Raw genomic sequence first — 144,179 nt, 5'->3', positions numbered from 1 at the left:
ACAGCACTAGCCCATGAACATTTTTAACTTAAATTAAGATCTTCCTATAATTGTAAATATACCTTTTGAGATATTTTCAGTCAAATCTGGACATCATTTTTCCACCAGTTTCCCTGATAGAGGCAAGTTTTGCTTTTTATCTCATCTGTTTTACATGGCTTGAACTAAAAATATGTACTGTCAAATGCTAGTTGAAAATTGAGATTCATTTTTTTAAAACTTCCCCTAAATGTATAGAATAAAATTCAACAGAAACAATATTTTGAAGTCAAATATGTTTTATCAAATTCTTTCTACTTAAATATGAGTCTTAAGCATAGCTCATATCTTTGCATTTATATAACTATGGAGATACCACTCAACCACCATTAATGAAGATGTTTTCTTTAAAATATTCATGGATTTACACTTGGTAAGATTATATGAGACAGTTCTTCAAATCTGCCAGTTTTTTTCCTAAGAGGGACACATTATTTCAAGATACCAAACAGATGCATTTTGCATTTGGTTTTGCTCTTAGGTTGTCTTCCTAAGCAGAAGCAACAGGTGAATTTCATTCTGCTTTAAGACTCATTAGTAAGAATCTATCCCACTTTAATGCTCTTTCTAAACCAGATTCTTGTTTTTTCTTTACAACTTTATGGCTTATAGAATTAGGAAATTGCAAATTTTCCTTAAAAGGTATATAAATGCTTGGATTATTTAATATTTATGAATACTTTCATCCCTGGTTAAAAGATATTTAATGTTTAAATATATTTAATTAATAAAATGAGTTACTTTTTCTTTAAAGATTTTATTTATTTATTTGAGAGGTAGAGTTATAGTGAGAGAGGGAGAGAGAGAGAGAGAAAGGTCTTCCTTCCATTGGTTCACTCCCCAAATGGCCGCAATGGCCGGAGCTGTGCCGATCCGAAGCCAAGAGCCAAGTGCTTCTTCCTGGTCTCTCACATGGGTGCAGGGGCCCAAGCACTTAGGCCATCTTCTACTTTTTGCCAGGCCACAGCAGAGAGCTGGATTGGAAGAGGAGCAGCTGGGACTAGAACCGGCAACCATGTGGGATGCCAGCGCCGCAGGCACCAGCCCCATGAGTTACTATTTAAAAAAAAAAAAAAAAAAAACTTTTGGGGAGCCGGCTCTGTGGCGCAACGGGTTAATGCCCCGGCATGAAGCGCTGACGTCCCATATGGGCCCTGGTTCGAGACCCAGCTACTCCACTTCTGATTCAGCTCTCTGCTGTGGCCTGGGAAAGCAATAGAAGATGGCCTAAGTCCTTGGGCCCCTGCACCCATGTAGGAGACCTGGAAGGAGCTCCTGGCTCCTGGCTTCAGATTGGCGCAGTTCCAGCCATTGCAGCCAATTGGGGAGTGAACCAGCAGATGGAGGACCTCTCTCTATGTAACTCTGACTTGCAAAAAACTGAATAAATCTTAAAAAAAAAAACTTTTGTTACATGGTCTTATTGCCAACAGAGCCACAGGGTGAATTGTGCATCCTCTGTGTCAATCTTAGACTAGCATTTTGCCCACAGCTCTTAGATTAAGGTATCCTGCCTGAATGTACTGATGGCAGAAGCAACATTCACCATTGGACTTCTTAACTGTTCATTTCACTTGTTTGATCACCAGAATTCTGATTGGTTTAGATCCATTATTTTCTATTTTATCAAAAATGGGCTCCTTTCTAGATAAAATCTTTGTGTTCCAATTTCAAGAATATGAATGTCTTACCAACTGGATTTGATTGGCAAATTAACTCAACATGTCTAATGCTCCACACCCAAATCCCTTCATAAGACACACACACACACACACACAGTGTTTTGCCTAGTAGATAAGGAACTGCTTGAAATGCCTGTGTCCCATATCATAGGTGCCTGGGTTCAAATCCCAGCTCTGCTTCTAATTCTAGCTTCCTGCTAGTTACCACCTGAACACAGCAGTTGATGACTCCAGTACTTCAGTCCATACCCCAGTGTGGGACATGTGGGATGAGTTCTGGGCTCCTGGCTTCAGTTTGACCCAGCCTGTCTGCTGAGGGCATTTGATGTATGAGCAAGCAGATAAAAAATATGAGATTCTCCCTGTCTCCATTCCAAACTCATTAAAATAAATGAATAAATATTAGATATACACAATGTACATGTATGTACACACACATATATGTAATATATCCATAAATGCTCAATATAAAACATAAATGTCTTTCATGATCTGTATGTATATGTATATGCATATATATATATATATATATATATCCTGTAATGAAGGAAGGGAAATGGTCAAAGCTTTGAAACAAGACAAGAGGAGACCATAGTCCAAACAATGTTTGAGAAAACTTTTATGATTGGAAGTGATTCCTGAGATTCTGTAAACTCTGTCACAAAAAGATATGGGGTGGGATGTGTTCCTGGGAAACACATTAGGTGCACAATTGGAACCACATTTTGACCAGTGAAGTTGTTACTCATTCCTTTTTCCCTTATATTAATCTGTGGGCAGCTACAGTGTCCAAATGTCTGAGTGTCAAATATGACTAAAATCATATAGTTCTGGGGCCAGCAGTGTGGCGTAGCAGGTAAAGCTGCTGCCTGCAACAGTGGCATCCCATATGGGTGCTGGTTTGTGTCCTGGCTGCCTCACTTTGGATCCAGCTCTCTGCTAATGGCCTGGGGAAAGCAACAGAAGATGGCCCCAGTGTTTTGGCCTCTGCACCTATGCTGGCTTCTGTCTTCAGCATGGCTAGGTGCTGCCTGTGTGGCCATCTGAAAGATGGAAGATTCTCTCTCTCTCTCTCTCTCTCTCTCTCTCTCTCCCCTCCCCTCCTCTGTCTCTGACTCTGTAACTCTGACTTTCAAAATAAATAAATATAAATCTGAAAAAAAAAGATGTGTCACTTTAGGTAATTTGTAATCTAAAATATCAATACATAAACCACATACCCCCCCCAAATAAGCTACCTGCACACATCACTTACACTATGCTAACTAATATCTGCAAATGGACAAATGGACACTCCCAAGTCAGGGCGATAATTCCCAAACCAGGATGAGTGGACAACCATAAAAGTACCATGGAAGGGAACCACCTATACCAACTAACTGAAGAACTGAAACCCAAGAAAACAAAATTTAAAAGTTAATGATTTCTTCAGAGTTCATATAATATGTAGAATGTCTCATTCATAAAATAAGTATAACCATGTATAAAGAAAACAACTAGACATATGTAACAATGTATTTTAAGAAAACAGAATAGGATATACATTATAAAATGAATAGTATAGTAATTTAAGTGTATGCTTGTGCTTGAAAACTTAGTAAAACAAGTCAGTTTCAATATATATAAAGTTTTTAATCAGTTTAATAACAGTTCTGTCTTATAGTAAAGTCAGACATCTGTATTAGCTATTTATTATTACATAAAAAATTGTCCCAAAACCTAGCAATGAAACCAACAAGTATTATCTCCTGGTTTGTGTGTGTCAGGTAATCTGGGCACAGTTTGAGTGCTTTGGCTTAGAGTATCTCACACGGCTGTAATCAAGATGTTATTTGGGTACAGCAGTCATGTCAAGGCCCCGCTGGGGGGAAATCCAACTCCACACTCAGTACATGGATGTTTGCAGGAGTCCTCTAGTCTTCTCTTGGTGTTGGCTAGAGACAGCAATTTCTTGCCACATGGACTTTGGCACAAAATGACAAAGTGAAGGAGGATGGTGGGGGAGGAGAAGAGGGAAAGGGGTTTTGGGAGAGGGAGGTAGATGGAGGAATCAATATAGAAGCCATAATCTTTTTTCTGATGTAATCTCAAAATAACATCTTACTGTGTTTACCAAAATCTCTTCCTTAAAAGTGAGTCAGTAGGCTGGCGCCATGGCTTAACAGGCTAATCCTCCGCCTTGCGGCGCCGGCACACCGGGTTCTAGTCCCGGTTGGGGCGCCGGATTCTATCCCGGTTGCCCCTCTTCCAGGCCAGCTCTCTGCTATGGCCCGGGGAAGGCAGTGGAGGATGGCCCAAGTCCTTGGGCCCTGCACCCCATGGGAGACCAGGAGAAGCACCTGGCTCCTGGCTTCGGATCAGCACGATGCGCCGGCCACAGCGGCCATTGGAGGGTGAACCAATGGCAAAGGAAGACCTTTCTCTCTGTCTCTCTCTCTCTCACTATCCACTCTGCCTGTCCAAAAAAAAAAAAAAAAAGTGAGTCAGTAAATTCAACCTATATTCAGAGTATAAAATCTGGCTTGAGGACCAGGAGGCAGGGATAGTCGGAAGCTGTGCCGAGATCCTGAAAAGTCTCCTCCTTATATATAATTAGCTCAAGGCTCAGTATTTTTCTCTAAAGCAAATTTAGAGGTATACAAGGCTTCTTGGAAATAGTTCTTTCTCACAGTTCATGGAGTATCCTCTTTTTCTGTCTGTAGACCAGAGGGGCAAGTCATCTGTTTGCCACACACTGAGTAAACATTGCTGGGACATCCAAAGGTAATTGCAGTAGACATTTTCCTTCAGAAAGGATGGGGAGAGGGTGGAAAGCTAAAAAAAAAAACTCACTGGTCCATAGAACCTTGGAATCCAGCTGGGCAAATCTTAGAACTTCTTGATTAGGTCTTAAGGGGCTTAGGAATGTTTTATGACTCTTCAGTAGTCTTGAAGTCATCTTTCCTTCCTTTTGAAAGATAACCTGTGTTTACAAGCTACTAGTAGGTTTGTATTAATATAAAAATAAAACTGGAAGAGGTATAGAGATAGATAGATAGATGAAAATCAAGCATTGTTCCTGGATTATAGAATATTTTTCAAGATTGTGTATGTCTGTGTTTTTTAAGTTCTCCAGTAAACATTTCCATCTTTGTAACACACTCACAAGAAAACCTTTTAAAGAATGAGAGAAAATTCTCTTAATTCAAATATCTAAAGGTGATGGAAGGAAATAGTTTATACTACTAGTTCACAAGAAAAAAAAAGTAAACCACACTCCAACTTACTAAATTTATAGTAAGAAATGTTACTGTTAGCATTATTTTCCTATATGAATAATTATGTGAATATTAAGTCGTAGTGACATGGTTGCTTGGTGAACATTGACTCAGACCAGAAAAAAGTAAATTATTGATGTCCTCATGCTATAACTTCGTGTTTCCACTATGGAATTGTGAATGATAGTTGAGTCAGCTTGCAAGCCACTGGAGGTGGGCTGATATTTTGAATCTACTTTTTTTCAGTGGAAAGAGGCCATTTCTCTTCTGTTACTCCAATTCTCCTCACTGGATACAACTTAGTATTTTAGATTTTAGTTATTAAAATATAATTGTCTTTGTGTCAAGTCTTCTAAATCATCTTTATCCTCATGGTTAAAAAAATCGAGGGTCACTTTTGCAAATGATAAATACGTTTATGTTGAATTACATTTGATTGTCAGTTCTGAGCTGCTTTATTGTTAAATCTGATTATGAACTAAAAATATCTTGATTGTACTTCCTAAATTACTTTTTTAATGGAGTATTCTTATAGAAGTTTTAGATTCACAGCAAAATTGAGCACAAGGTACATAAATTGCCTATATGTCCTATTCCCTCACTCGCACAGTCTCTCCCATTATTATCTGCCACCAATTAAGAACATTTATTGCATTTAGTGAACCTACATATATATATAGTAGTTTACCTTGTCATTCAGTCTTGGTGTGGTGCATTCTATGCGTGTGGACAAATGTATAATGAAATGCACTCAACATTACTGTGTCATACAGAGTCGTGTCGGTGCCCTAAATATTCTCTGTGCTCCACATTTTAAAAGATTTATTCACTTAGGAATTGGCAGAGTTTTCTTTGTTCATATACCTTTAGAATGCTACTTGCCGTATTTATTTGCACATTTCACTGCAAAAAGAAAAATTAAATAAAACGGGTAGTAGAGTATTGAAAATTTTAGTGTTACTTTAGACCAATGCTGTCCAATAGAATTTCTTTGATAGAGCAAATAGCTATAGTGTCCAAAACAATTGCCACTGTCCATTTGAAATGAGACGAGTGGGGCTGGCACTGTGGCGCAGTGGGCTAAGCCTCTGCATACCATGCTGGCATCCCATATGGGTACCAGTTTGGGTCCCGGCTGCTTTTTACTTCCAATCCCACTCTCTGCTGTGGCCTGGGAAAGCAGTGGAAGATAGCCTAAGTGCTTGGTCCCCTGCACCCATGTGGCAAACCAAGAGGAAGCTCCTGGCTCCCGGCTTCGGACTGGCTAACCTCTGGCCGTTGTGGCCATTTGAGGAGTGAACCATAGTGAAGTAGGCAGGCATACAGGCTAAAATTGATTAGGTTTGTGAGCTGGAAGACCACGCCTTCGCCATGCCCCTGTGTGACCTCACGCCATACCTGATACCTTCACCACGCCCCTGTGTGACCTCATCCCCCTACCTGGCCATACTTGGGTGTCCACCAGCTAATCAGGTTAACTAACCACTCCCTTTTGGAAGTGGGTTAAAAGCCTGGGACACAGTGTGTTCCCGGTCTTCTCTTGTTTCCTAGCCTCTTGCCAGGAGAAGGCTTGCTGTAGCCCTGTGCCTCCAGGGTGCATGGCCTTCGGGCCATCTGCCCTAGGCCTCCTGGCCTAGATGCTCCTCCACGTGGCTGGTTCCTGGTGCTCGGCATGAATCCAGATTTACCTCTCTCTCTCACTCTCCTATGCATCTTTTGCACTAAATAAAAGCTTAAAATGTACCATGCTGCCTTGTTTATGGATGCCGGTATTTAGAATTCTCTATTAGACAAGAACCCTCTTGGGCGTATTAATATTGGGGATTTATTAATAAGCGTATGGTGATATTGTATGGCACCCCAAATTCAGGTAGCATATGTGGCAACCCAGATGGCGCTTCTGGGGAACTTTAAGAGGCCACATTTTTGATATAAATTTTAGGGGGTCATCGCCCATATCATAGGATGGAAGACCCCTCTCTCTGCCTCTGCCTCTCTCTAACTCTACCTTTCAAATAAATAAATAAATCTCTTAAAAAATGAAATGTGACTAGTATGTCTGGCAAGTTTAATTTTTAATAGTATTTGATTTTGGCCGGCGCAGTGGCTTAACAGGCTAATCCTCCGCCTTGCGGTGCCGGCACACTAGGTTCTAGTCCTGGTCGGGGCGCCAGATTCTATCCCGGTTGCCCCTCTTCCAGGCCAGCTCTCTGCTATGGCCCGGGAAGGCAGTGGAGGATGGCCCAAGTGCTTGGGCCCTGCACCCGCATGGGAGACCAGGAGAAGCACCTGGCTCCTGGCTTCGGATCAGCGCGATGCGCCGGCCGCAGCGACCATTGGAGGGTGAACCAACGGCAAAAAGGAAGACCTTTCTGTCTCTCTCTCTCACTATCCACTCTGCCTGTCCAAAAAAAAAAAAAATAGTATTTGATTTTAACTAACTTAAATTTGAATAAGTACATGTAGCATATTGGAGAACTCAGAAGTCTGTTAAGATTGACAGAGGCGTAGGATTTGCTTAGTCAGACTTCAAGTACTGTCCAGAATTAGCTCATCCTAAAGCATACAGAGGCATTTAGTTACTGATTGAGGGCACAGGCTTTCTGCCCGGACTCCTGGGATCCTATGGGACGTATGTTTGCTTAATATAGGGCACATTGATCATTTACCTTTCTGTCTCTGGGTCCTCCTTTATATTATTGAGCTAAATAATATTGCCTACCTCTTAAAGTATTTGTGACAATTAAATGATTCAGTATATTCTATGAATATATTCAATATATTCAGTATATTAAATATTCAATATATTCTTACAGTGTTGTGTGATGCTATTAGCAATAACCATGTTTAAGCATCTAGGACTGAAAGTATTATAGAAAGGACATTATAGGATTAGAGTTTCTTTCACAGTAGCCATTAAATATTGTCATCCATCACAATGACTTTTTCCTCCAGAGATCTTTAAAACAGGCTATGTAATTTCTCTTCAGTATAACTGATGTTCAGGCTAATTTATAAAGAACTGAAATAAGTGACTACTGGTGTTCTGTTTTACCCTGGTTATGCAGTAGTATTTTCTCATGCTTAAAACTCACTTTCAAAGAGCCTGAGAGTTATAGGATATATTTTTTAAAATCATTCTATCTAAATTTGCCATTAGTGTTGGAAATCCATTTACATTGTATATGATGAATCATGGCATTATGTCATCCTATTTTTTTTACTATTATTTTCTCCTATTGAGGAAAAAGAATAAGATAATCATTGTCCATATGGTGATTAAATCTGTAAAATAATTCTTGAAACAATTATTTTAGTTGTAGTTGGAGGAATAACTGAAGCCCCTGAGTTAGTAGGTATGTAGTTATCATTCAAGGGTCTATTTCTCACATACACATTTGAATCTCAAAAAATCTGCTGAATTATCAAACAATATATTTATATTCATCATTTGATGAAGTAAAAAAGACATTTCACCTCCTCTACACTCCATTTTCTTATGTGAATTCCTCCAATAAAGTCATTTAAATTGCACAGTATACACTAATTTCAAATATACAGGCCGAAACATGTGCTTTATTTTTGAAAGGGCAATCTCTTGGACACTTAATGGATTTTGTTAAAGGAAAAAAAAAAAAGTTTAAGGGTAATGAAGTAAGTGTGGCTATGAAACTCCAACATAACATTTATTAATGCCATTCATCGGTACAGGGAGAACCACACACTTTATGAGTAATTTTTCTTTCAATAGAGCTGTGCTTCTCATAGGCATAGTCCTTAGATTAATGCGGGTCTGTCACCTGATGGTTACTGATCAGCATCAGAATGCAAACCAATGCTCAGCTTCTTACTCTTCTTTTCCCAAGCCCCTCATCTTAGTGTGGACTAGTAATAAACATTTTGTAGACCAGAACTTTGAGAAGCACTAAGCTGGAAGATTTCAGGTGAAAGTATCCTGCCCACTGCCCAGTGTCCATGTTAGGACAGAGATCTATCTTGACTCCTGTGCTTATGTGCAGTTTTCCCTGATGGAAGTCACTGACCATGTTTGTATCTTGATCTGCTCGTCTATATGAAGAGGATGCGATACTTGTTAATATCTGAGGTCCTTCCCAGAGTTGTAATTCAAATTCATGCAGTGATTGAGTTTAGGTATAACCCTAGTCATCAGTAGAGAGAAGACTAAGTAAATTGTGGCAATTAAATATATTATTGAAATTATAATGGTGAATACTGTTAAAGCTGAACTATTATAATGATAAGTGAAACTAACTCTGTGCCTATACTGTTTGCATGTATACCCTACTTATAGTCATGCAAAACTACCTATAAGTGTAAATTTTAAAACACAATTTTAAAAGCGTTGTGAAATTGAGAGACCTATACATTGATTTTGGTTTTTTCGCTGTTATCTAAACTTTGGTAACATGACTATATTGTTCACAACATAAATGAAGAAGAGTCACATAAATTACTGAATGCACTGATGATTTTGAATCTTTTTCTGTGTACTTTAGTGGATGGGACTATCTTGTTTTCACCATTTGGAATTTCCTATCAGTGAGTTCCTTGTTCTTACACCAGTAAAGACTCCTCGTTAGCAAATATTTGTAGACTTCTGGCCATTCTGGAGTCGAAGAATCCATTCATTGGACAGAACTTTCATCACTTTATATCACAGTAAAGGAAGGACACTCATTGTACCAAGACAGTCTCTCCCCCTGCACTTTGATTACACTACAGTCTTAGGAAAGTTAAGTCGTTTCTATCTACAGAAATAAGATTTCCTTCCGTTGGTTCAGCAGGCTCTCCCCGTTCTCTGTCATTCATCTCCCCTTCACAACTACTCTTTTTGAAAGAGTTGTTTTAAGTTAGCTGACTCTTTCCTGACCTCTCCATTGTGATTCACACCTGGACAGTCAGTCTACCATTCTGTGACTGTTAAAACGGCTCAGGCTGGCCTTTTGTTGTCATTGACACCCACAGAGTTAAATCCATTTAGCTTTCTTGATCTGTGTGTCTTATCACATCTATCAGATTTAGAACCCACTCTAAAATAAAACAGAAAACACATTTGTTAAGGTGGCTTCCAGAGCTCTAAGTGGGCTAGGAAGACCTGATTTCATAGCAGACTGTCCAAGAGCAGGATCTAACTAGAGGATCTGCAGAGAAAACACCACTGCTACTTCTGTTCATCAATATTGATAAAACTCCAACCTGGATGATAGAAGCTCTGCTATACCCCTCCTTGAGTAACCAAACTCTTCTGCCGCCCTGCCTGCTTGCCGATAGAGCACTTCTCCTCATGTGGTCATTTCCTCCCTCTACTAAATAAAGGGACTACTCATTCATCCAAATTCCAACAAGTTATTATTCACCACTGCATTCTGACAAACCAGTGTCACATGTCACATCTTAATGCTGTGTGTCAATACTGTCAACATTCCTGTTTCACGATAATGAGGTTTACAGGAATGCTTTTAATATTTGTGCATATTTTACATGTCTATGTGTGTATATCTTTAAAAATCAGCTCAATCTGGAGAGTTTTTAATATGACAGAATGAGCATTTTCTACCCAAGAATACCACTTTATAGTTTGTAGCATCCACAAATTCAAACATGTTTAGTTTGTCATTTCAGCTTTTCCTTGTCAAAATAAGACTCTTTGGGTTTAAATTTAATTTATGTTGTGGCAGTTCTTTCATTTTGAATTCAAGATATAAGCTATAGAGTGGCATTTACTGATTTTTTTCTCATTTGTTTCTCTTTCTCTCCTTCCCCATCAATATTGCCCAAAATTTAATGAATTCTTTCCGTCAAAGATTAGTAGTAATGACCTTATGTCCATAAAAACAGACCCACCACTCTGGCAGCCTTTCCTTCTGCAAGCTTGCCTGTAGGAAATGATCCATTAGTTAAATATTAAAAAAAAAAAAAGAAAATGTTTATCTCCAATAAAAGTCTGACTATGGCAGACTATTCTGTTTCAGCATTTTTCCCAAAAGAGAAAAATTTCTTAAAATCTTGAATGACAACTATAATGATTGTCTTTACTCTGTTTCCCGAGAACTAATAAAGAAAACTAAGGTTCTTATTTTCCTGGTGTATTATTTGTAAATGAGGCACAGTGCTTTATCATTGCTGGAATCCAGATAAAAATTTAATTAAAGATCTAGTCTCATCTTGGAGGAGATTGAGGCTGGGATTTGTGGCATTCAGAGAGGAGGTAAGAATTCCAGGAGATTAAGAATTCCAGAAATCTGCTTCATCTCCTATTGAGTTGTTCATGGGTACTAATTCATGACTGCATAAAGCAAAGCTCTACAAAGTCAAGCTAAAGAGAAAGGAAGAATAGTAAACTGAACATTTTTCGGCACTTATAGTAGGCTGGAAGCCACTCAAACTCCAACCAGCGAGAATGGACGCAGAGTCCACAGCAATCACTTCAGCATTCAGTGGGAACCTCAATGGGAGTGGGGCTGATCTGCCTCTGGAGTGATTACTATTCTAGAGTCATACTAGCAAAGTTTTAAAATGGGCTGCAAATGGATCATGCTGATCTGCAAATAGCATAATAGCCTGTCAAAATAAAATCTATCTCCTGTGGAAAAAAAGAAAAAAATCCTACAATGTAAAATCACCATGTTGAGTAGTCAATGAAAAACTGGTAGACATGCAAAGACACAGTAAAAATGATTCTTAACTAGAGAAATATTAGACAATAGAAATATTTTTTTAAAAAAACAAATTTGAAATGCAGACAGATCTCCCATCTGCTAGTTCACTATCCAAATGCCTACAGTGGCCAGGCTGGGCAAGACTAAAGTGAGAAACTAGAAACCCAGTCTTATTCTCCCACATTGGTGACAGGGACCAAACTACCTGAGCTATCAGCTTATGCCTCCAATTGTGTGCAATATTAGCTAGAAACTGGAATCAGGAGTACAGCTGAGACTCCACCCCAAGCGCTACAACGTGGATGCGGCCATCCCAAGCTGTATCTTTTTTTTTTTTTTTTTGACAGGCAGAGTGGACAGTGAGAGAGAGACAGAGAGAAAGGTCTTCCTTTTGCCGTTGGTTCACCCTCCAATGGCCACAGCGGTAGGCGCGCTGTGGCCGGCGCACCGCGCTGATCCGATGGCAGGAGCCAGGTGCTTCTCCTGGTCTCCCATGGGGTGCAGGACCCAAGGACTTGGGCCATCCTCCACTGCACTCCCTGGCCACAGCAGAGAGCTGGCCTGGAAGAGGGGCAACCGGGACAGGAGCGGTGCCCAGACCGGGACTAGAACCCGGTGTGCCGGCGCCGCAAGGCGGAGGATTAGCCTAGTGAGCCGCGATCGCGATGCCGGCTCCCAAGCTGTATCTTAACTGCTGCACCAAATGCCTGACCCTAGAGGGAGAATTTTAAAGATGATGAAACTAATAGAAAAGAATAACAATGTTCAGGAACTTTTTTAAAAAAATGAGAAGAGAAATGGAAGGTATCTTTAAAATTCAAGAAGTGGAACTTTAAAGATGAAAATATATGCCTGCAGTGAAATCAAATCACTGGATGGGAATAATAGAAAGTTAGATTCTGTCCCTTTCACCACCAACCCATGAACCCAATGACTTAACAATAAAATCTATGCAGCATTAAACACAAAGAGAAAAGAAGCAATAACTCCATTTATAAGGTAGGTACTGTCATGCTGAATGGAATGAAAGGCCTAGCTACAAATCATGTCTACAGAAAAACTCTCTTAAATATAAGGTAACTAGGTAGGAAAAGATTAAAAGGATATACAAAGATATACTATTAACTCCGTGATCCTAAGATATTTGGATGGGCATATGAATACCAGAGAATATAGCCAGAAAAAAAAAAAAAAAGAGAGAGAGACATTTCATTTAAAAGAGAAAACAAAGCACATACACAGGAAGAAGGTTTTACAATACTCAAAACAGAAACCAACAAAACTCATAGAAGAATTAGAAAATTGGCAATAATAATTGGAGATTTTAACATTCCTTTCTAAATAATTGGCAAAACAAGTAGATAAAGTCAGGAAGGGTTAGGAAAATTGAAAAATACTATCAATCAATCTAAACTAATTGAAAATTTCTAAATACATGTGAAATACTTATCAAGATAGTCAATTCTTATGAAATTAAAAAGCCAAATTTAAGTTAAATGTGTAAGCAGATACATTTTCAGTTCAAAATGGAATTAAATTAGAAATTTTAAAAGTGTATCTAAAATATAGATATTTAGCAATAGAATAATATTATTCTAAACTATGGGTGATTAAAAATGACGGGAAATTAGAAAATGTTTTAAATTTAATGAAAATGAAATCACTACATATTACGATTTTACTAATACATCTAAAACAGCGATTTGGTGAAGTTTTACACCATCCTAGGCTTACATTGATGAGAAAGAAAGATCTCAACTCAATTCCTTAAAATTCCAGAATAATAAGCTAAAATAAATAGGAAATTATAAATTCAAAATCAGCAGAAGAAAGGGAAAATGAGAGCAAAAAGCATGAAATGAAAAGCAGGCAACAGCATGGATGAAAACAAAAGCTGGGCCGGCGCCATGGCTCAATAGGCTAATCCTCCGCCTAGCGGTGCCGGCACACCGGGTTCTAGTCCTGGTCGGGGTGCCAGATTCAGTCCCGGTTCGGTTGCTCCTCTTCCAGGCCAGCTCTCTGCTGTGGCCAGGGAGTGCAGTGGAGGATGGCCCAAGTGCTTGGGCCCTGCACCCCATGGGAGACCAGGAGAAGCACCTGGCTCCTGCCTTCGGATCAGCGCAGTGCGCTGGCCGCAGCGCACCAGCCACAGCGGCCATTGGAGGGTGAAACAACGGCAAAAGGAAGACCTTTCTCTCTGTCTCTCTCTCTCTCACTGTCCACTCTGCCTGTCAAAAATAAAATAAAAAATTAAAAAAAATAAGACTATTAAAAAAAGAAAACAAAAGCTGGTTAATTGCAGTAACAATAAAATTGATCTTCTACTTAGTAGTTAATAAAATTAACTTCTACTGACAGAGCAATGAAAAAAAAAGGGGGCATCAGAAAAGATCTTACAGGTGTCAAAAGGATAGGAGAATTGCTATCAACAACCTTTTTTTTTTTTAAGATTTATTTATTTATTTGAAAGAGTTACACAGAGAGAGGAGAGACAGAGAGAAAGAGAGAAAGGTCTCCATCTGCTGGTTCACTCCCCAATTAGCTGCAATGGCTGGAACTGTGCCAATCTGAAGCCAGGAGCCAGGAGCTTCTTCCAGGTCTCCCATGCTGGTGAAGGAGCTCAATGACTTGAGCCATCTTCCACTGCTTTCCCAGGCCACGGCAGAGAGCTGGATCAGAAGTGAAGCAGCCGGGTCTCAAACCAGCGCCCATATCGGGTGCTAGCATTGCAGGCAGCAGCCTTACCCCGTATGCCGAAGTGCTGGCCTCATCAACAACCTTCTGTCAATGATGGACAGCTTACATAAAATGGACAAATTCCTTGAAAGACACAAAAACAAGAAATAAAATCTAAATGTGTCTAAGTTGTTGAATTTATTAAAACTTCATTCAAGATAAGGCCTAATAAATATAAATAAGGCTTGTTAATTTTCTCAGATATTTAAAGAATACATAATGCTTATCATCACAGAGTATTTGGAAAACAAAAGAAAGAGCCCTTCTCAACTAATTTATATAACTTCACACCCTTATGAACACTAAGCAAGAACACTATGTATCAATAGCCTTCCTATAAACTGATGCAAAAATTCTTTAAATATGTTAGCCATTTGAATCCAGCAACATATAAAAAGAATAATGCATAATGACAATGTAGGGTTTGTTCTAGGAATATGTTTTCAGATGGATGTTTGAAAGTCAGTTAATGAAATTTACCATAATAATAGAATATAAAAGAAAACTGTATTAACACATCAGTATATATAAAATAAAATGACAGAATTCACACCAATGTCTGTTATTAAAAACAAATTAACAAAGTAGTCATTGAACAGAATTCCCAGTCTGATAGAGAACTGCTGTGACAAATTAACAGCTGAAACCTCATGATGTTCAAACCTAAATGCTCCCCTTTGTGAGCAAGAACAAGCCAGGTATGTCCATTCTTACTGCTTTTCAACATTGTATTAAATGTTTAGTTAGTGAAATAAGACAAGAAAAAGAAATACAGATTGGAAAAGAAGAAGAAAAGATGTCTTCTTTTGTGAAAGGCAAAGATTTTGTGAAGTATCCTAAGGAATTTACAAAAACAAAGCAAAACACACATGCACACAAAAAAGCACTAGATGTGAATTTAGCAAATGAGGCTACAAAATTGGTATTCTGAAAGCTACTTATGTCTATATACTGGCACTGAGCAATTAAAAGTAGAAAGTCATTAATGCCATTTAAAATATTTTTTTAAGATCTGGATATATATATATATATATATATATATATATATATATATATATGACAGATTTTTTTAAAGTATGTAAGGCCTAAACCCTGATAAACTATGTAACATGAGACATTTAAGAGGATATAAAGATAGGGAGAGCCACTATGATCATACATCATTATAGTCAATATTATTAAGATGCTATACTTCCCCCACCTCAGTCAAAAGACCAAAAGACTTTGTAGAAATTGACAAAGTGATTCTAAAAATCTATAAAGAAATGCAAAGCATCTAGAATAGCCAAAACAATTTTGAAATACAAGTATAAATTTGAGAAGCTTACAGTAGCTGATTTTTGACTGCCTACATAGGTAATATAAGTCATTTTAACCTTATTTTTTATTTTTTTACTAGAAACTCCAGAAATGGTCCCAGATATTTGATTAGTTGATTTTTTTTTTCAGAAATGCACAGGGAAACCAATGGATACAGCATAGAATCATCAACAAATGTTGCTTAAGCAATTAGATGCTCATATTGAAAAAAATAAACATTGACTTTCATCCTATTCTGTGAATTAACTTAATAGATCATAGACCTAAATGCAAATTTTTTAATTATAAAACTTGTAACAAAAATAGCATAAAACTCACATGGCCTTGTGGAAAGCAGCCTTATTTTTTTAGAACAGGAATCATGAACCATTATAGAAAAATAGATAAATTTGACTTCACAATTAAATCCTTTGTTTTTGCTAGAAACTAATAGCAATGTGAAGTCACAAGTTATAGATTGAAAGGCAATTGCCTCATAAATATGTTTGCAAAAGTTCTTATTTCTAGAATATCGAAAAATATTCTTACAATGTAATAAGAAGACAACCCAAATTTAAGAAATGAACCAAGGATATGAATGGAGATTTCAGAAAACAAGATAGCAACAGCAAAAACACACAAAAGTATTTAACTGTTTTAGTTATTGGAGATATGTCAATGCATGAATTCTCCTTTAACTCCAGCATTTCCTCAGTGAAAAAATGTTATCTTCATTCTAAAGTCTGATTCCAAAGTCAGTGTCCTTACCCATTGTATCCTGTACTGTACTATAGTTAATAACTTTCTTCATGAAATAATTGTTATAAAGTTAAAATCACTCCAAATTACCAAAGAGAAAATTTGTATCTTGGGACATCATTAATAAATAATAAGGCAGATTTTTCTTGTGAATAACATTTCTCATTTTTCACCTTCTGTGTTACCAAATTATTTTATATAAATGGAAAAGTACAGTCAAAAATAATTCAAAATTATGAACACCAAGTACATTAGTTAATACCCTCATATGTCAATTAATGCTTATTCTAGATAATGGGAAATGTACAAGTTACCGGAGAACAGCCCACATTAAACTATTTTCTTCCCTCTTTCCCAGTGGTGCTTTGACCTTATTCTGATAGAAAAGCTCCCACTCACTCTCCCTATTACTCATTTGAGGAAGAATTTCACTTGGAAATTACCATTTGGTTTGTGTTGATAATGATAATTCTCTTCTATTCACCTTTTGCCCTAACTTTTCAGTTCTGAAATTTTAAACTTCAGGTGGTGTGATGGATGTACAGCTGCAGAAATCTTGAGACTTTACTTCTGAGGTACTTCAGCTCATATCCCACATTTTATAAAGTCAATATCCTACTGATCATTATCACATCTGGTCAAATTATTAATACTCCATCATAGCATCTAGTATCCAAAGCATGTTAAAGTTTCTCCAGTTTTCCCAGGTTTTATATACACTCACATTTTTTACAAAATCCAAACACATGCATCACATTTGACAAATATCTCTAATCCCTTTGTCTAAAACAATCCCTCTATACTTTTCCCCACAGCATTGATTTTTCAAGGAGTCTGGGAGCATTTCATAGCTTCCTATATTTGTGGTTGGTCTTATTGTTTATTCAGAGTCTCATTTAACTTGTTCCTCTGTCTCCCTTATTTCTGTAAACATTAAAATTAGGGCTAGAGACTTGATGATATTCCATTTAAACACTTCCGGGGAAGTACAGTAGTTCCCTGAGTACTTCTTGTTGCCCTTCATATTGTGTCAGTTACATGGCACCCACTAGTGATGTTTGTTAAACGTGTTCACAGTAACATCTCTCCACTTTGCAGGTAGATTTTCCCCTTTGCCATTAGTAAAGAATCCATGTCATGTAGGCCCTCTGTGGATTTGTTTTGTAATTTTTCGTGTTATCGTGTCAGGGTCCAATAGTAACCATTGAGCGAGTCACTGTACTGGGGAAATGGATTTTCCGTCATCCCTGCTGTGTTTGTTGGCTGGCAGCCTTTTCTAAAAGGAGCTCTACATCGCCTTTGCCTGCAGTACTACTATGGACATGAATTTTGGTTATGTTCATTGTGTTAAAAATATATGAATGCTTTATGTTTTAGACACTAAAATGACTCCAGCCTTGACCACTGGGGCCTCTTTAGATTGGCTCCTGTTTCTTTTCATGTGAGCTTGTTGTTGGTATTCAATCATTTTCCAGCTGTCTGGCACAAGAAGCCCTTGGCTCCCTTAAGGAGTTTACTGGAGTTTCCATTTATCCATGGAATTGTGGTTCCTTGGAATGGTATTTAGAACCCAAGATTTAAATACTGTGGATGTTCATTGTTAATGGGGTGACTTTGCTTCTGAGAATTATCAGAGGGAAGAGTAAGGAAATATAGTTTTAAATTATGTGAACAATTTCTTTTTGATTTTATTTATTTATTTATTTATTTATTTTAAAGGCAGAGAGAGCGAGATCTTCCAACTGCTGTTTCACGCCTCAAATCGCCACAATAGCCAGAACTGAGTCAAGCCAAAGGCAGGAATCCAAGAACTCCATCTAGGTCTCCTATGTGGAAGTCAGGGGCCCAAGTATTTTGCCCATTTTTCACTGCCTTCGCACGTTTGTTAGCAGGAAACAAAGTACCTGGGACTTGAATCAGCACTCAATATGGTTATCATAAATGTCAGCTTCAAGTGTGTTGCCACAATGTCAGTCTTATTTGAAAATTATTCTGTGGTGGTGTCACAATTTTTCTTAATTTTTGTTCTTCCATTATATATTGAAAATATTGGCTCTTAGTAATACCACATTTACTTATTTTTGACACATTTCTGTTATTATTTATGTTTAATGGTTTCATGACAATGTCAATATGACAGAAAAACAGAGAAATTTAAAATTTATTTGTATACTACTAAGGATGTGTAGTCAAGGTATGCTGTTTAAAAGTTACTTGACATATGTAGTGGTCATAGTATTAATTTAATATATATTCATTTGTTTATGGGTTGCATGTTAAGATTTTTAAAATTTCATTTCATGATTTAAACATGAAAAACATGGTTCAAGAGTGGGCCTTGGCCAGTGGTTAAGACATTGCTTGGGAAACCCACATCCCATATAGCAGTGCCTGGTTTGGAACCCCAGCTCAATTCCCATCTCCAGCTTTCTGTTAACACGTAGGTGATGTCTCGAGTGACTGGGGCTCTGCCACCCACATGGTGGATCTAGATTGAGTTCTTAGCTTCATGTTTCTGCCTGGTCCAGCCAAAACCATTGGACCAGTGAATGGAATTCTGTCTCTGTATCTTTCAAATAAATAAACAGTTTTTGAAAAATAAAACATGGGCCGGCGCCGTGGCTCAACAGGCTAATCCTCCGCCTAGCGGCGCCGGCACACCGGGTTCTAGTCCCGGTCGGGGCGCCGGATTCTGTCCCGGTTGCTCCTCTTCCAGGCCAGCTCTCTGCTATGGCCCGGGGAAGGCAGTGGAGGATGGCCCAAGTGCTTGGGCCCTGCACCCACATGGGAGACCAGGAGGAAGCACCTGGCTTCAGATCGGCACGGTGGGCTGGCCGCAGCGGCCACTGGAAGGTGAACCAATGGCAAAGGAAGACCTTTCTCTCTGTCTCTCTCTCTCACTGTCCACTCTGCCTGTCAAAAAAAAAAAAAAAAGAAAGAAAAAAAAGAAAAAGAAAAAGAAAACATGGTTCAAAAGTCAGTACTACATTCAAATTTACACTCTTGGAAATTCGCTTATAATTGTATCAGTCTCTTTACTCTGTCCCTTGCTATCCACTGTAAGTATCTGGTTTATCCTCTGTCATTATTTTGGTAAAAGTAAGCAAGTATGTGTACATATGTGTGTGTATACATGTGCACACACACAAAGACACATTCTATTTCCATTTCTTTTACACACACACACGAAGACATTGTCCTTTTGTCTCCTCATCTAACACATGCTGCGAATTACTCTATATCATTTCATAGAGATCTCCCTCTGTTTTCACAGGTGCACACTTTTCTGTTTTATAGATGATCAGTGCCCCCTAGGGAGTTGTCCTAGGCTCTCATCACCATTCAGACTCAAAAGACCATTAGTCTACTTCGAAGGATTAAGGACAGGAATTCCAAGGGCAGTGTCAGTTGTGCTCTCAACAGGAACCCAGGCAGCAATACAGTTCTAATGACAATACATGCTAATGACAGCCCCTAGTAAGTTCAGGAATGCTTTACCCTCAGAGAAACATCTCAGGTGCAAGAAGGTGAATTCCACAGCAGACAGGGTAGAGGGCAGGGAGGCACCCTGGATCCCACAAAAGCCAGTATCTTTTCCATATTTCCATTGGCACAATTGTCAGGATCCCATATGCTTTTACAAAAGTCACCATCCCCAGGGAAGGGACTGATAATTTATTTACTTTCTCCCCAAATGCTATTTAAAAGATACTGTCCTTTTTATCAGAGGCAGTATTGCTGGGGTGGCTTAGCATTCTCCATTTTTCAACTTAAGAGTGCAGTTAGCCTAAACTTAAATCCTCACGTAGAAGGGGAAAGGGTTTGATTAACACTTTACCCGACGAGTGTATCACAGTTTATTCAGTCAGCCTTCATAATCACGGACATTTTGGTTATTTCCCAGTCTTTTATTACTACAAATAATGTTACATAACCGTGTGCATGGGGCTGTTTCATGTTGATAGAGATGAATTTTCACAGTGGATTCCTGGAAGTGAGATTTGCTAGATCAAATGGTAAATGTGCTTCTTCCGGCAGGGGCTGCCAAATTCCCCTTCGTAAAGGTTGAGCTATTCCATCTTCCCTCCTGCAGTGTAGGGAGAGAGAGCTTTTCTGACAGGATGTGTTCCCAAGCTTTGATTCAGAAATATGATAATGGAAAATAATATCTCAGTGCTTTCTAATTTGTGTTTTTCATATAGTAGCCTGAATTTTGTTAGTTCAAATACAATTATATTTTTATTTTTAGTGAACAATCTGTATAACTCTTTTGTTCATTTTTATTAGGATTTGGCTTTTTATTCTTTTGTGAAGTACTTTTTCGTTATCTGGAAACTGTTAAAAATTACAGATATTTTCTGTTTGTCATTTTTCTGTTGATTGTGTTTAGTGATAGTTTTTTGTTTATTTTTGCCATAAAACGGCTTCTCTTTTTTCCCAGAATTTGAGCATGGGTTCCAAGACTTTACCTCCTCCCAGGTCAAAGGAATTCATTCATATTTTCTTACATGCTGTCTATTTTCAAGTTTTGAACTTGTGTGTAAATATTATATATCTTAATAGATAGTTTGAGGTTTTAACTCATTTTTTTCTCTTTTTAAAAGACTATTCATTTTTCCCATTACTCTCTAGAAGAATCTTATTCACTTTTATTCTACATTAAATTTCTGTTTTTTCTCTTTGTGTGTTGTTAATACTGAACTATGGTTACCTGTGATGGGAAGTAAGAATGGAATTTTTCATAATAACTCAAATTATTTTCCTTTTATTAGAAGTTATGCTTCTAACTTAACCTTACAAATAAATCTTAGAATGCAGCTCAGAATAAAATGTATGAATTCATATGTTGTTTCTCCATCACCATTTTATAAATTCACCCAGTTGAAATAATCAGCCCAATTTTCCTCTCCATTCTGATCAGCATCAGGGGAAGGCAGCTCATGGTTTCATGCTGAATTGCACTAACAGGGGGGCAGATGATGGTCCCTGCCTCGCCAAGCCTCTCTCTTCACAATGCACTCGCAAAGAAAGCCCACAAAATGAATTTGAGTTCCTTTCCCAACCTGAGGTTTCCATATGGAAGGAAAACAGTTAACCAACAAACCATCTATCTTTTATACTAACCATTTGAAAATCCTTGAAAAAATATTATGAACCCAAGTAATGATGAGAGTGAAGATTGCTGGCAACATCCAGTTTACTAAGGCTAAGAGAGTTTCTAATGAACTGTATCGTCTTTGTAACTTCTGTACACCTGGCAACTGTGAAAGCAGGCTTTTTCCTGCCAATTACAGAATTAAGGAAATAGTTTTTTCATTCTATTTCACAGTCATATCAATACGGTGACTGAAGTGTTCCAAGTATTACTAACACTCATTCTGCTCATTTTCTGACGAGAAAGCTGTTGAACATGAATGGTATTCTTAATACATATTTTATGTGACTAGTTAAAAATAAGGAAGCAGAGCCCAGCCACATGATGAGGGCGTATTATTAAGAGAATAAACTCATGTTGAAATGAGTTTGCCTGCTGTTAAAACTAAGAAACACTTACTTGGAATCAACAGAACACTGCCAACTTTATCTATGCTGTTTATTTGCAAATGGGCAGCCAGAAGTAAATTAAGTATCATTACAACAAGCCAGAGAAAATGCTACCAGCATTGGAAATGTGAGAAATTTTGTGTGTCTCACATGTAGGGGCATTTCTTTTGGGGGATAGTGTGGCTTATTTCTTCCTTAAGGATTTTTAAATGCTGAAAATATTCCTTGTTTAGATTCCTAGAGTGACATAGAATACTCATCTTGATAGTCCTAAAATACATCTGAATTCTGACATGTATCTTGGGGTTGATCTGAATTTCACTTCCCTTTTTTTGTCTGGATATCACACTTAGCAACATATAGTGTGGAACGTTGAACCCCCTCAGTCCTTTTTGTCATTAGGCAGTTAGTCCAGTACCCACTATTTTTCCTTCCAGAACATTCTCCTCTCTTTTCCACACTCCCATGCCCTGAGAGACTTATCTATAAGGACTACATCAATGGGTTTACCCAATTGTGAACATTGGCAACAAATGAAAGAGAATGTGTGGGGAACGGCTGGGTTGTAATTCTCCTGCACCTTATGTGGGCTGTCTGTGTCTCCTGACCTATCTGAGAGCTCAGCTTTGGTTAGAAAGCCTCTATATACATAGTGCTTGCATGTACTAGCTGCATTATCTCCTGCCAATGCATGGCTTGGAATGGTAGCATTACCTTTTACCCATACCTTTAGCTAGTACCTAAGCCTGGTATACTGCACCATCCTTTGGGGGGGGGGGGTGCCTCCCATTGGTCCATACCTGTTTTGAAACAAGCCCTTATTAAATACTCTATGTTTGTGCCATCACCATCTGTTATCTCCTGGGAACCCTGACTGCCAAACCCTCTGTGAAAATTTCAAGTATGCTCGAGCTGTCAAAGGCAGGCCTTGGGTACTCCAGCTGCATCTGCAAAAGTCACAGATGTCATTAAGACTGTCAAGTGGAGTAAGCCCATTTGGAGCAGAAGATAGCAACTACATTTTGCAGCTGTGACCAAGGAAGGAAAGAAAGGGAGCATGAAGCAGAATGGGGTGGTTCTGCTGGAGATTAGGGATATGTCTTTTTATGGTCATTCTGGTGAAGTAACGTGTTGCTTTCTAAAATATTTTATGGAGTGGCATTTTTACAGTGGTTAAGACACCACGGGGACACTCACATCTCATACTGGAGTGCCTGTCTCTGAGTACTGGATCCCCTTCCAGTTCTGGCTTCCTGCTAATGCAGACGCTGGGAGGCAGCAGATGATGGCTCAAGTACTTGGGTCCCTGCCACCCCTGTGAAAGACCTGGATTGACTTCTGGAACCATGGCTTTGGCTTGGCCTGGTCCAGCCTTGACTGTTATGAGTACTTGGAGAGTACCCATACTCTCTTCCCCACCCCATTCTCTTCCCCTTGTGCATAAATAAATTTTAAATATTTTAGAAGCCCCTGAGGAGATGTACTTGCAATGAAGGGGATGCTCCTTTATTGCAAACAAACTCACAAACTTTTCATTGCAAACCAACTTCATGAAAACTAAGGAATCAATACAATGAAAAGTAAAACCTTCGATTTGGCCTCATATGAGCACTACAGAGTAGGACTGTCATACTTGCATGTTCCTTGATTATCTGAATTTGTAACTCTTTAACTATAAGCCAAAAATCTGTGTTATACATTTTAGATCAGATACTTCACAGCTCATATGAAATGAAAATCAAGTAGTCTAAGTTTAGTTTTGTGATGAACCACCAACAGGTGTTTAATTATCAGAGAACTTCAAAAAAGCTGTGGAGGGACTGGCACTGTGATACAGCCTCTTGTGCCACGGCCTACATATGATGCTGGCATCCCATACTGGAGTGCTAGTTCAAGTCTTGACTGCTCCAGTTTCTATCCAACTCTCCACTAATGTACCTGGGAATATGGCAGATCCAACTCCCTGCCACCCCAATGGGAGACCCAGATGGAGTTCCATCCAGGCTCCTGACTTCAGCCTGGCCCAGCATGGCTGTTAGGGCCGTTCTCCCATTTTCCTCTTCTTTACTTCAATTCTTTCTTGCCCTCTCTCTCACACACTCTCTAACTATCTATCTCTCTGTCTTTGTCACTCTGCTTTTCAAATAAATTGATCTTTAAAAATAGAAAACCTGTTCTTGGCATTAGCTGGATATCCAGGGACAAAATAATCTCTCTAGGGGTTGGCACTGTGGTGTAGCAGGTAAAGCTGCCACCTGCAGTGCTGGCATCTCATATGGGCGCCAGTTGGAGTACTGGCTGCTCCTCTTCCAATCCAGCTCTCTGCTTTGGCCTGAGAAGTAGTACAGGATGGCCCAAGTCCTTGGACCCGTGCACCCACGTGGGAGACCCAGAAGAAGCTCCTGGCTCCTGGCTTCAGATCGGCACAGCTCTGGCTGGCAGCCATCTGGGGAGTGAACCAGAAGATGGAAGGAAGACCTCTCTCTCTCTCTCTCTCTCTGCTTCTCCTTCTCTCTCTGTGTAATTCTGACTTTCAAATAAATAAATAAATAAATCTTTTTTTAAAAAAAAAAAAAGATCTCTAGTTTCACTTTCCTTATTTGTAAAATGAAAAAACCTACCTAGTGAATTTATTCTTAAGGTTGCTTGAGCATGTATGTAAAAACTGCTCAATTAAGAAAGAACTACCTGTACCCCACTTGCATGTGTTCTATGACCCATTCCTACCCACTCCATAACATTGTTACAAGCCCTTGATTCCTGGGGCTGACTTTTGATGACACCGGTGGTAAGTGCAGTGTATATTTTGTTTTAATGGCTTGTGAGGAAGAGAGCAATTCAGTGCTAGTTTTTCCAACAGTGTGTAGATTGATTTGATTTTTCCATACTGTTATTAATAGTCTTGTTTCTACGTGACAAATCACCAGCATGAACCAAGCAGCCTGTGGTAGTTGGACACTGCCTTACATGCTGCAGATACAAATGATAATATGATAGACCCCTTATCTTCAAAATCCTGGTAGACAAAGTATATAAGATTCTAAAAATAATGACAATTACCATAACTTGTAAGTTCACATGCACCCAGCACTGTGTAAATTACAGAAATCTTTTCATTTAATCTTTACGTCAACCTGGTGAATTAGGTAGTATTATTAAATTTAGTTTATAATTAGATAACTGGGGCTCAAAATGATTAGATAACTTGACCAAAGACGAAGAAGACTATAATAGACTGTGTTCTCCCCAACGATACTAGTTCTGACATTATTATCAGAACACAACTACTCAATGTGCAATCTACAAGCCTGTTGCACATTTGCAGGACATTTATTATTGGTCTACAACGAGTAACAAGTAATGAAAATGAGAGTAAGCATCTAAAAGCTTACTGTTCCAGAGGCAGAGATATGCAGGTGGCGGTGGGGAGAGAGAGAATTCTCATCTGTGGGTTTGCTCCCTTGATGCCTCGAACAGTCAGGGCTGGGCTGCATAGTCCAGATTTCCTGTGTGGGTGACGGGACACAATACTTGAGCCATGACCTGGTGCTTGAAGCTGGAATCAGAAGCTGCAGCCAAAAATCAGACCAAGGCACTCTGATGTGGGATGTGGGTGTGTTAATCACCGTCTTACCCACTAAGCCAAAAGCCCACACCCCTAGAAATTTTTATAGCAATTCCACAGAGCTCTTTTACATTGATTAAATCTAATAGTGAAAACTAATCTGTGCTTGTATTTTGTAAGGGTTTTTTTCACTTTATTATTCACTTTTATTGTATTTGAGATAACTATTGCTCCATGGATGACTACAGATTAAAAAGCTAAAAGCAAAACAAACAAACACAACACCCTGGTTCTTTGCCACGAGTAGTGTGGAAGTAATTCTTCTAATCCAGAGGATGAGTGAGGTGGGCAAGTATGAATGAAGTTAAAATTATGATGACAATATAAATAGTTGATGTTAATTGAATACTGACTCATCATTATTGTTGATACCTTAGTTTTACTCAAGTACACATATATACACACACAAAATTACTTTGGTCTCTTGGAAATGAAATTAAATATACATTTATTTTGGCACAAAAAATTGAAATTCATGTATAGTTTTGCTTCTTAATGCACACTTTTCATGAATATTTAAAAATCTCATGTTGTGTTTACGTATGCATTTGTGTATATGTCTGTATATATAAATTATCTGGGGACTTCAAAAATTTCATGGAAAGTAGAATTTAAAGGGAATGCAATTTTTCCGTGAACTTTAAACAATTTTATTGGAAAGGCAAAGAGGGAGAGAGAGAGCGGGTAAGAGAGCAAGAGAGATTATCCATCTGCTGGTTCACTCTCAAAATGTATGCAATGGCTGGAGTTGGGCCAGGCAAAAGCCAGGAGCTGAGAACTCAGCCCAGTTCACCCATGAGGGTGGAAGAGACCCTAGTAGTTGAACCATCATCTGCTGCCTCCTAGGGTGCACATTAGCAAGAAGTTGAATTGAAAATACAGCCAGGGCTGGAACTCAACCAGGCACTCAAATAAGGGATGTGGATGCCCCAAATTGCTTCTTCTGCACTAGACACTCACTCACCCCTCCATGAACTTTTTTTTTTTTTGGTAATTTTCACTTCTCTTTATATACAGAAGATCAATTTAGTATATATTAAGTAAAGATTTCAATAGTTTGCACCCACACAGAAACACAAAGTGTAAAATACTGTTTGAGTAGTAGTTATAGCATTAATTCACATTGTACAACACATTAAGGACAGAGATCCTACATGAGGAGTAAGTGCACAGTGATTCCTGTTGTTGACTTAACAAATTGACACTCTTGTTTATGGCATCAGTAATCACCCCAGGCTCTTGTCATGAGTTGCCAAGGCTGTGGAAGCCTTTTGAGTTCGCCAACTCTGATCTTCTTTAGACAAGACCATAGTCAAAGTGGAAGTTCTCTCCTCCCTTCAGAGAAAGGTACCTCCTTCTTTGATGGCCCATTCTTTCCACTGGGATGTCACTCGCAGAGATCTTTCATTTAGTTTAGTTTAGTTTTGTTTTGTTTTTTTGCCAGACTGTCTTGGCTTTCCATGCCTAAAATACTCTCATGGGCTCTTCAGCCAGATCTGAATGCCTTAAGGGCTGATTCTGATCCATGAACTTTTTGAAAGCCTCATGTGGATGTATGTTTATGTGTGTGCACACATGTAGTTATTTTACATGCTCAAAACAATCCTAGAACTTCAAGAAGTAGACACTCATTATGTCTGCTTCATCAGCTTGTGTTTTGGCTATTGATGCCGGTACCCACTTCTCCCCACAGAGCTCTTCTCTGCTGAAAACTGATCCAGATGGATTCCTTTGGTTACTGATGCTCTCCCCTGGATAGGGAGGACAGAATCATCATACTTCCCTGCCCACCTGGAGAAGGAAAACACCCTGTTTTTCATCTGTGTTTCAGAGGGCAGTTTTGAGGGAGGTGGGGAATTGCTGTATCAGTGCATCTGGGGAGATGGAGTCTCTCTCCCTTCATTGTCAGGCATCTCCTTTATAATAGCTGCTGCCCTGTCTTCCTGGAATGAGTAAAATTGCTTTGCTGGGTGAGTAAAGAGTTGGTTGAATTGACTGTATCCCTGTGTACTTCCTGCAGGTTGGTGTGTTTAGTTTAACAAGAAAAAAAAATGAAATGAGTGGATGGAACTCAATAAAAGGACCAAGTTTGCTGAAATTACATTCTGTAAAGGCACGGTGATTGGAAGGCATTACTTTGAATAAACATACGTAATACATAATGTACTATAGAGAGGTGACCAAATACCTCCCCAACAGTTTTTACCTTCAGTAGAAGACAGACTTTTTGAAAAAGTTTACTGGCTATTTGGTTGCTTGAATATTCTTTTTGAGATGTCTGTTAGTATGAGCCAAAAGCTGCAACGTGTAGTCAGGAAGAATCATCTCCTCCATGTGCTGAACGTGTCTGAGGAGATGGGAAAGTGAAGCTGCTTTATAGGACAGGAGCTACTGGGAAGACTGGGTGTGCGGTTTGGGACCAAGCCCCAAGGCTGCCCCATCCACTCCCCTTTTTGCATAATTTAGTGAAAGAAATTCTTGGTCTTTTTTTTTTTTTTTTTTTTTAAGAATCATGAGAATCACAGGTGACCAACATTATTTAGTGACAGAAAGAAATATTTGAATAACATACCAGGGAGCTTCAAAATGATTGTGGGAAAAAATCCAATTGAAAGATAATGAGAATGTTCAACCAATGCTTTGAAAACCCTTTGTTTAGGTATTACATTAAATACAAGCATAAGTAGGTCATATTCTCCATGCTTTAGCTCCTTCTGTGGATGCTTCCACATTTTATTAATCTCTTTATTCCCATTTGACATGTTTTAAATATTGCTGTGTATTGAATTTCCATAGCAATTTTCTCTGTTTGTATAACTATCTGAAATAATTATATGAATACTTTTTAGGGAAATATTCTTCAAGATACTCTTTTTCACATGCTGTCTCTTCTACTTTTTACTTGTTGAACATTATATCTAGCGGAGTATTAAGCCTGTGATTATAAAGTAAATGAAAGTATGCTATCATAGAATTAAAAGAAAAAAAAGAAAGAGGAAGAAGAGAAAGAAGTATCCTTATTTTCTTAGAAATATATCTTTTTCCTCCTTATTTGAACCTTGCTTATTTGTGTGGATTGAAATAATGAGCATGTATGCTGTCTGTAAAAGTTTGATGAATCCCAAAGTGCATGTGTCACATAGATAAAAGTGCCTTCAGTACTTTCGTAAGTAAGAAATCAAAACAAAAGTGTAAGTCTACATGAAACAATGATTTTTTTCTTCTTCTTTTTTTTAATGGCTTAGTTAAGTAATAGGATCATACTAAGGATGTCACTGTCTAGTGTTAGGGACAAAAGTTGCCCTGACGGTATTTTTGCTTCTGTTTCCAAAACATTCACTCTAAGCTAGTGCTGCTATTCCATAATAAATCAGATGTTTGAAAGCATTGTTTTAACTAGATGGGTCTTTGGGCTTGCCAAAATTTCTGATCGAATTATCTTCCCCTTCATTTTACCATGTAAATCTCTCCTCCCTCTCTGTGGGACCATGCTTGCTCCCTGCTGCTGGAAATGTCAGCTTTCCTTGTTCTTCAGATCTCACACACACTGCCTATTGGACTCATCACTCTGTGGGACCATGCTTGCTCCCTGCTGCTGGAAATGTCAGCTTTCCTTGTTCTTCAGATCTCACACACACTGCCTATTGGACTCATCACTTTCTAGGTTTATTCATGGCACCATTTACCATGTACCATTTTGATAATATTAGCATCAAAATAATGAATTTTAAAATTTATGTGAAAGTCAAATGCTGGCTTATGCTAGATTCCAGAATAGATAAATATTAATCAGCAGCAGTTTAAGGCGGGGGAGAAGTGCAATAAACTTTATCGGAGAAACAAGGGATGGCTGCAGCTCATGGTCAGTGATGGGCTGTAGCTTCACTAGACTCCATCATTCTCTCGTGTGGAATTCTAAGATCAAGGACTCAGCCTCTGCCCTCAGGGGAGTCTTGTAGAAAAGACTCAGAATGGCAAAACTCTACGTCAGTATGGAATGATGGCCAGGAAGACAGAGCAATGCCGAGTGCCTTCCTCACACTGGGACGGGCCACCAAAGTGTCATGGAAAAGACCGCTTCATCAGGTTCTGAGGAAACCAACAAGGAGCAGAGATTGTGACATCTGACTGGCATTAATGGTCCAGGCAGAGGAGCTCCTGGTACATAAATTACAACTCCAAGTGGCAGGTGCACAATATCATGTGGACACTGAGAAGGAAGTGTCTGTTTCTGTCCAAAAGTGTGTATGGGATTGGGGGGGGGGGGGGGAGAAAGAGGTAAGTGAGATTAACATGGAAGGTATAGTGTAGTAGTGCTGTCGTCTGTGCAGAATATGCTCTAAGATCCCCAGTGGATGTCTGAAACCACAGATATATGTATATATAATATATATTGTGTAAAATGTTGTATCTGTATATAAAATATATTTATATTATATATATTTTATACATTATATAAAATAGTCAATATATAATGTTTTTCTTATGCACACACACCTAAAATAAAGATTTTTTTAAAGATTTTTATTTATTTATTTGACAGGTAGAGTTATAGACAGTGAGAGAGAGAGACAGAGAGAAAGGTCTTCCTTGCACTGGTTCACTCCCCAAATGGCCTCAATAGCTGGAGCTGCGCCAATCCGAAGCCAGGATCCAGGTGCTTCTTCCATTCTCCCATGAGGGTGCAGGGGCCCAAGGACTTGGGCCATCTTCCACTGCTTTCCCAGGCCACAGCAGAGAGCTGAACTGGAAGAGGAGCAACCGGGACTAAAACCAGTGCCCATATGGGATGCCAGCACCGCAGGCAGAGGATTAACCTAGTATGCCACAGCACTGGCCCCCATATGATAAAGTTTAATTTATGAATTAGGCACAGTAAAAGATTAGCAGCAATAGTAAATTGAACAATTAAAACAATTACAACTCTTTAAGACAGTCTTCAAAAAAAAATTAATGGAATAAATTACTATGAAAAAACCATGCACTGATTTCAAATAGGTTCTGCACAGAAACTTAATCATTAATCCCATTTTCCAGGAGCTTTTTGAAATACCCTTGTATATTATAGTAAAATGGCTGACATCACCACTCTGGCACTTTTGGGTCATTGTTAAGTAAAATAACTTGAACACAAGCACTGTGATACTGTGGCAGTCAGCCTGATAACTGAGCTGGCTATTAAATGACAAGTGGGTGGGTAGTCTATACAGCATGGATACACCAGACAAAAGGATGATTCACATCCTGGGCAGGACAAGGAAATGGTGTGAGATTTCATCACACTACTCAGAATGGTGGGGATTTAAAACCTGTAAATTCCTTGTTTCTGGATTTATTTATTTTATTATTTTGGATCATGGTTGATTGCAGGTAGCAGGAAACTGCAGAAAGTGAAACCATGGATCAGGTGGACACTGCAGTTCAGCAAGCCCTTTGTGGTCCTTTCTCCTACTGAGAGCTTCTCTAAACCAGGTCATCTGCTTCTGACCCTCAGGAATCTAACTTCTCTAAAGGGTCAGACCCTCAGGTTCACAAGTCAGTGTGCTTCCTGGCCCTTGGTGTAGACACTAATTGCCTGTATCTCCGTGTTACTTCCTGTGGTTAAAATACAAATTCCGATTTGGAAAGTCTCAATGGGGCTTGAGATTCGCATCTCTAATTCCCAGATAATGTGATGCTGCTGGTTAGCAAACTACACTTTGAATGGGAGAGGTCTCCTTACATGAGAACCTTGAAATTAATAATATATGTACCTATAACCTTTGCAATGATATTAAAAATCCATTTTGAGATTTTCAAAGAAAAATCATCAGGAAATTTTGGTACATATGAGGACAGAAGTTTCTCCAGGAGTAATAAGAACATATGAACAGTTGTTGTGATTGGGATTACTAGTTGTTGGGTATTTATTTGCTTGGCACTGGCTAAAAATTGTAATCATAACAGCAATCTATACTCTTTTTTTCTATTCTTTACAACTACTGAGTGAAGAAAACATCATCTCCCTGTCTTACAAACAAAGGTAGAGGCTAAGTAACTTGCACGGTTCCACGAAGCCAGTATGAGGCAGATCTTTGTGATTCAAGCTCATTCTAATTCCACTCTAATTCTGAAGCCACTCTTAAAAAGCATTTTCAAAGGAAACCAATATAAAGTTGATAGAAGCACAAGATCCTAAGAATAGAGATTTCTCTGTGGAATAGAAGTGGTTGACTTGTCTGGTGATAGAAACTAGCAGCTAGGATACAAAAGATGTCCTTATCAAATAGCCCTGCCAAATAGTGCTTTTTAATTTGTCCAAGAGATACACATGAGGTACCACATGGAGATGACTACAGTTAATGGGAAGTTGCCCTTTATAAAAGTAGAGGAAAGCAGCCGGTGCCGCGGCTCAATAGGCTAATCCTCCGCCTTGCGGCGCCGGCACACCGGGTTCTAGTCCCAGTCGGGGCACTGATCCTGTCCTGGTTGCCCCTCTTCCAGGCCAGCTCTCTGCTGTGGCCAGGGAGTGCAGTGGAGGATGGCCCAAGTGCTTGGGCCCTGCACCCCATGGGAGACCAGAAGCACCTGGCTCCTGCCATCGGATCAGCGTGGTGCGCTGGCTGCAGCGCGCCTACCGTGTTGGCCATTGGAGGGTGAACCAATGGCAAAAGGAAGACCTTTCTCTCTGTCTCTCTCTCACTGTCCACTCTGCCTGTCAAAAAAAAAAAAAAAAGTTAAAAAAAAAAGTAGAGGAAAGCACAGGTATAATTATTTTCAGTCTTTTTGTATACTTAGATATAACTACATATGTGAAAATATTATTCACATGAAGAGAGAATCTATGGCTCACCATAATGTGACATTTTAGCAGGCGATATGGATCAACTAGAAGAGGGAACCACGTGGTCATATTCAATAATGACCCCAGATTCTGACCATCCAAAGTGTGAGTCAGACCATATTTTTAATAATTATTTACTTTTAATTCACAAAAAGCTTACTTCTTGTGTTTCTGATACTTTTAATACAATCATAAACATGATGATTTTGGAAAAGACGCCGTAAAAAATACTCCTTCCCAAAAAGCAAAACTGCTTTAGTTACAACTCTTCTAGGTAAATGAGCCATGAAATAGGAAGTGACATTGAAAGCTTGCTTCGTTACATAGGCATATGCTGACTTAGCTGAAGCAGGGTAATGATGAGAAGTTTTAAATTGAGAAGCGAGTTGCTTTTCTTCACAGGGAGAATACATCACTTCTAAGAATAAATGTCTGTACATAGTGGATTGCTTCCTTGTCCACCCAGAGGACCTCAGGAACTTGGCTTATTTGGGGCTCAACACTGAATCAACAACTACATGGTGAAACTGAATGCTTTCACTAAACATGACAAGATGGCTGCAATTATAATGAAGTTTGATTGTCACATAACGAGTTGATTGTGGGTGCCATGAGTCACTTGAGACTTAGTTCATTTACATGTGATAGAAATTACAGTGTTACTGGTGAAATAGAAAAATCAACCCATTAGCCTTCTTTCTTCACTGAGTAAGCTTTTGTGTAGATCCCTGAGGTAGGAAAATTCTAATCAATGGATACAAAAACCTCACAAGCCACTCTTTAAGAAGTTAAACCGTCACTCAGCAAGATGATACTGATGGAACTCTTCAACATCTGTACCATGTCGACTTTTGGTAAACATTAAGAACTCCCCTCAGTATTACCTCAAGAGAACTGTCACTTGTTGAATATTTACCGTAAGTGCCAAGATTTGTTCCAATATTCCAACTCGGTTCATTCACCCATTGCAGTAGTACTGAAGTGTGCTATGAGTATCAGTTATTATATCTTCACTTTACAATCCAGAGGTTTTGTTTTTATACTCACCATGCCATGCATTCATAGGGAATGGATTCCAGCATCTTGGGCTGCTTTCCAGTGATTCTGACAAAGTGAGCTTGTCTGAGTGGAGCAGGCTGGCACTTCACTTGAATCCAGGTGCCATTCTCTTTGACTTCCTTTTCCTGATCATTTTCCTTCCCACAGTTTGGGAAGCTCTCATCTCTTAGCATGCTTAATATGCTCCATACATACACTAATTCTCTTGGCAACTTGTTTGCTTACAACAATGTCAAAGGCATGCTAGGTAACACTGTACACTCTTCCAGTTTTTCCATGACAACATACATTGAACATTCCTTTTTTTCATCCACTAATTTTTTTAGAAAGTTTTTATTTAATGAATACAAAATTCAAAGCTACACCTTTAGGGATATAGTGGTTCTTCCCTACATACCCTTCCTTCCAACCCCACTCCCGACCCACCTCCTACTCCCTCTCCCATCGCATTCTTAAGGTTCATTTTTAATTATCTTTATGTACAGAAGACCAACTCTATACCAAGTAAAGATTTCAACAGTTTGCACCTGCACAGGCACACAAAGTATAAAGTACTGTTTGAAGACAAGTTTTACATTAATTCTCATAATACAACACATTAAGGACAGAGGTCCTACATGGGGAGCAAGTGCACAGTGACTCCTGTTGTTGATTTAATAATTGACACTATTTATGATGTCAGTGATCACCAAGGCTCTTGTCTTGAGCTGCCAAGGCTATGGAAGAATTTTGAGTTCACAAACTCTGTCTGTATTTAGACAGGGCCATAATCAAAGTGAAAGTTCCCGGCCGGCGCCGTGGCTTAACAGGCTAATCCTCCGCCTTGCGGCGCCGGCACACCGGGTTCTAGTCCCAGTTGGGGAGCCGGATTCTATCCCGGTTGCCCCTCTTCCAGGCCAGCTCTCTGCTATGGCCCGGGAAGGCAGTGGAGGATGGCCCAAGTCCTTGGGCCCTGCACCCGCATGGGAGACCAGGAGAAGCACCTGGCTCCTGGCTTCGGATCAGCGTGATGCGCCGGCCGCAGCGGCCATTGGAGGGTGAACCAACGGCAAAAAAAAGGAAGACCTTTCTCTCTGTCTTTCTCTCTCTCACTATCCACTCTGCCTGTCAAAAAAAAAAAAAAAAAAAAAAAGTTCCCTTCTCCCTTCAGGGAAAAGTACATCCTTCTTTGATGGCCCTTTTTTTCCACTGAAATCTCACTCACTGAGATCCTTCATGTAGGAAATTTTTTGCCACAGTGTCTTGGCTTCACATGCCTGAAATGCTCTCGTGGGCTTTTATTTTACTGCTGTGTAGTATTCCGTAGAGTACATATCCCATAATTTCTTTATCCACTGTTCCATTGATGGGCACTTAGGTTGATTCCATGTCTCAGCTATTGTGAACTGAACTGCAATAAACATGGGGATGCAGTTAACTTTTATTTGCTGATTTCATTTCCCTTGGGTAAATTCCTAGGAGTGGATGCTGGATCATATGGTAGTACTTACTATATTCAGATTTCTGAGGTATCTCCAAACTGTCTTCCATAGTGGCTTTACCAGTTTGCATTCCCACCAACAGTGGATTAGGGTACCTTTTTCCCCACATCCTCACCAGCAATTGTTGTTTGTTGATTTCTGTATGAAAGCCATTCCTTTGGATGCCTACAATGCCACCTGTCTTGTAAATGCACAGGTATGTGGCCAAAGGAACAATGGCACGTTTTGTAAAAGGCCTGGAGGTCATGTATCAGGTGCTTCTCCTTTTTCCCTTGGCCAAAATCTTGGTGAATTACTGGAAGATGGCAGTTCTAGTCAAAATGAAGGACTTTTAGTATCTTTCGATGAGAAAACTGGGACACAAAGAGGAGAGGTATCAACCCAAGATCAATAAGTTGATGGCAGAGACAACATTTGCACAGATGCAGAACAAATCCAGTGCTTATTTTATGACATTACTGGAGTGGAGTTGGGGTATGGGTTGCAGGATACTGCCATTTGTGTATTTTAAGCTTAAATCCCCAATGTATTTTGACATCAGAGTGAGATAAGAACAAATTTTGATATGCAGTCAGTTCTTTCTTTTCTAATTCAGCCTCATTTTCCAAAGTTGACTATCTTACTACTGTAACATCTTGAGTACTAAGAAAGATGTAGGAGCACTGTTTTTCTTCCAAAATGAGGAAATATAAAAAATTTATTCTTATATTTTTATGTGACAGAGATAAAAATTCTAAATTCTTAGGGATTTTTTCACTTAAAATATGAGTGTTTATATTGTACCAAGCCATTCAGTCTTCAGTTCCATAGACTTCCTAGGCAGAAGTTTACCCATCTTTTATATGGACCTTGAAGAAGGATAAGGAATACTGTTCAAATGTGGCAGAAGTCTTGGGAAAATAGATATTTTTAATAATCAGTAACCAATATTTATTGTATACCTACTAAAGAATAGAATAGTGCATTATACACACAGCTTCCTCTTAAGAGTTTTACAATCCTATTGGAAAACAACACTTAAATATAAAGATAGGGCCTGGTGCAGTGGCTCACTTGGTTAATCCTCTGCCTGCGGCGCCAACATCCCATATGGGCGCCGGATTCTGTCCCGGTTGCTCCTCTTCTGGTCCAGCTCTCTGCTGTGGCCCGGGGGTGCAGTGGAGGATGGTCCAAGTGCTTGGGCCCTGCACCCACATGGGAGACCAGGAGGAAGCACCTGGCTCCTGGCTTCGGATCGGCCCAGCGCACCGGCCGTAGTGGCCATTTTGGGAGTGGAAAAGGAAGACCTTTCTCTCTGTCTCTCTCTCTCTCTCTCTCACTGTCTGTAACTCTACCTGTCAAATAAAAAAAAAAAAAAAGGTAAAGAGTATCAGTCACTGCCCAAGGATTGACAGTATGATCTATGAGAATACAAAAATTGAAATAAGCAGTATTTCACCATCTCCTTCCCAGCTATATTTTGAAATGAGGAGTTAGCTCTAGCAGTCCATTTCAAGAATGATAACTTTAGAACCAAGAGAAAATTTTCTGTTTAATCATCCTTGTCAAATTGAAGACCCTGCAAATCACTCCCTTTCACAGAGTTGTTCAGCCTTGGCTTAAATCCCCAAGAATGTTTGGCATGAAGCTGGCTCACAGGTGAATTGAGATATTATTTGAGCATCAGGCAGGCTTTCCATATATGTAGTCAGGAGTTTCTCAGTTGCCTGTATTCTTCAATCCATCTTTTGCCATTTGAGTTCTTATGAAGCAAATTTATTTCCTTTTCTACATGGAATCATTTCAGACATTAGAGAATCATGGTTCTGTTATCATTCTTTTCCTTAGAGTAAATACCTTTGTTCTAAAAGTAGTGTTCCTGGGAGACAGTGTGGTTTTTCACTCTCCTCCTTTGAGTCTTCTGAACATACTTTAATTTCTGTCTTAAACTGTGGTGACCAGAATTGAACAAAAAAGTTAAACCAATCCAGAGAACTATCTCCACTTGTTGTAGAAAACATTCTTCTATTTGTAACTTCTAAATTTCCGCTGATTTGTTCGCATCACAATATTGGTTACTATTGAATTTACTGCCCAGTAGACCACCTAGATTTTTAATATGCTTCTGATAGACTTTGCTTCTCCCATTCCAGTCTTACACAGGCTGTTACACAAACTCTTATCCTTAGATGTATCTTTTTAAATTTATGTTGGGGGTGGGTGTTGGCACAGCTCTGAAGACATTGCTTGGGACCTGCATATCCCCTATCAAAGTTTTTGGATGCAAAGGCTAGTTACACTGTTGATTCCAGCCAGCACCCCCAGCTTGCCCTTTCTGAATTTCAAAGAGATAAGTAATTTCATTTTTTTCATTGTCTAACCTATATGATTTTAAATGTTTTTAAAATTTTATTTAAGTTATTCAAGTTTCATATATTTCATATATACAGATTTGGAACATAGTGGCACATCCCACCCCACCCCTCCACCCACCCACCTGCCCATGCTCCAATGCCTCCTCCCCCTCCCTCTTGCTTTCCCACTGTTAATTTTTACAAAGATCTAGTTCCAGTGTACTTAATGATAATATAGTTAACCCTACTCTAAGTAAAAGAGTTCAACAAATAGTATGAAGAGAAAAAGAAAAGAAAAAACAAAACCACAGTTCCTCAATGGAAGAGACAAGGACTATAAACAATCATCGAATCTTAAAATGTCTATTTCTCTCCAGTAGATTGCATTTCAGGTACTCTGTCAGTTTCCTTGAAACAGGGAAAACATTATACCTGTCCTTTGGAGACTGGATTATTTCACTAAGTATAATGGTTTCCAGCTGCATCCATCTTGTTGCAAAAGACAGGACTTCTTTTTTTTTTTCAGCTGAGTACTACTCCATAGTGTATATACAGGTGATGGACATATGGGTTGATCCTATATCTTTGCTATTGTGAATTGCACTTCAATGAACATGGGAGTACAGATAACCCTTTCATATGCTGATTTTTTCGGTTTGGGTAGATTCCCAGAAGTGGGATGGCTGGATCATATGGTAGGTCTATTTTCAGATTTCTGAGGTATATCCATACTGTCTTCTACAGTGGCTGCACCAGTTTACATCCCCACCAACCAAGGTAACTTTTCCCCCATACCCTTGCCAGCATTTGTTGGTTGTTGATTTCTGTATGACAGCCATTCTAACTGGAGTGAGGTGAAACCTCATTGTGGTGTTGATTTGAATTTTTTCCTTGATGGCTGGTGATCCTGAGCATTTTCGCAAGTGTCTGTTGGCCATTTGAATTTCCTGTTTTGAAAAATGCATGTTCAAGTCCTTTGCCCATTTCTTAACTGGATTGTTTGTTTTGTTGTTGTTGAATTTCTTGAGCTTTTTATAGACTCTGGATGTTAACCTTTTATCAGTTGAGTAGTTTGCAAATATTTTCTCCCATTCTATCAGTTGCATCTTCACTTTACTGAGTGTTTCTTTTGAGTGCAGATGCTTCTCAGCTTGTTGTAATCCCATTTGTCAATTTTGGCTTTGATTACCTGTGTTTCTGGGTCTTTTCAAAGAAGTTTTTGCCTATGCTGATGTGTTGCAGAGTTTCCCCCAATGTTCTCTAATGATTTGATTGCATCGGGTCATAGATTTAGGTCTTTGACCCATTTTGAGTGGGTTTTTGTTTAGGGTGTTAGGTAGCTGGTCTAGTTTCATACTTCTGCATGTGGAGATACAGTTGCCCTAGCACCATTTGTTGAAGAGACTGTCCTTGCTCCATGGATTGATTTTAACTCCTTTTTCAAAGATGAGTTGGTTGTAGATGTGTGGATTGACTTCTGGAGTTTCTATTTTATTCCATTGGCTTACAAGTCTGTTTTTCTGTTAGTACCAGACTTTTCTGAATATGACTGCCCTGTAGTATGTTGTTGGCATATGGGTCTTTGTAGTAATTTTTTTTTGACAGGCAGAGTGGATAGTGAGAGAGAGAAAGACAGAGAGAAAGGTCTTCCTTTTTGCCGCTGGTTCACCCTCCGATGGCCGCTGCAGCCAGCGCATCTCGCTGATCCGAAGCCAGGAGCCAGGTGCTTCTCCTGGTCTCCCATGCATGTGCAGGGCCCAAGGACTTGGGCCATCCTCCACTGCCTTCCCAGGCCATAGCAGAGAGCTGGCCTGGAAGAGGGGCAACTGGGATAGAATCCGGCGCCCCAACCGGGACTAGAACCCGGTATGCCGGCGCCACGAGGCAGAGGATTAGCCTGTTAAGCCACGGCGCCGGCATAATTCTTGATTATTCTTCTTATTTATCTGTTGTTAAATTTCCATTTTCATCTCTGATTTTATTGATTTGAGTATTCTCCCTCTCTTTTTGGTTAGTTGTGCCAATAATGTATCAATTTTACTTATTTTTTTTAAAAAACACTGCTCTTTATTTCACTGATTTTTGTATCTTTTGTTTCAGTTTTGTTTATTTCTTCTCTGATTTTAGTTACCTCTTTCCTCCTACTAATTTTGGGTTTGGTTTATCCTTGCAATGAATTGATAGCTCATTTATTTGGTACCTTTCCAATTTCTTCATGTAGGCACTGATTGCTATAAACATCTCTCTTAACGCTGTTTTTGCTGTATCCCATAAGTTTAGATATGATGTATTCTTGTCTTCATTTGTTACCAGAAATTTTTTGATTTCTCTTTTGGTTTCTTCTATGACCAACTGTTCATTCAGGACCATGTTGTTCAGTCTCTATGTTTGCATATGATCTAGAGATTCTTGAGTTGTTGATTTCCAGCTTCATTCATTGTGGTCAGAGAAGATACAGGGTATAATTTAGATTTTTTTGATATTTCTGAGGCCCACACTGTGGTGTAGTGTGTAAAGCCATTGCCTAAAGTGCCAGTATTCCATATGGGGGCCAGTTCAAGTTCTGGCTATTCCACTTCCAGTCCAGCTCTCTGCTATAGCCTAGGAAAAGCAGTAGGAGATGGCCCAAGTACTTGGGCCCCTGAACCCACTTGGGAGAACTGGAAGAAGCTTCTGGCTCCTGCCTTTGGATTAACCCATCTCCAGATGTTCCAGCCATCTGAGGAGTGAACCAGTGGATGAAAGACCTCTCTTTCTCTCTCTGCCTCTACCTCTCTATAACTCTGCCTTTCAAATAAATAAATAAATCTTTAAAAAAATTGCTTAGACTTGCTTTATGGCCTAACATATGGGCTATCCTTTAGAAAGTTCCAAGCACTGGTGAGAAGAATGTGTATTCTACAACTGTGGGGTGAAAAGTTCTGTAGGTATCTGTTAGGTCATTTGGTCTATAGTGTTGATTAACTCTGTTGTTTGCTGATTTTCTGCCTGGTTGATCTGTCTATTGCTGAAAGTGGGGTATTGAAGTCCACCATTCTATTGTATGGGAGTCTATGTCTCCTTTGAGATCCATTAACATTTCTTTAAAATAGCTAGATGCCCTGTAATTGGCTGTGTATGCATTTATTATAGTTATATTTATTGTAGTATACATTTATAATAGATATATCTTCCTGTTGAATTGATCCCTTAATCATTATATAGTGCCCTTCTTCATCTCTTTTAACAGTTTTTATGTTAAAGTCTATTTTGTCTGATATTAGGGTGGCAACACCAGCTCTTTTTTGGTTTCTGTTAGCATGGGATGACTTTTTCCATCCTTTCACTTTCAGTCTGCATATATCTTTCTTGGTGAGATGTGTTTCTTGTAGGCTACAAATAGATGGGTCTTGTTTTTCAATCCATTCAGCTAGTGTGTATCTTTTAACTGGAGAGTTGAGGCCATTTATATTCACAGTGATTATAGATAAGTAATTACTTGGCCTTGCTATTTTTCCATAACTATTCCTATTATTTTCTTTGGATTTCTTTTATACTTTTATTGGGGGATTTTCTGCCTTTTCATTCTTTCATAATGATAATTATCATTCTGTGTTTTCTGTGTGTGGCACATCCTTAAGCATCTCTTGTAAGGCTGGATGAGTGGTGACAAATTGGAGATCCTCTGAAAGTAGTCTGGCATTCCTCTCATACAGATTTTAGAATGTTTTCTTTGGCCAGCACCGTGGCTTAACAGGCTAATCCTCTGCCTTGTGGCACCGGCACACCGGGTTCTAGTCCTGCTTGGGGCACCGGATTCTATCCCAGTTGCCCCTCTTCCAGGCCAGCTCTCTGCTATGGCCCGGGGAAGGCAGTGGAGGATGGCCCAAGTCCTTGGGCCCTGCACCTGCATGGGAGACCAGGAGAAGCACCTGGCTCCTGGCTTCAGATCAGCACGATGCGCCGGCCACAGCGGCCATTGGAGAGTGAACCAATGGCAAAAGGAAGACTTTTCTCTCTGTCTCTCTCTCTCACTATCCACTCTGCCTGTCAAAAAAATGTTTTCTTTATGTTTTACTTTGTAAAGTTGGAATACAATGGGTTGTGCTGAAGACTTTTTCTGGTCATGTCTATTAGGAGTTCTCTGTGTTTCCTGTAATTAGGTGTCCCTTTTTGCATCAAGTTGGGGAAACCTCCAACACTGTTGTTAAGTTTCCTATTTTATTTTTTTAAAGATTTATTTTTTTATTTGAAAGTTAGAGTTACACAGAGAGAGAGAAAAGTCTTCCATCCATCGGTTCACTACCCAATTAGCCTCAATAGCTGGAGCTGCGTCAATTAGAAGCCAGGAGCCAGGGGCTTCTTCCAGGTCTCCCATGTGGGTACAGTGGCCCAAAGACTTGGGCCATCTTCCACTGCTTTCCCAGGCCATAGCAGAGAGCTGGATTGGAAGTGGAGCAGCTGGATCTCGAACCGGCACCCATATGGGATGCTGGCACTTCATGCCAGGGCATTAACCCACCGCGCTACAGTGCTGGCCCCAAGTTTTCTATTTCTCTTTTTTCTGACTGTTAGATTTCCAAAGATTCGTCTTCCAATTAAGATATTCTTTCACCTGCCTCACCAAGTCTGCTGATAGGCTTTCCACTGCATTTTTTATCTGATCTATTGAATTCTTCATTTCTAATATTTCATTTTGATTTCTGTTTAAAATCTCAGTTTCATGGGAAAAACTTTCATTCATGTCATGTATTGTTTTCTTTAGTTTGTGGATTTGCTTCTGATTTCTTTTGAGTAATCCTAAGATTAATTTTTTGAATTTTGTTTCCAGCATTTCCTCTATCTCTCACCTTTGCATTGAAATGTTGTTGTGTTCCTTTGTCTACACTTTCTGTGAATACCAAGAGGTGTGTGGAGGATGCGGCCAGGGAGCTCTGGTCAGTACCCCAAGGTGGGGTGAGAGTCCAGGGTAACACCCACGTTGGGCGTGATAGATCTCCATACCCAGCTACGCCCTGCACCTTCTCATGTAACCACCAAGTCCCCATGGTCTCAGCATACAAGGCTCCCACAGTCACTGGCTCCAGAGGTTTCTCTCTGCCCTGCCAGCCTGTTCAGTCAAGAGAGAGGCAAATATTCCCTAAAATAGCTCCTCCTAGGTGTCTTGATCCTAGGAGGCTGTGTGCACCTCACCATCCTACGTGGTTACCCAGCCACCCTTCAGCCAGTCTCAAAGTCAGTGGGACTGTTCCCTGCACTAGAATCTCTGTATCACACACATACGCAAGAGCCACTGGCTGAATGTTGCTCCCTGCCTGCCTCTGCCACCAGTACTGCCGAGAAGGCGTCCTGTCTCAGCCAGTTGCTATGCACGCACAAAGGTTTCCAAAGCTCCTGCCCAACCCCAAAGTGGCACCTGCCCTTTCTCAGCTGGGCAGCAAGTGCTGTTGTGGAGAAGTTGGGACAAGGTAAATGTGCCCCCTCTACTTCCACTGGGTCCTCAGGCAACCGCTGACACTGCTAGCCCCCAGGGCTCCAGTCCAGATTCACACCATGCTCTCCCTCTGGCTATATCACCATGGATTGCTGCAGTATGGTTCTCACCTCTGTTTCCAAACTGCTGCCCACTCCAGTTCTTCATAGCTGCAGTTGTTTGTGTTCATGCTGTGTGTCTGCACCCTCCACACAGGTCCATGGCATTCCTCCTCCTCTGGTAGGATTTCCAGTGTAGACTCTGTAGTTCTCCCCTGAAAGTGCACTTCATATATATAAAACTTTTTATCCTTAGCTTACTACAGTATGTTGCTCTGTAATCTGCCATCTTGGAATCTGCTGATCTATTTTTTTTAAGATTTATTTTATTTGAAAGGAAGAGTGATGGGAGAGAGAGAGAGCAAGCAAGCAAGCGTCCACCCATTGGGTGACTCCCCAAAGGCAGCAGTGGCCAGGGTTGGTCCAGGGAATTCCAGGAACAAGGAAATCCATCTGGATCTCCCATATGAGTGATATGGTCTCAAGTACTAGTGCCATCCTCTGCTGCCTTCTCAAGCACGTTAGCAGAGAACTGGATTGGGAGCAGAGCAGCCAGGAGTCGAACCAATGGTCTGATATTGGTTCTGATAGATGCCAGTATCACAGATGGCAGCTTAGCTCGCTGTACCACATTGCCAGCCTATATTTAATATTTATTTGAAAGACAGAGAGATAGAGACAAAGATCTTCCACCTACTGGCTAAGTTAATTTTTTTTCTAAGATTTATTTAGTTTATCTGAAAGTCAGAGTTACACAGAAACAAAAGGAGAGGCGGAGAGAGAGAGAGAGGTCTTCTATCTGCCTGTTCACTCCTCAATTGACTGCAATGGCTGGAGCTGTGCCAATCTGAAGCCAGGAGCCAGGAGCCTCCTCCAGGTCTTCCCATATGGGTGCAGAGGCCCAAGGACTTGGGCCATCTCCACTGCCTTCCCAGACCATAGCAAAGAGCTGGTTTAGAAATGGAGCAGCTGGATCTCAAACCGGTGCCTATATGGGATGCCAGCACTGCAGGTGGTGGCCCCACCTGCTATGCCAAAGCACCAGCCCCACTGGCTCACTTCTGATATGTCCAGAACCGCTGGGGTTAGGCCAGGCCAATGCCCGAATCCCGGAACACAATCCAGGTCTCTCCCATGTGGATGACAGGAACCCAAGGGCTTGGGCCATCATCACCTGTTCCCAAAGGATGTGCATTAGCAGGAAGCTGAAATTCAGTGTGGAGGGCTTGCATCTAGGCACTCCAGTATGGGGTGCAGGTGTCCCAAGCAACTTCTTATCTGCTGTGCCAAATGAAAATACCTCTCTAAGATGGTTTTGATCATTGTGTCTGATACTGGGGAAAGGAAAGAAGCAACAGGGAGCAAATTTGTATTCAGATGAAAGTGACATCAGAATTTCCTCCTCAAATCTTGGAACATACAGTAATGAGCAACAGGGAACAGCCGTCCCTGACCACTCTGTCTGATTCATGAGTTATCCTTGTTAATGTTTGCCTAAGCTTTGAGGAGAAGACAATTAGGTAGGGCCACTAAAATGTTTATTCCACAGTAGCATTCCTAGTTTCTCACTATTAGGATTAAATGAAATCTGTTTAGGGGCGGTCATTGTGGCATAGTGGGTAAAGCTGTCCCCTGCAGTGCCAGCATCCCATGTGGACACCAGTTCGAGTCCCGGCTGCTCCACTTCTGATCTAGCTCTTTGCTATGGCCTGGGAAAGCAGTAGAGGATGGCTCAAGTCCTTAGGCCCCTGCACCTGTGTGCCCTTTGCAGCCAGTTGGGGAGTGAATCAGTGTATGGAAGACAAGGCAGTTCCACCTCCATGGCTTTGGACAGAATTTGACTAGTCTTAAAGAACAGAGCATGTTTGCAGTTTAATAGTTCATGGTCTGTCCTAAAAAGTCCAAAAAACCTCTGATGAGCTCCGTCCATTCCTTTTTGCTACTAAAGTAGCTGATGAAGTTCATGGTTCACAGTCTTAGCAATATCCTTTCAAATGTTAACTTGGCCATACTCTGGTGTTCTCTTTGGAGCATGGTTTATATTTCAAATAGGAGTAGTCTGAGAATTTTCCAAACCCCTTTCAACTCTACTTCTTTTTTGCTTAATTATTTTTCTTCAAATCATTTCCCTCTTCTCATATTTTACTAGAAGAAGTCAGGAAGAACGATGTTCCTTAGACATTTTGTTGAGCAGTCTCCTCAGCTAAATATCCAATCTTATTGTTCACCAGTTCTAACTCACACAAAAACACTAACACCACCTGAAGACAGATCAGCTGAGTTCTATGTCATCTTATAATAAGCTTTGCCTTTTCTCCACTGGACAAAATGGAGAAAAGGGCAATGAAATTAACAGTATTAATGAGGACAGTTATATATTCCTTGCTTCTGGGTGGTTTTTCTTCCCATATTTCTAACATTCTGAACATGACTATTTATATATTTTCTGAAAAGATGGATGCTTTCTCTGTAGCTCTCTTCTTTCCTTCCTGATCCCTCACCAAAATCACCTTTAAAAGTCCCTTCATCATAATGTTGGTTCTTTTGGCATGTACTTAAAACTCATCTAGCCTCTATTTTTAAGTTCCAAACTGCTTCCATGTTTCTAAGTACTTATTACACAGCACAGCACTTCTCTGTACCAATCCCTTTCTTAGCTGGGAGCTGCTATAATTAAATATCATAAAGAGTGTGGCACATCAACAGTGGAAGTTTATTTCTTGCAGTTTTGAAGGTTGGCATGTACAAGATGAAGATACTGGGCCACTCAGTGTCTTTTGAGAACCATCCTCCTTTGGAAGTACTTCCAAAGGTTATCACTTGGGGATTAGATTCCAACATTAGAATTTTGAGGAGACATAAACATTCCATCCACAACAGATTGTTTCGTTTAAGGTATTTTAAGGTATTAAATATGCATACCACAATTAATTTCTTCAAGAGCAGGTGTGAAATTTTCTCCATTGTATAAATATGAAAGTGGGATTTGTCAAGGCTATTTGTAATGTTAATGAGATGCACTTAATATTATTCTTTAAAGTGACTTATTGGTTTGTGTTCCCACTATCAGTATAAGAGTTTTTCATTTACTCATGTCTTCTCCTAAAATTGGCATTGTTTTATATTTTTAACTATGAAAAATTTTGTTGTTGAATAATTGAATTTGATTTGAATTTATATTTCTTAGATTACTAGTTTTAGCATCTATTCAAATAATTTTGAATATTTGTATTGTTTTGCGAACTGCCTGCATATTCCCTTTACCCATTTGCCTATTAGGCTATTTGTATTTTTTAAAAAAGATTTTTATTTACTTACTTGAGAGGCGGAATCACAGAGAGAAGGAGAGACAGATGGAAAGGTCTTCCATCCACTGGTTCTCTCCCCAAATGGCCGCAATGGCCAGAACTGGGCTGATCCAAAGCTAGAAACCAAGACCTTCTTCTGAGTCTCTCTTGTGGGTGCAGGGGCCCAAGGACTTGGGCCATCTTCACTGCTTTCCCAGGCCACAACAGAGAGCTGGATTGGAAGTGGAGCAGCTGGGACTTGAACCTGCGCCTGTAGGGGCTGCCAGTGCAGCAGGCAAAGGCTTAGTCTATTATGCCACAGTGCAGCCTCATCTATTTGAATTTTTTAAATGTGATATTACTCACATGTTTTGGCTGCTAATCACTTGTGTCTTCCAGGCTAGTTCTTTGTTTTTCTACTTTCTTCATGGTTTCCTTATTTGCTCAGAAGTCTTGATACATAAGATAACATCAAAAATCATTATGTCCCTGTGGCTTGTTCTTCTAGTCAGAGATCTTTGTTCTGCATGTAAGCTGTGAAGATATTCCAATTTTTGTAATAGTTTTATAATTTATTTATAAAATTTATCATTTGTTCATCTGGGGTTTATTGGTGTATATATGTTATTATTTGGAGGCATGCTATTTCCATATAGAAATCTAAACATCACAATGGCATATTTTAATACTATACAATTTATATATTATATATAAATATTGCATATATAAATAAATATATAATATATATTTTATGAGTATAGATGCATTCTCTAACTTAAACCATGATTGTACATATGCTTGAGTTTATCAGATCTCTGAGATGTTGCTTCTGTTGCTCTATTTATCCATTTTCATGCCATCACTTTGGTGTACTAATTATTTTAACTTCATATTATTGGTACTGGTAAGACAAGTACTCCTACTTCTTATTTCCAGATATGTCTTGGTTGCATGTTACTCTCATTTTTTTTCTTCCATGTAAATTTCATATTTCATTTTTGTTTCCTTGATTAATTCGATACCAATTTCATTGTATTCACATTGAATTTATAAAATAATTTAGGGCAATTAACATTTTAAAGATATTAAATCTTCTCATATAAGAAAATAACCTATCATCATATTAAAGTCTTATTTTATGATGATTCTTTATGTATTTAAAAGACAGGGGCAGAGACAGAGAGATCGCCTATCTGCTGGTTCACTTGACAAATGCCTGCAACAGAGACAAGACACTGGGAGATTATGAGTGGATTTGAATGGAAGATTCTTTTCTGAAATTGAATTACCTATCACTTTTTAAAATACTTTCCCAGCATTTATTATGAAAATGGAATGGAATGGAATTGGGATTAGAATAGGAGTAGGAAAATACAGAGTGGTAGAAACAGCAGGGGAAAGGAATAGACCAGTGAAGAGGTGTCACATTTGCTGTTCGGATTTGGGATCTGAATGAGACAGAGTACTCAAGGATGAGTCCAGAGATTTTTAGTCTGAATAATTAGAAAATTGAACCCTTTTATTTGCTGAAATTGGGAAAACTGTGGAAAGACATATTTTGAGAGTTGGGGTCAGATTGCAACTTGATAATTTCATGAAGCCAAACTGAGAAAGCTGTGTAGATTTAGGGATTTCATACAGGAAACTATAAGGTGCAGTAAAATGTCCTAATGCACCCACCAACGAAATGAGGAGAAGGTTCTAAGGAGAGTACTGTGGAAATGATGAAAAGGAAATAATATAGACTGAGAAGAAGTGACAAGTGAGGTGGAAAGCAAATGTGGTTTTGGTGCCAGGAAGGCAAGAGAATGAGGTATTTCAAAGAGAGTGGAGCTATCACTGTGTCTACCATAGCCAGACACAGAAATTTATTTCTTATAGTTCTGAATCTAGAAGTTTGTTCCATTCTGGTAAAGGCCCTCTCCTCCAGTTCGTGGGCTGCTGACTTCTCTTTGTGTTCTCACATGGCAGAAGAAGGGCCAGGGAGCTCTCTGGGATCCTTTTCATAATGGCACTGATTCATATCCTAATCACTTCTCAAAGGCCCCAGCTACCAATACCACGTGAGTTAGGATTTCAACATACAGATATTGGAGGAAAATGTTCAGTCCACTGCAGTGTCAAATACTGGTAACAGATCCATAATAAAAATGACAAAAATGACTACGAAATCAGCTTGAGAGGAGTATGGCAGCCCTCTCATTTTCCTAATTTATGTAGTTTTAAATTTAGTTCTTGTCTATTTCTTTTTTTTTTTTTTTGACAGGCAGAGTGGACAGTGAGAGAGAGAGAGACAGAGAGAAAAGGTCTTCCTTTTTGCCGTTGGTTCACCCCCTCAATGGCTGCCATGGCTGGCGCACCGCACCTGGCGCACTGCGCTGATCCAATGGCAGGAGCCAGGTGCTTCTCCTGGTCTCCCATGGGGTGCAGGGCCCAAGCACTTGGGCCATCCTCCACTGCCTTCCCTGGGCCACAGCAGAGAGCTGGCCTGGAAGAGGAGCAACCGGGACAGAATCCGGCGCCCCGACCAGGACTAGAACCCAGTGTGCTGGCGCCGCAAGGCAGAGGATTAGCCTAGTGAGCCGCGGCGCCGGCTGTTTCTTTTTTTTATTTTATTTTTATTTTTTTTTAAATTTTTTTGACAGGCAGAGTGGACAGTGAGAGAGGTAGAGACAGAGAGAAAGGTCTTCCTTTGCTGTTGGTTCACCCCACAATGGCCACTGCGGCCGGCGCATCTCGCTGATCCGAAGCCAGGAGCCAGGTGCTTCTCCTGGTTTCCCATGCAGGTGCAGGGCCCAAGGACCTGGACCATCCTCCACTGCACTCCCAGGCCATAGCAGAGAGCTGGGCAGGAAGAGGAGCAACCAGGACAGAATCCGGCGCCCCGACCGGGATTAGAACCCGGTGTGCCCGGTGTGCCAGCGCTGCAGGCGGAGGATTAGCTTAGTGAGCCGCGGCGCCGCCCCTTGACTGTTTCCAAACAAGGAAACATGGGGCATCATTTTAACTAATAATTAAGTTCAATGACATTTTATCATAGCAGTGCTTTTTTTTTTCAAAGCAAGGTAACATTTTTATTTTTCTTAGCCTTAGTTGATATAATAAATAACTTTTATTTTATCAAAGGAATTTATTATTAGATTCTCAAGATAACAGCAAATGCATGAGAATTACTACAACACAGTTCTCACCAAGTTTCAAGTTATTATCATATTAATAAAAAGAACAGATTCAACATAGTTCATAGATAGAACTCTGAGAATATGACACTTCCCTCCCTTCCTTACTTCCCTTTTATCTCTCCCTCCCTCCCTCCCTCCCTTCCTCACTTCCTAATTTCCCTTCCTTCCTGTCTGCTTTTCTTTCTTCCTTTCTTTATGTTTGAGACAGCATATTTCTATTTTATGTTATAGTCAAAGGCTTAAATCTGCACTAAGCAAAGAATTCAACAAAAAGTAAAAATTAAAAAGACGGTAGTTCAGTGGCAATACAGACAAGGGCTATAAAAATAATTAAATGAAAAGTTGTCCATTTCACTCATATACATTAAATTTTAAAATAATCACTGGTCATTAAAACTATAGTAGTATATCATTCTTTTACAAAAGATTTATTTATTTATTTATTTATTTATTTATTTATTTATTTGAAAGTCATAGTAACAGAGAGAGAGAGAGAGAGAGAAAGAGAGAGATTGCATCTGCTGGTTTACTCCCCAACTGGCCACAATGGCCAGGGCTGAGCCAGGCAGAAGCCAGGAGCCAGAAGCTTCATACGGATCTCCCATGTTGCTGGCATGGGTACAAGTTCTTGAGCCATCTTCTGCTGCTTTTCTCAAGATGGATCAGAAGTAGAGCAGCTGGGACACAAACCAGTGCCCACATGGAATGCCCACATCTCAGCCGGCGGCTTTACCTGCTATGCCGTACTCGCTTCGGCAGCATGTATACCTGCTATGCCATAATGCTGGCCCCACAAGTAGTATACCATTCTTAACCATTGGTTTGACAAAGACATAAAATAGGTTAACAAAACTAAATTCATGGCAGTGCTGATATACACAGACATTTCTTTTTTTGTTTGTTTGTTTTTTATTTATGTATTTTTTTAAATTTTATCTCCCACATAATAAGGGAGAATATGTGGTATTTGTCTTTCTGGATCTGGCTTATTTCACTCAACATGATGTCCTCAAGTTGCATCCATTTTGATGCATATGGTAGAATTTCATTCTTTTCTGTAACTGAGAAATACTCTATTTTGGATGCATGTCCATTCATCTGGTGATGGCCACTTTGGGTAAATCCATATTTGGGCTATTGTGAACAGTGCCTCTATAAACGTGGTGGTGCAGGATCTCTTTCATACAGTGTTTTCTTGCCTTTTGGATATAGACTCAATAGTGGGATTGCTGGATCACATGGCAAGTCTATGTTCAGCTTTTTAAGAAATTTCTGTGCAGTTTTTCACTGTGGCTGTGCTAATTTACATTCTCACCAACAGAGCATAAGATTCCCCTTTCTCCACATCTTTGCCAACATTTGTTACTGCCTATCTTCTGTAGTTTAGCCATTCTGATGGGTGAAGTGATAGCTTATTGTGGTTTTGATTTGTGTTCCCCTGATGGCTAGTGAGGTTGAGGAGTTTTTCATATATTTGTTGGCCAATTTTATTTCTTCCTTTGAGAATTGTCTGTTGGGGTCCTTTACCCATTTATTAACTGGATTCATTACATTTTGTTGTTGAACTTTTGAGTTGCTGATATATTCTGAATATTAATCCTTTGTCAGATAGGTAGTTTGTTTTCAAATATTTTTCCCATTCTATTGGATGTCTTGATTGTTTTCTTTGGTGTGCAGAAACTTCTGTGTTGATATAATCTGCTTGGTTTGGTTTGGCTTTGTTTCCTGACTCTGAGGGTCTTTTCCAAGAAGTCATCACCTAAACTAATGTGTTAAAGTGTTTCCCCTACAGCTTCCTAAGTCTTCGGTCTTAAATTGAGGTCTTGTATCAGTTTGAGTCGATTTTTGTTAGCGAGAGGTGGGGAGCTAATTTCATTCTCTTACATATATACCTCCTGGTGTTTTTTTTTTAAGACTTATTTATTTTAAAGTCAGAGTCAGGGGTGGGGTGTGAGGGAGAGAGAGATCTTGCTTCTGTTGGTTCACTCTGCAAGTGACTGCAACAGCCAGGGTTGGGCCAGGCTGAAGCCAGGAGCTAGGAGCTTCATCTGGGTCTCACACTTGGTTGGCAAGATCCCAAACACTTGGGCTTCCATGGCTTTTCGCAGGCCATTAACGGAGCAGGATTGGAAGTGGTTTTACTATACTATGTGTAATTGTGGATTAATTTTTACGTATCCTGACCATGTGGTGTGCTGGTTAAATGTAAGGCTTTTGTTTTGTGTTCTTCAATTGTAGAAAGTACTCAGCCAACCTCCCTTGAAATACCACTTTCCAAAAAATCTAGCAATGTTCTTTTGATGAAAACCCTGCTGAGTGCGTAGCGGAGCCTTCCAAAGTTACTGTTCTGTTTGATTCAATTCTTTTTTTATGTTTGTAGCTCTCTGTGATGAATTCTAGAGATCTTCCTGGGTACCATCACTGTTTCACTTTAGGGTTGCTTTGGGAATAGCTTTTTTTACATGTAAAGTTTTTTTAATGGCTTTGTGCTTTTGTTTTTCCATTTCCATTATTTATTATGTACAACCTTGTTTTATATTTGCCTACTTTTTGTTACATAATTTCTTCTCATAGATAGTATTCTTTCCTTATTACATTGCTGATTATCATAATCATGTTTAGTAACTAATTTTTGGTAATTCAATAATTTACATTTGATCGGGGGTGTCTTCCTCTCCAAATTACTGAGCTAAGCTTTCTGTTTTCTAGTATTAATTCGTATTGTTTGCCTTCAGACAACACACTGAATGAGAAGCGTGTTCTACTTACTTGCTGTCCTTGTAAGATCTTCCGTCCTGTAGCAGCTAATGGATTAGCGTCTCAGGATTTCTTCCCATCCAGCAGGGACTTTGGAGATGTCTCTGACCCAGTCACCTGAACCAGCAGGTTGCTGGGCCTGTCTCACCTGAACCACTTTCTCTGCTGCCCTTCCTGCAGCTAGGTACCTTTGAATGATTAGAAAGACTTTTTTGGCACCATTTTTATGAATGGTAGAAAAATAGCCTCTGATTTTGTTTGTAGCTGAGAACCTGGCCTCCTGCTAATCAGAATGAAACATTTTACGAAGCACTGGAGTGTGCAGCCTTGCCCCTTTCGGATTCTATATGTGAATAACAAAATTAGGTGACTTCAGCTCATATTTACCTATCACTGTGTTTGTTTTCTTTTAAAAGGGTTCTTATTTTTAAGAATACAATATTTTCAAAAGTATCTGTCATTGTTTTCAGAACTGAAAATATAACTTTTGCATTTTTAAAATTTACTTGAAAGAGATAGGAAGACAGAGATCTTCCATCCACTGTTTTGCTCCCCTTATAAAGGCCACAGCAACCAGTGCTAAGCCATGACAGAGCCAGGAGCCAGGAACTCTACCCAGGTCTCCATGTAAGTGGGGGAGATCCAAGCACTTGAGCCATCACCTGCTGCCTCCCAGTGTGCGTACTAGCAGGAAGCTAGATGGGAAGCTGAGTAGCCAGAACTCAACCCAGGCACTCCAATATGGGATGTGGGAATCTCAAACAGTAACTTAAATGCTGTACAAAATTCCTACCCTCCAAATTATATTTTTTAAGAATGAGCTCACAGTATGAAAATGACTTGAAGCACTTTGTATTTTAATACTTATTGCTCTCAGCCACATATGACAATATATGAGAATGGTTTATTCATTTTTCCAAAAGTCCATGCATGCTACATTTAAAATTATACTAAAATCATTTTTTTCTTTTTTTACCTACAATCCAGTCCTCAGGGTTGATACTGTAAATACTTGTAGGCAATAACTCATTTCATCTAATTTATAAGGTCACTAGTAGAGAATTCTGCACCCCAAAATTTTTATCTGCCATAATACATAAATTCTACCAAAGTAATTCCCTTTAACTTGATGACTTTTCTATCTTCCCCAAATTCTCTATTAAATTGAAATAAACTTGGGGATGTGGGCAAGGAGAAGGTGGTATCTTTGCAATGCTGATACGTAATAGAAATTGAGTTATCTTAGTAGTGGCACTGGAAAATGAATCAGAAGTGCCAAGAAAGTGATCAGATGTTTTAAAAGGAGATGAGAAGGCACCAAGCATACTCCTCACAATTGTTACTGAGTTAGAAAACGCTGCAACACTGGTTTAAATAAAGTCCAATTCACCATCCTGTAAAACATCAGAGGAGAAGCAAGTTGGTCACACAGCTGTGACAGTTTAAAGGCATTCCTAAAGGAAAGCAGACTTAATCATTCTTGAGTAATGAAGCAAATTAAGAATAAATGTTCAAACCCTATCTTATTTACTGGAGCTTTTGATCATGGGAAAATTTTTGTAACTATAATTTTAGGCAGCAGAGAATGATAGAAGTTTCTTCTGAGAGTTTTCAGGATATTCGAGAATTTTTCCTGAGAATTTTTAGTTTGGTTGCTGACGCTCATTTGTTTTGCCTTTTCTTATATTGTCTTCATCCTCCCTTAATTAAATCATGTGTCCTTTAGTCTAGGCAGCCTGTCCTGTCACCGTTTTCTCAGACCTTTTGTTTTCTCTCTTCTTTCAGCCAGTTGGGTACTGAAGTAGCTGAAATGCGCAAAAGGCAGCAGTCACAAAATGAAGGAACACCTGCTGTGTCTCAAGCTCCTGGGAACCAGAGGCCCAACAACACGTGTTGCTTTTGCTGGTGCTGTTGTTGCAGCTGCTCCTGGTATGTTGTGTTATCCCTGAATTGTGTTATCACACCTGTGCTAGATATTAACTAGAGCAAACACACGTGCCAAATCTTAGACCCATGGAAGCTTTCCAATATGTCTGTTTTTCTTTTGCAAGTAGGAATTATTGAAGACTATCATTGGTTTCCACAAGCAGAATGTTAAGTTCCTCAGAATTTACATTTAAATTGATTTATGTCATGGTTTTAAATTTTCTTCAAGATATGGGTAAAAATGAGATCTCAGTGACATTTTTATTTGTCAAAAACAATATTCTCCAATATTACAATGGTGCAAGCACCTTATGATGATACCTAGCACTACTGTATGTATTATTGAATTAGTTTTAGTTATGTGCTTCTCCTTAGGAGTGTTGATAATTTCATTGCATAGCTAGGTAGCCAGGAGTCTTGGGGTGGGATTGGAGGGGAAGTGTGGCCACCACAGAACTCCTGCTGATAAATAAGCTGGAGACAGCAGAGCCATAGCTCACGACCACCGATCTAAAAGATCAGGGGCTGTGGTTGCTGTGAAGGCCATGTCAGTTTACTGAGAGTCTGAAACCAGAAAAGGAGAACCTGCTTTCCACTGCAGGTTTATCATCGATAGACGCTGGGGCTCAGAGCACTGTTGTAACCTTGTCCTCTGGTTTCCTCGTTGATAAAATGATGAGTTTGGCAAGCTGAGTCCCAGGTCCTGCTAGTGCTAACCGTCCGTGATTCGAGTGCATCATAGAACGGGCTCCAGTTCTGAATTCCCACAGTCCCTTTCAGTGAGAAAATCAGTAGGACCCAAGCCCTAAGGTTTATGCAGGTGAGATTCCTCAAGGAGGTACAAGACTTAATGGAAATTTCTTCTGAATTGAAATTTTGGGTCCCTTAAGATTCGGTTTGCAAGTGGATCTTCCGGATTGGCGGTGTCTTCTGGATCTTCTCAACCTGTTTCAAAACCTTAAATAAAGGCCCAGTGTTTGAATCATCTCTTTTTGTATGACCTCCACAGTTTCCCAATACCCACTGAGGTTGTTGTTTTGATATGGTGGCAGAAGGTTGTAATCATGGTGGCCAAAATAGAAGATAAAATGCATTGGGCTGTGGTAGTGCCCTAGACGATGAAAAAACTCCACCAGGTCTGGCAAACCCCAGTCCCAAAAAGCCATCAGACGCCGTAGTAATCTGAAAGATTTAACCTAATTTTTGTAAATATCAAAATTGCTTCTGGGATGATGGTTCTTTACTAGGGAAAATCACCCATGATTTCTTTTCTTCCATTCTCAAGTGCGGACCATTTTAGAAGGAGGAAATAGAGTTCTAGACGAGCTATTTCAACCACAGTTATGTCATTTTTCCCCGTATCATTCCTAAAGATATCATCCGGCTCTTATTCTGTGAAAGACCGTGTAGTGACTTAATACATGGTTCCGGAGTCAAACTGACAGGATACCCAGTTCTGTCCTCATCTATAACTATGTGTGTGACCTTCAGCGAGCTCGTGAATCCCACTGATCCTCAGATTCCTAGTCTGCCCAATGGCAGGAACACAAATCTGGACCCCTTAATGTTGTGAAAATCAAATGAGCGAAAATACATACTAAGCCGAGAACAGTGGCTGATACACAGTAAATTAATAAGAATTAGTTCCCTAGACTGTGTAGCACCTCGTACTGCATATATAAAATCTCATTAAAGAGGAGCTGGCTTGAAATAATGTGAAAAAAAATTCAGCTTATTGATAAAATACAACGATTATCTTGAAAAAGAAAGCTATTTTGAATTCTGTGTAAAATATTGCAAATACATTGTTACAGTATTGAGAATTATATTTCTGAGTCTCATTTGCATTTACAGTTTTCCTATAACTAGCATATCACTTTATTTACTTGTCAAAATTAATTTGTGAATTGCATTGGGATTAAAATCTCAAAACAGAATACTGAAGTTTTGTTGTATGGTTCTTAGTTGCCAAATAAATATTTAGTGAGGCTTGCTTTGGTTAATGCTTAAAATACAGACTGGATAACAAAACATTTAGCATTAGCTCATGACCATCAGATATTGCAGAATACAGACCAAGTACAAAACAGTTTTTGGAGCTTGCATCCACTTTCCACACCTAGGGTGACTCATAATTGATATTCCCAAGCATGAGGTACATTAGCTGTGAGCTCTGTTAGTTCCAGGCTGCACTGCTATTGTCAGGAATTGCATTTGTTAGCAACGAAGCATGGATGCCTGAGTCCAGGCCATGCAATCTTCAGTCTATAAATTTGCAGATCTTTCTAAATGTGATAAATGATAGGTCATTTCTATAAAAACAACTCGACTTTGTAAAAAGAGGATAAAACTTAAATTGCCTTGAACTAAGGCTTTTAATTATAACCATATTGTCTTGTTGAAAATGAAAATGTTCCTTTTACATGCATTTTAAAATGTCATTTTTTGAGCTTAAAAAGAATATTTTAGAGTGGAGGAGAAAAGAAAGACATGTTCTTCAGATTTTCCAAGCTAGGTCAAAGGAGCAGAACAAAAAGAAACACTAGAAAAAAATGTAATTTAGGCACTAAAAAAAGTTAGAAATCAAAATATGAAGTAACTGTCATTTGTGAATAGGAGCAGTTGTCATGTGGCTGATTTTACTTCCTTTTAAGGAAATAGAGTGCAAAGAAAATAAATTTCTGTGTCTAGTAATAAATAGAAACTTCACTCTCGCCTCACATATTAAGGGCTTTTTAAACAACATATTTCCTTCAAATATGCATTTCTCATTCATGTTTCATTTCCAGTTCTCTCATTTTTAAATATTCCTGTCTTCATCATTATCACTCTAGTTTGGAGGAGGATACACTAAGTATATAACTGTTGACTATTTCCACAGCTTCCTTAAAAACGTTAAACAGTTTGGATCTATTTCATAATTACTTACTAAGCTGATTCCGTCTCAAGCTTTGTCAAAGAACCACTTCTTTCTGCATATAAGGCTCTTGTCCTACCTTCCATCCTTCCTTCCTTCCTTCCTTGAAAGGTAGAGTTACAAACAGAGAGAAGAAGAGACAGAGAGAAAGGTCTTCCATCCGCTGGTTCACTCCCCAAATGGTCGCAATGGCCAGACCTGAGCTGATCCGAAGCCAGGAGCCAGGAGCTTCTTCTCAGTCTCCCACACAGGTGCAGAGGCCCAAGCACTTGGGCCATGTTCCATTGCTTTCCCAGGCCATCAGCAGAGAGCTGGATCAGAAGAGGAGCAGCTGGGATATGAGCCAGTGCCCAGATGGGATGCCGGCACACAGGTGGAGGCTTAGCCTACTACGCCACAGCCCTGGCCCTGGCCCTGACCCAGTCCCTCTTCCATCCTTTCTAACAGCCTCATCCTTCAAGAGAAAAGAGAATGAGATTTAGACCATTTAACTGACTTACATCAATGAGTGAAGGATGCCTGAATCTAGGCCATAAAATGGACAATCTATAGATGGACAAGTTCTTCCATACAGGGAACTCTGACCATATGAAGATGCAGTTCTAAAAGTCAAGACCCCTTGTCAAGAGGGTCAAAGTGGCACTGATAAATAGAAGGACTTGTCTCCTCAGGCAATGAACTTCTTCCCTGTTCCTATGAGATACAAACCTTCAAAGATGCCAAAAGTGCTTTACTCACTGCCAACAGGACAGCATGAGTGAGTGCGGTGGGTCATACATTCACATGTGAGACAATACATGGAGAAGTGCATTGTAGCCTCTAGACTGCTGTGTGCTTACAAACACAGGATGCACCAAAAAGAGGTAAGGAGGTAAAAAACTTTCTAAATACATTTTGGGCTTAAGGCTAATTTCCAAATTGTTCTGTAAACCCTCTGGTAACATCAGAGGTTACATCAAAATCACCAGACAATTTTTTCCCCAAAACGTCTTCAGGTGTTAATCCCTTTCTAATGCCTGGCTGCCTCTAGAGGTATCCATCCCATCAAGCGATGAAGTCAGAGTTCCTTGTGTGTAGTCATAAAATGTTAGACTGTAGAAGAGCTCAACTTTATCTCCTCAGTGATTCTGTTGACTTCTGCTTGACACTGTGCATTGGTGAGATAATGGCTGTTAGGAGTAGAGATGGAAGTTTCTGGCCACCACCCTGGGCTCCCACTTGCAGTTTCCAAAGAAATGCTTCTGCCTTTAGCTGTTTTATAGATTAGATTTAGCTATACACTTTCATTTGAAAAAACAATTTCCTCCACACCAAAGCATTGTTTGGAAAACACTGACTTTACAGATGAGAAAACTGACAACTCCCTGCTATCACTGGATGCATTAGGAAGCATGGTGGGATTAAAACACAAGGCTTTAATATCCAGCGCATTGTTTGGTCCACCTTAATGTGAAAATTCTGAACCTCTGTCATTTTCAGGTTTGATAGGAACCATTTCCATAAGTGAAACTTTCCCAGTCCAATTCACAATCTTGTGTCGGGTTAGATGTTGCTGCCAAGATTTGGCCCACTGCACCAGATTCCTCTCAGAAGAGACTGGTTGCAGACTGTTTTTAGGGTATTAACTAGCCCTTTTGCAAGCTAAAATTGTCTTCCTTTTGGACACACTAATTCACAGATTTTCCAGACCATGGGATGGCCTCCTAAGTAAATGCTAAGCACTTCATACGCATGCTTTTGGTTGTCCCTCCCCCTGTTTTTAACAAGTGCCACAGCCTCTGTAAGTTAGAAAATTTTAAAAACAATGTCCTAATTTATCCTCTGGTACTGTCACATTTTAGCTCTCTGCCCATGGAAATACTAAGATGCATGTTTAAAAGTCAAGGGATATTTTTTTAAAGGAAGAACAAAGATGCAGGTCTGCTCCCAGTGAAGAAACCACTCCCTGGAAGTAAAAGTCATCACACATGCAACGTGGATCATTTCATCTGAGGCACCAGTGGCTCACTGGTTTCCTCTATACCTGACACTCTTGGAGAGCTGACTCACGCTGCAAAGCAGCTGTGCACAGGATTTCCAAAGTACTTGGAACCAGAAGATGCTAAACTGTAACTTACAAAGAACACTACAGTTTTAAAACGTCATCCTACCTTAGCATACATGTCCTCATTAGCTGCAACCAATTATATGAACCTTGAACCACAATCAATCAAAATACCTCTACCAAAGTGAACACAGATGTCCTAAGCGATATACACACCAAAGAGTGGTATTAGGACTATGTGCTTTGTACATGTCATTCATTGAATTTTTCATTCATAACATATTGAAAGCCTATTGAAAACTGTTGTACTTCATCAGCATTCACTGGGTTCTCTCTGCCTCTACAGTGAGAAAACAGTCTCAAAAATCAATAGCATTTAGATATTCCTTGCTCCTCACAAAAAAATGTGTCTTCCGTAAGCTGCCAGAATAGACCCTTTTCCATCAAAGGGTCTTACTCTGTGAGCTCTTTTTAACTCTGTGTTTGCTGCAAGTGCGTGTTTTTCTAGTGTCTCATTGCAGTATTTAAATCATCAATATAAAGACGGATAAGAAAGAATGAAATAATAGATAAAAATATTAAGCCCAGTCTTATTTATCAGGGAAGAGGAGGAAGAACTGTTAAACAGCAAAGAATGGGCAAGAGAAGATTAACTATTCAGGCAAGAAAATGGCAAAATCCATCTGGAAAAGCCAGGCAGGAGAAATTCTGTTCATTGAGAAGCGATGAAGCAAGATGGTACCTGGGAGACACCTGTGGCCTGGATCCCCTGAGATGGAGGCTGAGAAGGGGAGGGAAGAGGCCACCGTATTGGGTAGCTAGAAGAGGATAAAGACAGGAGGCATAAATGGGAGAGTCATGTGGTATAAGCCCCAAAGGGTGTGGAAGGGAAGTGCCAACAGGCACCTTGCCCTGCATCAAGTGTGGGAGGAGCCACCTTTGTCAGAGAGAGTCCTGAGAGAGGTGGTGCCTTTGGAGAAGTGGGTGCTGGGGAGGGACTGAGGGAGAAAGATGCAGAGTACAGGAGAATTGGAGTTCCAAAGAAAAAGAGAGAGCCCCCAGAGGGAAAGAGTGGTAGGAGGGACTTCCCTCTGGCGAGGAAGCTGAGAGTGCAGAAGCAGAGAGACTATAGATGCAGAGACTGGCAGTCATCTGGAGACAGTGCTCTGCCTGGAGACTGGGGTAGAGTCCACTGCTCCCAGGTATCCCAGTCAGCTTCAAGTCATTTCAGGCTCAGATCTGGAGAGGATCTCTTGGATCTCAGCAAAAGCTGGCTCACCGTGCTCAGGCATGGCGGTGTAGTGCAGACCATCTGTGAATGGGCCAAGATTTGCCAGCACTCAGCAGTGGGCTGGACTCAGTGCTGGGTCACAGCTGTGGCCACACCTCCTCCCCCCTGCACAGGGCTGACCATATTGAAGACCTCTCTGACTACCAGCTCACTCTGTTGCTTCTCATACCAGCAATTCTCCTCCTGTGGGACAATGTTTTGGTTTCTCGGGTTAATACCTTCAGTAACATAATACTACATGACTTTTGTAGTTGAACTCACAAAAGTCAATTGCGACTGGGTGTTTTCTAACTTCTGTGTCTGTCTAATGCAGACCTGTGGAATATTCACACAGAAACCCAGTCCCATCTCTTGTGTCTCTAAACTCTTAAAATTGATAATATTTCAACTTCATCATAACCTATTATTCATATAACCATAAGGAAAATTGTCAAGAAACCAAGAATAAAAATCCCAAAATATCAGCACTAGAATATTGCCTCAAGATATATTTCAGTAGTTATTGTGTCTAACACCATCAATAGTCTCCCTAAATAAACTGAAAACACCATTAATCCTAAATAGATCCACCAAAATTCATTGCAGTTCCACAATCAACACCAGTATATATCATAATTAATTCTTATATATATATATCTTAATTCTCACATGGAATTTGACCATGACTAATGACCATATGCTAAAGTTTCATGCTTCAAAATAGCCAAAAAATACACTTTGGCTTAAAATATGTTCTTTGGCACATTAGTAGGCATTATTTAACATTTGTTGAATGATGATGGATTCAGATTTTCCAAATGAGTCCACTTTATGCAATATGGAAATTTCTGTCACATAAATTATTCTCAACAGGTGTGTTTTTCATACGCCATATTATGATGATATGGAAGGTGATGCTTACTGGGGCACCACCTGATTCCTTCTTATTCACCATAGTTTGCCATCATGCTCTGTACATGAATGTGCAGTAATAGTACCAGGAATAGTAGAAATTAGTGTTACAGAGGCACAAGATTTTGGGGAGTGTCAAAAACTGTTTGATAGTGATGTAATGTGAAATCAAGCAGGACGAAATAAAAGAGTAGAGATTGGTAAAGATTTTTTATACCATTTTAAGGGGTCAGAACTTTATACTATACCTGATTCAGGAGAATTATACAACCAACTTCATTTTTACAGAACGTGAATTTTATTGTCTTATCTGACAAAAATAGAACAAGTGGTTCTTGAATGGTATCCTGTAAGAACAGGTCCTTTGTGCCTAAACAATGACAGAAAGTAGGCTTGTCCTAAAATAATGAGGAATGTTAATGAGAACAAAAAAAATAGATGGCTTCAGTGACTGGAGCTTCTTCAGATTGTGCCAATCCAAAGCCAGGAGCCAGGAGCTTCTTCTGGGTCTCCCACGTGGGTGCAGGGGCCCAAGCCCTCCTAAAGTAGAATGTATAATTCTGCTGAATCCATTGTTACAAATATTGTAATTTCCAATACTATAAAATATGTAACTTTGTTTCAGTTATCAGCAAACTATATGTTAATGTACATCTCATGCACAAGAGCATCTGTTCCTCTATGGAAATGGAAATGGTATAAAGTAATACCAATCATGTAGAATTACAGAACCTTTTGGTCAGCCAAACCTATAAGTAACAGTGGAATAACGCCATGTAATCCATTCTCAATAGAAGCAGTCTTGCACATTTAACTCTTACATACAAATCCAGCATCTCATCTTCCTCACACCACGCCCACTTTGAGGGGACAGCATGAAACAGGGAATGAAGAGCTCTGGAATTAGAGAGACATGGGTATGTCCTGGTTCCACATCATGTGACCATGAAACATTGGAGAAATTGCTTCATCTCCGTGAACCTCAGCTTACTCCTCAGTGAGCTGTGGTTAAGAACACATATAAATCACTTAGTTTAGGACTAAGTACATGTCAAATGAACTTTACAGATAGGTGTTATTTCTGTCCCCTCACAAGTCAGGCTGAAAGGATTTTTGGCCACCACACACCTGGAAATATTCCATCCTTGTGTTGTCACTCAATGTGGCAGATGCCACCTCTGTGTTCTGTGTCACTGTGTCCTTTCCCCCCGGCTCTCACGGGGACTAGCACAGCCGTAAGTCGGGGTGTCTCTTGGGGCAGGCACCACACAGACATAGGGCTCCCAGGGTGCTACAAATTCCCTGTACTAAGTTAAGATCCCCACAGCTCAGGACCATGTCCTTCTATCCTGTTTGTCCCCAAGGATGCCTCCCGCATCCATCCCTTACAAATCCATGCACACAGTAACTGGAAAACGACAGGGAGTTGATGAATGGGTGGATGGAGGAGACTCTGCCAGATATTAAATATATTTCTGAATATTTGTTTTATCCTTGTTTTTATTTTATGATAAGGACGTAGTTAACTAAAGCCAGAAGCCTGAGCTCCAACTTGACTAATGCACTTAGAGGCACAGGGTCTTATGAACTGATGACCAGAGTCCGTGAACTAGATAGAAGGTCATATGGCCTTTTCACACCAGAGATACTTGCTTTCCCAGAAAAGCATCCACTAACTTGCCTTTAAATGATTGGGAAAACTTCAGTGAGTTCAAAGAATAGCTTAAAATAGAATTGCAGTCAACCTGAGACTAAAAGTAGAAGATTTTGAGGGTTGGCAAATTGTGTATAGATATACGATATATTCAGTTCTAGGATTCTCTTAATTTTAACGGCAAATAAGAAAGAAAAACCATTTATACCAAATCAGAAGCTTTGGTTATTTAGCTAAGATTGTAGAGCGGATCCCAGTTTTAACCATGTAATTACTTGTTAAATGTAGTTGGTATTTGAAATCAAATAACTACATCAGTGAACTCAAAGTGGCTTGGAGTTTTATTTTTTATTTTTGTTAAAGATTTGTTTATTTTATTTGAAAGGCAGAGTTACACAGAGGCAGAAAAAGAGAGAGAGAGAGAGAGAGAGAGGTCTTACAGCCACTGGTTCACTCCTCAGATGGCCGCAACGGCCGGAGCTGTGCCGATCTGAAGGCAGGAGCCAGAAACTTCTTCCAGGTCTCCCATGCAGGTGCAGGGGCCCAAGGACTTGGGCCATCTTGTACTGCTTTCCCAGGCCATAGCCGAGAGTTGGATCTGAAGTAGAGCAGCCAGTACAGGAACTGGTGCCCATATGGGATGCCGGCACTACAGGCCAAGGCTTCAACCCACTAAGCCACAGCACCGCCCCTTGAGTTTTAAATAAAAATATAACACAGATAAAAAGGAGGGAATTTTTGAAACCCATCTTTTCCAACAGAAACATGTATACACAGAAATCAGTAGCAAGGAGAGAAGGGAAATCAGAAAATGAAAAGATTTCTTCTTGGTTTCCACATGGTAAAAGAATTGGGGCCAGCACTGTGGCATAATGGGTTGAGCAGCTGCCTGAGATGCCAGCATCCCATACAGGCTCTGGTTTAAGTCTGGCCTGGTTACAGCCTAGCCCTGGCCATTGCAGTCGTTTGGGGAATGAACCAGCAGATGGAAGTTCTCTCTCTTTTCTGCCCCCCCCCCCCACCCCATAATCCTGCCTTTCAAATAAATAAAATAAATCTTTTAAAAAAAATTATGTTTACATACAACCCAAACTGAAATTAAAATTCTTTAAAGATTTAAAACGGGTGTAGTGGTCTAAGCCTCCACATGTGGTACCAGCATCCCATATGGTGTCAGTTCTAGTCCCAGCTGCTCCACTTCTGATCCAGCTCTCTGCTATGGCCTGGGAAAGCAGTAGAAGATGGCCCAAGTGCTTGGGGCCCCGCACCCACATGGGAGACCCAGAAGAAGCTCCTGGCTCCTGACTTTGTATCAGCCCAGTTCTGGCTGTTGCAGCCATTTGGTGAGTGAACCAGCAGATTAAAGACCTTTCTCTCTGTCTCTCCCTCTCTGTCTGTAACTCTACCTTTCAAATAAATATATAAAATCTTTTTTAAAAATTGAACATTTAAAAAATATTTCCTACCCATTTGTAGTTAGAGACCTCCTTTTCTAATTAATCTAAGAATATATGAACTGGCTGGCGCTACAGCTCAGTAGGCTAATCCTCCGCCTGCGGCGCCGGCACACTGGGTTCTAGTCCCAGTTGGGGCGCCGGATTCTGTCCCGGTTGCCCCTCTTCCAGGCCAGCTCTCTGCTGTGGCCCAGGAGTGCAGAGGAGGATGGCCCAAGTTCTTGGGCCCTGCACCTGCACTGGAGACCAGGAGAAGCACCTGGCTCCTGGCTTCAGATCAGTGCGGTGCAGCAACCATTGGAGAATGAACCAACAGCAAAGGAAGACCTTTCTCTCTGTCTCTGTCTCTCTCTCACTGTCCACTCTGCCTGTCAAAAAAAAAAAAAAAAAAAAGAATATATGAACCAAGTTGCAAACAACTTACAACTAGAAAGAGTGACAGCTATGTTAATAAGGTTATGCCTGCCTTTCTTAAGACTACCTATTCCCAGATGAAATTACTTAGGGCCAGGGAGTATCCAGAGCTTTTCCCAAATACCAAAAAGGAAAAATGGCTGCAGTTAAGCACCCCTCCCCAAATTCAATTGATCTCCTTTAAGTTTTATGATTACATTCCCAGAAAAAAATGAAGGACTCTTTTCACATCCCTTAGAAAGACATAATAATCAAAATTCCTCACATGTAAGATTACACTTTTTTCCAAATAAGGGTAATTACTCCCAGAAACTTTGTTTCCTTTTATTCTGGCCAGGGGGAATTATTGTTAATAGGGGAAACACCGCCATCTAGTGGACATTTTTGTAATAACAGATTATTTTGAGGCCAACTTCATTTCCAGAAGTTCCACTTCTATGGATTCAACCAACTGTGAATTGAAAATATTAAAAAAATCTGTATTGAACAGATGCTGACTTTTTTCTTTATCATTGTTGGCTAAATAATACAAACAGTTCCATGGCATTTACATTGTTTTTAGGAATTTTTTAAATTATGATTTAAAGTATATGGGAGGGGCTTAATGGGTAAAGCCGCCACCTGCAGTGCCGGCATCCCATATGGGTGCTGGTTCAAGTACCGGATGCTCCAATTCTGATCCAGCTCTCTGCTGTGGCCTGGGAAAGCAGTAGAAGATTGCTGAAGTCCTTAGGCCCCTGTACCTGCGTGGGAGACCCGGAGGAAGCTCCTGGCTCCTGGCTTTGTATTGGCACAGCTCTGGCTATTGTGGCCAATTGGGGAGTAAACCAGCAGATGGAAGACCTCTGTCTTTCTCTGCCTCTCCTTCTCTCTCTGTGTAACGCTGACTTTCAAATGAATAAATAAATCTTTAAAAAAATAAAATATATGGGAGGATATGCCTAGGTTGTAGGTGGATTCTGCACCATTTTATGTAAGGGGCTTGATTATCTGAGGTTTTGGTAGCTGCAAGAGGTCCTGGCACCTGTCCCTCATGGATTCCGAGGGATGTCTGTACTTGTTTGATGATTTACAATGCATGATTATACAATGTGAGCCTTTATGGGAGCAATGTTTTGTTTTGCTTTTTTTATATCATGTAACAATGCTAAAGTTATTCATTTGTGTTGTATAATAATTCCAGACACAAACTTCTTTTTTTTTTTTTTGATTTATTTTATTTGAAAGAGTTAAAGAGAGAGGTAAAGCCAGAGAGAGGGGTCTTCCATCCACTGGTTCACTCCCTAAATGACCACAATGGCCAGAGCTGAGCCGATCCAAAGCCAGGAGCCAGGAGATTCTTCAGGGTCTCCAACATAGGCTCAGGGGCCCAATGACTTGAGCCATCTTCGACTGCTTTCCCAGGCCATAGCAGAGAGCTGGATTGGAAGTGGAGCAGCTGGGACCAAACCAGCGTCCATATGGGATGCTGGCGCTGCAGGCTGGGGCTTTAACCTGATGCTCCACAGTGCCAGCCCCTCCAGACGCAAATTTCTAATGATTATTTCCATCCGTATATTCCACATTCAAAACTAAGTTGTATTACAAAAACAAACAGAGGATGGGAGTTTCCAGTCATACATATGACACTGAGTTTTTAATGTTTCTGAAATTACGGATAGTCTGTGGTTACTGCCCTGCCTTCTGATGTCATTGTGTTTGGTTTATTATCATTTGTAAGCAATGCATTTCCTTAACTCCTTTCCCAGGCTCTCCTTGCTGATGGGAGGAAGATGGACTTAGCAGGGAGGCCCCTCCCAGCCGTAGCATCAACTTGTTGGTAGTGGCGTCTGCTGTATTCCTTCTTTGTCATGCTTTGCTGCCAAAAGCTTTAACAACTCCTCTCTGGTAACCTCAAGTTCCAGAGAATTGAGAAGAAGTTGGCCCAGGGCTCTGGGCAGCAGGTCCCGTGGTGATGGTGTGAGATAGTCCCCATCAGGCAGGCGGCATTTACACTCAAATGCACTGGTTTGTGATGGGGGAGAGGAGCTTACCCTCTCCAAACATTGAAGAACAATCAACTTTTTGAAAGATTTATTATTTATTTATTTGAAAGGCATAGTTACAGAGAGAAAGGGAGAGACAGAGAGATCTTCCAAACACTGGTTCCCTTCCCATATAGCCACAGGGAGTGGCGGGGGCGACCAAGCCAAAGCCAGGAACCAGGAGCTTCTGAGTTTCCCATGTGGATGCCAGGGCCCAAGTGTTTGGGCCCATCTTCTGCTGCTTTCCCAGACACATTAGCAGGCAGCTGGGTCAGAAGAAGTGGAATCGAGCCGGTGCCTATATGGGATGCTGGCATCACAGGTGGCAGCTTAACTGGTGATGCCACAATGCCAGCCTAAGGACAATCAATTTTGGTAAATAAAACTAAACAGGTAAAATACCAGAGTCAACTGTTGTATACAAAGAAGCAGCATTGCGTAGCAAACATGAGCAAGAGACCAGAAGTCAGCAGATGGGACAGTCTTCCTCCTGATAGGTTGTAGTTGTGGGTGTCCTGTAACAGCCTTGATGACTGCTTCCTTGTAAATAAAATAAGGATTAATAACAAAGCCCACTGCTTACCATGCAAGGCTTCTGTGAGAAAGCAGTGGTAAGGTATTGTGTGAGGAAATGTTTTAGAGTAACTTCAAAGTACAAGTCTCCATTTTTCCAGGTTGAAAAGAAAGTTCTATGTTAAATTTGGAGTTGCCTTTTTTTTTTTTTTTTTAACAGTTACAGACAGTGAGAGACAGACAGAGAAAGGCCCTCCCTCTGCTGGTTCATTCCCCAAATGTGTTACGGCTGGCACTCTGCCAATCCGAAGCCAGGAGCCAGGTGCTTCTTCCTGGTCTCCCATAGGGGGCAGGGGCCCAAGCACCTGGGCCATCCTCCACTGCCCTCCCGGGCCACAGCGGAGAGCTGGACTGGAAGAGGAGCAACCGGGACTAGAACCCGGTGTCCACATGGGATGGCGGCGCTGCAGGCGGAGGATTAACCAAGTGAGCCACAGCTCCGGCCCGCAGTTGCCATTTTTAATATGCTTTCATTGCTCTTCACATCTAAGTGGCTGTAACAATTTGCCTTTTTGTCCTAAATTTTTATTCCTTGTTTCACAGTCTTGAGAAGTAGGTTACCACCGTCATCCCTACTAAGAGTGGGGCAAGGAAGGTGCGGAGAGCCCCAGTCCTCCGTGAGGCGGTTCCACATTTAGAGTCCACCTCAGTGTCCCCTGGGCCCATTAGCTAATACGCACCTCCCTGCCTTTTCTCGTTGCCCGCTCCCACCCTGAGATACCCGGCCTGTCCATTCTGCTCTGTGCGTGTATCACGCCGTGTGCTAACTCCCAGGCTGCGCACGGCAGTATTGGACCTCTGAGTGCAGTCCCTTTGGTTCAGGTCTCCATCTGGCAATCGCCGGCTCGTTCTCAACCCACTGTGATCATTACTTCGTCTCTGAATCCTTTCTCAGCGCTCACAGGCGAAGTTCAGAACCCACACGGGTGTGCAAGAAACACCACAGGCTTAATCCTATCTTAGTTCTTATCACACTGCGCGCGATGTGTGCTTACCTGTCTGAGGTCCTCCAGAGCAGAGCCTTTGTCTCACTCATCTTATTCCTAACCCGGGCAGCATTGCAGAAACCTGGCATTTGATACCTCTGGGGAAAGGGTTGTTAACTCCTGAATAAAGCTGTAGCGTTTGACTGTGATATTTTGAGTGGTGAAGGTAAAATGTTAAAGAAAAATCTACCAGTTCCTTTTCAGAACCTGAAGGATGTTGATTTCATTTTTGCACTGGGAAATTTGAGGTAGAAGCTATTGGATTAAAAAGGTTGATATCACAACGGGAGAATATTAAAATGCTGAGCACTGCCGGCCTTTACCAAGGACAGTGGCACTTTCTTAGATCCTCGATGTCACGCTGCATTAAATGTAAGCGTGCTATTGATTCCTCCGTTGAATTTTTGTGTAATTATGTGTGGTTTGGGGATCAGCCTCTATCCCAGAGTTACCATGGCTACTGCAAATAATCCATCTTATTTGCAACCATTTCAAAGGCTCTTCCTAAGAATCGATCATTTCTTTGACAATAGTGGGCTATCTTCCAAAATAGACCTCGCAGCCGTGATGACAAATCAGTAGATAAACCCCCCCCCCCCCCAGCAGGCAATGTTTTTGCCACCTCACTGTCCACCTCCCTTGTAAGCAAACAATCCACCTACATACAGAGAAAGCATATTTCCTTATTTTCTGACATATACCATCTGTATCTCCTCTCTTCTCAAAGTTGTCATTCTAGAAAATCTCTAATGTGATTTTAAATGCTTATTTTATTTTGTCTAAACTAGTTGTCATCATTGTACTCATAGAGTACTTAAGCTTTGATTGGATTTCTACAGTGAACATTGTATATATGTTTTGTTCTCTTTTTGGCTTTAATTGTTTTAAAAGTAGAAATGTTAGTTTAAAATGTTATATACATAAAAATGAAAAATGACATGTTTTTGTGTGACTCCTCACAACTAAATTTGGTGTTTTAGAGATTTTTCAAGCACATAGGGCATGTATGTGTTGATCTAGAACAAATATTTCCATGGGGCAGGCACTGTGGCGTGGTGGGTAAAGTTGCCACCTGCAACGTCGGCATCCCATATGGTCACCGGTTCAAGTCCCAGCTGCTCCACTTCCGATCCAGCGCTCTACTACAGCCTGGGAAAGCAGTGGAAGATGGCCCTAGTCTTTGGGCCCCTGCACCTGTGTGGGAGATCCGGAAGACGCTTCTGGCTCCTGGCTTCGGACCAGCTCTGACCATTGCGGCCATCTGGGGAGTGATCTAGTAGATGGAAAACATTCTCTCTCTCTCTCTCTCTCTGCTTCTCTGTAACTCTGCCTTTCAAATAAAATAAATCTTAAAAAAAAATAAACAAATAAACAAATATCTCCTTGGGGCCGGTGCCATGGTGCAGTAGGTTAATCCTCTGCCTGCAGCTCCAGTTCTAGTCCTGGCTGCTCCTCTTCCAATCCAGCTCTCTGCTGTGGCCTGAGAGGGCAGTGGAGGATGGCCCAAGTCCTTGGGCTCCTGCATCCACATGGGAGACCAGGAAGAAGTACCTGGCTCCTGGCTTTGGACTGGCGCAGCTCCAGCCTTTGAGGCCATTTGGGGGGGTGAACCAATGGAAGGAAGACCTTTCTCTCTGTCTCTCCCTCTGTCTGTAACTCTACCTATCAAATAAATAAATAAAATCTTTAAAAAAAACAAAAACAAATATCTCCAGTAATTTAATACCTTCAAAGAAATTATATTACATAGGCCTAGACTGACTGAAAAAGGAAACAGATTCAGATCAGGACAAGCACACAGTCCAGTATCAATTCTTTGTCTCTTTTCTCCATTTCTTTTCATCTTAAAATGGCATTTCTCAGTGATGTTTGATGATTGAAACCTTGAAATCCATTTTCTAAAATTAGTACTTAAAGAGCAGTTTATTAAAAGGACAACTTGATCAGGCTAAAATTCAGTGTCTTTCTATAAGGCAAGATTATGTCTCAATTAGTACCTAGTAAGAGAATACAAACGGTGAATAGTTAGCGTTTAGTGAATGACTGTCATGCATAGCTCTAGTCCAACTCTGTGTCCGTGTTTTAGCATCTGTGCAATGGCAGATACAAACGCAGTCCAGTCCTTCTCATGATCACTCTAATATGGTAGCATTTGGGATGTTTGTAAATATCACAGAAACAGACAGGAAAGCCAGAATTCATGTTCAGAAAGTTGTGACTCATCTGTGTGGACTCCAGATTCTTCACTCCACAGTGAAGGCATAATGGAGAGCAAACTTTCCAGAGATGTTATATGAAAGATGTGCCCCGTTTTGTGTGGGACACTGTGTGGGAAAGAATCCGAGATAAACACTCCAGGATATTATTATTTGATCAAGGAGAGATATTTTACAAATCTTTAAGTGCTTTAAAATGTGTGTACACAAAACACATGAAAGTTCAATAATGCTTGGCAGAATGAGTATTAATTGTCTATTTAAATAAGAGCATATTCCATGAGAATATTTCAGGCATGGAAAGCCAAGACACTGGCAAAAAAAAAAAAAAAACAAAAAACCTAAAACCTAAATGAAAGATCTCGTGAGTGAGATCCCAGCAGAAAGAATGGGCCATCAAAGAAGGAGGTACCTTTCTCTGAAGGGAGGAGAGAACTTCCAATTTGACTATGGTCTTGTCTAAATAAGATCGGAGTTGACAAACTCAAGAGGCTTCCATAGCCTTGGCAGCTCATGACAAGAGCCTCGGGTGATTACTGACATCATAAACAAGAGTGTCAATTGTTAAATCAACAACGGTAGTCATTGTGCACTTACTCCTCATGTAGGATCTCTGTCCTTAATGTATTGTACTATGTGAATTATGGTATAACTAGTACTCAAACAGTACTTTACACTTTGTGTTTCTGTGTGGGTACAAACTGTTGAAATCTTTACTTAGTATATACTAAATTGATCTTCTGTATATAAAGATAATTGAAAATGAATCTTGATGTGAATGGGATGGGAGAGGGAGCGGGAGATGGGATGGTTGCGGGTGGGAGGGAGGTTATGGGGGAAAAAGCCGCTATAATTCAAAAGTTGTACTTTGGAAATTTATATTTATTAAATAAAAGTTATAAAAAATAAGAGCATATTTTGTATGTTCATATATATTGTCAGTGATGTATTCCTCCTTCACACTATCCCAGAATTATGGGAAAGACATCAAATTCCAGGGAACAGTCCTACTTAGAGATACTTTGGGAAGTTAATGAATCTCCTCTAAAACACTTACCCAACTCAAGTTAACAGAATCAATGGAACTGCAAGCACATTCCCAGAACTCACACGTAGAAACCTAAACAGCACTGCTGCTCTGAATCCTTCTGCCCGGCCACCTCCCATTGGAGGCCTTTGTCTTATTTCCTATTTATTTATGTATATATTTATTAGGGCGAGTGATAGAGAGGGAGAGACAAAGAGAGAAAGATCTTAGACCCGGTTGTTCACTCCCCCAAATGGCTGCGATGGCCAGGGTTAGGCCAAGTTGAAGCAGAGCCTGGAACGCCATCCGGGTCTCTCCTGTGGCTGGTTGGGTCTTAATACTTGGGCCATCATCTGCTGCCTTCCCAGGCATTAGCAGGGAGCAGGATCAAGAAGGGGAGGCTTCTGTGTGTGGTTCCACACCAATAAACTTGCCATTATCCCTAGAAATGCTTTCAGGAGAACTTACTTTATTTTATTGTTAAATTAATTTCTTCTTTCTGGTGTCCTTTTTCTGATTTAAGTATCCTTCCCACTTTCTGTTGGGCTCTCTTTTGTCCAGTTAGTCCACATTCCCCAGGGCACTCTTCTGTCTAGTCTCCCTTTCAGCTGCACATCAGGCTCCTCTTCCGTGAATTCTTCTCTTCGCCACACTCTCCCTCCATCCTCACCCTTGCACCTGAAAAGGAGAGAATGAATGAGTGAGACATTATCTCTGTTGCTCTTACCATACAACAGGATTAACTACTTGTTATACACTTCTGTCCCTACATATCTTTTTTTTTTTTTTTGACAAGCAGAGTTAGACAGTGAGAGAGAGAGAGACAGAGAGAAAGGTCTTCCTTCTGTTGGTTCACCCCCCAAATGCCCGCTACGGCTGGTGTGTTGCAGCTGGCGCGCTGCGCCAATCCAAAGCTAGGAGCCAGGTGCTTCTCCTGGTCTCCCATGCGGGTGCAGGGCCCAAGCACTTGGGCCATCCTCCACTGCACTCCTGGGCCACAGCAGAGAGCTGGACTGGAAAAGGAGCAACCGGGACAGAACCGGCGCCCCAACCGGGACTAGAGCCCGGGGTGCTGGCGCCACAGGCGGAGGATTAGCCAAGTGAGCCGCGGCGCCGGCCCCTAAATATCTTCTTTTCACACCCATATTCAGGGACTCTTTTTGCACTCACATAGAGGATATATTGCCACTGTGCCTGTAGTAGGTATTCAATAAAAATACAGTGTGCTTCAACAGGGTAGGGTTCAAACTCCAACAATATCACATATGTAGCGTTCAGTTTTGGAGCAGCCTACCAGGCAGCTCTGCCCTTCACTTTGTCCATCTATAAAATGGAGATAATAACATGAGTGCTTTGTGAATGATACCTGGCTCATAATAGCCACTAAAAAAGAACAGTTTCCTTTGCCTCCAATGGAGTAAGTAAGAGAAAGAGTGAAGAATGAAATACTCTCTGCACTTCTTGTGTGTCTGACAAACTGCCAGGAAGGTCATTTCCTTGTAGACAGAGGTGTCAGTTTCCTACAAGAGCACACATTTTCCAAGGCTGCTGAGCCATCCTCTCCACCTTCCTTCTTAGTATTTCCCCGTGACTTCCTTATTGTGTCTGCTCCGTGCCTAGAACCTGAGTATTGCACCTTAAGGTGCTGCTCAGCCTCATTTTACCTGCACCAGACCATTCCTGTTCTTCACATTGCTAACAGCCATGAGAGTGTCCTAAATTCTCTAATCCTGCAGAATTCTTAACATGTGTCCCACAGTCACAGACATGCTCCCATCCAGCTCTCTCTCAGTCCGAACCTCCAGTTCTCAAGACATTGGAGATTGACTAATGGGGGAAAAACCAGTGACAAAGTCAGTTTCAAGCCCAGCAGCTAGAACCTTAGTGCTTGGAGGAAGGACAGAATCTGGGACAGTGATTCTAGTCCGTGGAGAAGGATGATCTGTGTCAGATTCTGATACCTTTGATCTTCTTAGCTATCAATGGGGAGAATAAATGGAAAACAAACTGAATGGAACTAATCCAGAGTCAAAATGATTTTCCATTTAAAAAGTAAAATAATGATACATATCAAAAATTAAGGCATATAATCATGTATCTCAGAGATTTTTAAGTAATTCAGATTATGTAAGGATGAGGTCAGAATTTATAATGATTCCATTTTTGAGATTCTGATTTGCTTTTATTATATTATTTTAAAATATTTTGTTTTCTTATTCAACATGGCCTTTACCCATCATTTAAAAATGATAATGCAGGGCTGGTGCTGTGGTGCAGCAGGTTAAAGCTCCTGTCTGCAGTGCCAGCATCCCATGTGGGCACCAGTTCCAGTTCCGGCTGCTCCTCTTTTGATCCAGCTCTCTGCTATATCCTGGGAAAGCAGTAGAAGATGGTCCAGGTCCTTGGATCCCTGCACCTGTGTGGGAGACCAAGAAGAAGCTCCTGGCTTTGGATTAGCTCAGCTCTGGTTGTTGGGAGTGAACATTTGGAGAGTGAACCAGCGGATGGAAGACCTCTCTCTTTCTCTCTCTCTGTCTCTCTCTCTCTCTCTCTCTAACTGTGTCTTTCAAGTAAATAAAATAAATCTTAGAAAAAATGATAATGCTCGTTTGTCCTTTAAATATCCTTACAGAGTTGAAAATGACATCTCTGGTAAAATGTCTTTCCTGAAAGTTTTATTCTTTTCCTTAATGACTTGAATTTGCCTTGACAAAATGAAGTGTTATGTTACCTTACAGCCTCACCGTTAGGAATGAAGAAAGAGGAGAAAACGCAGGAAGACCCACACATACCACAAAAATGGAAAGCATCCAGGTCCTAGAAGAGTGGTGAGTGTCACATGCAAACCGTAATTGTATCTTGTGCCTCTGTGCTGCGTGCTGAGTGCCTAGGTGGTCTCTCTTGCTTTACGGTACTCCTCAAAGTAGTTTGATGAAATGAAGGCAAACTAAGTGTGGGGAATCCTATTTTGTGACTGCAGTTGCTCTTCATCAGTGTTGCTCTTGGCTGTGTTACTGGCTAAAGCATTGACTAAATTTATCTTTCTCTGTCAAAGAATAAAAACTCTAAAGATGCTTCATAGTAATTTTTCAGCTTTTTAAAATTAGAAGTTAAGTGACTGAAAGAGTCCAGACATTATGGAATACTAAACAAATCTATGAAAGCTACCTGGTCCAAAAGGTAAGGATGAGTCTAAGAACTTCTTTGAACAAATGTATTTTAGATGGAGATTTTTTTTTTTTTGCTGATTTCATTTCATTTTATTTTTTGTCTTTTTTTATTTAGTAAATGTAAATTTCCAAAGTACAGTTTATGGATTACAATGGTCCCCCCCCCCATAATTTCCCTCCCACTCACAACCCCTCCCATCTCCTGCTCCCTCTCCCATTCCATTCACATCAAGATTCATTTTCAATTCTCTTTATATACAGAAGATCGATTTAGTATATATTAAGTAAAGATTTCATCAGTTTGCACACACACAGAAACTCAAAGTGTAAAATACCGTTTCAGTACTAGTTATAGCATTACTTCACATTGGACAACACATTAAGGACAGATCCCACATGAGAAGTACACAGTGACTCCTGTTGTTGACTTAACAAATTGACACTCTTGTTTATGGCGTCAGTAATCTCCCTAGGCTCTAGTCATGAGTTGCCAAGGCTATAGAAGCCTTTTGAGTTCGCCAACTTTGATCTTATTCCGACAGGATCATAGTCAAAGTGGAAGTTCTCTCCTCCCTTCAGAGAAAGGTACCTCCTTCTTTGATGGCCCGTTCTTTCCACTGGGATCTCACTCGCAGAGATCTTTCACTTAGGTCTTCTTTTCGTTTTTCCAGAGTGTCTTGGCTTTCCATGCCTAAAATACTCTCATGGGCTCTTCAGCCAGATCCGAATGCCTTAAGGGCTGATTCTGAGGCCAGAATGCTATTTAGGACATCTGCCATTCTATGAGTCTGCTGTGTATCCCGCTTCCCATGATGGATCGTTCTCTCCCTTTTTGATTCTATCAGTTAGTATTAGCAGACACTAGTCTTGTTTGTGTGATCCCTTTAACTCTTAGACCTATCAGTGTGATCAATTGTGAGCTGAAATTGATCACTTGGACTAGTGAGATGGCATTGGTACCTGCCACCTTGATGGGATTGTATTGGAATCCCCTGGCACGTTTCTAACTCCACCATTTGGAGCAAGTTAGATGGAGATTTTTATTAAGTAACCAATGAATGGGGAAGAAAGATCATAATCTTTTTTGTCATAAAAATTTCCAAGTTCCTCTCTTCCGCTTCTTTGAGTGAAAGAAAATGGAGTAATCTCCATTGGTTTCTGCAGTATAGCAGTCCCCAAAAATCGGTATTTAGATGTTTTAAAAATCCTCAGTTTCATTGTAAAAGCCCTCTGCCTTTCCAATAATAACTTTATAGAGTTCATAACTTTTTGTAGAAAAACTCTTAGATTTTAGGAAAATATGTGATAAATACACACAATGAATTGTTCCTTTTAGGTCCAGTGACAAAAAAGAAATGGCTCCCAGAGATGAAAATATTAAGTAAATGTATGGCTGGGAAATTGAAATCCATATCAGAGGCCAGGAAAAACTTGAATTTGGCCTTCACAGTAACTTACAGACTGGTTCTGTCAATTTGCAATGGAAGTTTGCATGCTTCCAAGCCTCACCTGGAATTTATGACGATCGTGTGCATATTGTGTACAGCTCCCTGCTAGCTGAACGCACATCTCTCTTACACAGGGCTTATGTCTACAGGAATTTTTGTCAAGATCCAGAAATAACTAACCCAGTTTGGGCAGGTATTTTATCAGAGCAGACCAGACTGGGTGACAAATCCTGTCCACCAGATGGCAGTAGCTCATAGCATTTCTAGGTACTCCTCCGCTACTCCCCTGGCCTAGCGTTCTTAGGTCCAAGTTGCTGGTGATAATGAACTCGTTGTGTCTCTGCAGCCAAAACCCCGCCGCAGATGAAGTCTTGTCCTGGTCTCAGAATTTTGACAAGCTGATGAAGGCCCCAGCAGGAAGAAATCTCTTCAGAGAGTTCCTCCGCACAGAATACAGTGAGGAGAACCTGCTCTTCTGGCTTGCCTGTGAAGACCTAAAGAAAGAGCAAGATAAAAAAGTAATAGAAGAAAAGGCCAGGATGATATATGAAGACTACATTTCTATACTATCACCAAAAGAGGTAAAAATCCAGAAAACCTGTAGGTGGGCTTCCTCATACCTACAATAACCCCAAAGGAACCACTGATCAAACTGAGTAGTGCATGGGATGTGGCCAGGGTAATAGATTTTCCGGAGGCACAGTTTAGCTTTCATTCAGAGCAGCTCTCTGTTGGAAGGTGAGGTCTCCCTGCTGTGTTTTGATCATTTATCTCTGGCAGAGTTGTGTGGTTGTCCACTTGCTTTTCACAACTAGCCTGAAGGAGCCTGTTCAAGCAATTTGCTGTGACTTAAACTAAAATGGAAAAGAAGGATTTACCTGAGGGCCATGTTTCTTCCAAGTGCAATTCCTAGATCTTGCATGAGAGTCCCCTCTAGCTTTTGTTTAAAAGGCAAACTCTTGAGGCCTACCCAGGACTTCTGAGTGTGGAGTTTTGGAAATAGGTCTCAGGAATCTGCACTTTTATTTTGTTTTCTAGGTGTATACTAGTTTGGAAAAATTCTGACATAGAGGCACAAAGAATATAGTATGTTTTTTGTTATGATTGAATTTTACAGAGCTAAAGAAAAGGCCTTTATCATCACTAAGATTTTGGGGGGATGGATATGAACAGAAACTATCTTACTTATTCTAGATTTTCTGTTATGGAAAGTGCAAGCTATTTCTCACATGTTCAGAAGGTACCTAATCAATAAAGGAACACTTCTAGAAACCAAACAGCATTTTTATATTCACTTTTTAAAAAAGATTTTATTTATTTATTTGAAAGAGTTACAAGAGAGAAAGAGGAGAGGCAGAGAGAGAGTTCTTCCATCTGCTGGTTCACTCCCCAATTGGCTGCAACAGCTGGAGCTGTGCCGATCCAAAGCCAGAAGCCAAGAGCTTCCTCCAGGTCTCCCATGTGGGTGCAGGGGCCCAAGGACTTGGGCCATCTTCTACTGCTTTCCCAGGTCATAGCAGAGAGATGGATTGGAAGAGGAGCAGCCGGTCTCGAACTGGTGCCCATATGGGATGCTGGCACTTCAGGCCAGGGCGTTAACCCGCTGTGCCACAGCACCAGCCCCTATATTCACTTTTAAAAAGTTAATTTGCTCCTGAGAAATGTGTCAGTCAACAGTTGGATGCATTTGGTCAGATGGGTTACTGTTGCCTGGAGGCCCTGTGGCTCTGAGTGGCTGATTCCAGAGGGCTTTAAAGAGAACACAGTGGTTCTTCCAGTTCTTTCTCCCTTCCCACAGCACCTCCTTCTTTCGTTTTCTCTATCTGCTAAACTATTATGATGTTTTGTCTACTTATAGAAATGTAAAAATTACACAGAAATTGCCTGGCCCTTTGCTCCCGCTGTGAGCACTGCTCGTTGATGAAGTCTGAGAGCTGAGCATGGTCATCAGTGCCTCATCTGGCACTGGATGGGGACCACATCCTGCCTCAACTCCTTACCCTGAGATCTGTGGAAAGACTGAGTGTCTCCTTTATACATCTCTAAATGCTGTATAAATCGGGGATGCTAACTAAGCCATTTCGTTTCTAACGGAGCATAGCTAAGTGATTTATATCATTCGTTAGGTTAAAGTGCCATTGGTATTCCAGAGTACCCCAGTAGCATTGTCTCTTCAAAATGAGAAACCTTCAGTTCAATGCACAAAATGTTATATATTTTCTTTAATGTCCTACAAGCACAGTGACAAGATATTCATAGAAACACGACTGGGAGAATTTTTTTCTGTAATTGTAATACATTTTGTACTTCTAGAACCACTGTAATTCTACATCTTAAAGACACATTCTTTAGACTACTGATTACTTAGAATCTCAGCATCTACCAACCCTACTGAGATCTTATTAGCATAATAATTTTATTCTCATTTTTATCTAAAAGTTGCTTTTATAGCAGACAGATAAACCAGAAGATCCAAATGCTCCCAAAGATGTGGTTTTCTGTATTAATTATACAAAATTATAGGCCTTTAGACTGCTAGCCCATTTCTGTCCTCCAGCCATGTAAAATATTTCATCTAAAGTGCTTTGAATTGTGTATGTGTCATTTCAAAATGATGACTTTTCCATTTTTTAAATGTTAGGGGGAAATGTATTCCCCATATCAAGTACACATAATTCCTTTGGTTTTGTAGTCTCCATTTTTAAAAGATTGATTTATTTATTTGAAAGGCAGAGTTATGGAGAGAGGTAGAGACAGAGAGAGAATCTCTTCCATCTGCCGACTCACTCCCCAGGAAGTCTGGGCCAGCTCAAGTCCAGGAGCCAGAAGCATCATCTGGGTCTCCCATGTGGGTGCAGAGACCCATCTTCTACTGCCTTCCTAGGCCCACTAGCAGGGAGCTATATTGAAAGTGGAGGAGCTGGGACACCAGCCCCAGCCCAGTGCCCGTCTGGAATGCTGGAGCTGCAGAGGCGGCTTAGCTCACTGTGGCACCACAGCACTGTCCCAGGCTCCATTTTTAAGCTTTAGCTTTTAGGAGAATTCCCATTTTCTTCATAGCTCGTGACTTTCATATGTCACCAACTGATAGAGCATTGTAAAATTCTCAATTTTCATAAAATTGCATTATTTGGAGCTATATTTATAATTATCGCAGCTATTGTTGAAATATAAAATATATTTTCATTATTTTGCTGAAGTAATAAGTTTTGTTTTCACCAAATTTCATTTTGAACATGAGTTTCACCAAAAAGTCATTAAAATATTATTTACTGTTTAAAATAGTGTCTTTTCTAAACTACTACAACTATTATTTAGTGTAATAACCATAATTAGTCTCTCCTTTAATTTTTATAATATCCATATTTTGACAATTAGTCACTCATTAATACCCTAGAATACTGGGGCAGGGGAGGAGAGAGAGGGAAGGAAGTGATATTTAAACTTTTATGATTTTAAAATTTATGTGCTGGGGCCAGTGCTATGGCCTAGTAGGCCTGTGGAGCTGGCATTCCATGGGTGCACTGGTTCAAGTCCCAGCTGCTCCTCTTCTGATCCAGCTCTCTGCTAATGGCCTGGGAGAGCAGTAGAAGATGGCCCAAGTCCTTGAGCCCCTGCACCCATGTGGGTGACCCAGAAGAAGCTCCTGGCTCCTGGCTTCAGATCCACCCAGCCTCGGCTGTTGCAGCCATTTAGAGAGTGAACCAGCAGATGGAAGACCTTTCTCTGTCTCTCCCTCAGTCTGTAACTCTACCTCTTAAATAAATAAATAAATAAATAAATCTCTCTAAAAAATGAAATAAAACGTATGTAATGACACGTAAATAGCCCTTGACATAGAATCTAAAGTTACTGGACTAGATGAAGTACCTTTGCTTAACTGAGCTTCTGGCTGTCAATAGAGTGAATATGATTGATATTTCATAGCAAAATACATAAAATAACCAAAAAAGTATTTTCAGTTATGAAAATCTAATTGTTGAAAAAGCTTTCTTTGAAACCAAGGTATTAGATATGTTTTCTCTTGGGCCATAGTCAATGACGTGATTCATGAATACACGCACACTGTGGCACACACTCTTAGATACTTGAGCCCTTTCAGATCTATTATATCTTACTGAGCTTTGTGTGCAAAACCTGCCAGTTTCTAATGAGCTACAACACATTACTGATGACAGTGAGTTATGACTCTTCCCATTTGGTGTTCTTCGCTGGAGAGAGCAGAGTCCTGAACAAGTAGCGTTCAGAGCACTGCACCAATATGCAAGTGCACAGGATTCTAGACCAAGCTCTATGACAGCCTGATTGTGTGGCCTCTGATAAATCACTCACCTGTTAGGCCTCAACATTCAGTTAATTTGTTTACAAAATAACAATAAAAATGAGCACAAAGAATAGTGAATCCAATCCAGAGGAGCAACTCTAAGACGACAGCTGTACCCAGATTGATCCTCGGACTCTCTCTTAACACAGCTTTCAAAGCAACACTATAATCGGTCAGAATTGTTGTCTATTTCTCATCCTGAGGCAAAATAATCTAGCTTTTCTATCTCAAATTCTGTAACTTTTTCTACTAAGAATATTTTTGAAGAAAATTAACATTTGAATCATTTATAAAATAATGACTAAATCACTAAAAATTACCAGCATTTTATAATTTTCCAAAAAAGTGTTGTTTTTCACTAAACCTAACTTTCATTTTACCTTATTTTAATTGGGTAATTAGGTTCAGCTACATTTTGAAAATTATTTGTATGTATATGACATTTTTCGTTATTGAAATCATTTAAACCAGTGTCCTAAAAATTAAATTTCATTGCTTTAAAGGCATACTTCATGTATTTTAACCATCTGTGTATCATATTAAAAAAAAAACTTTTTAAAGATTTATTTTGTTTCTTTGAGAAGCAGAATTACAGAGAGAGAGAGGTCTCCCATCCACTGGTTCACTCCCCAAATAGCCACAATGACGGAGCTGGGCAGATTCAAAGTCAGGAACCAGGAGCTTCTTCTGGGTCTCCCAGGTTGGTGCAGGGGCCCAAGCATTTGGTCATCTTCCCCTGCTTTACCAGGCTACCAGCAGGGAACTGGATCAGAAGTGGAGCAGCCAGGACTTGAACTGGTGCTATATGGGTTGTCGGTGACACAGACACTTAGCCTACTCCACCACAGCACTGGTCCCTGTGCCCCCACTGCACCATATTTAACATAAGAGATGGCGTCAGTCAGGAGACGACACCATTTCTGTTCTTGGTATAATGGACATTTTAAGAGAGGAAAGAGCTAAATTTTAATTTTAAAAAAATCTAGAAAATTAAATTGAAAATATTTGTTTCAAACATAAATTTCCTTTTTATGTGATGTCCTCCAGAGGCAAACAAATAAAGAAAATGAAAAGCCATTTTAGGACCAATGGCAATAACAGATCCTGGCAGCAGCTTATGCCTGTGAAATATTAAAAACAAACACAGCAAAACAAAGATCTTGAAGAAAAAGTTTGCTTAAAGGCTATAAACAGGACTTCAAAAAGAAATAACTATATATCCTTCAAAAGTATAGTACTTTTATGTGAATCAAAAGAACTGTGTGTTATCTACAAAGCTCCTGGGTGATAGCATTGCCATTCATCTCACGGGGACTATTATCTGCCTGCCACTTGCCATCTGTATGGCACTTGGAAACTCACTCCAGTGCCCTGCAGCCTGGGCACCAGTTTCCTACAATGAGGACATGGAGAACTCACTAAAATTCTGCCAGGTCTGTGACGGTGCCCAGGTGACTTCAACAGCAGGTCTGTTGCTTCTGACTTCATCCTCAATTTCCACTTGGGAGAAAAACATAATACACCATTTAAAAACCCAAGTCATCTACAAGTCACACTTAGGTGATAGCCACATGGAGTCTGTGACTGCATGCACAAGAATATGTGCCTTCAAGCAAAATTATGTATATGTAGCATTTCCAGTGATTTATGTCAGCTTTTCTTTTAAAAAAAAATATTTATTTTATTGATTTGAAAGACAGAGTTACAGAGAGAGGGAAAGACAGAGAGAGAGGTCTTCCATCTGCTGGTTCACTCCCCAAATGGCTGCAACGGCTGGGGCTGAGCCAATCCAAAGGTCTCCTACGTGGGTGCAGGGGCCCAAGGACTTGGGCCATCTTCCACTGCTTTCCCAGGCACATTAACAGGGACTGGACCAGAAGTGGAGCAGCTGGGACTAGAACCAGCACCCATATGGAATGCCAGCACTGCAGGCTGGGGCTTTACTCCCCTGTGCCACAGCACCAGCCTTTATGTCAGATTTTCTAAGCAGATCTCATTAGATGTATTTTCCCATACTTGTTTATTTGCACGTGCATTTTCACACATATTTATTGAGTATTCAATGAATTAAGTATTTTTTTTTAGATTTATGTATTTATGGGGCCAGTGCTGTGGCTCAGCGGGTTAACGCCCTGGCCTGAAGCGCTGGCATCCCATATGGGCACCGGTTCTAGTCCCGGCTGCTCCACTTCCAATCCAGCTCTTTCTGTGTAACTCTGACTTTCAAATAAATGAATAAATCTTTAAAAAATTATGTATTTATTTGAAAGTCAGAGTTATAGAGTGAGAGACAGAAAGAGAGCTCCAGGTGCCTGCAATGACCAGGGCTGAGCCAGGCCAAAGCCAGGAGCCAGGAACTTCATCTCGGTCTCCCAGAGGAGTGGCAGGGGCTCAAAAATGAGACATCTCCCACTGCTTTTAGCAGGCTGTTAGCAGGGAGCTGGGTCAGAAGTAGAGCAGCCAGGACTTCAACCGGCACTCATATGGTAAGCCGACCTCACATGAGGTTGCCTTACCCAAGATGCCGCAATGCCAGCCCCAGTGAGTTAAGTATTGAAAAGACAAGCACAACAACAATAACAACAACAAAAACTTGAAGAAAAAGTCTATTTAAAGCATATTGAGTATTTCCTGTAAGCCAAGCACTGTGCTAAGTGTCAGAGATATGATGATGAACAAGAAAGAGAGACTGACCTATTACTTACGAAATTTACATTTTAGAAAGAAAAATCATGTTGAAAACACATCACTTAAAGTTGTGATGAACGTTATCATGCGGAGAGATCCAATGATGTAGTTTAGACAGTCAGGAATGATCACTCAGAGAAGGTAAAATTCAAGCTGGTGCAAAGCAATGCAAAGACATTGATCAAAAAGGTATCAAAATTAAATTAAAATTTTACTATTAAATTTGCATTTATTTGAGAAGCAAAGTGAGAGAGAGGAGAGAGCACCCCATGCACTAGTTTACTCCTTAAATGCTTGCAATGGTGGGAGGCTGAAGCTGAGAACTTGGAACTCAATCCGGTTCTCTCATGTGGGCGGCAGGAACCCAACTAGTTAAGCCATCAGTGTTGTATCCCAACATCCACTTTAGTGGAAAGCTGGAATCTGGAGCCGGAGCAGAGGATCCAACTCAGGTGCTCTAATGTGGGACAGTAAAGATCTACCCAGCATCTTCATCAAATACCCATCCCATTATTATAATTACAATTAATTACTATTACTTTACAATGGACTTAAACTTCACTGCTGATAAAATGGTCTTAACATATATCCTTACAGTCTGAGTCTCACAACACTCCTTCAGATGGCATCACTTTAGCTCAAAGGAAACTGATTGTCAAAAGAGGTAAAATGAACATTTCAAGGCATGAAAATTGTATCTGGTGGACAGAACATGAGCCCGGGATCTGATTCTAAATGTGGTGTTCTTCCAACTACAATGTGCTAAGTAATTCTTCTATTGCCCAGTATCTTCTCCATGACACTACTGTTGAATTCTATAGACCAACCATAGAAACTTAGACAACATGAAAAATATTAACCTTAATCACATGCCTGAACCCTCCCCCAGACAAGTGAGATGTACGTTCCCATCTGGGTCCCAAAAATAATTTGGTCACTACTCTTTATTCTACCAATAATCTTGGACCCAAGAGGTAAATTGAGTCTTACTTGTAATTTATGTTTATTTTCAGCACAAAACAATTCCTGGCTAAATGTACACATGGTCAAATTTTACCAAAATTGATAGGAAATCAGGTATCTTTAGATCTATAAAATTTAATGCAGGAATGTTAAATTTAGTTACAATCAGAAAAGAAAATCCCCAGTGGTAGAAGTAATTAGTAAGTTTTAATATGGGCTTCTAAAGGAAAAATTAAAAAGTCAGAATTTTACTTAGAAAAGAATCACAAATAAAGAAAATGCAGGAAAACTAAAAATCAGATGGAAAAAAATGGGAGGAAAAAATAACGTCATTAAAAACTAACATAAAGGAGAGTCCTCTGTGGGGGAAGACTTTCAGTGAAAATTCATCAGTTTCTGCTAAAATACCAGTGCCTAAATTTCCATTGTATCTTGATGGCTCTAACAAAAAGGCAGAGTCACTTACTTAGTGTACTCCCTTGCAGCAGTAATCATGTCTCTCTCTCTCTCTTTTTTTTTTTTTTTCTTTTTGGACAGGCAGAGTTAGACAATGAGAGAGAGAGAGACTAGAAAGATCTTCCTTCCGTTGGTTCACCCCCCAAATGGCCGCTATGGCTGGCATGCTGCACCGATCCGAAGCCAGGAGCCAGGTGCTTCCTCCTGGTCTCCCATGCTGGTGCAGGACACAAGCACTTGAGCCATCCTCCACTGCCTTCCTGGGCCACAGTAGAGAGCTGGACTGGAAGAGGAGCAACCGGGACAGAATCCGACACCCCAACCGGGACTAGAACCCTGGGGTGCCGGCGCCGCAGGCAGAGGGTTAGCCAATTGAGCCGCATTTCTCTCTTTTTAAAAAAGAGATTATAAAATGCGGAGTTCCAGGGGCCAGCACTGTGGCTTAGTGGATAAAGCTGCCACCTGCTGTGCTAGCATCCCATACAGGCGCGGGTTCGAGATCAGGCTGCTCCACTTCCAATCCAGTTATCTGCTATGGCCTGGGAAAGCAGTGGAAGATGGCCCAAGCCCTTGGGCCCCTGCACCCTCTTGAGAGATCTGGAGGAAGCTCCTGGCTCCTGTCTTCGGATCAGCGCAGCTCCAGCCATCATGGCCAATTGGGGAGTGAACCAGTGAATGGAAGAACACTCTCTCTCTCTCTCTCTCTCTCTCTCTCTCTCTCTGCCTTCCTTTTCTCTCTGTGTAACTCTGGCTTTCAAATAAATAAATAAATCTTTAAAAAGAAAAAAAAAACTGCAGAGTTACAGAGAGAGAGGGAGAGACAGAGACAGAGGTCTTCCATCTAGTGGTTCACTCCCCAAATGGCCAAAACAGCCAGAGCTGAGCCAGGCTGAAGCCAGGAGCCAGGAGCTTCTGGGTCTCCCATGTGGGTGCAGGGGCCCAAACACCTGGACCATCTTCCACTGCTTTTCCCAGGACATTCACAAGGAGTTGGATCATAAATGGAGCAGCTGGGACAGGAACACCAGACTCAGTGCTAATCACCTCTCCTAATATTCCCCTGCATTGGATAAGAAAATCTAGTAAGATTAACCATATAACTGGTATAGCCCAGGTTTCCCAAGCCACACCAGCAAGATTTCTGTGTCTTCATTCTCTCCACTCTATCTGCACACCCGAGTTGCCAGTGGATATTTTTATTTTGCTTGCCAGCTGCTTTCTTTTTCCTTCTTTTCTGTCTCCTCTTCCCTGTGGGAATGAATGCTCCCAAGCTCACCAAGACCTGTCGTAGAGTCCCTTATGTCTATTTAAACTTCAGTTGCCAGCTTTCAGCACTGCCAGCGTTCTCAGCACTGCTCACATTGCCAGTTAAATGCTGCCAGATCTATCAGAGCTCCCCTATGCCCTGTCTCGGAGTAGCAGTGTTTTGTGTTTTACGCTATGATTTCTGTGATGCATCTCTTGTCCCTCCAAGCATCCCCAGGTAGGAGTCTATGGAGACTGGGAGAGAAGATATTTTCCACTTGCCCAAGGGTAGCTCTTGTCTTGTGCTGCTAAACTGTCTCTTTCCTCCGGATTAGTTATTTCCAGGAAACTCCCCAGGTCTTGGACCCCAAACAAGATGGCTTTACAACCCATCCAGACACACTTGAATCCTAGTGCCTATGGCTGAGACCCAGGCTGGATCCACTCTCCCCCCTCCCTTGTACAAAGATGCCACAGATGGAACTATAGATCATACACCCAGGGGGTGTATCCTTGTTATTAGACCACTGCTCACCTGTTTTAACTGATTGACAACCTTTTCAAACAACCAGATACTAAGGTAAATGTCTTATTTTTAAATGGGAAGAGAAAAATGCATTTTTTTTGTTACGGATTACTAAATGTTGAACTGTAGTACTTTAGGATATTTCACTATTGTTTTAAATTTGTAAAACATTTAAGAAATGAGGGTTCATGAATTTAATAATCCTAGTTATTTTGTTTCTGTTAAGAAAACTAACATGATTCCAGCCTCTGGTAAGAAAATGTTATACTATAATCATATTATTACTTAGGAAGTAAATGATACTCTTCACAAACCGAAGGTTTCCTTCTCCATTGAAACAAAAGGTTTTTGTCAAGTTTGAAAGTAAGAGCAACATTTACAAAAAACAGTAAAGTGTGTTTGGGAAGTTCTTGCCTTACTGTACATATCACCATTTCAGAAGATGAATCAGTTTAAATTCTAATGACAATATTTTTCTATTGAGTAGAAACACAAAAGATATTTTCAGATAAAAATCTTGTGGAAAAATCTATATCTTTAATCATTTTGTACTTCATGAGGACTTCATATGACAATAACAGAAAATAAAAATGACACAGATGTTTCCAGAACATTTTTCTCTTTTATTAAAGAATTCTCTTTATTAAAGAATGTATGTAGTGCAGCTAATGTGTATGTAAAAATGATCTGGTTAAACCACAGAAATTCAGTCTAGGTCAGCAGTTTATGACGAAGCTAGCAGCAATGCATGGGATTTATCAGTCAACTTTATTTCAGAAATCGGTGGTATTTGGGATCTGGGAACAGTTAGACGGAAAATGAATGGATTCAGTGAAAGATTTTTCAGACCCCAGACTTAGTCTGAACAATGACTGGGTAAGGATGCCAAAAGAAAAAAAAACTTTTGCAAAAGGCTTATGACAAATTGTTCACATATAAATGTGAAAGGTTTGTGTATGACAGCTGTACTTCTCCTTTCCCAGGTATTGGTGGTTTTTTTTTGTTTTGTTTTGTTTTGTTTTTTGGCTATTTATTTATTTACCCTACTTCCCTTTCCAACATGGTCTACCAGTTCCACCAAGACTAGTGTTCACTGAGGGAAGAAGTAAAACCGAGATGATTTTACAATTTAGTTTCTAGGCACTTTTCAAAGAACACTGTGTTGATTATTTTAATGGGTATTTCAAATTCCTGTTTTTATTTCTCTTCTCAAAATTCCATGTCAGGTGGTTGTTCTGCCTCGTTACTAGCACAGAGATCTTGGGGTGCATCTCAGGAGAAGGATATTTCCTAGGCCTTGTCAGGGAGTTGTAAGACATGAGGAATGTCTACTGCCTTTCTGCCTTACCAAGCCCTTCACTTGCTTGACTTCCTGCTTCTGATACAAAAGTTGCTGGGATATGAACCTGTAGGGAGTCATCATGCTAGTAGGGAGTCATCATGCTAGGTATGTTACATTCTGTAAGAAGGGGCTGGTGCTGTGGCATAGCAGATAAAGCCACAGCCTGCAGTGCTGGCATCCCATATGAGAGCCGGTTCACTTCCGATCCAGCTCTCTGCTATGGCCTGGGAAAGCAGCAGAAGATGGCCCAAGTCCTTGGGCCTCTGCACCCACGTTGGAGACCCAGAAGAAGCTCCTGGCTCCTGGCTTCGGAGCAGCACAGCTTCAGCCTTTGTGGCCATTTTGGGGGTGAACCAGCAGATGGAAGACCTCTCTTTCTTTCTGCTGCTGCCTCTCTGTATAACTCTGCCTTTCAAATAAATTAATTAAAAAAAATCCTGTAAGAATAGATTCTAACCTTGTTACCAGCAGTCACCCACAGCAGTAACAGCATAGGAGGAGAAGAATTCATATTCTGGCAAGAGGATTCTGTAATATCTCAACAATGTTTCTTTTTAAGATCTATTTTAGTTATTGACTTGGAAGGCAGAGTGACAGAGGAGAGACAGAAAGAGATCTTCCATCCGTTGGCCCACTCCCCTAATGTTCACAACAGCCTGGAACTCCATTTTGGACCTCCCATGTGGGTGGCAGAGACATCCTCTGCTGCTTTCTGAGGCACATCAGCAGGAAGCAGGATTGGAAACAGAGTACCCCAGGACTGGAACTGGTACTCTGACAAAATATGCAGGCAATTGCAAGTAGCCAGCTGACCCACTGTGCCATAGCTCTGACTGCCAGCAATGTTTTTTTTAAAAAAAGATTTATTTATTTATTTATTTGAAAGAGTCACACAGAGAGAGGAGAGGCAGGGAGAGAGAGGTCCTCCATCCGATGGTTCACTCCCCAATTGGCCACAACAGCCGGAGCTGTGCCGATCTGAAGCCAGGAGCCAGGAGCTTCCTCCGGGTCTCCCACGCAGGTGCAGGGGCCCAAGGACTTGGGCCATCTTCTACTGCTTTCCCAGGCCATAGCAGAGAGCCGGACCGGAAGTGGAGCTGCCAGGTCTCCTTGAACCAGCGCCCATATGGAATGCCGGCGCCTCAGGCCAAGACTTCAACCCAGTGCACCACAGCATCGGCCCCAGCCGGCAATGTTTTTGACAGTTCTGAAAAGCTTCTAAATGGATGCACAGAAAATATGAGTGTGAGGAAGTCAAGATACCTGTGACCCAAATGTCCAGTTTAAAAGATTATTTTTATTTGAAGAAAAAAGATCTACAAGCTTATGTGGCCTTTTGAAAAGGTGACCTCAAGGTGTCCTGTCGTTGGATTTACTCTGAAGTTTTTCTGCAATGTCACAACATTATAATTACTTAATCGAAGTCTTATGAAAAATATTATTTATTTAATATATCTGCTCTTATTTCTTTTTAGGTCAGTCTCGATTCTCGAGTTAGAGAGGTGATCAATAGAAATCTGTTGGATCCCAATCCTCACATGTATGAAGATGCCCAACTTCAGATTTATACCTTAATGCACAGAGATTCTTTTCCAAGGTTTTTGAACTCTCAAATCTATAAGTCATTTGTTGAAAGTACTGCCGGCTCTTCTTCTGAATCTTAATTTTCACTAAAGGAATTATTTTGGAGGGCTGGGATGGGAACTAAAGTAGTGAAATTACATCAGAAATTGAGTTCCTGGACAGCTACACTTTAGTATTCCTCAGGCTACTGTGAAAATACAAACATTATGGTCTTTGTCTCCACTTTTATCAAGGTTATCCGTGGTTAAGCTTGGAGAAAATACCACATAAAACAGTGAATTGCCAAACTAAGTTTGTTTTACTCAACACTCATTTTACTTGCAAGCAAACTGTACTTGTAGTCCTATGGACAGTCTTCTAGTGTATCTCCACAGACTGCATGTGCAAAGTGAAAACTGCTTCATTTGCCACGTAGTTGTTGTTCTACTTAATCCAATAGCAAAACTTATATATGTATTTAAGGACTTTTGTGCAATATGGTCTTATAGAAATAATTGCCAAAAATGGCTGTGATTTGCATTTTTATCATAATCTGAGATAGAAAAAGGCAATTTTTAAAATGTAACAATTGTGTTCAACATGCTATCTACTGTGTTCCATACACTAATTTTGAAGCCGATGTTTCTGTACATGAAAAAAGAGCTATTTATCTGTTTGTTGGAAAATCCTAATGGATAATTCCTCTGGTTGATCACTGCCAAAACTGTGGCATTTTCATTAAGAAGAGTTTGCTATGTTAAAAAAAGAAGAAAAAAAGCACAAAACAATTTGAAGATATCCTATCTCAATGACAAATCAAAGAATGATATTGTTTTTAAATTGTAATAGAAGAAAATGAATCTATGTATATATCAGATGTCCAATACTGTAATTAATTTATTAAAGACTGGATCTCCAGTTATAAAATGGTTGTGTAAAGTTATGTACTGCAGCAAGAAAAATATAAGCTTGATAACTTAGTTTTGGAATAAAAAGGAAAGGATTTAATAAAGGAATGCCTACATGTAGCTCATGTAAAACATTTTGAATGGCATCTGTCCTGTGGCATTTTTCCTTGAAAGTGAAAGCCAATGAAAAACTAAGTTTTTACCAAGAAGAGTTTTATAATGGTTATGAAGAAGATAATTCTCTACTTCAGACCTTAACTGTTTTCACATAATATCTTGAGTGACTTATTTTAAAAATATTAAAACCAAACTATTAATTCTCATCCATAAGTAAAAGGCAGTACAGTGCTCAAATCTTCTAGCTGCCATATTTTTTATAATTATACTAACTCTTCAAGACAGAATACTTGCCTGACATTGGCATGTATTTCTGACATTCAAGAAAACAGTATCCTGTCATGCACAAAAATTATAACAATCAGTGTCATATTTATATCAAAGTGTTACATTTGAATATTAATATCCCCTGGAGACTATTTTTTTAATCTTAAACTGAATGAATACAACACTGAGAACTCAAAAATGAAAGTTTTAAAAAGATTTATATCCACTGAGAACACTGGCCTTATATTAAGGATGATATTAAAATTATAGGTTTTCTTTGTCATTTTTTTAACTACCTCTCATTTTTTAATTTATTAAATGTTTTTTAAAAAGCAAGTTTGGAGTTTTCTTTTTAAATTTATTTTACTTGAAAGGTTGACATCATAAATTTCTTTTTCCATAAACTTAAAACATTTCAAAAGTTGTTTTTTTAAGTGAATATGATTTTATAATTTATATAGAATTCAGGAGACAAGATTTAAAGGGCTATTATCTATTCCCTATGCAAATATTTTAACTGTTGCAGTGTTTGACAAAATGGGATTTAAAAAAATTTGCAGAGTACAAAATGTTCTGTTTACACTGGCGTTGCTGACTATCCTACAATATTCAGCACTTTTAAATACATTATTTATGAAAATGTAGTTATAATGCAAGATAGAAATATTTATAATAATCATTTCTTTTAAAATGCCTGTTTTTTCTGAAAGTGTTAGTGTGTTAAGAAATATTTTATCCATGTCACTTAGATATTTACTATTTGAATAAAATTTTTCAGTAATATGTTGAAAAAAAGATAGCAATGAAGATGTTTACAAAGTCATATTTTTTCCTAAAGAGTAAAGAAAAACCTAAAAGAATCATTCTTTTGTGAAGTTCTACTGTTCCTAAATTATTTCATTTTTTTCTTGATTAAAACTGAGTTTATTACGCTACTATGATGTATACACATATATGGTGTAGTATCATATTTGTTTCTGTGTTTGAGGCACAACAAATTGGTGCACATGACTAGAAAATATGTAATATACTATGACACAACGCATGCATCAGCCTTTTTAAATGTAAACTTTATATTCTTGTTGTTACTATATATGATGGTGACCTGCTAGTCGTAAGTTATCTTTATAAGATACTTTAGACTATTAATTAGATGAATTGTCTGTTTGACAATACCTGTAATATTTTACCAAATGTAAAAGATAAGGGCCCTTATCAAGCGTCCTAATCTCTAACCTGGGCATTTGTGGAATAAAGATTTTGAAGCTGGTATATGCTTTTGAAACTTGGTGAGGAAGTAGTGGTGAGAATGATTCTACAGCAGATTTACACAGAGATGTTAGTAACCATGCTATGTGAACATTCCTGTGCTAACTCATATTTTCAGGGGAGAAGAGAGTTTCTCATTTAATTTTGAAAATGTTTAAAGTTTCTAGGATTGTTTGTATATCTGCAGCTCTACCAGTTTTTTAAGTGTGGTGTGACTCTTTTCTGTTTAAGTTACAGAGCTATCATAAACAAACGGAAGCCTTCAACTGGTGTCTATGCTACCATTCTAAGAGCACAAGATTTGTTTTAGAATTTGATTTTTCCTATTGAGTAAATTCCTCCTTGGGGGAAAATTAGCACTTTAGAAGGAGCACTTTGCGTTTTAGATTGCCAGGATATCTTTGTGTACTGTTAGAATCTGCTAATTCACAGGGAAAGAGGTTAATGCACTTTCTATAGTACCTAATCTCAGATGTATCTAATTATAATGGAAAGAAAAGTAGAAGACATAGATTATGTATATTAAATAAATTGGGGGTTCAAGTTTCTTTAGAGTGATCCTGTACAATCACAGGACTAATGGATGGGGAACACTACTCTGGCTAATTGTTACTATGTTACTAGAAGTTAATGTAAATGCTCTGACAGTGCTACAAGATAGATATGAACAAAGCAAAACACAATTTTAATACTGAAACTATGAAATGCAAAAGTCAAGGCCATAATGTGGTCTTTTTTTGAAATCTTAAAATATGTACATAGGGTGACCAGTTATGAAATTTGGTCATGGTGCATGGGGTATTTATTAGTGTCCTTTGATGCTGCCTAGGTTCTTACTTACAGAATGAAATGTGTATTGTATACTTACCTAATAGCTCAGTTTTGTAAAAGGACTATAAAAATAGGCAAATAATGTTAGGAGTCAAAATACATTTTCAGCCCCTTATACTGATTTACAATAATACCTAACTCTTACTTTTGAGTTTAACCATTTCCTACTATACCCCTTTAACTTACACTGAAAAAAATAAATCATATTGTAATTGACAAATTAGTTTGCAAAAAATAGAAAATATTCAATGTTTTAGTAAAGAAATGTAAATAGAACAAATTTAAAATAGATGCAAAAAAACAGAAAACTGAGGATTGCTGGGAAGACCTTATAAAATTTCTTAGAGATAGAAAATGCCAATAGTTACAACCCTATCAAACATAAATTTTTAATACTTTAAGCTTGATAATGTTGGCAAATTATTTTAAAAGATGGTAAAGATAGTTCCAGAAAATTTTCTTGCCCTTCTATTTACTTTGACAGTTTATGACCCTAATTTTCAAAGTATATTTTAAGCAAATACATATGTTTTAGTGCTTTTCAGTTTTTAAATTTCTACCAAGGTAAAATATTTATTCTCCTAAGAAAATATCAATACCTAAAAATTTTAATCATTCCTCATTTGCTACAATCACAAATAGTTACCAGTAAAACTGATACCAAAAACTTGTTTCAGGTTTTCTCTGCAATACTTAGAATATCCTTGGAACACACACCAGTGCTTAGAGTGACAAGTATTGTTTCCAAATTCCAAACTGTGATTTAAGTATTTTTAAAAATTCTTTTACGTATTACTCTTTTAGTCGTCACCAGTCCCAACTGACGTTTTTTCAGATTATGCAAGAGGACACTCAAGACTGACTAATGAGAACATTACAGAAGACAATGTGCTGCCCTAACTGGTAACAGGTCCCAGTATGTGGCCTAATTTTATTCCTGTATCAAAAGTTCTAACAGGAGTAGGGAAAGAAATGCTATTAAGAATTGATGAGAATAACCAAATATTTTAAGTATTGCATATGCTCAACTTGAAATTCATCATTTCCTTGTTATTTATCATATAACAACTCTTTTGTTTCAGCAGTTTCAGAATTTTATAACTGCTAACTTAACAGTATCTGTTCTAATAGCATTCTAGCCCTTAAAGAGTTAATAAGTAAATATTTTAGAATAGTTAAGCAGATGTGTTTCTGTCCTATGACAGTTCCTTTCCAAAGACCTAGCTCATATTGCTGTGTTAAAACGATGCCACATACAGTTGTTACTAATGGAAATGTATGTCCACAGACTCACATGTGGAATATAGTGAAAAAACAATGGGAAGTCAGAATTACAAATTTGATTTCAAGCTACATTTCTGTCTCATGTGACTGTGGACCTCTGCGCTTTTCCCCTACATTTTCCAAACAGACATTATAACTCAGATCAATTATTCATCCAAAAATATAACCATGTTTATTTTAAGATGAAGGACTGTATCATTATTACTACTTCCATAATGTGATTCAAAATCACTACTTTCAGTTCAATAAAATCATACCAAATCTGTAATCTAGAAATATTTCTTTCAGTACACACACACACACACTCATGTGCTCAGCACTGAATATATTATATATTTTATATGTAAACATATATATGTTAAAGTTTAAATTAAAGTTTAAGAGAAATTATTGAAAACTTTATTCTTCCAAAGGAAAGAAAATGACATACTCAAGGATAGAATAATATAAATATCAAGTTTCTTACCAAATATATAAATGGGTGATAGAGCTAAAACTAAGTTATAAGACACCATCAGAAAAATTCTCTTTAATATTATGGTAGTATGATTTTCTTTTCTTTTCTTTTTTTTTTTGATATGCAGAGTTAGACAGAGAGAGAGACAGAGAGAAAGGTCTTCCCTCCGTTGGTTCACCCCCGAAATGGCTGCTATGTCCGGCGCACTGTGCCGATCTGAAGCCAGGAGCCAGGTGCTTCCTCCTGGTCTCCCATGCAGGTGCAGGGCCCAAGCACTTGGGCCATCCTCCACCGCCTTCCCAGGCCACAGCAGAGAGCTGGACTGGAAGAGGAGCAACCAGGACTAGAACCCAGGGTGCCGGCACCACAAGCAGAGGATTAGCCTAGTGAGCCACGGCGCCGGCCCAATAGTAGTATGATTTTCTTTAAGAATTTTACCATGAAAATATGGAAAGAAAAAGATAATAAAAGATAATGTTTAAATGTCCATGAAATTTTTCATTAAATCTTTTGAGAATAATTTTAGACATGCAGAAAAATTACAAAGTAGTTCAAGAGAGGTGCCAGATACTCCACACCAATGGAACATTAGTCACAATGAGCCAATACCAATTTATCAAGTACGTGCTGAGTCAGATTTCCTTAGTTTTCCAGCTAATGTCCTTTTTCTATCCCAGGATCCCATTCCGGATAAAGTTGTCACATCTCCTTGGGTTCTTAGCTGTTAGTTTCTCAATTTTTCTTTGTCTTTAATGACCTTGATAGTTTTGAGTACTAGTCTGGCATTTTCTGGAATATTCCTCTGTTGATATTTGGCTGATACTTTTCTCAGGATCACACAGTGGGCTTTGGGTTTCAGAAGGAAGACCACAGAGGTGAAGGACCGTTCTTATCACTTGCTATCAAAGGTACACGCCATCACCATGACACTTCTCGCTGTGACTTTCTCAAACTTTAAGATGCTCTCAGCTTTGGCATTGACCTTGATCGGCTAGCTGAGATAGTGGTTGTTGATGTTGACCTTGATCACTTGGTTGAGGTAGTGTCTGTTTGATTTCTCCTCTGTACAGTAAAATATTTTCAAAGAGGTTATATTGATGATAAATTTACTGGGTATATAAAAAGAAATTGGAGCAGATTCCTCAACACTACTATTAGATTCCATTAAAGGTTACTAAGAAAGGCTTTGAAGAAAATACAAAGAACCTGCTACCAGAAGATGAAATGGGTAAACTCCAAAACAGCGTTCACCTACATATTCCCCTGCCAGAGGAGAAAGCCAACTTCTTCCCTTGAGCTACTTTAATCCTCCACATACTTTGGGTATCAAAGAGCTTAGTCTTATTAATTGTCCTAAGAAGTAATTAAAATTGATCATCGTTTTGCTCAGTGCTTTTCTATATGCTGTTCACTAAACAATGAACACCATGATAATATAAAAGATTATCTCACCCAGCTTTAATCTGTCATATATACAGTGTTTGTTATATATGATTTGAAGATGTTAAATATTAAAAATGTGTTCAATTATGTAAAATTTAATCGTATTGAACATGTGTAATTTTTTATTACCATCTTCACTCTACTTAATCTAAACCCATATTTTGGACTCCAATATTTATTAGTGGACTATAAGGAAGTTTTGAATGCATGAATACAACTTAAGAGGCACCTTGCTTGGTTATTTTGCAATGTCAGAATAACTGTAGGTACTCATAAATTGAATATATAGTACAGATTATTTTTCTCCAATTTTCGTTGCTCTAGATTTTTTCTTGAATCTGTTTTTATCATTTTACCTATGTACAATAGACTTCCTAAAAATGCCAGAATCTTTACTATGTAATAGAATTTGAGCATGACAATAATGTAAGGAAACTCAGAAGCCTCAAACTAAGCATATTTGACTTTTCAAAGTAAGTCAAACTACAGTTGTTTTCATTTGACTATATTGTGGAAACTTATGGATGTTATTGTAAAATGCATATGCATTATATTGACTTTCTTAAAATGTTTTGAATTTTAATAAAGAATTCACCAATGTATCCTTAGACAAGTTACTGTTTCATCACTGGTTTAACACTATAGGAATAAAAGGTACACATATTCATTACTAGGGAAAATAAATTCTGGCTGGATTCTTTACATTGTTTTGTAGGGCTATTGCTTATTACAATTTTCACCTTTTATATATAATAAAATATATTCTTAAAATGATCTGAAAATTCAGCTGAGAGATTTATGTCGAGTTCAAATAACTCCAACCGTTTACTTATATGGTTAAAAAAATTTTTTTTGATCAGTCCTATTCTATATTCAGATTAAAATTAAAACGGATTTCAACAACTACATTGCAACACAAATTTTATAAAGTAGTGTAGCCTTTATAAAGAGGGAGAATTGGAAGTTTGAGACATTTGAGTTTTTAAGCAGGGGAGCTCTTTCTGCTTTTACTCCTTGGAGTCATCTCCTAGGGTCGCTGTGGTAAGGGCTGCACACGGGCAATTCAGGTCAGTGTAGACCACACCGACCTCAGAGCCGATCAGATGGCTTAAGGGGACTTCTCAACCTGAGAGCCCCCACTACGCCGCCTCAGCAGTGGGCGGCCCCGCGGCCTGCTGGAGGCGGAGCTCCCGTCGCCAGGCCCGGTCTGCAGCTTGGGGGCAGTGACCGCCGCGGGTGACCCAAGGCCTCGCTGTGTCCTCGCCCCTGGACCGAGCAGCCACCGCGACGGGGGCGGCCGCGGCGGGAGGGGAACTCACTGGGCGGCACACCTGCCACGCCTGACCGTGCCAGAGGGGAGGAGGCAGCTGAACACACCCACCTACACCACGACCACCCTAAAATCCGTCTTGGGAGACTTCACGGCCAGGCTGGCACCGGGCACGGACAGCCTCCGTGGCGGCGACCTCTGCCCGCGTCGCTGTCCACTCACTGCCGGGGAACAAACTCCCGCCCTCAGCAAACGGTTTCCCCTGGCAGAGAAACGCGGCTCAGCGGCAGCCAGCAGGCGTTTCTGACCGTTAGGACACTGGCGCGGTCCCAAATCTCCCGGGCAAGCATAGCGAGGCGGCCCCGCCCCTTCCGCTCTAGGCCCCGCCCCCTCAACTTTTGGCCTTCGCTCAACCTGCCGCGTTCTCACGCTAGGCCGGAAGTCCACACCAAAGCTTCCGGGATGTCATTTGACACGTGCGCGTGCGCTGGGCGGGGATTGGCCGGCTGCGTTGCCTAGGTCCGGAAGCGGCGTAGTGTTGCGAGACCCGCCATGTCTGATTTCCAGGTTTGGTGAGGTTCGGCCGATTCGCTCTAGCTATGCGGTCCCGGTTTCTTTGGGGTGCGGCCCGGTGTCTGTGGGCGCGGCCGGCCCTGGGCCCCAGCCGCCGGCCTCTCAGCTGTGGTCACCCGGAGGTGGAGGAGCTGTTCGCACCCGGCGGGCCCTTGCGGACCTTTCTGGAGCGCCAGGCAAGGTCCGACGCCCCATTGCAGGTCAGGAGGCCCGAGCTGGTGGCGGCCGCCAAACTCCTGAGCGAGAAAGAGCAGGAACTGCGGGAGACCGAGCACCTGCTACGCGGTGAGGGCCGGGCCGGGGGGCGGTGTCCGAGCAAATCCTTGATTCTTTCGCATAGGCCGCTTAGGGCGGCATTGTGCGCGTTCCGATCGCTTCCTCTCCGGTGCTTGCCTGCCACGGTGCTCCGCCCCCTTGCACCCCACTTAAATTCACATTTGTGGACCGATTGCGTGCTCTCGGGATGCCGCTGTAGCTCACCGAGAACCAACGAGGCGCTCGCCCCGCGAAGGCCTCCAGAGCGGCGTCCCCTCCGTCTGGCTTGGAGTCCATCTGCGGTAGCATCAAGAGCTGCGTCTGTGCACATCAGACTTAGAACCTGAGACCTAGGAATCTGCTTTTTAGCAAGTTTCCTGGGTCATCTGTGTGCTCTTTACATCCGAGAGGAGGCCTGGGTTTCCATGCGTCCCAGGGATGCCGGGCTGCTTGCTGGTCCATGGACCACACTAAGGGTAGCAAAGCTGCAGAGCGACTCGCAGTCTCTGGGGGAAGAATTTATGGTAACAGAGCGGAAACGTGAAGAAATGGAAGTGTAGGCGAGCCAGAACTGTCGGGGATGTGTTGCGGAGGTGTGATGGCCCACTCTTGACGGATACAATAGTTTCTTGATCCCCTTCCGTGCCCAAGGTTTTCCTTAACTCTTTTTTATGTATTAAATTATCTAATTCACGCGGTAAGGTACTAGCCCCGTGTGACAGAAGAGGAACCTTAAAACAGAGATGAAATAACTCACTTCATATGGATTCCATTTATACAGGACTCCCAATCTCACGCCCTTAATCACTGACCTCTTTATTAACCAAGAAAGCACAGCGGGTGTCGGGGAGTGGCCTCTTGGAACCATTTTGTAAGGGAAGTCAAACACTAATCTAAGATGTTGATCTTTATCCTGTTGGCAGAAGGGAGCCAGCAGAAGGTTTTAGATTGAGGACTGAGTGACAGAAGTAACTTTGTCACCTAGGAAGCTCTTTTTGTGGCAGGTTAGATGTCAACCTAGAATTCTGAGGTTGAAGATTAAAAAAGGCTAACTGAGTAATATGAATGAGTTAAGGAGACTGTAAATTAAATTATTTAAGAGAAAAGGAGCATGCCTAAAGAGGTCGTTTTTTGGGGCAAATTTATATTGTTTTCATAGTTTAAGCCAACTTTAATACCCAGTGGATCTAAGGGTTAAGTGTTTCAAAATCAAAGTATAGGAAAGTTAACAGAATGCTCAAAGATTGTGGATGACAGAATGCAACTTAGTTTAAAAACAACAGCACATCTTTAGTTCTTAATTATGTCTCAGACATTAGTAATAACCAAAAAAAGGGGAGAATTGGCTATTAGAAGCTTACAGCATGGTGAGAGATACTTAAGAAGTCATATAAAAATGTAAGTGAATGAATTTTTTAATGGCTTCAATAAAGAAGAGTGTTATAATAGCAGAAACTGGCATTTAAATGGGTCTTTAATGATAAGCATGAGGTTGTGAGGTGGTTCAAAAGGAACTGAAGATAGAGGTGACCAGCAAGAACAAAGGTATCAAATTCTATGCAGGAACATAGAATAGGTATGGGAGATGATCACGTTGCTGAAATATGAAACAGAAAGACTTATGGACCTTACATGACAAAGAATTTGCATTTGTTTTTATGGACAATGGGAAGTTAGCATATGTTTTTAAACAGAGAAATGTTATCTTTTTTAAAAAAGATTTTTTATTTGTTTATTTGAGAGGTAGAGTTACAGAGAGTGAGCGGGAGAGAGAGAAAGGTTTTCCATCTGCTGGTTCACTCCCCCAAATGGCTGCAACAGCCAGAACTGAGCCGATCTGAAGCCAGGAGCCAGGAGCTTCTTCCAGGTCTCCCATGCAGGTTCAGGGGCCCAAGAACTTGGGCCATCTTCTACTGCTTTCCCAAGCCATAGCAGAGAGCTGGATTGGAAGAGGAGCAGCAGGGTCTTGAACCAGCAGCCATATGGGATGCTGGCGCCACCAGTGGAGGATTAACCTACTGCTCCACAGCACTGGCCCCAAGAAGTGATATCTTTTTACAGAGAAGTGACATCTTTTTTAAAGAAAAGTTATTAGTGAAGTCATTCTTGAGGATGAATTGGAGTATTCTCCAGAGGCCCTGCTGGCTGAAAGTCCAGTGAGGAAAGTGTTGAAACTTTTCTGAGGAGAGGTGGTGGTAAGCACAGACATGGTTTACAAGACATTTGAGGAACAGCAGTTAGAAGTTGTTGGTTTTGGCAAAAGGAAGACCTTTCTCTCTGTCTCCCTCTACTGTCCACTCTGCCTGTCAAAAATAAAAAAAATTAAAAAAAAAAGAAGTTGTTGGTTTATATCCTGAGAAGAATGAAGGAGAGACAGAAGTCCAAGAGACATCCTAGGCTTCTGTCTTCAGAACATGAATGATACTGTTATTTAAGATGAAAATATATATATATATAAAAGGAGCTTTGTGTTGAATAGCCAAATTAAGTTAAAAGTACATACAACAGTGGTGTTCAGAGAAAGATAGCTATACTGATCTAGGAGAAAAAACTACAGACATTGGAGAAAAATTGGAGCCTCAGTAATCATGAGAGTACACAAGATACACAACTGCATGATAAATGAAACCTTAGAAATGGAGAAGATTCATAGAATATTTGTAGAGGTTAGGAACAGGCAGCAGAGAAAGCTGTCAAAGATCAAGAAAGAAGAGGCAGAGATTTGGGATTGTAAATGAGATAGGTAAGTGAAGTTGTACAAATAAAGAAAATGTCAAGGAGTAAGAGATTGTCAGTATTTGATTTAAGAATAGTAAAGCGTATGTCATTCCACACAGACTGAAATAAGTGTTTAGATTTGGCAGTTTTGACACTGATTATTTTAATAAAATAGTTCTAATTTGATTATGGCATTCAGTCTAACGGTTTGAGAATTTTAGAGATAATAGAAGAGAAATGACAAATAAGGAATACTATTTCTAGAAATACGGGTGGGAAAAAGGATAACAACAAGCAGTTACTTCAAAGATTGAATAGAAAAGGATCGATCTTCTGTATAAAAAGATAATTGAAAGTGAATCTTGATGTGAATGGAATGGGAGAGGGAGCAGGAGATGGGAGGGGTGCGAGTGGGAGGGAAATTATGGGGGGGATGGAGCCATTGTAATCCATAAACTGTACTTTGGAAATTTATAAAAAAAGAAAAAAGGATCTTTCAGAATAGGGGAGCCATAAACACCTTTGCAGGCAGAGAGAGGGTAAGGAAAAAGTATGCATGTGGTAGGTGCCCAGTAAATATGTTTTGATTTACAATCTTGAAAGAGAAAATAAAGAACTACTGCATTCTCACTGCTTATGTATAACCCAATTCTAAACTCTAGAGCTGAGCCCAATATATATTTCTATGATCCTCACTCAGTTCCCAGCATAGTTGGTTCGTAATTAAATAAGCACTCAGATTGGTACTTTGTAAGGGTTTGATTTTTTAATAGAGGAAACAATTTGTAATAGCCAAAACAGTCTTCTTCCCTCTTTCTATAGGCTGATCATTGTCCATGGAGTAGAGAAATCAAAAAGTATATTTTGTAAGGTTAGAATGAGAACTGAAATGATGGAACAATAGTAGGGGTAAAGCCAGAGAGAGGGGAGTACTTCATGTAAACATTTGTAACCATTGGACAGAATCTAATGTTTTTAGGTGGATATTTATTTTATAGTAATGAAACATTTACAAAGACAATGAGGCCGGCGCCGTGGCTCAACAGGCTAATCCTCCGCCTTGCGGCGCCGGCACACCGGGTTCTAGTCCCGGTCGGGGCACCGATCCTGTCCCGGTTGCCCCTCTTCCAGGCCAGCTCTCTGCTGTGGCCAGGGAGTGCTGTGGAGGATGGCCCAAGTCCTTGGGCCCTGCACCCCATGGGAGACCAGGAGAAGCACCTGGCTCCTGCCATCGGATCAGCGCGGTGCGCTGGCCGCAGCGTGCCTACCGCGGCGGCCATTGGAGGGTAAACCAATGGCAAAAAGGAAGACCTTTCTCTCTGTCTCTCTCTCACTGTCCACTCTGCCTGTCAAAAATTTAAAAAAAAAAAAAAAAAAAAGACAATGAAAACATTGTGCTTTTTAATTCAGGTTGGTTTTATTGATGAACCTTCTCTTGCCCCTTTGGTCTTTCTAACTAAATGCATTCATATACTATTTACTAATGTATTTTACATAGGTAAAATTATAGAAAAGCTTAATCAGGTTCTTTATATTTTTATGTAGTTTGTTTTAGTTTTAAAAGAATAACAAGGGGACAGTGCTGTGGCACAGTAGGTTAATCCTCTCCCTGTGCTGGTTCTAGTCCCGGCTGCTCCTCTTCCAATTTAGCTCTCTGCTGTGGCCGGGGAAAACAGTGGAAGATGGCCCAAATGCACCCACATGGGACACCAGGAAAAAGCACCTGGCTCCTGGCTTCAGATCAGCACAGTTCCAGTCATTGCGGCCATTTGGAGAGTGAACCAACAGAAGGAAGACCTTTCTCTCTGTCTTTCCCTCTCACTGTCTGTAACTCTATCTTTCAAATAAATAAATAAAATCTTTAAAAAAAAAAAAAACAATAACAATACAACTGTTAACCTTGAAAAGAAAAAAGTTAAACTGTTTCCTTTTCCCATTAGATGAGAATGAAGATTTAAGGAGACTTGCAGAGAATGAAATAACTCTGTGTCAAAAAGAAATTACACAGCTGAAGCAACAGGTATGGTATCTGAGCAAAAACAAAGCATTTGTGCTGTTATTTCTTAGACATTTTATTAGAGGTTTATAAAAACAATTCAAAAAGCACCATGTCTTTACTACTTAGAATAAACTTTTATCTTTTTCCAGCTTTATTGAAATATAATTGAGAAAAATTATATCTATTTTAAGTTGTATACAATATGGTTTGCTATATACATACTTGTGAAATGATTACCACTATCAATAAATTGGTTTTTAAAGCAAGAAAAGATACTCTTCATGTGGTTCTATTTTCATCATGCTAAAAGGGAATGCAGAGCTCTCACAGAGAAAGAGTAATGTCATATTAATAGTATTTTCTGGAAAGGCAGTAAAACATTAGTATATTTCTCTTTTTTATTTTATTTTTTAAGGGGAGTGGGGAAAGACAATGAGTAGAAGAGATTATACAGTGATAGTAGACTGACCTCTTCAGGGACAGCAATGTATTAATCTTTCTATCTCTGGCATTATTTAGACTATCAGACCACAATTTTAAGAAGTGAATTGTAGGGGCCAGCGCCGTGGCGCACTAGGTTAATCCTCTGCCTGCAGCACTGGCATCTCATATGGGCGCCGGGTTCTAGTCCCAGTTGCTCCTCTTCCAGTCCAGCTCTCTGCTGTGGCCTGGGATAGCTGTGGAGGATGGCCCAGGTGCTTGGGCCCCTGCACCTGCATGGGATACCAGGAAGAAACTCCTGGCTCCTGGCTTCGGATGAGTGTAGCTCTGGCTGATGCAGCCATTTGGAAAGTGAACCAACGGAAGGAAGACCTTTCTCTCTATCTCTCTCTCACACTGTCTGTAAACTCTACCTGTCAAAAAAAAAGAATTGTATTGCTTTGATTTTATGTGTAGAAGACTTGTAAAACATATAGGAGTTATAGAGTAACTACATGAAGGTAGAACTGCTCTTCACTCTTTGTTGATTCTGTAAAGCAGAGCTTCAAAGGTCAATGGCAGTTATCTTTTTGGGATAGTAAGTGATGGAACATGTTAAGGTGAAGAAGAAGCCAGGAAAAGGAACATCTAAGAGATATTGCCTCTTCCCTAGCCAAATGTGAAATGCATTGGAAGTTAATGTCCTTGACACCTACTCTAGGGGAAGTTTTACTGTAAAGTGAAAAGGCAAGTGTAGCCTGCCTTCTACCCTTTTTTCTAATTTCTGTGTGTTTGCGTGTGTGTGATTTAGAAGGACGTGTACATTAAAGGCTTCTGTTCAGTGGCTAGGAACCAAGAAACAAAATTTATTATTTGTTATTTAAAGATTCCAATGATTGTGTTATACTGGCATAGGCTACAGAGGTAGAAAAGTATTATCAAGTATAGCTTCCTGCTAACATAAAGTGTGATCAGTTCAGAACCAAAGTACACTTAGATTCCATTCTAGCTCTTCAACTTTCTAGTTGTTTGTAGTGGGCAGCTAGATTACTTAGCCTCTCTAAACTTAGTTTGACATTAAAGTAGAACTGTTAATAGCTGGCTACCAATACCTACCCAAAATTGTTTTAAGGATTAAAATACAGGGGCTAGTGTAGTGGCATAGTGGGTTAAGCTGCTGCTTGCGGTGCTGACAACCATATTGGTGCTTGTTTGAATCCCAACTGCTCTGCTTCCCATCCAGCTTCCTGTTAATGCACCTGGGAAGGAGGGGAAGATGGCCCAAGTCCTTGGGCCCCTGCACCAGTGTGGGAGAGCCCCCACTGAAGCTCCTGGCTCCTGGCTTTGGCCTGGCCCAGCCATGCTGTTTGCGGGCATTTGGGGAATGTACCAGCAGATGGAAGATCTCAGTCTCTCTGTATCTCCCTTCATCTAACTCTGCCTTTCAAACAAAATAAAGTAAAACTTAAAAAAAATTAAAGTACAGTGCTCAGCGGAATGCCTGTCATATACTAACAAATCAATACATGTTGGTGGCTTCTATTAAATGATCTAATCTAAGAAGTTTTTGTTCTAGGTCCCCTTAATAGTACCTTTTTTGTGTGTGTTGTTGTTTTTAAGATTTATGCATTTACTTGAAAGGTAGAGTTACAGAGAGAAGGGGGGCAGAGAGAGAGAGAGAGAGAGAGAGATCATCCATCTGCTGGTTCACTCCACAAACTGCCATAGCTGGGCCAATCAGGAGCCAGGAGCCAGGAGCTTCTTCTGGATCTCCCACTTGGGTGTGGGGGCCCAAGTTTTTGGGCCATCTGCTGCTTTCCCAGGCACATTAGCAGGGAGCGGGATCAGAAGTGGAGCAGCCAGGACTAGATCCAGAACCCATATGGGATGCCAGCGCTGCAGATGGCAGCTTTCCCTGCTATGCCACAGTGCCGGCCCCAACAGTACATTCTTCGGTGCAAAACATACTATTATAATGGAAGGAAGACTGATGTGGGCACATAGGTTTGAAGTTAACAAGTCCTTTAACCTCTGCTAACCCCAGTTGACTTTACTTGTGAAATGAGGGAATTAGACCAGGTCACCTGTAAGGGCCTTTCGGTTCCAAAATTACAAGTTTTCTCTGCTGTTTTAAGAACCTTGTAAAAGTACAACTGGAAATTGAGTGCTTTTGTTTTTCTGCCATGCTGTGCCTTACATTTCAGGAGGGTAGAGCCTGGATCTTCTTCTGCATTCTATATACAAATATCGTCATACTCCCACCAAACACTTAATTCTTACCATCTGAAGAGTGAGCTGGTATAAAGCATACCATAATGCTAAGAAAAAACAAAAACAGGCCTGTGAGTTTTAGCTGAATCTCATTGTCTTTGTAACACAGTTAACATTAATACTTTCTGGAAGATATGCCTCATATGGTTCTAATTGCCAAGATGATTGAATAGCTCTCAGTAATATTATTTGTCTCAAGGGACTTAAATATTTAAAAGTGCTTCAATGTAATCACTTAGCTTCTTTCTGGTTAAGTTTTAATTAATACTTAATTACAGGAGAGTTGATATTGTTCTATTTACAGATCGTTTTACTTTTGGTTCCCTCAGAAGAAACAGATAAAAATGATTTGGTCCTGGAGGTAACTGCAGGAATTGGGGGTCAGGAGGCAATGTTGTTTACTTCAGAGATGTTTGATATGTATCAGCAATATGCTGCATTTAAAAGATGGCATTTTGAAACCCTGGAATATTTTCCAAGTGAAATAGGTCAGTAAACTGTTCAGTTTGCTTTGGGTAAATTTAGAGTGTGTCTTTTGTCTGCCTGTGTCCCAGGAAAAAGGTTTGAATGATTATGACGAGGTTTTATGGCTTATTTGTAAGGATGCTTAAGTAGTTTTATGCTCATTATTTACTTAATAATTTTAAATGCCAAATATGCCAGTTTTGAAACGGCTTATAAGTTGTAATGGATACTACTAATTCAGCAGTACTGATCACTGAATGACTAATTGTCTTTAAATTGGTCTTTTAGATGTGTTACTGATGTCATTTCTTTAGCACCATAAATGTTTGCTTAATCATTGTAACCAGTAAATTAGAACGCTGTAGCCTTGCTAAGGTTTTTAATAAATATGTTTCATATTTTTTTTTAAATACTTCATGCTAGTAGATGTGATGGTCAAATGTTTATAAATGGGTGGAATAATTAAAAACAATTCTGTTTTCCCTGTATTTTCAAAGGTGGCCTTAGACATGCATCCGCCAGCATTGGGGGTTCAGAAGCCTATAAGCTCATGAAATTTGAAGGAGGTGTGCACAGAGTACAGAGAGTGCCAAAAACAGAGAGGCAAGGCCGCATCCATACTAGCACCATGACTGTAGCAATACTACCCCAACCTACTGAGGTAAGGCAAATCCCTCTCCTTAGAATCTTGAGCCTAGCATGGTTCCTTATTTCCAGAGTGTCATACAGAGTTTACTAAATTGAGTATCTTATTATTATTTGCCCTTCCTCACATACTTTGAATTGCTTTTGAGAGCCTATTATTCTATTCCAATATAGGATGGTGATATTCCACAATAGATGGTGATAGCTAAGGATTTTAAACTGATCCAATCTTGCATTATATTTACCAGCTTTTTTGCATCACTTACATAGATACTGTGAGACCATCTCTATAGCTAAATGTTAACCTATTTAAATAAGGGCTGGTTGACTTTAAGGACACTTTTCCTTTGTGTGACAGATTCCTAGGGTATTAAAGCAAGAATCTTGTTTTACAAACAATACAATTGCTACTTCATAACTCACATTAAAATAAAAAATTTTGTTATAGTGTTCCTAATGAGTATACTTTATTCTCAAAAAGCAAATTCTTAATCTATATTTGCATAACTTTGTTTAGTTCTCTTAGGTCTGGCAGTGGAGCCCAGTAGATTAAGCCACTACCTGCAATGCCAGCACCCATATCAGCTGCTCCACTTCCAATCCAGCTCCCCGCTAAAACAACTGGGCAGGCAGGGGATTATGGCCCAAGTACTTGGTCTTCTGCCACTCACATGGGAGACTAAGATGGAGTTCCTGGTTTTAGCCTGTTCCTACTCTGGCTGTTGTGATCATGTGGGGAATGTATAGGAGGTGGAAGATCTCTCTCTCTCCCTGTCTATTCCGGTCTGTTGCTTGTCTTTCAAATAATTAAATAAATCTTAAGTTTTGTTGTTTAGTTTCCCTTCTAAAAAGTGATAGAAAATATTTGTTTTTCAGAATGGTCTATGAATGATTTGAGAAGGAATTTAATTGAGGGCTTCTATTAAGTTTTTGGGGAAAAGTATTATTTGACTCTGTAATCAGATTAATGGAGGCCCTTTGCTTAAATCTAATTTTCCTTTGAAGCCAGAACAGTTGAGGGAGTAAAGTAGAATAAATGGCAGGAACCATACCTAGGAACTAGTCATTTAGTTTAAGCATCTTTGGAGATACAAGTTTTTAGTAAAAGATGGGAGACTGAAGTCCACATATCATCTAATTCTTTTAGTAACTATGTGAGGGTGTCCCATAGCAAGACTTGGAGGGCCTAGGAAATGGTAGTTTTTATTGGAAGGGTTGTGTACATGTCAAAGAGTGGTCCATGAAACACCTTTTTATACCTAATGCTACTTTTTTTAAAATTTTACTTTTATTTATTAATTTTATTTGAAAGTAGAGAGGAAGATATCTTGGAATTCACTGCCCAGATTCCTGCAACAAACAGAGTTGTGCTTGGTCAAATCCAGGTGCCAAGAATGCAATCCATTTCTCCCATTGGGGTGGTAGGAACCTAAGTACTTGAGCCATCAAGTTAAGTCAAATTAAGTCTATACCCCTGACTTTTGGCCTTTGTATTTCTACTTGTCTTACTTCTGCTTCCAAAATGTTTGAAATTAACAAAATAAGCCTATCGTCTTGTTAAGCTAACTTTTTTTTTCTTTGCCAACATCTTTTAACTTAGAAATACTTGGTAAAGTCTTATTTTAGCTCGTTATTTTCACATTTCTGACCGAAACTAGGATCTGGTGTTTGTTACAGAGAAGAATGGTCTTTGGGAATTAGGGAGAGGATTTCTGTTACTGTTCTGTATTACTGTGATTCCCTACTCTTTCAAAAAGTAAAAAAGGTTTAAAAATGGTATCCTTCGAACTACTTTTTTCTTAAAATTAAACCTTCTAAATCCTAAATGAGTTCTGACACAGAATTATAAATGAGTAGTCCTTGACTTTAGTTGGTACACATGATTTTTAAAAATATAAACTTTTCTTCTTATATATAGATTAACCTGGTGGTTAATCCTAAAGATTTGAGAATTGATACAAAACGAGCCAGCGGAGCTGGGGGGCAGCATGTAAATACCACAGACAGTGCCGTCCGGATAGTTCATCTTCCCACAGGTATGCGCTGTCTTTCTTCAGTTCAAACACTCAAGAGAAATCAATTTCTGATCCTCCATTACCAGGGAAATATACACTGATAAGATTGATTATTAAACACTTGATTGATCAAATTTGGAATTCTTAGCTGATACTCTCCTGGAAATTGCAAATCCAGGAACAGGGAGGGTTTCAATCCCAGAGAATTTCTTTGTAAATGACTGTAAAGAGAAGGTATATGGTTAATCCTTGAAGGTGGACTTTTGAAGTTTTATATAATAGTTTTAGTATGAAGTAATATCATGAGTTCTTTATCAGAAAGTACTCTAGCTCATTGGATCTTAGTCTTTTGAGGGAAAAGAAAAACATGGACTACTTAAGAGAAAATGAAGACAATAGCTCTCCTACCCAGAAACACACATACATAACAAAGTTTTGCATATAATTTTCTTCCAGTAAGTACATTCACAAATTTCCAGGTTATCTGACTAGACAGACAAAGGGACTGTACCCAAATCTTAACTCTCCAATGTACTATTAAATAGAACGAAACACGTTTCCCAAGTATTCTTACAGTGATTTATGTGTGATAAAGAGTATATGGATAGGGGCCTATGTTGTGGTACAGCAGGTTGAGCCACCAGCTGCAATACCAGCATTCATTGAGCCGCAGTTCAAGTCCCTGTTGCTCTGCTTCCGATCCAGGTCCCTACTAATGCTCCTAAGGCAATGGAGGATGGCTCAAGTGCTTGGGCCCCTGCCACCCATGTGGGAGAACTGTTGGAGTTTCAGGATCTTGGTTTTGGCCAGGACTGTCACCACTGAGGCCATTTGGAGAGTGTACCAGCAGATGGAAGATGTGTCCCTCTATAACGCTTATATAACGCTTATAAGCCTTAAAAATAGCATATGGATAGCATTCCTCAGTTATCTGGAAAGAACACAAGGATCCTTTACTGTGATCAGTTTAAATAGATCTAATTCCTGTTAACCAGCAGTAGTTGATGGTATGCTAGTTGATATGGTTTTTGTTGTCTTAAATATGAAAAAAATCATCTTTTAAGTTTTAGGATGCTGTCTTATAACAAGAAGGGAGGTAAAATGGAAATCCTAAGGATCTTTAATTTCTATATATCTCAGTTTCTAGTTATCACTTTGAAGAAAGTATGGTAACTTGCTGAGAATTTGGGAAAACAATCCATATTAAATGATTTATTCTTTAGTATATATGCCTTCAGTATGGAAATACTTTGTGCTATAGCTCAAACTCCCAATTTTTTGATTAACTCTATAAATTATTGTTTATAGTCTTCCTTTTATATTAGAGTCCTGTTTTTTTCTCTTCATAAAGGAAGAAGAAAAAGAATGAGAAGGAAATGAAGTATTCCTTAATAAATAAAGAAGATGTTTCTATTAAAATTCTTTCATTCTCATAACAATATTCAGGTATTGTTTCTGAATGCCAACAAGAGAGATCTCAACTGAAAAATAGAGAGATGGCCATGAAAAAGTTATGTGCAAAACTCTACAGCATGCATCTAGAAGAAGAAACAAGTAAAAGATATAATGCTAGGAAGATTCAGGTAAAAATCAATTTAAAACATGCTTTACCTGGAGTGGGCGTTTGGCCTAACAGTTATGCCACCAGTAATTGGGTCCCTACCACCTACATAGATCTGATTTGAATCCCCCACTCCTGGGCCTTGGCCCAGTCCTAGCTGCTGTGGGCATTTGGATAGTGAAGCCATCTGTGTCTCAAATAAATAAACAAACATATTAAAAAATACCCATAGAGTTAAAAATATTTTTAGGTAGCTCAGTTTTTATATGTCAAAATAACAAAACAATTGAAGTAGTTACCTAAAGGCAGTACTTGTTTTATAGTAATGTTACATATCTGCCCTATCTTCTATTCAAAGTATTTTTCCCAGATTTTCATTCAGTTACTAAAAAAGATGTACTTCGTCCCCATTCAGTTTTAATCTTTTCAAATCTTGGAACAAAGTTGGAAAGAAAACTGTGAACTTAACTTTCCTCCTATTTGATATTGAATTTTCTAACAATAAAGGCTTTTTAGGAATTCCTTAATATGGAAACTTCATCAAGTGATCACCACTCAGAATAACTACATTATTTCACAAGACTAGATGGGTAAACTGAGCTACCATTTAAGTATCAACTGTTTGCCAAGCTCTATTTATGCATCATCACTGTACAGTAGACACTATTTGTATTTTACAGATGGGGAGAGTTTATAGTTGGAGTAAATTGCCTGAAGTTGCACTGAAATGGTAGACAGGATTCAAGTATGAATCTGATTTAAAAACCATGTATTTTTTTCTGTATCATGTTCCTATATCATTTGAGGACTCAAAATATTTAACACTTGGTTCTAGTGTGATGATTTCCATTATGTGTTGTGAATTTAATTTCTAAGTAAGTTAAATTTGTAAGTTTGTCAGTTACCTTGGATCTAACTGCATCTCCTATCTTTTTTTTTTTTTTTTTTTAATCTAAATAGGTTGGAACTAAAGGAAGGTCAGAGAAAATAAGAACATATAATTTTCCACAAAATCGGGTCACAGATCACAGAATAAACAAATCAGTGCATGATCTGGAAGCTTTTATGAAAGGAGATTACCAACTGGATGAAATGATACAGTCATTGAAAGACTATGCTAATTATGAATCTTTATTAGAAATTATTTCCAAAAAACTTTAAGTCCATTTGTTGTTAATGTGCCTGGGAAAGCAGAAGATGGTCCAACTAGTTGGACCTTTGCCACTGATGTCAGACCCAGATGGAGTTCCAGGTTCCTGGCTTCAGCCTGGCCCAGCCCTGACCACTGCAGCCATTTGAAGAGTGAACCAGCAATGGAAGCTCTCTGTCTCTCCCTCTCTTTCTGTAACTCTGCCTTTCAAATAAATAAATCTTAACAAAAAACTTCCAGGAAGTTCAAACTAAAATACTAGAAATATGGCAGTACTCATTTTTTAGGGTCCAGTCAGGAGACGGATACCATATCATTAATTCAACTAATGGAATTAGCTGTTAAAAGGATGTGAAGAGAGAAATGTGATACACTAGGACTGAGAGAGTACTCTAGGACCAAGGGTATCCAGGGAAGGAAACCTTTTGGAGATTGAGCCTCAGCAGATGTCCATATTAGGATTCTCCAGAAGGTAGAACCAGTGTATATGCAGAGATTTACTGTAAGGATTGCCCAGGTTTCAGGATGACAGTCTGAAGTCTGAGCCAGCAAAAGCTGATGATGATGCAGTTCCAGTCATCAGGCAGTCTGCTGGAGATTTCTCTTGCCTGGAGGAAGCTGTTCTTTTTGTTACTAATGCCATCAACTGACCAAGTAAAGCCCTCTGACATAATGGAGGGCAATCTGCTTTACTCAGACTTCACTAATTTCAATCTCAATGTCAGCTAAAAGCATACTCACAGAAATGCCCAAAATAATGTTTGATCAAATATCTGGGTACCCTGTGGTCCAGAAAACTTGACATATAAAATTAATCATTATAGTATCCAAACTTTGGCGACCTAATGCCTCCCTCCCAAAAGACCTACTTTCCAACACTTGAATGTGCATGGAGGGATAGGTGTAGGGCACACAGATTGTGGCATATGATAAAGTGCTATGGAATATAAATGAAAGGGCAGTTAATTCTGCCTAGGGGGCAAGATGCCCTTTGGGTTGAACCTTGAAATTTATACAGAGTTTCCTAGGCAGAGGATCAGCAGGAGTGACAATCCATGCTTTATAGTTAAAATAACTCGGTATATGGGTTGTGCAAGAACTGGTAAATTCTGAGAATCTTAAAGACAGGATTCCAGCTGCTTCTGCCACAACTGTTGTACTCTTTTTTCCAGGTTTTCAAAGTTAAATTTGATGAGTTTATATTAGCTTTGCTGTCATAAATACATTAATGCTATTTTAGAAGGACTTGAAGAATTTGGCACTTTTTGCCCTTCTGCCTTGTTGAGGACACAGTATCCCTCACCTTGAGGACAAAGCATTCTAAGCACCATGTGGGAAGTCTGCAGCAGCCCTCACCAGGTGTCAAAGCCCTGATCTTGGCCTTAGCTCCAGAACTGTAAAAAAGTTTTGTATTATTATCCAACCTGTGATATTCTGTTAGAGCACCACCAAATTGACTAACATACTATACCTGGAAGAAAACATGTGTCATGGAGTTGACGAGGCTTAATAGGTAAAACTGTCATCTGCCATGCCCGCATCCCATGTGAGCACCAGTCTATGACCAATTCTCCACTTCCGATCCAGCTCCCTGCTTATGTGCCCTGGAAAGCAGTGGAAGATGGCCCAAGTCTGTAGGCCCCTGCTCCCATGTGGGAGAACTAGGAGACGCTTTGGACTCCTGGCTTCAGCCTGGTCCAGCCCAGCCGTTGTAGCCATTTGGGGAGTGAACCAGCAGATGGAAGATCTCTAACTCTGAAATAAATAATATTTAAAAAACAAACAAGAGGGCCAGCGCTGTAGCGTAGCGGGTGAAGCCACCACCTGCAGTGCCAGCATCCCATGTGGGGGCTGGTTCGAGTCCCGGCTGCTCCATTTCCGATCTGGCTCTCTGCTGTGGCCTAGGAAAGCAGTGGAAGATGGCTCAAGTGCTTGGGCCCCTGCACCCGCGTCGGGGACCCGGAGGAAGCTCCTGGCTCCTGGCTTAGAATAGGCCCAGCTCTGGCCGTCGCAGCCATCAGGGAAGTGAATCAGCAGATGGAAGACTTCTCTTTCTGCTTCTCTGTAACTTTGCTTTCAAATAAATGAATAAATCTTAAAAAAAAAAAAATGTACCACAAGATAGTAAGTTTACTGGTTTATATAGGTTCTGAGATTGCTGAATAAGGCTATGGGAAAGGGTGGGTCAAGGAGCAGGATGAACTACAGATGGTCCCAGACTTCCATGGTTTGATTTCAGATTTCTCAATTTTATAATGGTGAGAAAGTGATACATACTTTTAGTAGAAACCATACTTCAATTTTTCTTGGCCTTGCAATATGTCGTAGGATACTCTCAAGGTGCTCTCCTAGTCAGCCTCACAATTGTGAGGGGACACAGCCTACAGTACACAATACTGCAAAGCTATAATATTCAATACACGTGTATTAGATAAACTTATAATAAACTTATAAATGGGCTTATAGGGACTTGACCCCACCTCCAGTTAAGAACATCTCTGCTGTACATCTCTCTTCAGCACCTAGCCTTGGCATGAGGCACTAAAATGTCCCAAACCAGTTTATCAACTATTTGTCTACATATCTATTGTGTTGTTCAGAATTGAACTTAATCAAAATTGAACTTAAGGGGACCAGCACAGTGGCTCAGCGGGTTAAAGCCCCAGCCTGTGGTGCCAGCATCCCATATGGGCGCCAGTTCGAGTCCCAGCTGCTCCACTTTCCATCCAGCTCCCTACTAGTGTGCCTGGGAAAGCAGCAGAGGATGGTTCAAGTGCTTTCTCACCTGGGGTACCTGGAGAGAAGGCTCTTGGCTTATGGCTTTGGGCTGGCTCAGTCCTGGCTGTTGCAGTCACTTGGGGAATGAACCAGTGGATAGAAGATTCTTTATCTTTCTTTCAATCTCTGTCTCTGCCTTTCAAATAAAATAAAAACTAAAAATTTTTAAAACTGATTTTCCATCTGCTAGTTCACTCCCCAAATGGCTGCAACAGCTAGGGCTAGGCCAAGCTGAAGCCAGGAGACAAAAGCTTCATCCATATATCTCCCCTGGGTGCAAAGGCCCAAGCACTTGGGCCATCTGTTGCTGCTTTCCCAGACACATTAACAGGGAGCTGGATTAGAAGTGGAGCAGCTGAGACAGGAATGCCAGAACACTGGCCCCTGTTTTTTTTTTTTTTTTCCAAAGGGGAGTATGCACATCTGCTGGCATCTAGTAAAATTCCAAATGGCCCTTTGTTAAGTTTCTTAATAAAGATGAAATTAACAGGGTCTGGTGCTGTGGCGCAGTGGGTTAACACCCTGGCCTGAAGCGCCAGCATCCAATATGGGCGCCAGTTCAAAACCCGGCTGCTCCATTTCCAATCCAGTTCTCTGCTATGGCCTGGGATAGCAGTAGAAGATGGCTTAAGTCCTTGAGCCCCTGTACCTGCATGGGAGACACGGAAGATGCTCCTGGCTCCTAGCTTCAGATCGGCACAGTTCCAGCCGTTGCAGCCAATTGGGGAGTGAACCATCGGATGGAAGAACCCTCTCTCTCTCTCTCTCTGCCTCTCCTCTGTGTAACTGACTTGCAAATAAAAATAAATCTTTAAAAAAAAATTAACAGGTACCCATTAACCTATTAATCAAGTTATTTGTCAGATAAGAAGAGTATTTTGAGGGCAGGTATTGTGGCACAGCAAGTAGAGCTATGGCTTGGGACACCTGCATCCTGCTAGTTCAAGTGCCTGCATCTCTGCTTCCAGTCTAGCTTCCTGCCTATGCACATCCTGGGAGGCAGTGAATATCAGTTCAAAGTGCTTGTGCCTCTGCCACCCACATAGGAAAACTGGCCCAGGCTCCTGGCTTCAGCCTGGGCCAACCCTGGCTGTTGTGGCTATTTGAGAAGTGAACCAGTGGATGGAAGATCTCTCAGTTGTCTCTCCTCTGTCACTTTAAAAAAAAATTGTATTTATTTAGTATCAGTTAAAGTGCAAACATTATTTAAAGCCAATGATTCAGTAATCTAACACTGACAGAGACCCTCACACATCATTTCCGTATACAACAAAACATGTTTGGTTCTTTACATTACCACAGTAATTCTGATTTTCCCAGTAATATGTTGGCCTTTTCCTGGAGGGGGGAAAAAAACCTACTGGAGAACACTTTTAAACTATGGTAAACAGTCAAAGCTGCCTCCCCTCAAATTTCATATCTATTTCCAGAAAGATATGAAAGAGATGAATAATGACAATCTCTAAGGTTAAACAGGAAGGTAATGAGAAAATATACTATAATCAACTAGTACTCCAGCAAATATTATTCTCTAGTATAATACAAAGAAAAAGTAACAGGACTTTGAAAGTCCTGTATACTCCCAGTATTGATGAAAGAGTTCTGGCCTTTTTTGGCTTTCTGCCTTCTGCCATATGAGGACACAGCAGTCCTGAGAAATCTCTCAGTCTGCAAGATTCAAAAAAATCCATGTTCTTTGCTTACGTGCTATATGACTCTAGTAATCACACAGTACGAGCTTCAATTTTCAAACACAATCATTGAATGAAATTATTGATAGGGCCTGTGTTGTGGCACAGCCGGCTAAGCTGCCACCTTTGATGCTGGTATCTTGTATCAGAGGACTGGTTGGAGTCCCAGCTACTCTGTTTCTGATCCACTCCCTGATAATTAGCCTGGGAAGGCAACAGAAGATGGCCCACATACTTAGACCCATGTCACCCATGTGGGAGACCGGGATAGAGTTCCTGGCTCCTGGCTTTGGCCTGGCCAGACCCTATGGTCATTCAGGGAGCAAACCAATGGATGGAAGATCTATTTCACTGTTTCTCTGTCACTCTGCCTTTCAAATAAATAAAATCTTTAAAAACTACATTGCTCAGATTATTGTGAGAATTAATGGCTAGCAATTACATTATTTTTATATATAACAAGAAGCAATTATAATTTAAATATTAGGTCATCATTCCCTTGCAAAAATTCCTCCAACAGATACCCTGGAAATCACAACTTAAAACACATGAAAACCTGTGCGGTCCTACAGAAGCTGGTTCTGCCTACCTTTGACCTCATCTGCTCTCTTCCTTGCTCCGGAGTGCTAGTCAGTCACCCTAGTCCTCCCTGTTCCTAGGCAGGTCTTTGTACTGCCAGCTTAATAGTCAGACCTTGTTTCAAAGCCTCAGAAACCTTCCTGACCAAAGTCCTTATTCTGTACTCCTACTCCCCTTTGTCTATATATCCTCTTCGATTTGCCGAAATGGTTCCCTGACAATTTCTTTCCCACTGGTATGCAAACTCCCTGAAGGACAGGAATTTTTTGCTTTTTCACTTCTGTTTCTCCAGAAGCTAGTGAGAGGGCCAGTCTATGGTAAGGCAAAGTGAGGCACATGCCTCAGATGCAAAATGCTAAGGGTAAGGATAAAACTTTCAGTAATCCCAAATCGTACTACTTTAATGCAACATTTAAAAAATGAATACAACAAAAACACCCCTAACGACTGACAAAACATCAAAAGTTGAAGTACAGACCCCCAGGATGCACCCAGCACCTAGAAAACATCTGCTTCACACAGCAGTTGCACCAACTGCATGGAACACTGTAAGCCAAGTACTAGCTACCTGTGGCTGCAGAAAAGCAAGAGGAGGAACGGCAAAAACAAAACAAAACACACACACACAAGTGGGGCTTCAGCGTTCGCGGAGCTCGCACGGCGCTGTAGCCTAAAGCTGAGTTCGGGGCACGCTGGTGAACACGCAGGGGCACACTCAACGCGTGCAAAGTGCACCACGAACAACGCGGGAGCCTGCGTCTTCAAAGACCGTCAACACTTACACCCTTTCTGTCAGAAACAACACGCACTCGGCCAGGGGCTTGCAGCCCGGGAGGGTGAGAGGGGTTACTCCTTCCGGGCTAGGGGTGTGGGGACAGCAAGGACTACGGTTTCCGGAGCTCACTGGGGAGGGCAGCTTAACGTCAATAGAAAGCAGCGGTGGCTGGAAACGCAAACCAGCCCGCTGACGAGGATGAGGAGCCGGCCCCAGCCTGAGCCCCGTGAGGAGCCGGGCCCAACCTCCGCCCCGTGAGGAGCCGGCCCCAGCCTGAGCCCCGTGAGGAGCTGGGCTCACCCTCCGCCCCGAGAGGAGCCGGCCCCAGCCTGAGCCCCGTGAGGAGCCGGGCCCAACCTCCGCCCCGTGAGGAGCCGGGCCCAGCCTGAGCCCCGTGAGGAGCCGGGCCCAACCTCCGCCCCGCGAGGAGCCGGCCCCAGCCTGAGCCCCGAGAGGAGCCGGCCCCAGCCTGAGCCCCGTGAGGAGCCGGGCTCACCCTCCGCCCCGTGAGGAGCCGGCCCCAAGCTCCGCCCCGTGAGGAGCCGGGATCACCCTCCGCCCCGAGAAGAGCCGGTACCACCCCACACCCTGTGACGACCTGGCCCCAAGCTCCGCCCCGAGAGGAGCCGGGCCCACCCTCCACCCGCCGGAAGGCCCGGGCGGGCGCGGCTCTCGGACTCCCGCCAGCCCGGAGCGAGTCCAACCCTCGGCGCCCGCGCGCAGGCGCAGGACTAGCCGCGGACCCACCCACCGCCGCAAGCCCCTCTCCCCGCCCCGCCCCGCCCCGCGGCAAGACGGCGCGGAACGCAGCGCGCAGGCGCCGACCCGCCAACTCGGCCTCCGCCCCCCCAGAGGCGCCCGCGCGGCGGCAGGGAGCAGGGGGCGGGGCCAGGCCGGAGGGAGCGCAGAGAGCGCGCGCAAATCCTGGAGAGGCTGGGGGGAGGGCTTGTCTTCCGGAAGCGGTGGCTTCCCGGGCCACGATCCGAGAGCTGCGGCTTGTCGGTCGCCTCTGCGTGAGGTGCCGGAAGCGAGCCGGCGACCCCTGGTACCCGTCAGAGCTCTTCAGAGAGAAGCTGGAGCTGCCCTAAACCTGGTGGGAGGACCTGCTGGAGGCCGGTTTCCAAGACAGCGGAGGGAAGCCTGGCAGGCACACGCATGCGTGGTAGGCTCCCTCCACGTGCGGCGGGGCCTTGGCCTCCGCGCGCTCGCAGGCCCCGCCCCCGGCCTCGGCATCTTTCCGGGCGTGCGGAGCCGACGCCATGGAAGGGGCGTGGGCTTCGCCGGGCGGCCCCGCCTCGGCGCCCTCCCATTGGGCGTGGGCTAGGGCGCCCCTCCTCCCCATCTTCTTATTGGTGCGCGCGTGCAAGCCAGGCGCCCCATTGGGCCGCGCGAATTTGGGCACCAAATTCAAAGATTTTAAAAGTACCCAGCTGGCGCCTTTTAAGAGATAGCGCTCTGCAAAGCAGGCGGCCGGCGCAGTGCCGCGGATAGTTGTCCCTCCACCCCGAGGCGGACTCCCCGTCCGCTGGGATGAGCCGGAGCCCCTGCAGCTGCGTCGCACGGCCGCTCTCCTGCTCCTGCAGCGCCGTGACAGCCGCCGGGCGCCTTCGCCCCTCGGACGGTGAGTTGAGGGGAGCAGACGCGAGGGGGGCCAGCTCCGGGAGGGCTGTCCCGTGACGGGCGACCCTGACCGGCTATTCTCCCGGAGCTGCTGCACGCTGGGCCGCGGTGGGCGGCGGCGGCGCTCTCTGGGTCCGGGAGATGGGAAAACCGGGGTTCGGTGGGACGCCGGGGGTGCTGGGGTGGGATGGCGGGCCCCGGGGTCCCACCGGCCGCGCCGAACCTGGGCTCCCAGCTGCTAGGCGGATGCAGGTGGTGGCGAGCGAGGGCGCCCTTTCTCCTTGTGGGACGAACCTCCCATCCCCTCCCCGCTTGAATAGGCGCCAAATGCCCCCTCCCCTCCCCCACCGAGGCCCCGGCCCTGACAGGGCTGCGAGCGGCAGCCCCCCCCAGGCAGGGCCCAGGACCCTCGCCCCCTGGCCCTGCGCCCCTTCTCGGCGTCTGTCCCGCAGCCTCACGTCCAAACGCGGTTCCCCAGCCTGGGCCGGGTCGGCTGTGCTGGCGGGCGCGGGAGATGGTGCTGGCGGTGATCTCCCGCCTCCACACGTCCCGCGCGCCGAGGGGACGGCCCTTCGGCCCCTCAGGGCCTCAGGGTCTCCCTCCCGCCAAATAAGAAGCCTCCAGCCCTGTGGGACCGAACTCGGTGGGGACTCCAGCAGAAACGCTCCTTTTCTCCTTTTTTCCTCTTTGCGCACCAACTCCGGCGCGAGAGGACTTGGGAAAGCCCTCTTAGCATGCACAGCCATGGGTCTCATGGCACTATTTCGTTGATTTTGTGAGAACTGAAGAATTGATTATTTTTGTCCCGCACTCCCAGATGGTCCTTTATTCCAAAATTTGGAATGGAAGGCACTAAAGCGCTTATTTTATCCGCTTTGTCGCTTTCTAAATGAAATGCAAATACATTTATACTGAGAAATTAGCAAAAATGAAAAAAAATCCACAATAGTAGTAGTTGGATTAATATTGGGGGCTGCCCCTTTGACTATTAACAGGGTAAGAATATTTCTGGAAGATCGTGGGTCAACCTGCATGAAATTCTGAAGCTTCATGGCTTAATGAGGGCATTTTTTTTTTTATTATTAAGTTTGGATGTCCATCTGCCTTGCTCCTCTAAGTATGTTGCTCCCGGAATTTCTTTTTCCGTTTACAGGTTTGAGGAAATGAAATAAATTATTGTATCCCACTATTTTTGGAAGTAGGCTTTAAAACTTGTCTTTGATTAAGTATGGCTGATTTGTAACTTATGATCACCAGCCTAGGGCCCCTCTCAAATTCTTAAGTACAAGGGAATGGCCATGCCTGACATAGGGCACATGGTGGTTAATCTGTAAGCATTGGAGACTGTGGCACTCAATTATTTCATTAACATATTCAAAGAGCTAGTAGGATTTTTAAGCATTTGTAACCTTAATTATGATATTTAATATAGAGAAGCAGTTTTTTTTTGTTTTTTTTTTTGTTTTTTTTTTGTTTTTTTTTGGACAGGCAGAGTGGATAGTGAGAGAGAGAGACAGGTCTTTTTGCCATTGGTTCACCCTCCAATGGCCGCTGCGGCCAGCGCATTGCACTGATCCGAAGCCAGGAGCCAGGTGCTTCTCCTGGTCTCCCATGCGGTGCAGGGCCCAAGGACTTGGGCCATCCTCCACTGCCTTCCCGGGCCATAGCAGAGAGCTGGCCTGGAAGAGGGGCAACAGGGATAGAATCCGGCGCCCCAACCGGGACTAGAACCCGGTGTGCCGGCACCGCAAGGTGGAGGATTAGCCTGTTAAGCCACGGCGCTGGCCTAAAGAAGCAGTTCTATAATGGAATGTGAAATGGGAGATCAAATTTTGTGTAGTTTGCTATAATAATGCCAATTTCTTCATGATTGAACTGAGTTGGTATAGGAGAATTTTATGCTTTTTTAACCCGATTTATTCATTACCATCTCCGCTTTAGGAAAAACCAGAAGTACTAATACAATGACTAACACAGGTAGTTCCAAGTTAACAAAACTAGTCAAGAGATTTCATTTGAGTTTGGATCTGAATTTTGAATCTGTACTTTATAATGTGTTATTTTGAAATGTGTATTTCCACATGGAGTACATTTTACTACTTTTAGATGTTTGGGATTTGACTTATGAAAAATGTAAAAATAGATTTTATTGATTAGACTCTTGTGACAGAGACTCTGTGCCATGAGTTTAGTGGTTTAATTTTGTTATCCTTCTTTTATGGATAGGAAGACGAAGAATTCACGACTTCCTTGGTTTTCCCCAACTCAGCAAATGGCACTTTTTAAAAAGATTGTGTATTTGAAAGGCACAATAACAGAGATCTTCTATCCTTTATTCACTCCAAATCCCTGCAGTAGCCCAGGGCTGAACCAGACTGAAGCTAGGATCCAGAAACTCATCAGAATCTCACACCTGGTTGACAGGGACTCAAGTGCTTGGGCTGTCATCCCTGCCTCCCAGGCACATTAGCAGGAAACTGGATTCTAAGCAGAGTAGACAAAGACTTGAATCAGGCACTCCAATAGAGAATACAGGCATCCCAAGCAGCAGCTTAACTCACTGTGCCACAATACAAACCTTAAATCCAGGGCATTTTGTTCACTCTACTTTGCTTCTTCAAATCCTGTACATCAGCAAACTAATTTTAACCTTACCCTCCTACATAGTGTATCTTGAATCTAGCCAGTTATCTTCATTTCCACTGCAGTCGTCCTAGTGCTAGGTACACAACTCTTAACTCCTATTATAAACACTTCTGTTTTTACTAAAAAGGCAGAGATCTTCATCCACTGGTTCACTCCCCAAATACCTACAATAGCCAGGGTTAGCCAAGTCAAAGCCAGGAACCAAAAACTCCATCCTAGTCTCCCACAGAGGTGGTGGTGGTGATGTGAGTACTTGAGCCATCATCTGCTATCTCCCGAGTTGCATATTAGCAGGAAACTTCATCACTAGCAGAGGTGGAACTTGCTCCCAGACACTGTTATATGGGATGTTGCTGCTTAACCCTTAATACCACAATGCCCATTCCTAAAACAACTAAATAGGAGTTTTCACCTGCTGCTCTACCACCTTCATGTTCCTAAGTGTTTTTTTTTTTCTTTAATAATGATAAGAATGTCATTTATTGTCTTGTTCTTTGGTTTTAAAAAGTCCTTACTCAATAATTACAGAGCAGATTTTCTTGAAATTTTAGGCAAGGTAATGGGAAATGTCCCATTCTTTGATTTTACCCTATGGTTGGGTAGGTACACATGTTAAATACCTTATTGTCACTAGACCATCAATCAAAATAAAACATTGGAGATGAGAGCAAAGGGAATTCAGGTAGATTTTAAAAAGACTTGTTTATTTATTTGAAAGAGTTACAGAGGTAAGAGATATCTTCCATCCACCTGTTCATTCCCCAAGATGGCCACAGCAGCCACTTCTGAAACAAAGTCAATCAAAGCCAGGAACTTCATCTGGTCTCCCACATGGGTAACAGGAACCCCAGCACCATCCTCACTGCTTTTCCCAGGCATTAACAGGGAGAACAGGGAGCTGGGTTGAAAGTGGAGCAGCCAGAACACAAACTAGCATCTATATGGGTTACAGAGAAGGAGAGGCAGAGAGACGGTCTTCCATCTGCTGGTTCACTCTCCAGATGGCCACAATGTCTGGAGTTGTGCTAATTCAAAGCCAGGAGCCAGGAGCTTCTTCCAGGTCTCCTACATGGGTGCAGGGCCCCAAGGACTTGGGCCATCTCCCACTGCTTTCCCAGGCAACAGCAGAGAGCTGAATTGGAAGTGGAGCAGCCAGGACTGGAACTGGAGCCCATATGGGATGCCAGCACTGCAGGCAGCAGCTTTACCCACTACATCACAACGCTGGCCCTCTGAAGTACTTCATCAGTACTTAAATATTTAAGCAATATTTCCACATTATTTTCATTTCTCAATAATTAAACTTGGATAATTTAACAGCTTATAGGAAAATATACATTGGGCTGTTAAGAGAACGCAAGGTAAGACTTTATATTCTGAGCAGAGATATATGAAAATTTTGTGATTAAAAGTTAATGTTGTTTCTTTGTAGGCTGTAAAGAAGAAAGTTCCATCTTACCTGTCAAAATGAAGTGCGATTTTAATTGTAACCATGTTCATTCTGAACTTACACTGGTAAAACCTGATGACAGTGGAAGACAAGGTTCTTATACTCCTGCTTATTTGCAAGGTTCATGTAAAGACTGCACTAAAGACTATGAAAGGCTTTCATATATTGGGTCTCCGATTATGAGCCCTAGAATTGTAGAACTTGAAACCAAAAGTAAGCCCTTGCATAACAAGGAAAATCAACATGTACAACAGACGCTTAATAGTACAAATGAAATAGAAGAACAAGAGACCAGTAGATTTTATGAAGACAGTGGCTACTCCTCATTTTCTCAACATAGTGGACTTGGTGAACATGAAGAAGGTAGTCTTGCCCTGGAGGAAAATTTCAGTCACAGTCCACAATCCTGCCTGCTACACATGCAAAGCCCGGACCAATATCCCAACAAAAACTTGCTGCCTGTTCTTCACTTTGAAAAAGTGGTTTGTTCAACATTAAAAAAGAATGCCAGACGAAATCCTACAATAGATCGAGAGATGCTGAAGGAAATTATATCTAGTGGAAATTTTCAACTACAGAATTTAATTGGCAGGAAAATGGGCCTAGATTGTGTAGATATTCTCAGTGAACTCTTTCGAAGGGGACTCAGACATCTCTTAGCAAATATTTTGACACAGCTCAGTGACATGGACTTAATCAAGTAAGTGTTATTATTTTGAGTAGATTGGGATGATCCATTCAATATTTTTTGTTGATGGTTTAATACATCCAGCTCATGCAAAGATTAGTGTCAGAATACTTTTAGATTGGGCTTTGTGTATTAATTCAAATATATTTTACATCTTTGGGGCTTAACTATAAAAAGCCCAGTTTCAGTCAACAGTTCCAATAGATACAACTTTTGCTACACTTGAAATTATGAAATAATTTCTGTTCTTTTGGAGTTATTTTTGATGTAGAGCTCTCCTGGGGTTAAACTATGGTGATCTACAAGTAGATTCCGTTATGACTTTAGAAGCCTTATACAAACTATTCTTTCTACCAAGAGAAATTAGTTAGAAGAGGTGTCTTTGAGAAGAAATCTAGAGGATTTTACAGAATATTGAACTAGGTTGGATTCAGCATCACTAGGTTGAATTTTTGCCATTTATTTATTTAGAGGTATTCTTTTGAGGTGAGGCTTCATGCTAGTCTTCATGAAATAACGCTAAGTAAAAAATATATGACTTGATTTTTGTTGATCAGCTGCTTGAGGGCTTATCAGAATCACAGACTCTACTTTTTGTATTAGCATAGTTGGTTTTTAAAATTGATTTCTAGTAGCAGTGTGTCCTAGAATGCTTTGAAAATTGTCTGTAGCTTATACCAGAGAGTATCAAATATGCCATGGGGTCCACTTACTAATGTTTGCAAATATTGCTCAAAAAATTAATAAAATACAAAGCAGTCTAAAAACAAAAGTTTTCTTTATGTATTTAAGAGTGAGATACAGAGAGATGTTCCATCCACTGTTTCAACTCCCTAAATGACCATATAGCCAGGTCTGGGCCAAGCAGAAGCCAAGAATCAAGCACTCCACTTGGGTGGCTGGGGCCCAGGTACTTCAGCCATCTTCTATTCCCTTCACAAGCACATTAGCAGGAAACTGAATTGGAAGCAGAGTAGCTAGACTCAAGTTACACTGTCACATATGGCAGCTCAACCTTTGCACTGTACTACCTGCCCCAAAGCAGTCATTGATGGGGAGTGTTTTTTTTTTTTTTTTTTTTTTTTAAAAGGAGAACTCTAGACCCCATTTTAGACCAATTAACCAAATTACTAGGACAGGAGCATCCTTAAAATCTAAGGGCCCCAAGCAATTATAGTGTATAATCAGGTATGATTGAAAAGTGCTACTAATATAAATTTATTTTGTTCTGTTAATGTTTCTCTGCTGTACTCATCTTAACATCCTTGTTGGGCTTTAATTATTATTTATCATTTTTTTCCTAGTGTATCTAAAGTGAGCACAACTTGGAAGAAAATTTTAGAAGATGATAAAGGGGCATTCCAGTTGTACAGTAAAGCAATGCAAAAAGTTACTGTAAGTCTTTGTTGATATTTCTTTGAAAAATGAACTGCTCTTTTAGAAAAGAGAGAAAAATAGGAAAACGGGTAATCTGGAAACCATTTAAAAACATTTTAGGATGCCAGTGCTGTGGCTCAGTGGGTGAAGCCACCACCTGCAGTACCAGCATCCCATGTGAGTGCCGGTTTGAGTCCCAGCTGCTCTACTTCAGGCCTGTTCTCTGCCATGGCCTGGGAAAGCAGTAGAAGATGGCCCAGGTCCTTGGGCCCCTGCACCCCAGTGGGAGACCTGGAGGAAGCTCCTGGTTTTGGATTGGTGCAGCTCTGGCTGTTGCAGCCAACTGGGGAGTGAACCAACGGATGGTAGACCTCTCTCTCTCATTTATTTATTTGAGAGGCAGAGTTACAGACAGAGGGAGAGACAGAGGTCTTCCATCTGCTGGTTCACTCCTCAAATGGCTATAACAACCTGACATGGGCTGATCCATAGCTAGGAACTAAGAGCTTCCTCTGGGTCTCCCACATGGATGCAGAGGCCCAAGCACTTGGGCCGTCTTCCACTGCTTTCCAGGCCATCAGCAGGGCACTGGATTGGAAGTGGAGCAGCCGGGATTCAAGCCAGTGCCAGTGCTGCAGGCAGAGGCTTAGCCTATTATGCCGCAGTGCTGGTCCCATTTCAGTCTTCTAGAACTCATACAAAAGCAACTACAAATTAAAGAAAAAGGAATAAAGAGCATTTAATGTAGAAATTACAGTACCCACTTTCCACATGGGAATGTCTGGGTTCAATGATATCCAGCTCCTGATTCCAGCTTTCTGCTTTTTTAGACCTTGGGAGGTAACAGTGATATCTCAAGTAACTGGATTTTTGGCATCCATGTGGGAAACCTGGATTAGGTTTCCAGCTTCTAGCTTCAGGATCAGAAAGGCCCAGGCCATTGTGGCCATTTGAGGCGAGAACCAGCACTTTGCTGTGTCTGCCTCCTCTCTGTGTCTCTGCCTCTCAAATATATAAATTTAGAGAGAAGGGAATCCCACCTCAGTCATTTATTTTATTGGGTTCTCCTAGAAATGGAATGTGCAAATAAGGATAAAGTTACTCAGCCCACAGATAGTGAATCTTGGCATTTGTGTGTGTGTGTTTTTATAATTTAGAAAAAATCTTTGATTTGTACTTTTTATTCCTTCAATTACAAGAAATGTGTAAATTTGAAGATTGTTTTTGTAGAAGGCAAAGGCAGTTTTATAAAAATTAAATGTTTCTGAAAATACAAGCCAATAGTTGGACAGACTTGGGTCCAAATTTTATTCCTGCCACTTACCAGCTTTGTGTAACTTTAGTAGAGAAGTTTCATTTTTATTAATAAACTTGTGGTAATAAAAACTTATCATCTAAAGTAGTTTTTAAATCTATTCATAACACTGAAGTGACAGTGGACTGTGTCATGTACTGGTTGTATAAAGAATAACTTGTTTTAGCAGTAGTACTTTGCTATATGATTAATTATAAATCTTGTAACAAGTGCCATATAGACTATGCATGTAAAGTGACTTTTCAGTTTCTGGTTTACACTTTCTGTCAATATTATGTTTAAATTAATGGGTATGTGTGGCTATGTCTAAGCATGTGCGGGTAAATTGGATATGGATATGGAAGTTAGTCTACCACGTTCTTATGTACCCTTAGATTTACAATCACAGTGACTGTGGAATTAATATAGGAGAAAGTATTTTAAGCCCTTTTAAAATTTTCTTAATTAGGAAAACAACATAAAATTTTCACCACATGCTTCAACCAGAGAATATGTTATGTTCAGAACTGCATTAGCTTCCGTTCAAAAATCAGCAACCCAGACTCCTCCCCAGAAGAATGTTCAAACCAAGTTATCCAATCATGGTGATCAGAAGGGTTCTGCTTACAGCAGACACAGTGAATTCTCTGAGGTAATTTTTTGTTTAATATGTAAATCAGAAACTATTGTTAGAAGAGTTTAAAGTGAAAAAAAGAAATAAGATTTTGACTGATGTTGGTCAATAAATATGAATTGTATGATAAAAATTTTGTTTGTCTTCAATGTTGATGATATGGTTAATACAACATGTAAGTTCAGCAAGCGTTTATTGAGTATGTTATCTATCAGGTACTAAAAGAACTAGAGGAGCAAGAGCATCCAGCCTCTCTCTGATACTACAGAGAATTCCTAGAAAAGATGATATTTAATTAGGCACTGAGTGCAGGTAGCATTATGAGGTAAAATAGCATATTTAGAAGTGGCCCTGGAACCACTTGACAAATGCAGTCTCTTATCCACTGAATAGTAAGCAAGCACAGGAGCTGTCTTGTATGTGCCCATGAAGTATTCAATCCTTACTATAGTGTATTTATGGATTTTTTTTTCCTCTTACAGGTTGCTAAGACCTTGAAAAAGAATGAGAGCCTCAAAGCCTGTATTCGCTGTAATTCACCTGCAAAATATGATTGCTATTTACAACGGGCAACGTGCAAACGAGAAGGCTGTGGATTTGATTATTGTACAAGGTGTCTGTGCGATTATCATACCACCAAAGACTGCTCAAATGGAAAACTCCTAAAAGCCAGCTGTAAAATGGGTACTCTGCCTGGAACTAAAAAAAGCAAAAAGAATTTACGAAGGTTGTGATGTTTTATAAAATTAATTGTAGCTGGCTATGAGGGTTAGTTAGAAAACAGGTTTTAATTTAAAATAAAAATAATTGTATGTGATTCTCAGTTTTATGTTGAAGTCAATGTAGTATCCAGGATTTTCTCAGTGGATAGAGAACATAGAGCCTTTTAAAACATTTTACAATTTAATGTGAATGGGCTTAAAATTCTCAGGACAAATCAAGAAATTAAATATTTTAGGAAGAACTAAAGTTATCTGATGTTTGTGATTCAGAGGATAAAATTGAATTTATTAGATTTTTATGATAAAGGAAGGCCATGAGATTTTACCTAGGCAGTCTTAAAACATAAATCTGGTCTACCATCTATTAGCATTTGAGACATTTTATTTGATTTACTGAGTTAATGCCAATAGAAATATCAGTTTCTAGTGTTTGTTAATTTAAATGTTGTATCAGCTTTCTTAAACCTTTTTCTCCATGTATATATTTTCCAAAAATCCTTTGTAAAAAAATCTTGCAGTTTTCCTTATTTCTGAAGTCTGTTTTAATGTTTGTGTATATGTAAATATTTTTGTATTTTATCTGTCAAAATAAGAAACTGTCTTGTATATACATATAATTTTATTTCTGTAACAAATAAAATTGCTATGTTTCATAATTAATGTATACCTTTCTTGTTTTTTGTTTGTTTGCTTGTTTAAGGTTTATTTATTTGAAAGAGTTAGAGGGAGAGACAGATCTTTCATCCATTGCTTTACTCCTGCAAATGTCTACATGGCCAAGGCTGGGCCAGGCTGAAGCCAGGAACCCGGAACTCCATCTGGGTCTCCTTTATGGGTGGCTGGGCCCAAATACTTGGGCCATCTTCTGCTTTCCCAGGTGCATTAGCAGGAGGATGGATTGGAAGTAGAGCAGTTGGGACTCAAAGCAGTGCTCACAAGAAGGATGCAGGTCTCACAGGCAGCAGCTTCACTTGGTGTACCACAGTGTCAGCCCCTACCTTTTGTTTTTTAGACAAATGAATTAGGAAACTGGAGAGAACTATGTGTGTATGAAGGCATTGAGTGGATCTGTGTGTATTAGAAGCTTCTGAAATTCTCTGGCTTCCACCTGATCTGTTTTCTTCTCAGTAGCTTAATTCAGTCATTATGGAGTTGGTTCTTGAAATGAATGGTTCGATATAATAAGACTAAAATGCTGCCATTTCTTAACTCACATAACTAAATACCAGAAAAATGTGTAGGATAAAATTTTTTTTGAAAAGTTATTAACAATAGTTATCACATAGTTAATTCAACTAGTTCTTTATTGTACATGACAACATCTTCACTAGACTGAGTGCTCAAGGATTTGAGACAATGCACTCTTCAGCACACCCCGAAGATTGAGATCCACTGTATTTACACCAAGCAAAGCAGCAGCAGCAAGGAGCTGTCAACCAAACGCTGGGAACACAAACATTTTTAAAATGCATTTCCATCATTCCTTTTTAGAAACCAATACCACATCTTCAGTAGTTACACATACATCTCGACTACCTTTAAGAAATGTGTAATTTCACAGATGAAGTCTAATTTTCAAGTTTAAAATTTAAGTTGAAATTCATCTCTTTCATAGGTACCTTTTTGTGACCCACAGACCTGCAGGTGGCGTTCGGCTTTCATTAGAGAGGGAGGTGCCCACATTTTGGTTCAATTGGTACAAATGGGGACAGCAGAGGAGCTACCCCAGACAAAGGGAGCCTGGGACAAACAAGAATGATCTGGTCCATTCCTTCTGAGCTTCCCAGGAGGATCTGGACAGTTTTCACTTATTTTTTACTTTGCTTTGTTAAAGAATGACAAGCCCTGTTTGTAGTACAAGTTTGGAAAATGTGCAAAAGGCAGGTGCAGCTGTCTTGAGTTTCCAACTCCCTGTTCCAGTCTTCGCATTTTATTTAGTAGTGTTACGAGGCCATTCTCTGTCACATGTGTCCAGGTTTATTAGAGTTTCAAACAGAGAATGAGAGACAGACATCTTCCACCCACTGGCTCACTTCCCCAATGGCTGGGCTGGGCCAGGCTAAAGACCAGAGGCAGGCGCTTCGTCTGGGTCCTCCATGTAGGTGGCAGAGATCCAAGCACTTGGGCCATCTTCCACTGCTTTCCTAGGTATATTAGCCTGGAGCTGGAGCTGGATTGGAAGTGAAGCAGCTTGAATTGGTGCCCATATGGGATGCCGGCAGTCTTGCCCCAGTGAGCCACAACTCCGGCCCCAACGTGTGTCCAGGTTGAATGGCTGTGGTTGTGCGTATCTGGGGACAGAACTAGGCCTTGGGGGTTCAGAATTAATCATACTCTAAGAATAGGGTAAGGAAGCTTTTATGACATCCCTCCCAACAGTTTGAAATAAATACTGTGTATAAAAACACAAAAACGGTCAGCACTCCAATGCCAGTTCAGTCTAAGAAAGCACATGGACACTTCTTGCAAAATATTTACTAAAACCCAAGGCATAATTTGCTAGGAGGGCACAAATACATTTAAAAAAAAAAAAAAACGTGCCTGAGGTTTTGTTTGGTTATTTAATTGCATCATTTTGGTTTGTTGTTGATGATTAGATAGCAATTTTTATGCATTTTTGGTGGCGTCCTTCATCTCAGAACTTTGAAGTGCCGTGAGTACTAACTACACAATGAGTCCATTTGAAATGAATCCTTTGGTTTCCTTACTGCCCCAGGAGTCTAGACAGAGCAGCAATTGCTGTGGTTGCTTCTCCAAGCATCCCCTCCACGTAGCGGGCATTGCTGCCCGTGCCAACGACAAGGCCGACTTCGCAGTGAGGGTCTTCATGGCCGCAGGTCGTCATGGTTCCCACTGCGTCATTCGCCCCGGCAGCACGGTCAGGGCAAACTCCTCTCGCCGGGGGCTGGCTTCCTTCAGCAGGCTGACTCCGTCCTCGCCCTCGCAGCCTGTCGTCCACTTGAGGAGGATGCTCTCGTCCAGGCTGCTCTGCTGGCACGCGAAGGAGTAGGTGAAGCCCAGAGGCAGCGCCACACCACCCTCCATGCCCATGAACTCCAGCGAGTCGGCGGTGCTCCGCACGATGCGGTCAAAGAGCTGGTCCCCTGTGCTGCGCATGACCTCCTGCAGCAGATCGTGGGCATCTCCTTACCATGCCGCTTCCCGTTCCACATCCGCACCAGCAGGACCTCGAAGTTTGTTCCTCCGAGGTCCAAGGCCAGCAAATGTCTCTCTGTGCCATCGGGAGTGGCACACACGTAGGTGGGCAGCATCTTGCCAGGGGCAACGGTGTGGGGCTCCTTGCTCAGGCCACGCTGCATTTCTAACTTCCTCCTCCTCTTCACCTCCAGCAGCTGCTCGTGGCTCAGCTTCGGTCTTCTGGCGGGCTCGGTGTCGGTCAGCCCCACCGCTGTCACCATGGCCGCCCCTTCGCCACCGCCGTCCTTGGAGCGGAGGAAGCGGACATCACAGCCGGGTACCAGCCTCTGCACGGCCTTGTGAAGACGCTTGGCGAAATGGGGGTGTTTCCTGTAGACAGAGCTGTCGACCCCGATGGTGGAGCACAGCCGCTCCTCGCCCTTGCTCTCCTTGATGCCCTCAGCACAGCCGCCAGCGTGCCCGCGCGCAGGCTGGCTGAGCGCGTGGACACGATCTGGCAGGTGCCGTGAGTGGCCACGCAGCTAGGATAAAATTCTGTCTTCTGCAAACAAGCATTTGTGCCAATCACAATATAAAATAAGAGCACTTTTACTTGCAAAGTTAAATTAGGTTTTAATTCCTGTTACAAATGTGGAAAAATGAGACTTCAGGCAAAAGGCCTAAAGATTTAAGGATGGGCTTCAAAGATTAATGGTTTTGCATTTAATCTCAGCAAAAATCTAGGGGTGACTTACCCAGATGATTTTGGGTATGTGCTTTTTTAATGAAACGCAGAGTAACATAGCCACTTCAGTTTTTACATTCATACATGAGGCTGTTAGCATTAGTAATGAACATAACAATCTTTTTTTAGCATATTCCTGCCCCCTTGGTAGTCCCAGTAATTCCTGAGCAATCACTGATAGGTTTTCTGTCTCTGTAGTTGGTCTTCTAGGATTTAATGTAAATGAAATCAAAGTATGTATTTGACTGCTTTTCACCTATTTTGAGATTCATCCAAGTGTGTACACCAGTAGTTAATTACTTTTTAAAAGTATTTGTTTATTTGAAAGAAATCTTCCATACAATGTTTCACTCCTCCAAGGCAAAGCTGGGACTAGTCTCTGCTGAAGCCAGGGATTCCCAAGTCTCCCAAGTGGGTGGCAGGGACTCCAGAAGCCATCTGTTGCCTCCCAGAAAAGTTAGGAAACTAGATGGGAGGGACAGTAGCCAGGACTTTAAACAGGCATTCCAATATGGGACAATATGGGACAATATGGGTGTCCTCAAGTGGTGGCCTAACCTGCTGCACAATGCACAGTTCATTGCTTACTCAGAAGTGTGGTGTTGACCATATCACTGTCCATTCCCCTCTTGGCCATTTGCCTTTTTAACTGTTCGCTAATGTAAATAAGGTGCTGTAAACATTTGTGTATAAGTCTACAAGAGAATGATGTCAGCTCTCACAGGTTAAGCCTCTGCTTGGCCTGCCTACATCCCTTCTGCTATCAAGTCTCATCTCTGCTTCTGATCTAGCTTCCTGCTAATGTGTCTGGGAGGCACAAGTACTTGGGTCCCTGATACTCAGTGTGGGAGACTTGGATGGAGTACCTGTCTCTTGACTTCAGCCTAGCCCAACCCAAGCTGATAGAAGGTTTTCTTTCTTTCTTTCTTTCTCTCCCCACCCCTTTACACTAATTTTCATTTTTTTTAAGATTTCTTTCTCAAAGATATCAGTTCTACAAGATCATTGAATCCCAATCAAAATCCATCATGGATTTTTGAAGAAACAGACAAGCTTATAAAATTTACACAGAAATGCAAAGACCTAGAATAGACTAAACTACTTAGGGAAAAAAACAGATAATTTTTAAAGAAAATAAAAATAAAAGACCCGGTTTCAAGATTCACAAAACTATAGTTAACACGGTAATGTCATTTTGGAGTTCAGAAGACAGATCAACCTGACAGAATAAAGCCCTGACACAGTACCTCATATTTATGTAATACTGACTTTTTACCAAGATACAAAAGCATTTTTGTGGATAACAGATAGTTGTCAACAACTGCTGCTGGAACAAGTGTATATCCATTTCAATCCATAGCTCACATCTCATGAAAATTCTAACTGCAAATGAATCATAGGCATACATGTAAAAGCAAAACCTGCAAAATTTATAGAAGCACACAGAAATCATTCTGCTTTTAGGCTATGTAAATTTGTTAGATACAACACCAAAAACAAGAACCTTGAAAGATAATAATTGATAATTTGGGCTTCATAAAACAAAAACTACTTTTCTAAAGACATTACCAAGAAAATAAAAGATAAAACACACCCTGGTAAGATGCATGTATGTAGAACATACACTCACAAATTTCAGTAAGAAAACAACATATAAAAATAGATTTAAACACACACTTAGCCAAAGAAAATATACGAAGGATGATAACATGAAAAGATGCTAAACAGCATTGCTCATTAGAGAGATGTAAATTAAAACCACAAGGCAGGTAAAGCTGCCGCCAGCAGTGCCAGCATCCTATGAGGGCGCCAGTTCAGGTCCCAGCTGCTCCACTTCTGATCCAGCTCTTTGTTATGGCCTGGGAAAGCAGTACAAGATGGCCCAAATCCTTGGACCCCTGCACCTGCGTGGGAAGACCCTGAGGAAGCTCCTGGCTCCTGGCTTCAGATCGGCACAGCTCCGGCCATTGCAGCCAGTTGGGGAGTGAACCAGCAGATGGAAGACTTCTCTCTCTCTCACTGTCTCTCTCTCTCTCTCTCTGCCTCTCCTTCTCTCTGTGTAACTCTTTCAAATTAATAAATAAATCTTTAAAAATAATTAAAAGATACTACTACACTTTCACTAGAATGGCTAAAATTACAAAGACCGACTATACTAAATGTTGACAAAATGTGAAATAAATGAAACTCTCATGTTGCTTAAGAATGTAAAATGGCAGATACTTTGGAAAACATTTTATTCTACAAAGCTAAATATATTCTTAGCATCTAATCTAACCATTTCATTCCTATTTATCCAAGAGAAATGAAGACATAAGTGCTCTACAATTTCTAACTTCTTCCCTCCAAGTGTTTATGCTATTATCATACATTTAGTACTATATATATCTATATATGTACAAATACACATTTATATGTATTCATTTCCATACTGTTATTTTTGTTTGCTTGTCATCTCAGAGAGTTGCATAGCAAGAAACTTTTTATTCATTTACTTTATCGCACAGTTGCCATTTTTTGCTATTTCATTCCTTTGTGTAGAAAAAATTTCTATATGATATAAATTTCCTTGCACCTAGAAGACTTCCTTTTATCTTTTTCTTATACAGATCTGCTGGTCTTTAACTCTTTCAGCCTTTGTGTGTCAGAAAATGCCTTTTATTTTGCCATTTTGTACAAGATTCATTCATTTATTTTGAAAGAGTTACAGCAAAAGGGGGAAAAAAGAGAGAGAGAGAGATCTTCCATCCTGTTTCACTCCCCAGATGGCCACAATGGTCAGCACTGGGTCAGACTGAAGCTGGGAGCCAGGAACTTCCAATGGTTGGCAGGAACTACATGTGGGTGGCAGGGGCCATCTTCCACTGTTTTTCTCAGCCATTCGCAGGGAGCTGGATTGGAATTGGAGCAACCAGGACAAGAACTGGTGCTCATATTGGCTGCTGGTATTGCAGGCAATGGCTTTATCCACTATGTCACAATGCTGGCCCCTATTTTACCATTCTAAATTTTATATTTAGTTGAAAAAGTAATAATTTTATGATTATGGGGAACAATTGTATATTTATGTGATATTTTGATAATGTGTATACATTGTAGAATGATTTAATCAAGCTATCTAAAATATCCATTATCTCACATACTTATTTTTGTGGTGAGGACATTTAAAGTAAAGCCTATTTTCCTAGTAGTTTTCAAATATATGTAACTATAGCCACCATACTGGAATGTGGTGACCAGAAATGATTCCTACCATATAACTGAAATTTGTACCCTCTAACCAAAGTATTTCCACTCCACATTCCCCCCAAACCACAATTTCTGGTAACCACCATTCTACTTTCCACTTTTATGAGTTTGACTTTTTTAGATTCCACATTATAAGTAACACACAGTATTTATCTTCCTGTTCCTGGCTTATTTCACTTAGCATAATGTCTTTCTTTTCAGAACAGCATTCCATTCAGTACGTATATTGCAATTTATTTAGCCATTCATCAGTTGATTGACACTAAGGTTGATTCCAAATCTTGTCCATTGTGAACAGTACTGCAATAAACATGGACATACAAATATGTAAATACAGACACCTCTTTGGCATTTCCTTTGGATGTATATAGTAGTTCTATTTAATTTTTTAAAGCACTTCCATACTGTTTTCCAAATTGATTGTACTAATTTACATACTTACCAGCAGTATACAGATTCCCTTGTCTTCACATGCTTGCAATTCTTGTAATCTTTGTATATTTTATTTATTTGAGAGGCAGAGACAGAAATAGAGATAGACAGAACTGGTTCATTACTCCAATGACCACAACAGCAGAGACTGGAGTAGGCCAAAGCTAAGAGCAGGGAACTCAACCCAGGTCTGCCACCTGGGCGAGTAGCAGGAACCCAATTACTTGAGCCATCAGTGTTACATCCCAGGGTCTACATTGGCAGGAGGAGAACCAAGTATCAAAACCAGGCACTCCAATACGTGATGTTAGCATCTTAACCAGCATCTTAACTGCTAGGCCCAAAGCCCACTGCCTTTTGTCTTTATTGATAAAGTAATTCCAATATATATGAGGACATCTTGTTTTGGTTTTAATTTGCATTTCTCTGATGATATTGAACATATTTTCATAAGCCTGTTGACCACTTCTATACCTTGTTTTTTCTGAGAAATATCTATTCCATTTAGACACATGACTATTTTGTAATTGGGTTTTTGTTTTCTTACTGTTTGAGCTGTTTGCTTGAATTCATTATATATATTGGCTACTAGCACTTGATGAGTTGTATGAAATACAATTATTTTATCTCATTCCATAGGTTGTCTCTTCACTATATTGATTCCCTTGCTATAAAGGAACTTTATTTTGATGCAGTATCATTTGTCTTTTGTTGCCTATGTTTTTGGGATTATATCCAGAAAGTCCTTGCCAAAAATCAGGATCAAGAAGCTAATTCGTTATCCTTTCTTCTAGTAGTTTTATAGATTTGTTACATTTAAATATTTAAACCATTTTGAGTTGATTTTTATATATGGGTTGAGATGAATCCAATTTATTCTTCTGCATATAGATATCCAATTTTCCAAATAACATTTATTGAAGATTATTCTTTGCTCGTGGTGCGTTCTTAGCATCTCTGTTGAAAATCAGTTCTGTCGGTTCCATTGGCCTACATGTCTGTTTTTGTTCTAATCCAATAATGTTTTGGTTACTATAGCTTTGTAGTAGATTTTGAACCTATAGCTTTGTTCATTTTATTGAAGATTACTTTAGCTGGCCGAGGTCTTTGGAGTTCCATACGAATTTTAGGAGTGTTTTTTTTTTTCCTGTTTCTGTGAAAATGTCATTGCAATTTTGACAGACATTGGATTAAATCTGTAGATCACATTCAGTAATATGGACATTTTTTTTTTTTGACAGGCAGAGTGGATAGTGAGAGAGAGACAGAGAGAAAGGTCTTCCTTTTTGCCGTTGGTTCACCCTCCAATGGCCGCTGTGGCCGGCGCATCTCGCTGATCGCCAGGAGCCAGGTGCTTCTCCCGGTCTCCCATGCAGGTGCAGGGCCCAAGCACTTGAGCCATCCTCCACTGCCTTCCCGGGCTATCACAGAGACCTGGCCTGGAAGAGGGGCAATTGGGATAGAATCCGGCGTCCCAACCGGGACTAGAACCCAGTGTGCCGGCGACGTAGGGTGGAGGATTAGCCTGTTAAGCCACGGCACTGGCCTGGACATCTTAACAATATCAGTTCTTCTGGGGCCAGCGCAGTGCTGGCATCCCATATGGGCACCAGTTCACGTCGTGGCTGCTCCACTTCCAATCCAGCTCTCTGCTATGGCCTGGGAAAGCAGTACAAGATGGCCCAAATCCTTGGGCCCCTGCACCCGCATGGGAAGACCCTGAGGAAGCTCCTGGCTCCTGGCTTCAGATTGGCACAGCTCCGGCCATTGCAGCAAACTGGGGAGTGAATCAGTGGATGGACAACCTCTCTCTCTCTCTCTGCCTCTCCTCTCTCTGTGTAACTCTGACTTTCAAATAAATAAATTGTTGAGGTGGATTCATTCTGAGAGGAGGAGCACAGTGGGGGCAAGAGACGCAGAGTCACCACACAGACCCCGGGAGTCAGGTGAAAGCAGGCCAGTGGTAAGCAGCCCTCAGACTTGTTTATTTCAGTTGGTACAGCAGCTTATATAGCCAAGGCAGCCAATCCAGTCAAGGGGTGTTTTATGCCCTAACCAATCACAGCCTGTTGCCAGGTAGTTTCCAAAGCCATGCAATCATGGCCTGTTGCCAGGCAGGCTCCATTACCATGTGGTTTCCAAAGCCATGCAATCATGGCCTGTTGCCAGGCAGGCTCCATTACCATGTGGTTTCTGAAGCCATCCAATCACAGCCTGCTGCCAGGCAGGCTCTGTTGCCAGTGGCCATCTTGGCATGGCCTTCTCATTCCACCACAATAAATAAATCTTTAAAACAATATATCAGTTCTTCTAAACCATGAACATAGTATATCTTCATTAGTGTCTTCAATTTTTTTCATCAATATTTTGTAGTTTTCAGTGTATGAATCTTCCACTTCCTTGATTAAATTGTCCACAAATTTTTATGACAATGTGATTGCTTTCTTGATATCTTTTTTGGATAAGTCATTGTTTATGTATAGAAATAATACTGATATTTAATGTTAATTTTTACATCCTACAACCTAATTGAAGCTAAAGCCAAAGATATAACAAGAAAATTACATGAAAATAGCACTGATGCAAAAAATCAAGAAAATAAAGACAAGCCAAATTCAGCAGCACAGTAAAAGATCATTCACTATAATTAAGTGGCATTGATACCTGGGATGCAATTCAGTAAATATGACACACCATATTAACAGAATGAAGGATAAAAATCATATACACATTTCAATAAATGCAGGAAAAACATTCGACAAACAGCTTTTCATGATGATAATAATAATAATAACTATAAATAGTTAGGCAGAAGGAATATAACTCAACACAATAAAGGTCAAATATGACAAATCCACAACAACATCATACTCAATGGTGAAAAGTTGAGAGCTTTTCCTCTAAGATCAGAAACAAGATAAGGATGTTGCAAATTCTAACCTGAGAAATTAGGCAGGCAGGATGATGTTAAATTGTGTGTAAAGATGGCATTATCTTACATGAATATAGAGAAAATCCTAAAAACTCCACTAAAGAACTGCTAGAACTAATAAACGATTTTTATAGTATAGAGATGTATTATATGTCTAGTTGTTTGTCTTATATCTTTTTTTTTTTTAAAAAACAAGAACCAGCCTGCATAGCTCACAATGTCGCCATCAGAATTTAGTGTCTCTGAAGATCTTTGGTTACTTCACCTGGGCAAGTAGTTTGGAGTTTGAGAAACTCCTGCTGTTGGGAGAGCTGTCACTAGTGCTAACTTTGAACAAAGCCTTGGGTTTTATTCTTTCTTCTTGCTGTGTGAACTTTGGGCATTCTTTTCCTCTTTCTGAGACTGTTTCCAGGCCTGGCTGGGCTGTTGCCTTTTTTTGATTTTCTTTGACTTTAATTTATTTATTTATTTATTTATTTATTTTTTGACAGGCAGCGTGGACAGTGAGAGAGAGAGACAGAGAGAAAGGTCTTCCTTTTCCGTTGGTTCACCCCACAATGGCCGCCGCGGCCGGCACACTGCGCTGATCCTAAGGCAGGAGCCAGGTGCTTCTCCTGGTCTCCCATGCATGTACAGGGCCCAAGCACTTGGGCCATCCTCCACTGCACTCCCGGGCCATAGCAGAGAGCTGGACTGGAAGAGGAGCAACCAGGAGAGAATCTGGCGCCCTGACCGGGACTAGAACCTGAGGTGCTGGTGCCGCAGGCGGAGGATTAGCCTATTGAGTCACGGCACCAGCCTGTCTTATATCTTTGAGATATAACACATGTGCCACAACATTTACCATTTTTAAGTACAAAATATTTATTTTAGTATTCCTGGAATCATTACTCTATACTGACTGCTTGTTTCAAGTCCCAGTTCAATCCTGATCAAGCTTCCTGGTAATGTTCACCCTGGGAAGACAGCAGATAATGGCTCAAGTACTTGGGTCCCAACCTTCTTTCTATATAGGAGTCCTGGAAGAATTCTCTGGCTCTTGGCTTTAGCCTGGCCCAGCCGTGACTGTTGGAGGCATCTGCAGGAGTGAACCAGAACATGGAAGATCTCTCTCTGTCTCTCTGCCTTTCAAATAAAATGAAAATAAATAAAAAGTTAAACAAAGAAACCCCATAATTCCATTCCCTGATATCCACACACCTAGCATTCACTAGTCTACCTTCGTGTCTATAGGATTGCCTATTCAAGACATTTCATCTAAATGGAGTAATAAAACCGGTGGTCTTTTGTGTCTGTTTTCTGTCACTTGTTTTTTTAAAAAAGATTTATTTATTTATTTGAAAGGCAGAGTTACAGAGAGGCAGAGGCAGAGAGAGAAAGCGAGATCTTCCAACTACTAGTTCACTCCCCAAATGGCAGCAATGGCTGGAGCTGTGCTGATCTGAGGCCAGGAGCCAGGAGCTTCTTCTGGGTCTCCATGCAAGTGCAGGGGCCCAAGCACTTGGGCCACCTTCCACTGCTTTCCCAGGCCATAGCAGGGAGCTGGGTCAGAAGTGGAGCAGCTGGGACTCTTACCAGTGTCCAAATGGGATGCTGGTACTACAGGCGGCGGTTTAACCCACTATGCCACAGCACCAGCTCCTGCCTTCTTTCACTTAATATTATGCTCTTAAGATCATCCATGTTGTTCCTTTTTTTAGCTAAACAATGTTTTTCTGTAAAAATACACTACAGTTTATTTATCCATTCATCAACTGACAGACATTTTGGTTCAAATAATTTTTCTGCGAAAGTTCATATTCACGTTTTTAATGTGAATATATGCTCCCAATCCTCTTGGCTTACCTAAGAGTGGAATTTCTAGGTCCCATGGTAATTCTATGTTTAATTTTTTTAATAACTGCTGAATTGTTTTCAACAGTAGCTGCATTATTATACATCCCTACCAGCAGTGTATGAGAATTCCACAATCTGGAGGAATTATTTATTTATTATCTATTTTTTTTAAGATTTATTTTATTTATTTGAAAGAGTTACAGAGAGAGGTAGAGACAGAGAGAGAGGTCTTTCATCTGCTGGTTCACTCCCCAGATGGCCACAATGATCAGAGCTACACCGATCCAAAGCCAGGAGCCAGGAGCCAAGAGTTTCTTCTGGGTCTCCCATGTGGGTGCAGAGGCCCAGAGACTTGGACCATCTTCCACTGCTATCTCAGGCCATAGCAGAGAGCTGGATCAGAAGAGGAGCAGCCAGGAATAGAACCAGCGCCCATATGGGATGCCGGCGCTTCAGGCCAGGGCATTAACCTGCTGCACCATGGCGCCGGCCCCATCTTGCTATAGCTAGAACTTCAAGTAATATTTTGAATAGAAATGGGAAGAGTAGACATCTTTGTTTCTGATCTTTGAACATTTCTCTATTGTGTTGCCATTGCATACTGGGTATTTGGAAACTAAATAAGTTGTTTAAAGCTATATGTAAAGTTCTTTAAAGCTGTAAACAATAATCCAATCTAAATGTATCAGTTTCACTCATCTGAATAGTTGTCTTTCTACATTCTTTCTTGTTGAATTCGTTATTCAGTGGGGTATTAAGCTTTCAACTATAAAGTAAATTAAAAATGTTATTACACAAATTAAAAAAGAAAGAAGGGAAGGGTGGGAGGAAGGAAGTATCATTATGTTCTTAGAATTGTATCTATGAGTTACATTAAATCTATTCTCTTTATACTGATAAAAATATAAATTAAAAATCAAAACAAAAAGATCTTTAGAGTGAGAGAAACTATACATGTGGTTTTCATTTAAAATGTGGAACTTCAGGGGCAAGTGCTGGGTGCAGCGGGTTAATGCCCTGGCCTGCATCACTGGCATCCCATCTGGGCACCAGTTCAAGTCCCGCCTGCTCCACTTCTGATCCAGCTCCCTGCTAGTGTACCTGGGAAAACAGTGGAAGATGGCCCAAATCCTTGGGCTCCTTCACCCACCTGGGAGGCTGGGAAGAGGCTCCTGGCTCCTGGCTTCTGGCTCCTGGCTTTGGGTCTGCTCAGCTCTGGTCATTGCAGCAATTTTGGGAGTGAATCAGTGGATGAAAGATTCTTTCTCTTTCTGTCCCTACTTCTCTCTGTAACTCTGTCTTTTAAATAAATAAAAATATATGGACTTTCATTTAAGGTACATAACCTGAGAAATTTAAGCTATACCAGAACCCAAGTTAAAAGAGGAGATTCTGGGTTTTGAGCTGAGGCTATAATGGAATGAAACTTTTGAAAGTTTACAGAGGGAGTATTTTTCATATAAAAGGGATATGAATCACTGGAGGCCAGAAAGCTGACTGGTGACTGCCTTCCAAAATAGTCCTCAGTGATTTCAGTCTCTAGTATTCGTACCTCTTGTGTAATGCCCTCCTACACTGTATTTGTCTTGATGTATGTGGCTAATAGAATACAGTAGAAATGATGGCATATCCCTTTCAATACGAACTTATAAAAGACATTGTGATTTCTGCCTCTATTTCTCTTCTTTGGATAACCTCTCTAGGAGAGTATAGCTATCACTTATGAGCTACCCATGGGAATAGCACATTATAAGGAACTGAGGTCTTCAAAAATGTCCCAAATGGAGAAAAACAGGCTTTCTGCCAATTTCTATGTCTGTGAGTCTTCCTGAATGTAGACCCTTTAGCTGAAATCAAAGCTGTAGGCAACTTTAGTCCCTGCAGGTATACTGAGTGCAACCTGAGTCACCCAGCTAACTTTGCTCCCAAATTCCTGAGCTGCAAAAAATAAAACTAAGATTATAAATGTTTGGTGCTTTAAACTTCTGATTTTTGGGATCATTTGTTATGCAGTAAGAAATTACTCATATAATGTGGGTCTAGTCTTCTAGTAGAAGTTGGCAAGTAAAAATGAGCAGATGTCATCTCATATGCTTTGGCTACGCCAATATTGAGATTATTTGTTCTCTGAGAGTCCAAGACATGTGATTGCTTGGGCTAGAACTAATACTAGTTTAGCTGCAAGAGCAACCTTGTGGCTGTAAGGTATTCCCTAAAAAAAGAACTCATATTCCAAGCCTATTTTGGTTTAGGTCTCAGCAGAATGGCTATTTTGGAGTAAATGTTTGGCACAATAGTTAAGTTGCTGCTTGGGATACCTTTTTCCCTTTTCAGAGTTCCTGGTTCGAGTCCTGGCTACTCTGATTCTGATCCAATTCCCTGCTTATTTCTACCCTGAGAGGCAGTGCATGATGGTTCAAGTACTTGGGTCCCTGCCACCTACATTGGAGACCCAGATGGAGTTCTAGGCTCTTGGTTTTGGCTTGTTTCAGCCCTGGCTGTTGTGAGCATTTGGGGATTGAATCACTGGTTGGAAGATTTCTGTCTCTCTGCCTTTCAAATAAAATAAAATTAAATAATTTTTCTAAAAACATGTACTGTGAAATTTCAAGCCTCCTACATAGAAGAGAATGAATAACTTATGCTAGTTAGTATTTCCATTGTTACTGTGAAATTTAGAACATTGAAACCTTTGCATAATTTTCCATAATATGTATTTTCTGTGAACTTTTTGAAGACTCCTCATATACGTAGATTTCAAAAATGTTCATGCCAAAATAAACTTATCTGTGAATTCTGTCTTCCATAAACTTTTTGAAATGCCTTTGGTGTAGTATTTTTAAGTCACTCTTTTTTTGTTGTTTTAACAGGAAGCCATAGTACTGGCTTAAAGCTTACTGGAACTTCTTTATCTGTATTATGGCATCCAGGGAAATTCTGTTTATAGATAAAATTAAGTAAAATCTTTCTCGAAGGACTCCTCCAATTATTCATATTGTGACAAGAATACATGACTAAATACATTCAGAAGGGCCTTTAAACTGAACCTGGTCAAATATGGTCTAAATTGGGAGACCAGCTATAGAATGACCTCCTGTTTATGGTCAAGACAGTAAGCAGTCTCTATATTTACATGGTCATTCCTGGTGATCCTAACATTGTGTGGGACCAGCTAGTACTGACAGTTAACTGTAGTGGCCATTTAATGGCAGAATAAAAGACCTTATTCTAATGAATACATTTCAGATTTGGCCTTCCTGTTGTAGCTCTATTATCATTCATGGACGGTGGAAATGATATTTTAATGTTTCTTCTAAAATCTCAATGTGTTCATATGTAGCAGTCCTTTGTGTGTGCTCTCAACTCCAGCCTCAGACATTTCACAGAAGCAAATGCCATGTTAAAATACTGGCACTGAAGCCTATTTGCCATTCGCTGAGGTTCATGTTGGAGTGTTCTCAGAGATTAGCATTTTGATGTCATCTGTCCAAGAATTTTTTAAGCCTAGTTCATACACTGTGAAACCTGCCATAAAGACTGTATGTAAAGGAAAATAGTGAAAGTTCATCTTAATTTCCTAAACTCATAATCCCACTGTGTTTGGTATTCTCTTTTCTTTCTTTCTTTCTTTTTTTTTTTTTTTAACAGGCTGAGTTAGACAATGAGAGAGAGAGAGAGAGAGAGAGAGAGAGAGAGACAGGGAGAAAGGCCTTCCTTCCGTTGGGTCACTTCCCAAATGGCCGCTGCGGCTGGCGCTGCGCCGATCTGAAGCCAGGAGCCAGGTGCTTCCTCCTAGTCTCCCATGCGGGTACAGGGCCCAAGCACTTGGGCCACCTTCCACTGCCCTCCTGGGCCACAGCAGAGAGCTAGACTGGAAGTTTGTATTTGGTATTCTCTTTTCCCTAAATTGTCTCAACAATGCAGACACAACATCACACCACAAGATGGTGCTCTTACACTATAGTCAAGTTCGCTCATTCATGTGCAGTTTCAGCTAAAACAGCACAACTTTGAAGATTAAATGTCTGCAGTTCAGGAGACAGATCCTAAAAAAACCAAGCAATATGGCAATGTGAGCTCATCACTTATAACAAATCTACCACTCTGAAGGGGAATGTGGGTAATGGAGGAAGTTATACATGCAGAGAACAGGCAGGGTGTTTAGAGAAAAATATGTACATTTCACTCAATTGTGCTGTGACATAAAACTGTTTTGAAAAATAAGATCTATTAAAAACAATGAAAAAAACTGGATGAAATAATATTATTGCTATTCTATTAAATTTATGTTGTCAGATTAAAAAAATAAGTCCATATATATTATTGAGCTAGGATAGGCAGATACAAACCATTTACTTTTTTGCTCAAATCTTGTTTGCCCTCCGTAGTTTTACTCATTATTTACATTATACATATACATGCATTATTTACATTGTGACATACATACTGTCACATGCAGTGGCAACATGTGGCTACCAA

General features: G+C 40.6%; 3 protein-coding genes across 6 annotated transcripts; all 3 read left to right on the top strand.

Annotated features, from left to right (window-relative positions):
• Positions 1–53,846: 53,846 nt before the first annotated feature.
• On the top strand, positions 53,847–89,297 carry RGS17 (regulator of G protein signaling 17). Its single transcript, XM_062187770.1, has 4 exons — positions 53,847–53,983; positions 74,210–74,299; positions 76,436–76,670; positions 89,109–89,297. Exons 1-4 carry the CDS (start codon positions 53,865–53,867, stop codon positions 89,295–89,297), a joined length of 633 nt encoding a protein of 210 aa, XP_062043754.1. The 5' UTR covers positions 53,847–53,864.
• An 8,248-nt stretch (positions 89,298–97,545) lies between these two features.
• MTRF1L (mitochondrial translation release factor 1 like) lies at positions 97,546–114,681 on the top strand. 4 transcript variants are annotated; one of them, XM_062186949.1, is made up of 7 exons: positions 97,557–97,900; positions 102,529–102,608; positions 105,583–105,766; positions 106,241–106,404; positions 108,307–108,424; positions 109,850–109,986; positions 110,925–114,681. In XM_062186949.1, the coding sequence occupies exons 1-7, from the start codon at positions 97,642–97,644 to the stop codon at positions 111,123–111,125; spliced, it is 1,143 nt and encodes a 380-aa protein (XP_062042933.1). In that variant the 5' UTR covers positions 97,557–97,641; the 3' UTR covers positions 111,126–114,681. The 4 variants fall into 4 exon arrangements, with proteins under 4 accessions (XP_062042936.1, XP_062042935.1, XP_062042934.1 ...); XM_062186950.1 differs by lacking the exons at positions 109,850–109,986; positions 110,925–114,681 and adding an exon at positions 109,755–109,842 and having other exon boundaries at positions 97,554–97,900; XM_062186951.1 differs by lacking the exons at positions 108,307–108,424; positions 109,850–109,986; positions 110,925–114,681 and having other exon boundaries at positions 97,547–97,900; positions 105,583–105,639; positions 106,241–106,388.
• A 3,552-nt stretch (positions 114,682–118,233) lies between these two features.
• On the top strand, positions 118,234–127,900 carry FBXO5 (F-box protein 5). The gene is made up of 5 exons (XM_062186948.1): positions 118,234–118,558; positions 122,636–123,353; positions 124,646–124,736; positions 126,482–126,664; positions 127,129–127,900. The coding sequence occupies exons 1-5, from the start codon at positions 118,468–118,470 to the stop codon at positions 127,378–127,380; spliced, it is 1,335 nt and encodes a 444-aa protein (XP_062042932.1). The 5' UTR covers positions 118,234–118,467; the 3' UTR covers positions 127,381–127,900.
• Positions 127,901–144,179: the final 16,279 nt, after the last annotated feature.

Source organism: Lepus europaeus, chromosome 3 (genome assembly GCF_033115175.1).
Source record: "Lepus europaeus isolate LE1 chromosome 3, mLepTim1.pri, whole genome shotgun sequence".
In the NCBI taxonomy this organism is placed as follows: domain Eukaryota; kingdom Metazoa; phylum Chordata; class Mammalia; order Lagomorpha; family Leporidae; genus Lepus; species Lepus europaeus.
The sequence above is the reverse complement of the archived record's forward strand: the minus strand, read 5'-3'. Positions and strand labels throughout refer to the sequence as shown.

What these genes read in the sequence shown, in the direction of transcription:
- RGS17 (XM_062187770.1), top strand. Translation starts at nt 53,865, where the DNA reads ATGCGCAAAAGGCAGCAGTCACAAAATGAAGGAACACCTGCTGTGTCT. An exon ending in TGTTGTTGCAGCTGCTCCTG is followed by an intron (nt 53,984 to 74,209) that starts GTATGTTGTGTT and finishes GTTACCTTACAG; the next exon opens with CCTCACCGTTAGGAATGAAG. An exon ending in ATCCAGGTCCTAGAAGAGTG is followed by an intron (nt 74,300 to 76,435) that starts GTGAGTGTCACA and finishes GTGTCTCTGCAG; the next exon opens with CCAAAACCCCGCCGCAGATG.
- MTRF1L (XM_062186949.1), top strand. Translation starts at nt 97,642, where the DNA reads ATGCGGTCCCGGTTTCTTTGGGGTGCGGCCCGGTGTCTGTGGGCGCGG. An exon ending in TTACACAGCTGAAGCAACAG is followed by an intron (nt 102,609 to 105,582) that starts GTATGGTATCTG and finishes TTCTATTTACAG; the next exon opens with ATCGTTTTACTTTTGGTTCC. An exon ending in ATATTTTCCAAGTGAAATAG is followed by an intron (nt 105,767 to 106,240) that starts GTCAGTAAACTG and finishes GTATTTTCAAAG; the next exon opens with GTGGCCTTAGACATGCATCC.
- FBXO5 (XM_062186948.1), top strand. Translation starts at nt 118,468, where the DNA reads ATGAGCCGGAGCCCCTGCAGCTGCGTCGCACGGCCGCTCTCCTGCTCC. An exon ending in AGTGACATGGACTTAATCAA is followed by an intron (nt 123,354 to 124,645) that starts GTAAGTGTTATT and finishes TTTTTTTCCTAG; the next exon opens with TGTATCTAAAGTGAGCACAA. An exon ending in GACACAGTGAATTCTCTGAG is followed by an intron (nt 126,665 to 127,128) that starts GTAATTTTTTGT and finishes TTCCTCTTACAG; the next exon opens with GTTGCTAAGACCTTGAAAAA.